This window comes from Anguilla rostrata, chromosome 7, assembly GCF_018555375.3.
Source record: "Anguilla rostrata isolate EN2019 chromosome 7, ASM1855537v3, whole genome shotgun sequence".
NCBI classification, from domain to species: domain Eukaryota; kingdom Metazoa; phylum Chordata; class Actinopteri; order Anguilliformes; family Anguillidae; genus Anguilla; species Anguilla rostrata.
The window spans coordinates 35,293,482-35,437,660 of record NC_057939.1 but is presented as its reverse complement, the minus strand read 5'-3'; the positions used below and the strand labels follow the sequence as shown (position 1 = coordinate 35,437,660).

General features: G+C 40.3%; 4 protein-coding genes and 2 long non-coding RNA genes across 15 annotated transcripts; 4 read left to right on the top strand and 2 right to left on the bottom strand.

Annotated features, from left to right (window-relative positions):
- The first annotated feature begins 3,619 nt into the window (after positions 1-3,619).
- tmem129 (transmembrane protein 129, E3 ubiquitin protein ligase) lies at positions 3,620-20,038 on the top strand. Its single transcript, XM_064344134.1, has 4 exons — positions 3,620-3,985; positions 4,495-4,969; positions 7,067-7,226; positions 19,066-20,038. The coding sequence occupies exons 1-4, from the start codon at positions 3,766-3,768 to the stop codon at positions 19,318-19,320; spliced, it is 1,110 nt and encodes a 369-aa protein (XP_064200204.1). The 5' UTR covers positions 3,620-3,765; the 3' UTR covers positions 19,321-20,038.
- Positions 20,039-26,546: 6,508 nt separating this feature from the next.
- Positions 26,547-55,104, top strand: LOC135259597 (uncharacterized). 5 transcript variants are annotated; one of them, XM_064344138.1, is made up of 7 exons: positions 26,547-29,763; positions 30,443-30,464; positions 39,398-39,505; positions 48,091-48,155; positions 49,230-49,281; positions 49,692-49,726; positions 54,252-55,104. In XM_064344138.1, exons 1-7 carry the CDS (start codon positions 29,433-29,435, stop codon positions 54,350-54,352), a joined length of 714 nt encoding a protein of 237 aa, XP_064200208.1. In that variant the 5' UTR covers positions 26,547-29,432; the 3' UTR covers positions 54,353-55,104. The 5 variants fall into 5 exon arrangements, with proteins under 5 accessions (XP_064200208.1, XP_064200206.1, XP_064200207.1 ...); XM_064344136.1 differs by having other exon boundaries at positions 26,559-29,763; positions 49,671-49,726; XM_064344137.1 differs by having other exon boundaries at positions 26,559-29,763; positions 49,215-49,281.
- LOC135259598 (uncharacterized) lies at positions 31,365-32,267 on the bottom strand. Its single transcript, XR_010331337.1, has 2 exons — positions 31,819-32,267; positions 31,365-31,492 (listed from the first exon to the last, which is right to left on the bottom strand). It is a non-coding gene; the product is annotated as an uncharacterized LOC135259598 (long non-coding RNA).
- Positions 55,105-56,155: 1,051 nt separating the features above from the next.
- Positions 56,156-57,575, bottom strand: LOC135259593 (uncharacterized). Its single transcript, XR_010331336.1, has 2 exons — positions 56,459-57,575; positions 56,156-56,396 (listed from the first exon to the last, which is right to left on the bottom strand). It is a non-coding gene; the product is annotated as an uncharacterized LOC135259593 (long non-coding RNA).
- Positions 57,576-63,358: 5,783 nt separating this feature from the next.
- On the top strand, positions 63,359-83,998 carry slbp (stem-loop histone mRNA binding protein). Of its 3 annotated transcripts, none has more exons than XM_064344125.1 (8): positions 63,362-63,561; positions 64,948-65,133; positions 70,681-70,785; positions 73,031-73,093; positions 74,977-75,108; positions 76,735-76,884; positions 78,579-78,696; positions 83,435-83,998. In XM_064344125.1, exons 1-8 carry the CDS (start codon positions 63,506-63,508, stop codon positions 83,540-83,542), a joined length of 918 nt encoding a protein of 305 aa, XP_064200195.1. In that variant the 5' UTR covers positions 63,362-63,505; the 3' UTR covers positions 83,543-83,998. The 3 variants fall into 3 exon arrangements, with proteins under 3 accessions (XP_064200197.1, XP_064200195.1, XP_064200196.1); XM_064344126.1 differs by having other exon boundaries at positions 63,365-63,561; positions 64,987-65,133; XM_064344127.1 differs by lacking the exon at positions 73,031-73,093 and having other exon boundaries at positions 63,359-63,561.
- A 6,126-nt stretch (positions 83,999-90,124) lies between these two features.
- On the top strand, positions 90,125-137,833 carry ccdc142 (coiled-coil domain containing 142). Of its 4 annotated transcripts, none has more exons than XM_064344132.1 (13): positions 90,125-90,361; positions 97,287-97,456; positions 102,115-102,176; positions 102,593-102,641; positions 105,043-106,518; positions 106,956-107,042; positions 112,322-112,471; positions 120,579-120,757; positions 123,649-123,774; positions 124,508-124,622; positions 134,931-135,108; positions 135,523-135,734; positions 136,448-137,833. In XM_064344132.1, exons 2-13 carry the CDS (start codon positions 97,345-97,347, stop codon positions 136,696-136,698), a joined length of 2,997 nt encoding a protein of 998 aa, XP_064200202.1. In that variant the 5' UTR covers positions 90,125-90,361; positions 97,287-97,344; the 3' UTR covers positions 136,699-137,833. The 4 variants fall into 4 exon arrangements, with proteins under 4 accessions (XP_064200202.1, XP_064200201.1, XP_064200200.1 ...); XM_064344131.1 differs by having other exon boundaries at positions 90,125-91,428; positions 97,264-97,456; XM_064344130.1 differs by having other exon boundaries at positions 90,126-91,428.
- Positions 137,834-144,179: the final 6,346 nt, after the last annotated feature.

The following is a 144,179-nucleotide window of genomic DNA, read 5'->3' as shown; positions in this document are numbered from 1 at the left end:
ACTAACATTAAGCTAAGTAAAACCTCAGATTGAATTTGTAAACCGGTAGACTACCGTTGCCCAAAACATTGTGTCGCCAGCTACATAGCCACATTTGTTTCATTCATACAGCTGGCTGGCTACTTAGCTACACAGCTTCATTAAACCCACTGCGTGACTAGCTAGCTTGCTAATTTCAGCTCAGTTCAGTTAAAATGAAACATTTCCTTTACACTCTGCTATAACGTTACTGATGTGTTTAGCTTAGGGTGGCCACTAGCATGACCTCAGAAAGAAGGACACTTCTGCGGGCCACGCTGCGTGGGTAATCAACACGGCCCCTCGCATTTACACCACCTCATGGTTTACACCTGCTTTGCACCACCACAATCTCCATCACATAGTCCATCACAAGTTTAAAATGAAGTAAAGGGAATGGATTTATTAAATTGAAATTCATCTTTATTTAAGGAACCACAAAGACCATTCTAGTACTGTTGTATTTTATTTCTTTACTTGTTTTTGTTTGTTATTTTTTCCTGTTTGGATTGTCTTTTTCTTGGGGTTTTGATGTATGCAATTTAAAATGTTAAAATGTCACAATGTGGGCTGAATGTTACCAGGATGTGCAAAATGCATGAAATTCGTCAATTCTACTTGACTTCGCACAGGTGGACCGTGGCCGGAGCCGCAATGTCAAGGCCAAGAGGCGCCACCGCCCACCCCAGTGACCATAGACTGTAGGCCCTACTGTAGCTTAGTCCTCTGCAGTAATCAGGAAGTGACGCAAACTGTACCTCCACAACAAATATTATAACAGTGCCCAAATGACACAACAAATCATGAAATCGACCCATGGACAGTCATAAGACGAATAAAACACACATAGTGTGACTATTTGTTCTCATGAGAAAAATTTATTGACTTTGTATTTTGACCGCATTTGTACCGTAGACTTACATGGAAACCGGATATGAAAACACCTATACTGGAGCCAATCGTAGTGGCGCTAGTGAGCAACCAGGAACAACAAGACCAGGAAATGAGCTTCAAAAACGAAGTCTGGTTTTGGCCGCTTGATCCGACCCAAGCGGCCAAAACCAGACTTCGTTTTTGAAGCTCATTTCCTGGTGTTGTAGTTCCTGGTTGCTCACTAGCGCCACTACGGATGGCTCCAGTATAGGTGTTTTCATATCCGGTTTCCATGTAAGTCTACGGTACAAATGCGATCAAAATACAAAGTCAATCATTTTTTCTCAAAAGAACAAATAGTCATAGGTGTATTTTATTGGTCTTATGACTGTCCATGGGTCGATTTCATGATTTATTGCGTCATTTGGGCACAGTGCCAATATTTGTTCTGGACCAATGAGGTACAACTTGCGTCACTTCCGGATTACTGCAGAGGACTCAGCTACAGTAGGGGCTACAGTCTATGGTCACTGGGGTGGGCGGTGGCGCTTCTTGGCCTTGCCATTGCGGCTCCGGCTACGGTCCGCCTGTGCTAAGTCTGAAAATGCAGGCATCCCATTTCGTGGTGATTTCATTATGGCGTGTGCTATTTACAGCTGCTCTAGACGACCATAAAATAATCCTCCTCTTAAGTTTTTCGGTATCCGAGTCATTTTTACTATTTCCTTTAGCCTACTTAACCAAATAATTACTTGGCAGAAAGCGTAATCAGCTTGCTATATTTGGTAGTCCAGTAGTAGCCTGTGCTAAAACAGTTCGCAACTTCGGCTACCAAGCCATTTGACTAGCTAGCTAACCTTAACCGGCAAACATTCAATCTGTCAAACGTGTTTGGCGGCTTGTCAGTCGTGTACATTCCGTAAATGTCTACCTGGGCCATGCTTCACGCATGTGACAAAGCTACTATAATCCCGATTTTGGGATAAACACTTTTTCAGTTTCACGAAGCGAATTAAGAGTTTCAAGGTTCATTTGCTGAATATACAACACACGATGAAATCACACACACAGAATTTAACGAAATTAACCATCTTGGCATGTTTTTAGCATTTAAGAGACCGACAAACTAGGCATTTAAGACAGTGGTTCTCAGAATCGGTTCTGGGGGCTCCTTGCGTATATTGGCTTTTCTCCATTGGTTTTGATGATTTACAAGAAAAAAATAATAGCCTAATAATAATTAGAAATTCAACGTAGGCTACATTATTTTTGTCTTCATGCACCAGGTGGAAAACTTGCCGTACAAAGTGCGTTGTCATATTTACACGCCTGCAGATCAGTTATTAAAATACTTGGTAAATTTGTTAATCACCGCTGAGTGTTAATTTTTGTTCGGTAGAAAGTGATTTGCGAACGATCGGTCAGCTAGCGTCACCCAGCAAGTGAACACCACAAACGGCGATGGAGTAGCTAGTAGTAGCAGGCTCATTATCTGACTGGCGAAAACCTACGACGATAACTTGCTCGGTTAACAGCAGATCTACCAGACAGTTATACGAAAATTTGCCTAGTCAAATCACCAGTAGCCTACACATCTCCGATTGATTGACCATCAGTGTAGTCAATGTTCTTCCCCTGTGGTTCATATTGCTAACGCGTGAGCTAACCACGGACAGCCTACCTAGCTCACTGGCAAGCTGATATGCTAGCTAAGCATATTCGTTTTGCTGAGAAACATAAATTGAAGATAACTGAACATAGCCTAATTGTATTTTTAATGTCATACATAACGTGATTACATGACACAGTACAGTCACGGATGGAAATTAAACTCTGTAAACATCTGATAATATATTTTAAAACATAACGGCAGACAGTCAGCTAGCCTCGTTCAGGTTGAGGGGCTTTTCCGCAACGGACTGTCAATCAAATTGTAAAAATCACAAGACCGCTTAACTCTATGGTTTTGGCTCCAAATCGATAAAATGGCCGCGCCCGCCATTGAGCTTCAAAACACGTTTTGAAGCTCAATGGCGGGCGCGGCCATTTTTTCGATTTGGAAAATCCCAAAATCCACACCTGACTCATCAGTAACACCTGTTAAGCCATTTGTCCCAAACATTATGATGCCCAGAAATTAGGGGGAGGGGCGTCTATGTATAACAAGTGCAGTAATTTCTACATGGTGAAACCAAAATGTATAGAATACCCTTTAATAAAACCTGATAATCTTCACTTTAACCACATTAATTGTTTGGTTACAAATCTAAAATGGCTGAGTCCAATCAAGAAAAAAATGTTGTCCCAAACATTATGGCGCTTACTGTATATGATCAAACCACTTGACATGAGAAATACCTTTAAAAAAAACAAACAAACAAACAAAACAAAAAACAGAAATAAGCAAATGAGGAGTTTTAAACATTTTTTATTATTTATTCATTTATTACTCTCACTAAAATTGAGTCACAGCATAGTGGACATGGTAAAATTACCTGCATCTAAAGAAAGGATGCTTTCTAAAATGTATAAAATTAATCATGAGGCCCATTTCTTTATGGTTTTATGATCATAAAAGCTTACTCATTAATAAGGAACATTTTGATATATTCCTGTTCTACAATTTATTAAATAATTTTCGGACTACAAGCTCCCGCTCACACACGCTAATGATTAAAAACTACGTGTCCCATGCTGACTCATCTGTTAGTCAGGAGCGTGCCAGGTTTAGATTATGTTAAAGTATGGATTGGTTGACATGGTTAAGCGAATGAACTATGTACATGATATATGAATCTGCGAAACTGCGCTGACTTTTGGGCGCACGACACGTTCAAGAATCCTGTCTAGAGTCGTTGTGAAGTATTTAACGTTATGTTGCAGGGTAACATGGACCGTCCCGAAGTTACATTTACTTTGGCGTATATTGTTTTTGTTTTTTGCTTTGTCTTCACACCAACTGAATTTATATCAGCGGGAGTTACAGTGCAAAATCTGTTTTCAGGATGGCTAGGAAGTGAAGATCTAGGTTTTGTTCAGTATCACATAAAGAGAACAACCGTAACTCTTCTCGTTCATTCCATATTGCCACTGGGTAAGTAGCTAGCTAGTAGCTGTATTTACGAACGCCACATGATAAGTGGCCAACTCACCACCCTATATGGTTAACGTAGACTAAGTTACACGGTGATTTATTAAGAACTTACGATCACAATGGAATTTGACAGTTATTGCCATCAATCATGCTAGTTGTTAGTTAGCTTATAGCTAGCTAGGCTGCAAAACAATGAACACTAGCGTTCGCGTGCTAGCTATCTAGTTTTAGCTTCGGGCTTGATACCTACTTAAAATGCGATAGTCTAGTCTAGTTAACTTTGGCCAGATTTCTTTAAGCATAGCTATATCTAGCAAGACCGCTAATAAAAGTTCAGGTGAATGTTGTATGTCAGCTAGCTTGAGAATAGAATGGAATTGTGTGCAATTTGCAAGTGAAGCATTTTTATGAATACTGTAACGTTCAGACTGAAATGGTTAGCTAGCTAAAAAGCTGTCTTAGTTTCTCTCTCGTGCAACTTGTGCTAAAATCTGATTTCTTCTCCACAGGTTATTATTTCGGGATGTGTATTGCAGCTCCAGATAAGAACCTATGGTACGTCCATTCGGCGAACGACATCTGGCAGCTGTACTTTACCATATCAGTCGCCCTTCCCCTATTCAGCTTGGTGCTCGTCCTTCACTGGTCACGGAACAAATGGGGAAATCATCCTATTTCCAAGAGCATAGGCGCACACGCACTTCCACAATCAAGCTGGAGGGCAGTGTCGTCTTCTATCAACACAGAGTTTCGTCGTATTGACAAGTTCGCCACGGGTGCCCCAGGTGCCCGGGTTATCGTCACAGACACTTGGGTCATGAAGGTTACAACCTACTACTTGCATGTGGCACAGCAGCAGGATATCCACCTGACCGTTATAGACTCAAAGCAGCATGAGCTGTCGCCGGACTCTAACACTCCAGTGCAGATTCTGACCATCACTGTGGCCAGCATTAATCCCAGTGTAAAGCCTTTTGACATAAGGTACAGTGGCAACCTGGAGCCCAGCACAAGGTGCAAGGCTATTGAGTTATTGATTCACATGTTGTGTAGCAATGGGGTGGTTTGATTTGGGAATGTATTGTGTCTCCAGTGAATTATTTATTTCCAGTTTTGAAAGCTGAGTTGCCTTTGTAGGCATGCTTCTGTGCTGCATCCTCCACAGTCTAGTCAGAAAATTGCAGGCTAGCATGTATGTCATCTAGGAGATATGATTCCAGCCAATGTTATAGTTCATCCGTTTAGCTGTGTACAGTTGAGGCCAAAAGTTTACATACACCTAGGATAAAGACATTCAAACAATTCTTCACAACTCCACACATTTCATGTTACCATACATTTCCTGTGTGAAGTCAATTTAGGGTATCTTTATTTCCATAAGAGGTCATTTCAAAATAATAGCTAAGAGACAGATTTATTTCAGCTTTTACTATATGTAATATATCAGATTTTCAGTGGGTCAAAAGTTTACATACACTTTGTTAGTATTTGGTGGCATTGCCTTTTAATGGCTTAGCTTGAATTAAACGCTTGCGGTAGCTTTCCACTAGCTTCTAACAACACTTTTCTGGAATTTCTGCCTGTTCCTCCAGACGGAACTGGTGTAACTCAGTCAGGTTTTGTGGACCTTTTTGCTCAGACACGCTTTTTCAGTTCAGTCCACAAATTTTCTATGGGATTCAGGTCAGGGCTTTGGGATGGCCAATACTTTCACTTTCTTTTAAGCCTTTTTGTTACAACTTTGGAGGTATGCTTAGAATCATTGTCCTGCTGGAAGACCCAGTTAAGACCAAGTTTTAACTTTCTAGCTGACATCTTGAGGTGTTGCTTCAATATTTCTACATAATTCTCTTTCCTCATGATGGCATCTATTTTCTGAAGTGCACCAGTCTCTTTTCTAGCAAAATACCCCCGCAACATGATGCTGCCACCCCCATGCTTCACAGTTGGGATGTTGTTCTTCGGATTAAAAGAGTCACCTTTTTCCTCCATACATAGCGCTGATCGTTATGGTCAAACAGTATCTGTAGTCTACGTGTATGTAAGCGTTTGGCCTCAACTGTAAATGAGGTGGGTCTTCTGTGGGTTTTGAACCATTGTGCTCACTAGGCACTTACACTGAGTAAAATACATGAGGCTGCACAGCCAAAGATTAGGGTACCCAGCCAAGGGAACTAATATCACTCATTGCTTTGCCAAGGGGGGATTTCAGTCCAGAGTGGACATTCATATCTTATCTAAAGTATATCATCTGCTTTAGAGGTGCCCAGGCAGACTACTGGGATCTGATCAACCAGAGGAGTCCCTTTTCTGCAGTGAGAGGAGGAATGTCCAGCAATCTGTGGACAGTTATGAATCACTTTGCAAGTCTTTCAGTGACAATGGTACTTGTGTGGGATTTGATATTTCATAGGGTGTGTTGCTTTAACTGGGTGCAACACCCTTATAGCCAGTGTGCAGGATTTTAATTCTAGGTGTAATGTATAGCTGTTCCCAAATACCTGAAACTTTACTAAAAGAACATTTAGAAAAGTAAGTAGGAGACGAGATTCCAGTGAAACCATTGCTGTACATCTGGTTTCACATACTGGATATTTTACCTCAATATTCAGTATGTGAAAGTCAAAGTGTACGGTGGATTGATGTAGCTAATGGTTAATATACAGGCAGAAAGTTTGCCCTTTCTTGGTGGCCATTTGAAAGCGATTCCTTTTGCCAGTTACATTATTAAGTGAACGTCTCCTAGTATTTGGTTTGAATTTGCTGCTGGAGCTTTGGTATCTCCCATAATGCCTGTCCCCCAGTTCTCCTGAATTAATCCAGCATGCAGCATAGCGAGGCATAAATATAATTGAGCAATTCAAATGGGGACAAAAAATTAGCTAAAAGATAAATGTGTTCCAGGTAGTCGTAATTGCATATTAGACAGTTAATCATTTTGTTGCATAATATGTTACTGTTCCCGTTTTAATGGCTTCTACTTTTGTTTCATGGAGGTGCATGTAGGTACAGTGCATGTCACAACTGACCCAAGCATGTGTGGATATGAATGATAGTAATGTGCCCTCCTCCATTGTTCAGATTGAATTCTACAGAGTATGGGGAGTTGCGTGAAAAACTGCATGCTCCGATCAGAAACGCAGCCAATGTCGTCATCCACCAGACCCTGAGTGACCTGTTCCTGGAGACGTTTAAATCCCATGTGGAAGTGAACCAGATCTACTCACTCCCCAGTGGACTGGTGAGGAAGCACCTTTCATGAGCACTCAGAACAGTTTAGATGTCCTGATTTTAATTTCGGTCTTACTACGCACTACTACTCTTACTTACTTTTAGGATACATGGTTTATGTACCCTGAGTTGGTGTGGTTGTAACGCCCCATTTGAAACAAAGTTGGGTTATGTATGACTGAATTTTCGCCTTTAGCACCCTGTCAGAAACAGAGGAGAGTCACAGAACATTACCTGTTAACTGACTCATCTTGAATTGTTTGTTTTTAAATTAGCATATTAATTAAGCAGATTGATGTTTTTTTCAGTACTTTGCACAATGTAGCCTATCTGTTTCAGTGTTGCTGTATCTTTGTGATAGAATATAATATTTTGAATAATAACAGAAGTTGGGTTTTTCTAAATAGTTTTCATGGTGTCCTATTCACGAGCAGCTTTTGAGTCGGGATGTGAACAATTTGTTGATTTTTGGATAGTCAGTAATGAGCATGCTTGTGGAATGTTATATTAAATTGTCACAAACCGTTCAAAATTAAAGATCACCAATGTTGCTTGGGCTACTGCTCTAAATGGGTAATAGAGGGGGCGAGTGGGGCTTGTCATTTACTTTAACATGACTTACCATCAGTTGAAAAGATGGCCAGCCTGCGAAAGTGTGCTGTGCATGGAATGATGAACACACTGTTCAGTGCAAAATATGTGCTGCCAAATTTGAATTCCATACGTGACATCTATATCTATGTGATTATACCTTGCCACTTCATTGAAGATTGGGTCATGTGTTACCCTGTGCAGTGAGCGAAGCAGCAAACAATCACTCTGGAAAAAATCTAGAAATGCTTATTTTTAAAAGTTTTAATCTTGTGATCTGCACTGATTTAAGTAGTGACGTTTTTATTAGCGGTATCGTAAATCAAATGGTAAAAATCAATTAGTTTCAGACAGAAACTACTCGATGGTCATAAATGTGTGTCATTTGCATCTCTAGTTTCGAGCAGGGGGTGCTTCCGGTGGTATTGCTAAATTGTGTCACAAAAGTCACAATTTAAACATTAGTTGCTTTAATTGTAGTAGGGAGGGGCTTGAAACTAGATAGTTGTATATTACATTTAAACTTCATACACATAATCACATAACTATGCAAAATACAGATTTATACTATTTAAAAGTTTACACAAATGCAATTCATAACGCTCCTTCACAAGACAAAATAAACGAAAGGCCATGCCAGGGTTTTCCCGAGGTTTTCAGAGGGCTTAGGTGCTCTCAACTATATTTTGGAACAGCATTTTTTTTTGTTGTTTTTTTTAATATATGAAAAAACGCTTTGACCAGCGGTTTCATCAGAAAAAGATGTTACGTGTGAACACAGCCTAACTTTGTTTAGCTACCAAGCCACATTAGATACTAACATTAGTTCAGTCGAGGTATCTTTATGTAACGTCAACTGCCTTCGCTGGCTAACGTTGTCATAAAAAAATTTTCAGACCGTGAAAACTGGATTACTTGTTTACGTTTTTGACAGATGTGGCTAGGGTAAATCTATCGGTGTTTCCGTCACAGCACTTTCGACACAAGCAAAATCGGAAGCGCTATCCTAAAATTTATTCTTACCGCGAAGAGTGCCTGACCCGCAACCATAGTAATTTGTTAACACGGCGGCACAATTATATTGAGAAATGCCATCTTTGGGGAAAAATGCTATATTCTGTAAATGCATTTAACCTACCATGCATAAAAACATAAAAACGCTCGTCAATCACCCACTTCTATTTATAATGCCATCATAGCGCGGAGTGTTTAAAACCATAAATTTTTATTTATTTTTATTTGACCTTTATTTAACCAGGTAAAATCAGTTGAGAACCAATTCTCATTTACAATGATGACCTGGCCAAGAGGCGTCAGCAACAGTAAATAGGTAGCCTAATAAAAAAAAATAAAAAAAACACAGTCAGCACAAAACGACGCATACAGTACAGATACAGTGCAGTACAACATACAGTATGACACAACAGTACATAAGAAACGGCAAAAGACGGCATAGGTAAATAAAATAAATCAAAAGTCAATAAATAAAATCAATAAACCAATAAATAAACACTATGTGCAAGAGAAGGTGATTTACTGGATATTCTTTGTACAGTTGTAACGGGAGAGAGAGTGAAGAGAGGGCTGGTCAGCAGGTGCAGCAGTCAACTATGACCTGTTGCAGATTTTGTTTGAACATGTTGAGAGATGTGAGAGCTGTGAGTTTGAGTGTGTTTTGTAGTGTGTTCCAATCATTTGCAGCGGCAAAACGAAAGGAATTACGGCCAAAGACAGTACAGACTTTTGGAATGATGAGCATTATGAAATCACTGGATCTTAAGTGGCAATTGCTGTCGGAAATGTGCAGGAGGTTTGAGAGGTAGCAGGGTGTCTTTCCCAGGAGTGTTTTATAAACTAATTGCAGCCAATGTTGTAGCCGCCTGGTATGAAGGGAGGGCCAATCCACCAGTTTGTAGAGATCACAGTGGTGAGTGGTGAAGGGTGCGCATGTGGCAAAACGGATTGCTGAGTGGTGGAGTGTGTCGAGCTTGCTAAGGCTGCCCTTTGATGCCATTTTATAGATTATATCACCGTAGTCAAACAGAGGAAGGATGGTCATTTTCACAAGAGTGTATTTGGCGGAGTGCGTGAAAGAAGCCTTGTTTCGATACAGAAAACCAAGTCTAGCTTTGACTTTAGCCAGAAGGTTATTGATATGAGTGTTAAATGAGAGAGATGAGTCCAACCAGAGGCCAATGTATTTATAGGAGCTGACAAACTCCAGTTCCAAGCCATCAGCACTGAAAATCTTAGGGGGGCTGGAGATGTTGAGATTTTTCCGGTCAAACAGCATACATTTGGTCTTTTTGGAGTTGAGGAGCAGGTGGAGGTTGTGGAAAGACTGCTGGATGGAGGCGAGGCTTTGTTGAAGAGTGGACACAGAAGCATGGAGTGAGGGGCCAGCTGAATATATGATAGTATCATCAGCATACAGATGTATCTGGGAGCTACCAACGGCCTTGGCTACCTCGTTAATGTAGATGGAGAACAAGGTTGGGCCTAAGATGGAGCCTTGAGACACACCTTTAGTGATGGCAAGTGGTTCCAATGTGATGTTTCGGTCTTCACCCTCTGGACACGATCAGCAAGGTAGCTGGCAAACCAGTTGCAGCATCTTCTGGACAGGCCAATGCTACTAAGTCTTTGCAGGAGGATATTATGGTCGACTGAGTCAAAAGCCTTGGCTAGGTTTATAAAAGCAGCTACACAGACTTGCTTGTTGTCCATGGTGGTAACGATGTCGTCAAGGACCTTCAGGGTAGCGGTGATACATCCATGGCCTGTCCTAAACCCAGACTGCAGGTCAGACAGAATGTGATTAGAGTCAATGAAGTGAATTAGTTGTTTATGAACCAGTTTCTCTATGACTTTGGCCAGGCAGGGCAAGATGGAGATTGGCCTGTAGCAGTTCGGGTCAGAGCTAGAGCCTCCTTTGAAGAGGGGGAGAATCATGGCAGATTTCCAGTCAAGGGGGAATACAGACAGTTGAAATGACAGGTTAAACAGTCTTGTAATGGGGGCAGCAATAATATGAGCGGCTGCTTTTAAAAACACAGGGTCAAGCCCATCAGATCCAGCTGACTTGTTTGGATCTAACTTAATGAGTTCATCCAGGACTTCCGAAACCATTACAGGTTGAAGGGAGAAGCTGTTAATGCTGGATGATGAAGTAGGAGTATTAGTTGAGGCAGTGTTAGGAGCAGCTGCATCAAAGACATGAGATGACTTCACGAAGTGGTGGTTGAAGAGCGTGGCCATGCGTGGTTTATCATTAAAAACAATTTCACCGAATTTCATAGAGGTGGGTAGATGAGGAGAAGCAAGTTTGTTTTCCATGGACTTGACTGTTTTCCAGAACTTCTTGGCGTCAGATCCGCAAGCTGAGAATTTCTCTTTGAAATGATTGATTTTAGCTTTCCTGATCGCCTGTGTGGTTTTGTTTCTGCATTGTCTGAAGGCCAGCCAGTCGGCAGGAGACTGAGTAGACCTAGCTCTCCGCCATAAGGCATTTTTTAGTTGTATCAGAGCAGCCAAATCGTGAGTAAACCAGGGGCTGTAACGATTCTTGGTCCGGAATCTTTTAAATGGGGCGTGTTTATCAATGATAACGCTAAAGGTATTCTTGAAATAAGACCAGGCATCATCCACAGAGGGGATAAGGTTGATTCTATCCCCATTCTATCACAGCTGCAACATCATGTAGGAAGGCTTGATTGTCAAAGTTTTTCAGTGAGCGCTTGGTCGTAATCACTGGTGGGCGTTTGACAGAGAGGCCAGAGCGAACGCATGCAATGGCACAGTGGTCACTCAAGTCTTGACTGAAGACTCCAGTTTGATAGTTTGATGGAGTGTTAGTGAGAATAATATCGATCAGTGTGGCAGATGAGGGTGATTTCAAATTGTGTCTGGTTGGCTCAGTTATAAGTTGAAAGAGGTTTAAAGCATCAAATTGCTGTATGACTAAATCTGGGGGGTTGATCATATCCCAGTTTAGATCACCCAGAAGGAAAAACTCATAGGAAATGTGAGGGGCCAGAAGTTCACCAAGAGCTGTTAGTGTACATGCTGGAGCAGAGGGTGGTCTATAGCAAACAGCAACAGAGAGAGTGAAATTGTTTGACAGTTTGAACAGTAACAGTTCAAATTGCTTGGGGACTGACTTAGACAGTGTTACAGAACATTGCAAATGGTCTTTTACAAAGATAGCCACACCACCTCCCTTAGTGGATCTATCCTGATGAAAGACATTGTAGCCCGGTATTTGAATTTCAAGATTAGAGACACTTTTCTTAAGCCACGATTCAGAGACAGCCAGAACATCAGGGTTAGCAGTATGCACCCAAGATTTTAAATAATCAAGTTTTGGCAACAAACTACGGATATTGACATGTAAAAAGCCCAAAGATTTGCGTTCACAAAAATCATTAAACGACAGACTAGAGGCAGTAGGGCCTTGAATAGCAGGCCCTGGGTTTGGGTGAACATTGCCAGAGACAAACAACATGAGAATGATTAACCCACGTTTGAAAACAGTGCCAAAACATCACATTTGTTTATCTTTCACTGAGGGTTTGGTCAAAATTAATGAGGAGTCATGGAACTGGTGCAATAACATGTAAGAGTACAAATGAATAAGATTCAATACACACCGAGTAGGAAGTCCAAATGTCTTTGTAGTCCAGAAGGAAGAAACGTCCCTGGATGATAAACCCGAAGTCCAAAGTACCACCACCATTGGAAATGATGGCAGACTCTTGCGTGTACCTGCTGAAAAAGCAGGTTGTTTGAGCTGATGTGTGCCAAAAAATAAAAAAGATTGTAAGCCGAAAAGGCAAAGAAGGTTTTAGTGGATAAAACATGTCCAATCCAATAACAGAGGCCCAGGCTGTGGCTAGCAGAGGAGGCCAAGGCTGAAGCTAGCAGAGGAGGCCAGGCTGTAGCTGGTAGAGGAGGCCCAGGCTGTAGCTGGTAGGGGAGGCCAGGCTGTAGCTGTTAGAGGAGGCGCAGGCTGTAGCTGGTAGAAGAGGCCCAGGCTGTAGCTGGTAGAAGAGGCCCAGGCTGTAGCTGGTAGAAGAGGCCCAGGCTGTAGCTGGTAGAGAAGGCGCAGGCTGTAGCTGGTAGAAGAGGTCCAGGCTGTAGCTGGTAGAAGAGGTCCAGGCTGTAGCTGGTAGAGGAGACCCAGGCTGTAGCTAGCAGAGGAGGCCCAGGCTGTAGCTGGTAGAAGAGGCCCAGGCTGCAGCTAGCAGAGAAGTCCCAGGCTGTAGCTAGCAGAGGAGGCCAAACTGTAGCTGGTGGAAGGCCAGGCTGTAGCTGGTAGAGGAGGCCCAGGCTGTAGCTAGCAGAGGAGACTTAACAGCAGTAAAATTATCTCCCTTTTGGGTAGTTCTAAGAAGCCAAAATAGCCAAAAGAGAAGCCAAAAAAGAGTCAGGGGTGTACCTCTTGATTAGATGTAAAAAGTCACTGTCCTTGGCTGGATTATCAGTATAAAACACGGATAAAACAAAAATAAAGTTAAGAGCTCACATGCAGGCACACAAACAAAGGACAGGGCTGGCGGCCATCTTGGACTGGGCAAAATTCAAGATGGTTTGGTGATAAAGCCACCTCTCCGTTTTTTTGTTAGCGCATCACCGTTGTTTTTACATTCATTCTGATATGTCGCCTAAATGCCTTTTTACGTTCATTCGGCTTAAGGCGCTCTGCAAAATCACGTAGGCGCTGCGCCTAAGCCTTTCTATGGTAGGGAAAACCCTGCATGCACATGCTCCTTGCATACAGAATAAAAACAGGCTGCGTCCAGAGAGTGATAGCTTTTAATTCATGCTCACAGTTGGCCGTATCTTACTAGCGCTTACAATGCTAGTAAGATACGGCCAGCAATATGCGGCTATTATTGTAGCAGAATTATTTGCAAATGCGTACATAAATCTGTAAATGCGTACACAGATCTGTAAATGCGTACACAGATCTGTACACAGATCCTTGAGCCTGGTTCCTTCCAAGGTTTCTTCCCATCTGCCACAGGGAGTTTTTCCTTGCCACTGTTGCCTTAGGCTTGCTCCTGTGGGGGTTTAGGCCAGGGTTGTCTGTAAAGCGTATTGTGACAACTGCTGTAAAATACGCTATACAAATAAAATTTGATTGATTGATAAATGCTTACACAGATCTGTAAATGCGTACACAGATTTGTAAATGCATACACAGATCTGTAAATGCGTACAGAATTATTTGCAAATGCGTACATAGATCTGTAAATGCGTCCACAGATCTGTAAATGCGTGCATAGATCTGTAAATGTCTATAGCATCAGTTCCAACTCAGGCGGGCCTCTCAATTGGCTGTCTTTTTACACGTGATTTTTGCTACATTTCTGCTGTGGCAGAGATCTGCAAATGCGTGCGGCGATTTGCAAATGTGTGTGGAGATTTCTAGGTTAACTATGACTCCCATGGTGCACTTCGACATGAAATGTCCAATCGCCGAGTTTAAAATTCTGTAACATGAGCCGGTAACTGCGGGCAAGAGAGTTTACGGTGTTGCGAAAACTGAAAACAGAGTGGTCAACTGCACTCGAGGTTGAATAATTAATTTCTTCTACTTAAGGGTAACGGATACTCATAATTTGGAAATCAAGTCTAAAAATAAGGGTATGTAACAAAAAGCTGAACCTATAGTTTCACCTGGGTTATGATGGCTGCTGTCAATGTGACAGGCCATCCGTTTGGATCTTCGAACAACCCATGGGTAAGTAACGTTTGTTGTTTTAAAATTTTTTTTTATAAACACAAGGTAACAAATTGATAATAGTATGTACGCATTTACAGATCTGTGTACGCATTTACAGTTTTATGTACGCATTTACAGATCTGTGTACGCATTTACAGATTTGTATGCGCATTTACAGATTTATGTACGCATTTGCAAATAATTCTGCTATAATAATAGCCCCATACAGCAAAGTCTAAAGTCAATTGTAAGATTCAAAAGTTCAAGCTCTGAATTACGCAACTACAATTTTGTTTGTATTGACACCACTACGCATTAATTTGACGGCCAGTTATACAATAATACACCAATCACATCTGTTGCCTCAAGTGATCATTACACGCATAAATATTCACACACAGTTTGGGTTACTTGTCATTGTTGACATCTGCCACTTTACATAGCAGCCAAGTCAATCTCTGTATCGCAAAACATTGTCAGTTAAACTGATTCTGCACAGCGGCAGTGTAGTGAATAACCAAGTGTGTTACCTACACTTAGAAAGACCCAAATGTGGCCTCTCACTCTGGTGTGTTATTCTAATTAGTAGTTTAATGTTCAATCTGTCCAGAATGTCACTGTCTGTACACATGTAAGAGAGCCAGGTGTGTTTTCTTTCGGTTGTCAAGTCCCACAGCTAGGTTTTTTAAGTTCAACTAACTTCTTTGAGCAGTCTGATAGACAGCAAGACTATTTCAGCTAACTTGTCCATTTCTTTGAACAGTCTGATAATGATGATAAGGCCGTATTGAATCGGTGCAGATTTGACATCTCATGTGGATTAATCCTTGTAGTCGCTTTATGGCAGCAACAATTTTTTTAAATATAAATGATTAAAAATCATTTCAAGTCTATTATCAAATTGTTTGGCTCACAAATGTAACTTATACTCAAAAAATGCATCCTCCTTTTCTCCACTACCACCTTGTCTCCTCTATGCCCCGGTGACCAATCTTTGTGTCCCAATATTGGAAGGGACAAGTGAAGTGGCTTTCAAACTCAACTACTCATCACCTCCCAGTGAAGTATACATCGATGTGTCCTACCGTGGAAGTCTTATCACATTTCTGGCAAAGATTGAAAGACCATCCCACAGAATCTGACACTAGAAACTTTAGAAAGTGGAGATGGCAGAAAATTAGAATTTCCACAATTCAAATTCTCTCATTTTTGAGTGTAACTGAAATGCTACAAATCAGTCACCGACAAGCCAACCCCTCATTACTGTAGGCTACCAACCAGCAGGGGGTGCTGCAACACTCTTAGCACCCATTACCTTCCCACACCTGTGAATAGGCATATCTGGACACTATTGTTAAAAAGTACAATGTGTGAAAGTAAACTCTTTGAATAATTGACAGGACAGAACAAAATCAGTTTGCAAAAAAAGGCCAAAGATTGTGATTTGAGTTTGAGGTTTGTGTAGGCTGTCATTCAGAAAGCCAGTGTAGATGAAAAATGAGTGTTTTAATGAGATCCTATTTACCACTCACTTTATTATTTGTTTTCAAGATTTATAACTACAAAATATCTACAGATTTATAGTACAAATATGATTCTAGCAAAAAAAAATGCCCGTCTAGAGTCATGTAAGCAACCATTCCTATAAATGATTCAAATGTTTTAGTATTGTAGGAACAGCGAGGATTAAGTAAAATGTTTGTTCAGAATCCAACGGTTTTGACCAGGTAACACCCTCATTTCAGCATCTGGCACTGAATGCTGAACACAGGTGTGTCAACAGTTAAAGCTTTTCACATATCCAACAAATAAATTGCATTTATTTGATTTAATTTGGTAATTATTTTTAGACTTATTAATTTTCAATTAAATCTCTGAATTTGTTGATAGGCAGAGCAACCTGTTAGATCACCTTGTATCAATATGTACAACTCACAACCAGATTAAAATGAAGAAATATATTAAATTACAAACCAAAAAATAAAGTGTAATCTAAAGACGAAGATCAGCTTAACAAATAACAGTTGTACCGGACATGAACAGGTTACCATCTCAAAAGAAAGGGATGAAGAAAAATGCTGAACCACAGCTTGTTTCTTCCAGAAAATACAAAATCAAAGTTAGAAAACAGCCAGATATTCCTAAAAGGTGGCGGGCGGTGATGGTTCAGAGAGAGGGAGGGAGGGCAGCCTGGCTGATTGGCTGAGGTGTGGAAGGGTGGATTAAAGTTGGCTTATGTGGTTTTAAGTCAGGCTAAACACTCTGAAACTATTATTTTACAATTCCTGGTTTTACACCCATCATAAGGGCACCAAATATGATTATATTAGGAGGTAATGTAGCTCAGCTAAAATAAAAACCTCTGCCTCCAGCAACATGTTTGTAGATAATAATTGTTAAATCCCGCCAGTTGCAATCTCCACTTTCAGGTGTAATATCTTCCATGTCACGAAACCAAATCATACTATGTTGGTTTTTTATGGAAAGTGGAAATGGCAGAGAAATTTAATTTCCCCAGTAATGTAAGATATTTAGTCAAAATTGTTTGTTCGTCAGTAAGGTATTATCATGCATAGCATCTCACTGGAAGGCCTACAAGAGATAACAAAATGGCAGTTTGTTTTTGTGGCTCATATCTTACTAATTTGGCCATTTAAGATGGGGGAAGCAGGTTCATTTATTTGTTTGTGAATGGATGTTGCTTAAATGAACATGTCCCTAAACTTAAATAAGAATGGCAGCTACCATTATTTCAGTGTGTGAATATGCATGAATTTGTTTAACCAACCGTTCTCAACGGGCGCATTTATTACCAACAAATTTGTTACAGCGGGAAATTGTTTTTCAGTGTGAATACTGCCATAATATGAACATTGGGAAACAATAACTCCCATAATATGAAGCGACAAATACGTTTCACTAATCTACAGAAATGTTTCTGAATTGGCTTATGTAAGATGCAATGAACTGGCAATCCGCTTGTTAAGCCATGACGTATCGACCTTCCGATAATACTGTTTCCGGGTCCAAGCCTCTACTGTGTTGGCGGAGGCTCTCGTCTTTTCAACATGCCGCAGTGCTGTGTCCTTTGTTGTTTTAATAGATCTGAGTCCAAAAAAACTCTTCAGTTGTCATTCTGCCACTTTCCTTGCGATGAGAAAGAGAAGAGGAAATGGCTGCAGTTGATAATTAAGTTACAATTCTTAAATTTCTCAAATGAAGAAAAACAAAGTTTAGTGCCAGTGGGTACTAACGTTAGCTAGCTGTTTACATCCTGTTCTTACCTGTCCTTATCAGTTCTCATTATGCATCTACATTAGTGCACAACCTGTCTACATTACAGTTTATCATTACTGTACACCTGCTACCATTACCACGGTATTATATGTAAGGAATAAACCACGATGGGCTGTCCTGTTATTGGAAAATAATGGTAGTTCTACTATTTGCACCGTTGTTAAGCAAAAACCTCAGGTCGTTAATTCTATGAAACTAACGAATCTATCAAGAAAAAATAATTCCTTCTTACTACAAACTGCATTGTTCACAAAGATACAGATGAAAATGCGTCCCATAGCCATGAGTTAAATACGGAACGCCTATTCTACTGTCCAAATAAGGGACGATTCCGTATTTTGCGGGATGGTTGGCATCCCTAAATAAAGTAACTAGAACCGTGATTCAACGTTGCCATCTACTGCGAAATTGGACATTGAAAAGGGGAGGGGACGTAACAACAATTCAAAATTGAAAGAATAATGTTGCTGTTTTAACTGCTTTAGAATGGTGGATTTTGTAGCGCATTGATTTTATTGGAGTTGAAAGACCCTTTTTAACCCTCAATGGTGCATCACTAAAGAAGGAAGTGATCGTGAAAAGGTTCACAGGTTCGGGATCTGAAGGCGTTTGGACCCGGAAATGGCAATACATCACGTGTGACGTCAGACTTAACAAGCAGATAGAATGTAGGCTGTCACAGTGTAGTATATGAGGTGAATTAGTGTTCGTGTATATTCAGACATCAAACACATTGGGATTCTGAACAGTTAATTAAAGATGTTTACTTTGATTTAATGTTGCTGATTATGTAGGCTATTAGTGTCTCAACACAAACCACAATGTCAGACTCATGTTTGTATACACTATCTGCAAGTACTTGTACTTGAAACTTCAAGCTGTTTTGCAGCTGACCACATGTAAGATCTGTGCTATTAGCTATGAAGCTATTTATGGGCTTTACAGTATTCAACTTCTACTGACAGAGAAGCAGACAAGCTTGTTCCAGTTGTCTTCACATCTCCTCATTCTGTCCTTTCGTCCACTCGTCTCCTCCTTTCCTCAAATTACTTCTGGGTAGCAGACTAGTTGTAGTGGGACGCACCCCCTGTAAATGTTAGTTTTGGCCCTGCAGTAGCCAGTTGACCCTGTAGGTACAGTAGTAGCAGTTGACAAGCTGTTATATGCTGACCCTGTAGGTGGCACTGGTTCCCTTGCAACGACAATTGAACCTAGCTTTCTCCTCTGTCCCTAGGAGCTGGAGCCCTGCATTGGCTGCATGCAGGTTTGCTCCAACACCAAGCTGCTGCGGCTGTGCCAGGATGACGGCCAGTACGAGGGTGAATGCCAGCAGTGTTACTGCCGTCCCATGTGGTGCCTCACCTGCCTAGGCAAGTGGTTTGCCAGCCGACAGGACCAGCAGCACCCTGAGACCTGGCTGGCCAGCAGGGTGCCCTGCCCTACGTGCCGGGCCAAATTCTGCATTCTAGATGTGTGTCTGGTGCAGTGACCCTTTAGTGTGCCTTTTCCCATTGACTGAGATGTGTACTTTGAAAAGGTTGAGTATGTGAAAATATTCCTCAGGAAAGATTTTCATTGGACGTAGCAAACATACCAATAATAAGACTTTGCACAAAAATGTATAGTTTATTCTTGGTAAACCATATACACTATGGGTTTTATTCATGTAATAGCCACTAGGTGCTCTTAAAGGTTTTTTTCACCAGCCAGTAATGGTGACAAGGGACATTTTGACACTCTTACCATGATAGTGTTGCTTATGGCATTACTGTAAGGATGGTTATACATACGGGATTTTGATGATCTCTGGCTGTCACTCTTTATCAGGTGGTTTCACTGTAGAGATTCCATCTAGCCATGACATGATCTTTTTATTACTCCTTCATATTTGTGTTATGCTCCATTATGATTTCATTGCTAAGGGAACTGCGCTAATTAAAATTTAACTGGCTTACTTGGTGATTAAAAAGTAGATTTAAAATATTTTTATTTGGGGTAGTTTGATTTCTTCGGGGGGGGGGGGGGGGATCTCTCAAATGAACCAAAAATTACAGTATTTTATGGCTTCAGAGGTGATTTCTGAAAGACACAAATTTCAGTGAAAAGGCAGAAAATGAAAAATGAGAAAGCGGAAATGTTTCTTCAGTTCTATTAATCTCTAATTATCAGTTGTAAATGCAATCATAAATAAACAACCTGTGTGGCAAGGCTGTGTTTTATTCCTTTAAAATTCAGCAGTGAAAGAAGGTATCTGGGAGATTTATGACGACAATTTAATTTTAAAACCTAATAAAAGATTTTGCCCAAAATGTTTCAGAATTATGAAATAATTACTTGTGTGAAAAGCCAGCGTGCTCCCATATGTTTTTAGATCATAGTGCCAAGTAGTTATTTTTGGTAAAAAATTAACTGTACAAAAATTAAATGCAAAAAAACGTTTTTTAATGTTACTGGCACTGATTTGAGCAAGCATCAGAGTATTGCCTTATACATTCCACCAACTATAATTTTACTTATACAACTTAAGCATAGGATGCTTTGTAGTAGGGGGCTTTGCAGTAATGTGTTTATGAAGGCAGATATGATCTGGAAGTCATTATTTACTACACACTATTGCTGCAGTTCAGTTTATTGAAAGCTCATTATAATTTAGTACTTCGAGGATATTGTGATCTCATTGTGCTATATTGCAAACAGTTACATAAAAAGCAGTGACAGAATTATTTAACTGATCAAATTAAAGACTGAGGTGAATCAGTAGATGCCCAATTGGTGAAATTGTGGTCATTAAAACTAACCATCAGGTAGATAATGAAGATTTCAAAGACAAAGTGAATGATAGGCCTAACCTGTATTGTGTTAAGTTTAAGAAAAATTTGTGAAAAAATGTAAAGGTGTTAAACAATTTAATTTGAATCCTGTTGGTTGCAGTGATCTTTATATGCTTGGAATCATTACTTCAGGCCTTCTTGGCTCTCTGGATTCTGTGGCCTCCCTGTCTCTACCATAAGATCTCTGCAGCTCATCCAGAATTCTGCTGCTTGACTGATGTACAACCTCCCCAGACTCAGCCGTGTCACTCCCCTTGTCATCTCTGTCCTCTGGCTACCTCTATTGGCTTGTAACAAATTCAAAACCTTGGTGCTAGCCTATCAGGAAGCTAACTGGACAACCCCATTATATCTTTAAAAAACCCTACACACCTACCTACCAGACCTTTCCATTCTGCTACCTCTGTGAATCTGGCATCCCTGCCCCCCGTGTGCCAAAAATATTTTGTGACTCAACCATTTCAGAAAATAACACATTAGTGAATCTGCCATATTGAAGATCCTAGGTTGCAAATATGTAACATTTATTCTTCCTGACTAGGGCTCCCAGAGGTCACAATAGCCTCTTTGTCAAGCCCCTTCTCAGACAATTATCCCATTTGCACCACCTCTATAATCATAAATTCCTGATACCAGCTGTTCTGTATTTTGCTGCTAATAATGTTTTTTAATCGGACTAATGAAAGATTAATTCCTCATGTTTACCCTGTACTTGCTGGAACAGTGGTAAATACACCTGGAAGAAGATATATATTTCTCCTATGCACAATGATGTAGATTGTTTGGAAGAAAAAGGAAAATTCAAGTGCTGCAGTTGGAGATCAACAAAACTTGGTTTTATCTTGGGGACCCAAGTCTCCAAATCTACCATCAGATGATACTTCCATGTCAACAAGATTTATGTAATGGGTTGTCAGAAAAAAGCCTCTATTGAGGACAAGCAACAAAAATAAGCATCTAGAGCTTACTTCCTTAAAAAATGAAGGGGGTCTGACAGAAAATTTGTGGGAACCTCTGGGCAAATGTACATTTGCATTTGGGCAACAACAAAAAAAAGCTTCTTGTTAGTTGTTGTGACATTTTGTATTTGTTTGGTGTCATGCGGTCTTGTTTTGGTATCAGCACTTGTCATCGCCGCATCTGCGTGGGAAGTTGACAGCCTCCAAGCACAAAGGCCTGGCTTAAATGGAGTGAAAACTCCACCCAGCCGCTATATCACCTACTGACCAGGAGCCCTCTAGTTGAGAGCGCCCACTGACGAGAGCATTCCAGGGGAATGTTGGAGATTGTTCAACTAACACTGACTGATCACATTTCCCTTCTAGTTAGGCTATCTGACAGCTAAACCTAGCTGGTTAACAAGCCCAATAACTGGGAAATATCCTGTTCAAGTAGTTACAAATTTGTCAACGTACCTTGTGAAAGAGAATGTTGTACCCATTGGCAGAGATTACAAGGGGGCTTAAGGCATATTTTTAATTCCTATTTGAGTCACAGTTGTGCTGTCCAGTGGATTGAATGCTTTGCATTGCACTCAACACTCTTGGAAAAAAAACAATTAAAAGTGCTTATAATGGTACAAATGCTTGTCACTTGGATGGTTCCCTATAGGTACATATAATTGTTTACCCCTAGCCAGTAATACATAATTAATTTATACCTTTCTTGCTTGTAAAAGGTACTTATTAGTACCAAGATAGAACATTAGTAATACATAATTCATTTATACCTTTCTTGCTTGTAAAAGGTACTTCTTAGTACCCAAATAGAACATTATTGAACTTTTAGTTCCCTAAAGAACCAAAAATGTGCCTCTACTGTTCCTTTATTTCTAACAGTCAGTGCACCAAATGGTGCATAATGGCTGTTTTAGCATGAGCTGCCTCACATACATACAGAAGGCTTAATCAGTGATGGTTATGTGGGTCAACGATTTAAGTCTGACCACAGGCGTGCAGCAGGCCTCTCGTTGCTCGCTTCTGATTCTCGGAAGCAACCACACATCTGAATAGTGGTTGCATGTCAGGCAGCTCACTCTTGTTCAATTGTTTTTTATTGTCCTATAGAAAAGTACAATTAGAAATCTTCTCTGTTCACTTGAAGAATAACTAAACTATTGGTACTGCATGTCTTTAATCAGAGGGAAAGTCATCTTTGATATATTTTTTCAGATAAAGCATTTGCATAATATTTCCCAAAACATTAATTTCAGAAGCACTATATACAGCAAAAAGTTAATATATAAACAGTACAATTGTCAGGATGCATATGGTACAGGCAAAACTGTTATGGCCAGCATGAGGCCAAAAAAAAGGTTTCCAATTATTTTAATGAACATTTCATCCTACAAAAAAAAAAAAAAAAACTCTTGCAGAGCACATGTTGCTATTGGGCACAGCACTTCCTATATAGGTTTTGAGGGTCGTTCAGTTCCATTTCGGTCCTTCCTTGCACAGCACCTGTTAAGTTCACTTGTTGCATGTTACAAATTTCATCATCACAAGAGAGCTCAATCAAAAGAAGAGCCAGGGAAGGGAATCGGCTAAATTGGATGAGAATACAGGCCAGGATCTGCCTGTAATGTGACAGTATAGCATCAGAGGTACAAACATGGGAGATGGGCCAAACGTGTAGCAACATAGTTGACATGTATCACATGTATCATTCATGTTACCAAACAGAATTCAAGATTATAACATAATTCTCACAAATGTATTACTAAACAATATATGAAGAATGAAAATGCATAATATCCCCCATTTTCTATAATTTCTGGAACCAGCAATTACTGTGTTCTGTTGTCACTGCAGCCACAAGCTATGGCTATTTTCCACTTTGCATAAGTGCCAACTGGAAGAGGGGTGGATCTTTCACTGATTATAATGAGTAACCTGGTGCCTGGCGAATCATGATGTATTTCAAGGAGCCCTGGCTCTTTAAGTCCGTTTGCTTCTGACAAGGCAAAGCTAAATGTGTCCTACTGCTGCGGATAGAGGGCTAATTATAAAACCTTTACCTTAGTACAAGCTGTAGCAGAATCTATGTGTGTGTGTGTGTGTGCGTGCGTGCGTGCGTGTGTGTGTTTGTGTGTGTGCACTTTCACATTTGGTTGGTGTGGCTACAACATGGTGTGATTGCTAATTGATGTGGAGCCACATTTACTAGTGTTACATTTGGAATGACGCTTATGCCTGGTTGGCATAGACGTATTTACATATTAACTGTCTTAGTTTATTTTTGCTATTTCTAATCTTGTCCTTCCACTAGATTTAATGAAACCCACTAAGCCAGTTTAAGTGCATATGAAACTCAATAAAATCAAAAGTTGTTTTGAATTCAACTAACCCTTGAAACTCTTTGTATCAATTGCTGTGCACTTAGCTGGAATTTACACCCCAGGTTTAAACCTCTAGACCACATAACTGCATTTCAACTGGAATAGCTAATCTATATTCCACAACTTTGGATGACTTCTCCAGTTTTACACAGTTCTGTGGTCTAGACGTTTAAACCTGAGGTTTAAACTCCAGATATGCACACTGCAATTAAGACAAAAAATAAATAAATACAATAAATAATTATGGCTTGAAAATTGTTGTACCATTCATCCATACATTACTTTACACCCCTTGTACATCCAATGTATACACCCTTTGCTGACAGTTGAGGCCAAAGGTTTACATACACCTAGGCTAAAGACATTCAAGCTCATTTTTTTGCAACTCCACACATTTCATGTTACCATACACTTCCTGTGTTAAGTCAATTAGGGTATCTACTTTATTTCCATAAGAGGTCATTTCTAAATAATAGCTAAGAGATGGATTTATTTAAGCTTTTATGTACTATATCAGATTTTCAGTGGGTCAAAAGTGTTTACACTTTGTTAGTATTTAGTGGCATTGCCTTTTAATTGCTTAACTTGAATCAAGCGCTTGGGGTAGCCTTCCACAAGCTTCTCACAATACTTTTCCGGACTTTTTGCCTATTCCTCCTGACAGACCTGGTGTAACTCTGTCAGGTTTGTGGGCCTCCTTGCTCAGACATGCTTTTTGAGTTAAGTCCACAAATTTTCTATGGGATTCAGGTCAGGGCTTTGTGATGGCCACTCCAATACTTTCACCTTGTTGTCTTTAAGCCATTTTGTTACAACTTTGGAGGTATGCTTAGGATCATTGTCCTGCTGGAAGACCCAGTTGCGACCAAGTTTTAACTTTCTAGCTGATGTCTTGAGGTGCTTCAGAATTTCTAGATAATACTCCTTCCTCAAAATTTTCTGAAGTGCACCAGTCCTTTTTCCAGCTAAACACCCCAACAACATGATGCTGCCACCCCCATGCTTCACAGTTGGGATGGTGTTTTTCGGATTAAAAGCCTCACCCTTTTTCCTCCATACATAGTGCTGATCATTATGGCCAAACAGTTCAATTTTTGTTTCATCTGACCAAAGAACATTCCTCCAAAAGGATAGGTCATCATAGTGATCGCCTGCAAACTTCATTCTGGCTTTTTTATACCGGTCTTGGAGTAGGGGTTTCTTCCTAGCAGGACAGCCTTTCAGGCCATGGCGATGTAGGAATCTCTTAATGGTGGATGTAGATACTTTGGTACCTGATGCCTCCAACTCCTTCATCAGTTCCTTTGTTGTTGTCTTGGGGTTCAGTTGAACCTTTCGGACCAAAGTTTGTTCAGCCTTGGAGTTAGGTCCTCCATTGTGGAACGATAGAATGTGGAACTAAAATTAGAAAAAAATAGGGACAATATACTTGACGGATCATTATATCAAATCAGATTGGTTACCGCGACGCGGTGAGGGGGTCAAAGTTGAATTTTTGCCATCTCCACTGCGGCCTCGCCGCTCCCGCCGCGCCGCCGGCAATCCCAAAATGCCTTGCGGGGTCTGGCCGCCACCTCTCATTCAAAATGAATGGAGGCGGCGCCGCCGCGCAGCGGGGCCGCGTATAGTGTGGCTTCAGCCTAAGAGTTGTGAGTGGAACGTTTGTGTGCGGCGCTGATAAATGGTTTGTGCCGGTCCCGTGTTAGGACCGTTGTTTTGCCTATCCGGGAGTGCATGTACTGTATGTAAGCTGGAGAAGCCACGGTTCGAGATGACGTGGCCAGTGTTGACTGACCTTACCGCATACAGCCATTGAGAGCCATCCGCTGCCCAGCTACCGTGAGTGAGCTTGCTTCCGCTCATAGGATCTGGCCTTGTGTTGATCAGCTAGTGCGCGGAGCTGGTCGGCTAGCTTGAGCATTTCTTTTTGTTTAATTGTTTTTTGTTTTCATGTTAGCCATTCTCCCCCACCCTAACTCAATCAGCTAACCCAGTCTTGCTTTGACTATTCTTTGTGCTTTGCCTGCCATTAATTTGAGGGGCTTGTCTATCTGCATGCTGTTGGGTTTGCTTTACACCCCTTCTAGATTGCTGTGCTTGACTAAGTCATATTAAGGCCTACCGCTAATTAAATCAACCGACAGTAAACTGCATCGGAGTAAACCTGTCGCTGCACAAAACACTGCACAAAAAATGTATTGCCAGTCATTTTGGTGTCATCCCCCTAGTGACGACTCTGAATAAGTGTTCTCTTCTTCAACATGTCCATGTGTTTAAAAAGTGTTACCTAAGTGCTTAGTTTGTATTCAAAATTTAAACATTTGCTTTTGTAGTATATACCAAACATTGCATAATTGAAACCCCCCAAAATAAAAGGTCACTACAATGGTTTGATTTTTATAATTTATTTACAGATGAACTCCCGCTGAGGCAACCACCCTCTGAGGCGGAACCTGGCACCTTAATGCTTTGTAAAATAATGAAAAGAATTATTTAAAAATATTGTAAATGATAAAAATATTATTGTAATTTAAATCCTATAATATTATACAACTGTAGAATTGAAGAAAACGCAATAACCAATTATTTTGCACAAACGTATCAGCACTCAAATGTGCGTAAGTGTGCTCTTGAATGTGCGTAGATTCTGTTCTTACCTAAGAACAAATCCCAAATAAGAAAACATTGGTGAATGTCAGAATCTTCGTGAAAACTTCGTAAGTGTGTTTTAAGAAGAAAATTCTTCTTAAGAACAGTTGGTGAATGTGGCCCATTGAAACTAGTGCATCAAGGAAGTTAGGCCTTGACATGTAGCCTGTAGTAATCCTCATTCATATGGCTCACTAAAGCTGCTATTTACTGTCCAAGTGTTCAAGTAAATTAGTTTCTCTGAATCTGTTAGGCCCATAATCCAGCAACCTCAAACCAGCATACACAGTGGTCCCCCTGGACCGTGGCTGAGAGCACTGCCTTATTCAACATCCAAGCCAAGTTGACCTTGTGCTGCTGACTTTTAAGCAATTAAATGAAATCAATTAAAGAAAATGAATGCATTTACTCCTTAGTCATTTATTACATTACCAAGATGGTAGAAAGTAATCTTGAAGTAGGCGAAATGTTTTCCCCATAGCTTGATGTCTTACTGTACTACAGAGAACATTCAACTGAATTTATCAACTTTGAAAATATGCAACCATAACAGAGCTCTTAGTTTGAAAAGGCAGGTATTATAGTAAGTCAAATCCTCCAGCCCTTAAAAAGTGCATATCATTAAACTCATTCCATTGTTACAGTCATTGTACAATTCTGTATGCTCACTAGTACTTCCTGTGCAGCAGCTGGGGGGCTTTCCGCTGCAAACGTGCTCAGCCGCAGCAGAAACATTCTTGTGTAATGCTCTCTACATCAGTCTTTCCACTCACACAAAGTAGGGACCACATCACAAGGTCTTCTGCAGAAGAGACCTCAACCTCTTTGCTAACTTCGCAGTAGCTCTGACCATGGGAACAGGGTTTGTTAAGGTGCACAGAGAGCTTATTGAAATCCACTGGCAAAGGAAATGCAAAGTGCAGTGATGCCCAGCTCCTCACAGCTTTTGAGAACATGCTTGCCATTCACTGAAAATTCCAGACACTCTTTAAATGGGATGAAAGCAGTAAAACAAATCTAGGCTTTGTGGATTTTAGGGTTGTTTACTTACAGCTCATTGGCACATATTTATCATAACATTGTCAACTTTTATTTTAGAAAACAAGGACTAATAATAACACTACATAACCAACAAAAGGTTTTCCCACATGAATTGTATGGCTGAGGTTGGGAATGTCTAAAAAGTTGATGGAACTTAACCTTCTGACCTGTCAGATGTCAGTATCTTATTGTCAAAGTAAGGATGGGACTAATTCTTCAGTTTGAGTACTACATTTTTTTTGAACTGTTATGAAACCTGTTGTCAAAACCTTGCATGAAATGTGGAATCCCATGAAATTCAATGTTTAAATCACAGGTATGATTTTTTACATTTGCGAGTAGAGGTGGATGGTGCGACCATCACCAATTCTCGTGCCCTTTAAGGAGTTTTTATCAGTATGTCTGTGGAATCAGATACCTGTTCAATGAAGTGACTGTGCTCTCATATCACATATCACAGCCCCAGGTTATGATTTGACATGTGGTTATGATTCAACAAGTGGGTCATTGAGAATGTGTTGCAAGAAGGAGAAGCAGAACTGTCAAAGACATAACTGCTTGTGGAATTACTGAAAGAGTTTATTCAGTTTTTGTGTGTCAGTGTAAATTTCAGCTGGAATGAATACCAAAAGGTTAGTTAATCTAACAGTATTTTGGAATATCACCAGTATGCTTCTGATAACTGCACTTGGCACAGGTGAGTTTTTATGAGTTTGTTATACCTTTTTAGAAGTGGCTACGTTCTCCAAACTCATCAAACAAATGCAACCATTTACTATGGAGACAGAGAATCAATTATTGCTATCACGATTACCCATGCAGTTACTGTTAATGAAATATGCAGTGAAAATGCAATAATTCTATCTTGATACTTTTCTCAACCATTGTGCATGCAAGCTCATAATGAAAATTCTCACCTATCCCTTTTCAGATGCTTAACAAAAAACAAAGCTTATGTTTTAATATGGATAGAAACCTTCTCATAAATGTCACAATCATAGGGGTTGACCCATAGACCAGGGGTATTTTTGACATGTCAGAGCCCAAATTGCTGAATTTATGTCATCATTTATTGTGCTAAAGTACTAAAGCTTCTTATTGTATTCACAGTGTCAGTTCTACATATGTTAAAGTTGAATCATATTTACAGAAGAAATCTATCTTACTGGTTGTTATTTCTGTGATTGTTTTTGTGTTTAAAGATAGATAAACTTTCTTCTTTATCCAGACCAATGTATTCCTCTGAGCGTGATACAGTCTCCAGCAGAAATCACTGTCACGGCTGGAGCTAATATCAAGCTATTCTGTGCATGGAACTATGACTGCAAAGCTGAAAGAGTAACAATTGAGTGGTCGAAAGATGGAGAAAGGCTTCAACCATTCCAGACAGTCGACGGGCAAGTGAGAAATGGGACCACTGCATTTAACTTCACTAACATTAAGGCAAATGACACCGGGGTGTACATATGTAAAATAAAAGTGGTCATCCCAGTGCTGGAAGGGTGTGATGGAAATGGAACCATCCTGACTGTTGATGGCAAGTTCTGCATTTTGCTCCTTATTTGGAAAAAATAAAATATCACACAATGGTAATTGTTCAGTATGGAAATGAATGCGACAAAGTGCACCTGTTGTGAGAATGCCTGTATAGATTTATCTGAGTAAAACTAGTGCCTGTCTACTATGAGCATACTAGCAATGCTACTCATAATGGGGATTCTGTGATGTAAAGTGTAACCTAAAATGTGTTACAGCCTATGTATTATTTATGTATTTCATTTTGTAATGCCAATTGCAGCTTCAAATTTCATCAGGAAAAGACAAATAATGACCATTGACTATGTATGCCTTGTGGCTATAATTAATGTGTTTCTTGTTTATGTCATTTGTCTCACCCTCCCTTGGTCTTTCACAGGCTCAGTGGCAAAAACAACTTTGATTCCTCAGTCAGTCTTGATTGGCGCAGTGTGTGGTGGTACTCTGATAATTTTCTTGGTTTCCCTGTGTGTATGTCAGTGGAAGTCTGTCAGACACAGAAGATTGGCCCAACATACCTATGCAAACACCTCAGAAGGTAGAATGCAGTAACTAAATTAATCCAAGCTATAAAAATATGTAAAATGTAAAATAAATCAAGTGAATTGGACAACCAATGAAACTGCAACAGTCCCAAAACTTAGCCTACTTAATTATCCACTGAATCACTAAAATGTTCCAAAATTGTTGCACTCTTGCTGTTTCCATTGTATTGTGCAATCCATGATCATTTTGGATAAAGTTGCCATGACTAATTTTTTGAATGTGAAGACTCAGTTAATACAAACAAGCTTTAATGCATAGTATAACTCTCAATTAATTAATTAAATATACCTTACCAAAACATTTCAGACACAGAAGGCATTCAGTGTGACTTATCTAAAAGATTGTAGGGAACAGTTTTCGTAATAACAGTATATTTTTGTGAAATATTTTACTTTGGTACATTAGCTCAGCAGTGAGTTAAAATATTGCCAAAATGTATATGTCTGAATATCACAAGGAGGAGCATGTTATTTCTCATACCATTTCTGTGTTAATAATTTTATGTGCACAGTGAATAGAGTAACATTTGCTAACATTTGTCATTAAAATCCACAAGGCAGAGGTGTTTAGTAGAGAAAAATGTTTCCTGGAAAGTTAAAGTGATAATGTTTGGGGTAAATGCGGTTCTTACCAAATCCTAAAACCCAACTTTTTTCTTTTTTTTTCAACAGGGTATGTGGACAAACGTAAAAGGTAATTGTTTGAAAATATTTGTTATGTTAAAAATGTATTGCAAATTCCACAGACAGCAAAGTATGCTGAAAAAAATATTCACAAATTAAGAAATCAGTTTACGTTAAAAGCATACTTAATAAATTACGAAATATAGCCATTGCCTATTCACTCAGTTGCCACTTTATTAAGTACACCTGCTCGATAATGCAAATAGCCTGCTCTTCCAAACAGTGAATCATGTGGCCACAACTCAATTTATAAAGCATGCAGACATAGTGAAGAGGTTTAGTCCTGTTCAATCAAACATTAGAATGGGCAAGATGTGTGATCTAAATTACTTTTACTGTGGTATGGTTGTTGGTGCCAGATGTGGTGATTTGATCACACTGGGTCCATTCTTGTCGCTCAAAACAGGAAGATTAGGCCACAGTGGGCATGTGATTGGAAAAATGTCACCTCTTCTGACGAATCTTGATTTCTGCTACAACATAGCAATGGTAGGGTGAGAATTGGGTGTAATCAGTATGAATGCATAGATACATCCTTATCACTGTCAATAGTGCCGGCTGATGGTTGTGGCTGTGTAATGGTGTGGGGAATGTTTCCATAGCACACATCAGGTCCCTTAATACCAACTGAACATCATTTCAATGCTACAGCATACCAAAACATTGTTGCTGACCATGCTTATCCCTTTATGGCCACATTCTCCCCTTTTTAAAATGGATACTTCCAGCAGGATAATGCACCATGTCACAAAACAGGCATCCTCTCAGATAGGGATGGGTACGTGTAATGGATCGGTTACTTGCCGGATATGTGCCTAATAGATCTTTTTTTCTCAAAAAGGCTATGTTGTGAACTCTCTCAGCCAACGGGGGGTTGAGTGACGGAAGAACCAGCACGGTGAGGCAGAGGTAGTGTTTAACAAAAAAGGTCTTTAATAATTGTAATGAGTGGGGGTAGGGGTAGGGGGAGCCAAAAACAACTAAAAAGTCTTCCCGGTCGGGGTATCAGTGCTCCGCTCCAGGTCTTCACAGCCTCTTCTGGAGAGAAACGAAAAAAGAAGTGGGTTAAGGGGGGGACAGGGCGTGGTCAGCCCGATCCGGGTCCGGTTCCGGTTCCTTGCTCCGGCTGCCGGCTGGTGATCCTCCGTTTCAAGCGAGTTGGCCCACGGCCGCTTCCAGTCTCTTCCCGGGGTAGAGTCGTCCGGCGTGGCTACGACGGAAGCCCCAGCAACTCTCTTCTTCCTTGGGTTGTGCTGCTCTATATAAGCCTGCCTGCTCGTTAGTACAAGCAGCTTCAGGTGGGCGCCGGCAGCCAATCCCGCAAGCAGCTTCAGGTGTGTGGCAGAGTGGAAAATTCCACCTACCTTCCCTCTGCTGCAGCCCTGTCCATGGTGCTGCCGGTTGTCGCCTCAGTTGGTCTGCCGGGGGCTGTCCAGGGTCCTGAACGTCTCTAGACAGGGGTTTGCTAGGTACCGCCCACTCACCACTTTTCCCAGCGGCCGCCAGTGTCGATGGGCTCGGCCGTCCTGGTGGTCTCGTGGGGAGCACCGATAAGGGATCGGGGCGCCACATACCCCTTCCCTCAGCTCCATGCCGTTCCCTGGAGCGCCCGTCCATAGGCATTCCTCCCGTCTGGACAGGGCATCAGCATTCCCGTGGAGCTTCCCGGCTCGATGTTCCACCCTGAAGCGGAAAGACTGTAGCCCCAGAAACCACCTAGTAACACGGGCGTTACTATCTTTATTCACTGCCATCCATTTGAGTGGGGCATGGTCAGTGATCAGTACAAACTCCCTACCCAGTAAGTAGTACCGTAACTTCTTTTTCAACTGTGGCATAGTTACGCTCATGTTTTAAGAGCTTACGGCTGATGTACGTTACCGGATGCTCGGCCCCCTCCCGGATCTGTGAGAGAACGGCTCCTATCCCCACAATGGAAGCGTCCGTTTGGAGTACGAAGGTTTGATCGAAGACCGGAGTCACCAGAACCGGTTCGCTGCAGAGGGCTTGTCGCAGGGTTTCGAAGGCACCGTCAGCTTCCTCCGTCCAGCCGACTCGGTTGCTTCGACTCTTGGAAGTCAAGTCATGCAGGGGGGCTGCTATGGCGGCAAAATTTGGAATGAATTGACGGTAATACCCAACTAAGCCCAGGAAGGTTCTCACCTGCTTTTGCGTCTGGGGCTTGGGCCACGTCGCGATGGCTTCCACCTTGGTGGATTGGGGTTTCACACACCCTCTTCCGACGGTGTATCCCAAGTAATCCGCCTCCTCCAATCCCAGGCGGCATTTGGTTGCGTTGGCCATCAGGCCGGCCTCCCGGAAGGCCCCCAGCACCGCCTCTAGCCTGCCCAAGTGGGTTCTCCAATCTGCACTGTGGACCACGATGTCGTCCAGGTACGCCGCCGCATACTCCTGATGAGGCCGGAGGATCTGATCCATGAGCCGCTGGAAGGTTGCCGGGGCTCCGTGGATCCCAAACGGTAGGACCCGGTACTGGAAGAGACCATCCGGCGTCACAAAGGCCGTCTTCTCCTTGGCCTGGGGGGAAAGGGGAACTTGCCAATACCCACGGGTGAGATCCAACGTGCTGAGGAATCGAGCGGGTCCCAGCCTCTCGATCAGCTCATCGACCCTGGGCATGGGGTAAGCGTCAAAACGTGAGATCTCATTTAGCTTCCTGAAGTCATTGCAAAACCACAGGCTCCCGTCGGGTTTGGGTACAATGACTATTGGGCTGCTCCACGAGCTGCGGGACTCTTCAATGATCCCCATCTCTAACATTTGCCTGACCTCTTTCCGGATGGTATCACGCTGGGCCTCAGGGATCCGGTACGGCCTCAGCCTAACCTTCTTTCCGGGTTCTGTGGTGATGTGGTGGGCTATGATGGAGGTCCGGCCTGGGAGCTTCGAGAACACATCCCGATTCCGTTCCAGAAGTTCTCGGAGATCTTGGATCTGGTGGCCCGTCAGCTGCTTTCCCATCGTTACCTCAGGGGTGCCCTGTGGGGAGACGTGAGCAGAGAGGGCCTGTGCCGGCGGTTGTTCAGTTTCATACCAACGTTTTAACAAGTTTATGTGGTATATTTGGGTGTGACGGCGGCGTCCCGGTTGGCTGACTTTATAGTTGACAGGCCCGGTTCTCTCAACCACTTCGTATGGCCCGTGCCATTTAGCCAAAAATTTACACTCGTGGGTGGGGACTAAGACCATCACTTTATCGCCCGGCTGGAATTCTCTCACCTGAGCTCCACGATTGTATACCCGGGCCTGGGCCTGCTGTGCCTGCTGCATGTTTTCCCGGACCATGGGCCAGATCTGGGCCATCCGTCGGTGCATCTGCTCCACGTGCTCGATGACCGTGCTGTGTCGCGAAGGTTGGCGCTCCCATGTTTCCTTGGCCAGGTCCAACAATCCTCGGGGTCGCCGCCCATACAGCAGCTCAAATGGTGAAAACCCTGTAGACGCCTGAGGTACTTCACGAATGGCAAACATGAGGTATGGTAACAGTTGGTCCCAGTCTTTACCATCTATTTCGATCATTTTTCTCATCATCTGTTTCAAGGTATGGTTAAACCGCTCTACCAACCCGTCGGTCTGCGGGTGATAGACGGAAGTCCTCACCTGCTTCACCTTCAGCAGGTGGCACATCGCCTTCATTACGGTGGACATGAAGCAGGACCCCTGGTCGGTGAGTATCTCCGACGCGATACCCACCCGGCTGAACAGCAGGAACAGTTCTCGGGCTACAGCTTTCCCGGTGGCCGTCCGCAACGGAATGGCTTCTGGGAACCGGGTAGCGTAGTCCATGATGACCAGGATATATTTGTGCCCCCGGCTGGACCTTGGAAGGGGGCCCACGATGTCCATGGCGATGCGGTGGAAGGGGACCTCTATGATGGGTAGAGGGATCAGGGGGTTTTTATACTTCACCTTGGGGCTGTGGAGCTGGCACTCAGCACAGTGGCGACAGTACTCCTTGACGGCCCTCTTCACTCCGGGCCAGTAGAACCGTGCGATTATGCGCTCATATGTCTTCTCCGCTCCCAAGTGGACCCCCAGGAGGTGGGTGTGGGCGAGGTACAGGACCTTTGAAATGTAAGTCTTGGGGACTAACAGCTGGTTAACCATCTCTTCCTTGACCTGGGATACTCTATATAACAACCCCTGCTCACTCATAAAATATGGGTAGGTTGTTTCACTTACTCCCGGGAGTAACTGCCCATCGATCTTCTGGACGTCCCTCCAGGCCTGTGTCAGGTTGGGATCCTGCAGCTGCGCGGTTCCAAAGCGACCCTGCTCCCCGGTCTGGCTCCCTGGCTGTGGTGCAAACTCAGTGAAGGTCTCATCCGAGCCTACCTCCTCCAGGCCGACGGGGTTCTCGGCTACGGCCTCTGATGCGGTGGCGGTGGTCTCCTTAGTACGGCCGGTTTGCGGCCTCCCCTCACCCGCAGCATCCGTCGGTCCTGCCTGGTTGTCCCCCGAGAGGCCAGCCCAGGCCGGTTGAGTACCCCCTTCGGTGTGCTGGGGTCGCCTCTTCTGGGGTCTGCGCCTGCCCTCTGGTTCGAGGTTCGCTGGAGACTCCTTCCAGTACCTACCAAATACAGCACAGTCCCGGCCCACCAGTACAGGGACGGGCAGGTTCTCCACGACTCCTGCCCGGACGGCCACCGAGCCTCGGGGGGTGGTCATCATAATGTCAGCCGTGAAATACTGCTTAGTGTCCCCGTGAATACAGGCCACGGCAATTGCCTTACCTCGGGAGTCCCCCGCAAACTCCGGCCGGATGAGGGTCACCATACTGCCCGAGTCAAGTAGGGCCTCGGTATCCCGTCCGCCGATTGTTACCGGAAATGTTGGGGCTCTGGCTCCCTCATGTGCCCAGCAGGTGGTGATGTATCGGCACGGGAACACCGGGGGCTCCGATGTATCTGCGGTGGGCATGGGCTCATCCCGGTCGGGGCAATCCCGGGCAAGGTGACCTTTTCTTCAACAGGTATAGCACCTGCGTCTTTCCGGGGGTCCCCTTGGGGGCGCTGTAGGGCGCCCAAGCGGTCGCGGCTCCAGGGGTTCAGCCATTCTCCGGGCGGGGCCTTTCTCCAGCCTGTATCCCCCGGCTGTCCCTCTTACCGTGTCGGGTCGGCTGGTCCGCAGCATCTCCTGCGTGACCTGGTGATTCTCCAACAGGGCAATTAATAGTTCTAGTGTTCGGGGGCCCTGTTGGGCAACATACATCTTCGCATCCGGGGGCAGGGCCCGGATGCACCGGTCCAGCACCACTCGATCCAATAGGGCGGGACCATCTCCTTCCACCAGCCAGCTCCGGGTGATGCGGCTCAGGGCTGTCACTTGGGCTCTCGCTGGCTGGCTGGGGCTATAGGCCCACTGGTGGAACCGCTGGGCTTTAGCTGGCAAGCTATAGCCATACTGCGCCAGAATGGCTGCTTTGAGGTGGTTGTAGTTGGCGGCCTCTGCATCGGTCAGGTCCCGGCAGGCTTTCTGGGCCTCCCCGATCAGAAACGGCGCCAAGATGCCCCCCCAGTCTCCCCGGGCCCAGCCTTCTCGGTGGGCGGTACGTTCAAACAACTCGAGGTAGGCTTCTACGTCATCCTCAGGAGTCATTTTTGTCAGTACATCCCGCGGCGTCAGTTTGTTCTCTGACGGCCGGGTGACCAGGGCCGCCATGGCTGCCTCCAGTGTCTTCTGCGTCTGCAGCACAGCCTTAATGGCCTCCTCCATTTAAAAAAAAAAAAAAAAATTTTTTATTTTTTATTTTTAGAGCTGGTTTCTGTCTGGTTCCGTCACCCCGTAGCGTGGAGTTAGCATGCCCGCATCCTCCACCATGTGTGAACTCTCTCAGCCAACGGGGGGTTGAGTGACGGAAGAACCAGCACGGTGAGGCAGAGGTAGTGTTTAACAAAAAAGGTCTTTAATAATTGTAATGAGTGGGGGTAGGGGTAGGGGGAGCCAAAAACAACTAAAAAGTCTTCCCGGTCGGGGTATCAGTGCTCCGCTCCAGGTCTTCACAGCCTCTTCTGGAGAGAAACGAAAAAAGAAGTGGGTTAAGGGGGGGACAGGGCGTGGTCAGCTTGATCCGGGTCCGGTTCCGGTTCCTTGCTCCGGCTGCCGGCTGGTGATCCTCCGTTTCAAGCGAGTTGGCCCACGGCCGCTTCCAGTCTCTTCCCGGGGTAGAGTCGTCCGGCGTGGCTACGACGGAAGCCCCAGCAACTCTCTTCTTCCTTGGGTTGTGCTTCTCTATATAAGCCTGCCTGCTCGTTAGTACAAGCAGCTTCAGGTGGGCGCCGGCAGCCAATCCCGCAAGCAGCTTCAGGTGTGTGGCAGAGTGGAAAATTCCACCTACCTTCCCTCTGCTGCAGCCCTGTACATGGTGCTGCCGGTTGTCGCCTCAGTTGGTCTGCCGGGGGCTGTCCAGGGTCCTGAATGTCTCTAGACAGGGGTTTGCTAGGTACCGCCCACTCACCACTTTTCCCAGCGGCCGCCGGTGTCGATGGGCTCGGCCGTCCTGGTGGTCTCGTGGGGAGCACCGATAAGGGATCGGGGCGCCACAATGTACAGGTATGTGTTGGAACTTGGTGTCATGGCTTTGGGTGGATGTATCACCCAGCTCGATTCCTTTCCTCTCCTGCTTCACTAATTCGAGTGTGCCACATCAGTTTAGCTAAATGGGTCTTACACATGCAGATTTTGCTCTGCTTGCAAGTCCTCCCGCGCTCATTGGTTAGAGATCTGCAGGCGTGTTTAGTGCGTTCGCAGTCGCACCTGTCGAATCTTACTTAAGGTCTGTGTTCACAGAGAAACAACACTTTAGTGACGCCTATACACGAGAGCCGGTACTGGTACTGAACAAACTCCATATATCCGGGTTGGTCTCAGGAGGTATTATTTGAGAGAGAGAATTGCGGGTGTAGTTTCGCCCTAGCTCTATGTTAGCTGTCTCGAGGTCTCTTAGTTTCAGTTCTTGTGAGTGGAACTGTCGCTTAGTTCACCTTCGGGTGCATTTGCTTTCTGTTTGTTTTCTATAGGCTTTCATTTACTCCTTCTCCTCAGTTCGGCATTTTCCGGTTTAGCGGATTGCCTTATTTATTTGGGATAGTCTCCCGTGGAGTGAAGCCCTTTTCTTTTCTTTTTTTTCCCCTCCTATATCCCTGTGTCTCTCTTAGAGACTTGGTGGTTATTCTCTTTGTGGGGAATAGCTTTTTGAAACTTGTTCTGTCGCGTCTGGTCTTCCTAATTCCCCACTCCGCCACACTTGGATTCATTCAGACCAAATGTTATCTGTGAGGTTTGAATTAATACTGTTAGAGTTTAATTAACACTGGACATTTTACAGAACAACTATTGAATTATGTTCAAAACAGAGGCTAAAACTATAAACATAGTCAAGCTATAACAAGACCAACTACTCTCTATGCAGTCATTCATGGACATCAAGGTGACACTGTTGCAAGTATGATATTGTTACTGTTGGCTTCATTGGTCTTAAAAATTTCCACTTTATCGAGTCAGACCCAGCACCCAAAAATGTAGCTCACTTCCTTGTCTTGTTGAGAGACATTGCTCACTAGCACCATTGTTTTTGGCTTCAGTATAGGTGTTCCACCCACCCGTTTCAGTGTAAGTCAGTGGTAACAATACAGTCAAAATACGAAGCCAGCATTTTTTCCCACAAGAAAATGTAGTCTGAATAGATGTTTTTTCATTGTATAATGTCTAATGTGGATGAATGAGGGACAGTTTGCTTACTGATGCTCATAGTTATGTGTGCACACATTTTCTATTCTATTCTAAGAGTGGTGCTGCGCTTCCAAGATTCCAAGTGCATGATGCTATTAGGTCAGCATTGACCAAAATCCCTAAGATGTTTCCAGCACCTTGCTAAATCCATGCTGTGAAGAATTCGGGCTGTTTTGGAGGCAAATGGGGTTGCTATCCAGTGCTACATAGGTGTACCTAATATACTGGCTACTAACACCTACAGTTGAGGCCAAAAGTTTACATACACTTAGGCTAAAGATATTCAAACTCAGTTTTTCACAACTCTGAACATTTCATGTTACCATAGATTTCGTTTGGCACGTCAATTAGGGCATCTGCTTTGTTCACATCAGAGGTAATTTTAAAACAATCAATTAGAGACAGATTTATTTCAATTTTAATTCACCAGAATTTCACTGGGTGAAAACCAGTGGCGTCACTAGGGTTGGTGACACCCCGTGCGGTCTACCATTGGTGTCACCCGATGTTGTCGACGGGCGGGGGGGTGCTGGCCGGTGTGGGCGCAAGAATTGCGTGTTATGCATTCAAATGACAAAGCGCTTCTCGTCACATTAATACCACAAATTTAATCAACCGGCAGTAAACTGCATCGGAGAAATTAGCTGTTTCAACTCGTCACTACACAAAACACTGCACTGCACTGGTCATTTCGGTGTCACCCCCTTCTGATGGTGTCACCTGGTGACTTAACACTGGGAATGCATGATTACATGAAATGTGTTGTGAAAAATTGAGTTTGAATGCCTTTAGCCTAGGTGTATGTAAATGTTTGGCCTAAACTGTATATTGCACAATATATGTGTAAATTTGGACAATATATTGCACAATATAGGTGTAAAATTACATAGGTAACATTGTAAACTGTATTTTCCAATATTTGCCATGAATAAAAGTATCTATAATTTATATGGATATGTTGAAGTTTCACAGTATAACAATGTTCGAAAGTACTGTATATGTTTTCATTACATTACATTTTTTCATGTATTGTGACATAGGTCTAATATATATGTTTCTGTAATGGGGAGTCCATCAAAAGGAGCATTGGAAATGTTCTTGATTGAGTTTGCTTGTCTTTTTCTATGTGTTGCACTACCATGTTTTGACTTCCCTTTTGCAACATCAGTTCAAATTGTTGTCCTCTAATAGGCCACATAGCCAAACTGAGGAAGAAGAAAACAAGGACATAAAAGATGCTGAACAAAAGAAGAACAAAGTCAATATGACAGAGAGCGAGACAGGTTCTGATGATCTTAGGTATGCTTAATGCTTTCTGAGTCCCATTTTGTTTTGTATTCCATGTTTTGTCTGTGTAGATGAGATTTTGTATTCTGTGTTTTGTCTGTGCAGATGGAATTTTGTTACCAGCGATTCCAAGCTGATGTAAAAATTCCAAGTGAATATGATATAGGCTTAATTTGTCTTCCAAATAGGCCAAACCTATGATTACAGGTACATCAAAAATAAATCTCACTGCCACAATAGTGCTCAGTTAGCAAAATATGTCAAATTATATTTAACAATAAAAGTTACAAAGAACACAGCCAAAATACTGGCTATCATACAATTCAGTGTAAAATTATGACTGATGCCATTCAGTTCTGTGCAATTCAACTAGTTTTGTGAGAATAGGTATAGCTGGCAGTGCTGATCATTGTGTCTGGGGGAGCCTGTATGAGGAAGCCCCAAAGGAAGTCTGAAAATGTGTGGGTGGAAGAAGCAAATGTTCCACAGTGGAAACACCACAGAATCGGTCTAACACAGCTGTTTAAAAAAAGAATTTGCACACTGTCACCGAAAAAGGGCTTACAGGTCATGATGTCTCTTTGGCTCTGAAAGGAATATTTGTGGTGTATTTGCACCAGCTTGGGCTAAACATTTTAGCTGACACTCTTGCTGGTGTGTTTTTTATAAGGAAGTAATGTCAATATCTTAACCTAAGTAAGATTTTTAGAAGTTTTTGTTTTTTAGCTTAATTTCTATCTAACTGTTTATGGTACGGTACACAGACTTGAAACAACAAGGGTCACCCAAAATAACATCACTATGGCTATGAACTGCTAAATCAAGAAAGCTTTTTTAAAGTGCTGATTTTAGAAAACTGTTGTGATTACTGATATTTTATGGTAGAGAAGGCTATCAAAACTAGAAATCTAACTCTGGACTGCTGATTGCTTTCGGTAAATTGCTTGTGCCTGACGTCCACGTCCTGTTTGGTGGTAGAAAGATAGTATGGAAGGAGTTTTAAAAAGTTTGTTGATGGATTTTATTGTGCTTTCGAGTGTGTATTTGATATTATTATTTAAGTTTTATAAGTTTTTAAAACCCATATTATAAGGTAAGGGCGTTTTGCTCCTAAAGACAAGGCCAGAGGTGGAATTTTCCACTTTATTCTCCATTTCCTTCATTGGCTAGCAAACTAGCCAGTTAGATATTTTGGCCACCTACTTGGTGATATGAGGGTTTTTTTGTGGTTTTTCCCTCTCAGGAGCAATACTAACTTGTTAGATAGTCTTCTTCCGTTGCTAAAGTTAACTGTAGTTTATTATAATCTGATTCTGATACATTTTGGCTATATTTTGTCCTGAGATATAAATAAAACATTACTTTGTACAAGGGTTATTTTTTTCAGTTAATGTTACTGCCATTTACTAAAAGCTAGCTAAGTTAACATTAATTGATTACAACCTGTTTGATTCCAAACCTTTTCATGTTAAATCCTTCTTGCTAATTAGATGATTAATATTAGATAGTTTAAAGTGCCTTGTTTTTCCTCCCTGGTTTCTGCTTCTAACTGTTCAGAGCTACCTTGTGCATTTTTAAGTGTTCTTGGTGTCTCCATTTCAGCAGTAACTTACTGTATCTAGACTTAGGGAAAGATAGGGAGATAGCTAGGGGGTTACAATGTGGCCAATGCTTTGAGGGTTTCAGGATGTTTATACTTCTGGAAAGTAATTTGAACAGGGTGAGTTTGTCTGCCACCATTGATAGCTTATTGAGCACCTTGAGAGCAAGATCCTTTAAAGGACTGGTGTGCAGAGCAGACTCCAGAGCTGGCAGGGAGAGAGAGTTGGGTGACAGTACACCCTACTGCACTAGCACAGAAAAGGGCATGAACACCACACATGGATGGCATCTCTAGAGGTTGTGGTGTTGGGGTTGTGGTATTTTTAATATTCTATCAAGGACCATGCTGGAAACAAGTGTTGAACACGTCAACAACAAACAAGCTATCCTCTGGGCTGTACATATTTTAACCCCAAAATAAAATCAGCAATAAATCAATCAGTCAATTAAAATCCTGCCATTGCAGGAATTGGACCTGGCCCTTGACCCTGGGAGTGGGAGGTCTGATGAACCTCAGCACACCCAGATGGCCATATCCTCCAGGAAAAGGGTGTTGGTGATAGTAGAGGACTCAATTGTTAGGAATGTAGACATCATAGGTAGTTCACATGACAAGGGAGTGTCATAAATTATTTTATTTTTTTAACCTTTATTTACCCAGGGTAGGTTCGCTGAGCCCGGATGCTATTTTGCAGCAACGCCTTACTTCACACTCATATGCATTCACACCTGGGAGCTGCCCAGTACAACCACAATCCTCTATTGTTGGGTACTGAGCAGATCCACTGGAGGGAGAGAACATTTTTTAGCCAATTAAATTAGGGGATGATTAGATGGCAAGTTTTTTTTTGCAGGAGCCAGATCTGGGATTTTAGCCAGGACACCAGGGAACCCCCTACTCTTTGTGATAAGTGTCATGGGATCTTTAATGACCACAGTGAGTCAGGACCTCGGTTTAACATCTCATCCGAATATGGCATCTCCTACAGTACAGTGTCCCTGCATTGGGGCATTGGGGTTTATTTGACCAGAGGGAAGATTGCCCCCTGCTGGCCCACCAACACCATTTCCAGCAGCAACTCAGTATTCCCTGGTGGTCTCCCATCCAAGTACTAACAGTCGGCAGGAGCAGAGTGCGTGGTGGTATGGCTGCTTGGTGCCCTGGTAAGAGATCTCCTAGAGCATGTGGACAAGCTCCTGGCCAGAGCGGGGAGGGATCCAGTGGTCATGGTCCATGTTGGAGCAAATGACATAGGTAAGGATAGGTTTGAGGTTCTGCAGGCCAAATTTGTGGAGTTAGCGGAAAAGATTAGGAGCAGAAGTAGTATTCTCGGTAGTATTCTCTGGAATTCTACTGGTACCACATGCAAGCAGAGGGAAGCAAAGCTTTATGTGGAGGTTTAATCTGGCTATAATCCTGTTGTAGGAAGGAGGGGTACAGGTTTCTGAGGCACTAGGACTCTTTTTGTGACAGAGGTGATCTGTACAAGCATGATGAGCTGCACCTGAATCGGAGGGGTACTGCTGCACTGGGCTAGTGTATGCTTAGGGTAGCACAGGATTATTTAAACTAAGGACTTGGAAGGCAGGAGGTTAGGGAGTGAAAAAAGTTGAGAGGTGCAGACTGTCCAGATGGAAGCTGTCAAGGCTACCTATAATAGTGAGAACACAAATAAAATCATTTTGAATGACTTCCGGTTGTGTGATGTACGAGGTAGCAGCTTGAGTCTCCTGCTCTGCAGAACCCTTGAAACAATTTTCCAACAACTACAGAACTATTCAGCAGCGCTTAACGAGAGTGTGACTGTAAGAAGTCTAAAGTTGAGTTTGTTGGGAAGAGCCGGTAAAAATGCATCTAAAGCCGATTCTGGAAGAGATAAGAAAGAATCCACGCTAGCGGCTCAGACTAATCAAGCTAGCTCTACCCACTCCAACAAGGAAGCCGAGAGAGAGCATTCCGCGATTCTAAAAGAGTTAAAAGATCTAAGGAAAGAGAATCAAGAAGCTCATAATGCCACTCAGTCATCAGTGAACAAACTTGAAAAGTCCATGTCCCAGGTAAAGGAATGGATTGAGAAAGCAGAAGGAAGAATTAAGGAAATTGAGTCAGAAATAAGCAAAATTGATGACAGAGGTCTGAGACATGAGAGGGCGCTCCGATACCTTGTAAAAAGAGATGCAGAGATAACAGCAAGATGCAAGGATTTGCAAAACAGACTCAGGCGCAACAATATCCGGATTTAGCAAGTGTCTGAAGGTAGTGAGGCTAAGGATACTAAAGAGTTTGTGAAGGAGCTTTTGATAGAAAAAGTATGACCTGAACTGGATATTAAGATAGAAAGAGCGCCCCCCCCCCACGCTCTATCATTGTGCGCTTTCTGGACTTCAGTGTCAAAGAACATGTGTTGCAGCTTGCATGGGGACAACAAGTCACATTTCAGAGGAAACAGATCTACTTTGACCATGACTACTCCCCAGACCTGCAAAAGAAGAGGGGATAGGTACGTCAGGTTGGGGGAAAGGGGATACGTGCCAAGTGTCCCTACCCAGCACAACTCAGGATGACTACGGATTCAGGAGAGATAGTGTTTGAAACCCTGGTGGATGCAATTCCCACACTAAAAGAACTGGGAATTAATGTCCAAATCGAAGAGAGAGAGAGACTACAGAGAGAACTGACAAGAGATAGATGGCGAATACAAGGAAGCGGGCGTGACCAGCGAAAGAAAAAAACCATGATGTCACTATCCGGCATGGATTTGAGTGCACTCATGAATGATGAAGATGAGTAAACCAGTTAGGTACAGACTCACTTAATGTTTACAGCATGTTGAACATGAGAAATAATTGTTACGCTGCTGATTATGCGCTGTTTTGAGTAACATATTGAGTTGTTGGTAAATTGAAATATTTTGAATCTATTTGATTGTATATGCAGTGGGTTTTGTGATCAGAGTCTAGGCCATAGGTGGATCACACATAGCCTGTGTTTTAAGGCAAAGGCTTTCCCAAAAGGTGATGATACTTTCGTGGTTAACTGTGCTCCCTGAGAGTGACAGCTACACCTCTCTGCCCATAAAACACCGGGAACAGGTTGCAATGGTAATTTATGTTAGACAGCCTGCTGGAGAGTTGGAAGCTCTATGTTCGCCCTTACAAGTGAATAGGGAACTGTTCAGGTTTGTTTTGTTATGTGTTTTATATTCCTTGACAAATGTTCCAAGCTCATATATTATGGAAGATAGATCTATGTTTTATATAAGACTTACACAAACTAGGACCAATATATCAACAGTGACAATATGACAAGCTTAAACTGTATTAGTTATAATATAAAGGGTCTTAATAATCCAATTAAGAAAATGTGGAATGGACAATTAAAGAAAATGCAATGTTCCATAGCATTTATTCAAGAAACTCACTTATCAATAATTGAAGGTGGTAGAGACCCCATGCGATGCAGTGCCTATAGGCCTATAAGTCTCCTCTGTAACGACTTTAAAATATTGACGTCTATACTTAATAAAAGAATACAGAAATATATTGCAACTCTCATTCATCCAGATCAGACAGGATTTATTCCTGGACGCCAGGGTACAAACAACATTAGAAGAACTTTAAATCTGCAATCAGTGGCTGGATCCAGAAAGGAACCGTCAATGCTTCTCAGCCTAGATGCCGAGAAAGCATTTGACACAGCTGATTGGCTGTATCTGGAACTAACATTGAAATGTATGGGATTTAACAACATATTTATTGATTGGATAAAAATTATATATAAAAATCCTAAATCTAGAGTCAGAGTCAATGGCCACTGCTCTCAGTTCTTTTGGATACAGAGAGGGACACGTCAAAGGGACGTTTTGTCTCCATCACTATTTGCAATTAACATAGAGCTGCTAACGGAGATGATTAGATCAAACCCTCAGGTACAGGGAATAGATGACCAAAAGGGTATTACACACAAGATTTTGTTATTCGCAGATGACATCTTATGTTACATCACAAACCCCTTTGACTCAATTCCAATCATAAAGAATGGTTTAAGAAATTATGGAGAGTTGTCGGGCTATAAGATAAATGAGACTAAATCAGAAGCTATGATGATAGTGGGAATTTGGCCACCTCATTTGAACAGTATAGCACCCTTCCATTGGGCTAAAGAGGGATTTAGGTATTTAGGAATTATTCTGACTCCCAGGATGAATCAGTTATATCAAGCAAATTACGAGAAGCTGATTTTACAAATCAGATCAGACATGGTTAGATGGGAAATATTACCTCTCCCTTTATTGGGAAGAATAGGATCAATTCGAATGAATGTGCTACCCAGATTTCTTTTTCTTTTTCACTCTTTGCCCATACCAGTACCTGCTACTACCTTCAAGATGTTAGATAAACTCTTATCGAAATATATCTGGCAGAAGAAAAGACCCAGAGTTAGGCTCAAAACACTCCTTTTACCAAAACACAAGGGTTGTCTTGGCCTGCCAAATCTTAAAAACTACTATTGGGCAGCCCAACTATGGATATTGATGCACTGGATTAAAAATGACTTGGATACAGGATGGGTACAGATTGAACAAAATTAAATTCCAGAGACCCCTCTCCGATTAATAATATTCTTGGGTAAAGCACATTGGAAAAAAATGAAGATTGGAAACATTCGGATACAAAATACACTGAATGTGTGGGAAAATGTAAGGGAAAGTGGGGGAGGACCAAGTTCAACATCAAGGGCCATGCCAATAGCAGATAATACATATTTTCGTCCATCTTTGTGTGATGGTGGCTTTAAAAGGTGGGTGGACTCTGGCCTGGTTACCATTAATCAATTAATGGGCAATTAATGGAATAATCATTTGAAATCTTTTGCTCAGCTACAGCAATGTTTTGGGTTGCCTTCGAAAGACCTGTTTAGATACTTTCAAATAAGGCATTATGCAATGACTCACAGAGAGTGGGAAGCAATTAAGTGACCTCCAACAGGCATGGAACGGTACTTTATTAACATGATAGAAAATAATTTGATGGAAAGAAAGCACATATCCAATATTTATAAAATGTTACAATTAGATGATTCAGGAGATACCTCTTATACAGGGGCGTACCTACGGGCGGGCCTGGCTGGGCCTAGGCCCACCCACTTCTTGCCTAGGCCCATCCTAGGATGCAACTCGCATCTCGTCTTTTAGCGATAACATAAAATAAAATTTAAAAAAATATCCACAATATTCAAAAGTCCGATGCTGCCTTGCCCGGAATATGTGCACAAATTCCGGTTTGGCGTAAACAAACGTTATGTTAACAAAGACAACACTAAAACTCTCCGGTATGTTTTCTTGTATGGGGATGGGACCACATGAAAACAATTTTCAACGTCCACCACGTTTTGGCAATGTTCCAGCTCTCAGGTCATCACTGTTGCATGCTTCACAAAAGCTATTATACTACTAACTAATGCTTACATTACAGTGTGAAATATCCACATTATATAATACCACTAACCTATTTAAAGACACTCAATTTCAAAAATAACGTATATAACCAAAGTATTTTGAGAATAATAGCCTACTTACATAGCAATGATGAAATCTATGTTCAGTAGACAGAGACAGTAAATCAACGATACAGTTTAATCCGCTTATGTTTTGTTCCAGAAAACAATGTCAGCTAGGTCTATTATTTCTTGAAAATAACGACAAGGGGAGGTCATGCCTGAGAAATCTTTTCCCGTTCTTTGAGGAAGCTACAAAGTGTTTTGATTGTAGCAAGGCTTATGATATTATATAGTTACATTTTCCAAAAAGAATTTGATAAGGTACCACATGAGACAAAATGAAGTAGGAATTACAGGAGGTATTTCAGCATGGGTTCGAAACTGGCTAGAGGGCAGAACACAAAGAGTAGTAGTTTGAGGGATCTTATCTGATTAGGGTACTGTGGGAAGTGGAGTCCCACAAGGATCTGTGCTGGGACCACTGCTGTTTTATTTATATAAATTACCTTAGGGACTTTGATTGGGAGCTTAAGCTAACGGTTTGGAATCTACTAAAGTACTCAAATCAAGAAGATTTATACAGAATCCAGCACTGGGTGGAAACCTGGCAAATAAAATGAAATATAGCTAAATGTAATGTACTTTTACATGTGGGAAATAAAAACATAAGACAGGACTACTTTATCGAAGGAACAAAATCAGAATGTGCTCAATCTGAAAAGACTTGGGAGTAACAGTTGATCAGAACTTTTCTGGTTTAGGCACTGTACTGTAGCAGTAAAAAAAGACAGACAGGATGCTGGGATATATATACAAAAGTATTGAGTATAAATCAAAGGAAGTTATCTTATACAATACTGGAAGAAACCGCTCAGATTCAGCAAACAGTGGAGGTATCTGAGTGGCGAAGGAGCACATGTAGTCTTACCCGGTGCTACTGGATCGGGATTCATTTAATGATACCTGACTCCAAAATTGTGTTTTAACCTTTCCACTGTGCTAACAGTTTTACATAGAAGAAGGAGACTGATTTCTGCCAGTAGTGTGGCTCTGGATGGATTGCTTGCTATCTTGGTTGACGCGGATGTGCCTTAGGCTTAGGATGTGCCTGCTTAAACGCATTTGTGTATCTTGCTACGACAATAGTGTATAGGTGAGTGACTATGGTGTGCAGATATCTTGAGTTTTATGTGTGTGTTAAGACCTTAAAACTGCTAGGTGTGCAGTAAGAGTCAAAGAGGAATGCCAGGTCAGAATTAATGTAGTTTCTTGTACAGTGTGTTCAATAAGGGTAATACACAGTGGTGCAAAATGTGTGCTTAGTTGGATGGATATTTTTGGGCTGAATGGCCTGTTCTCTTCATTACGTTACTGTATGTTGTGTTAAAACGACTAGGGCTTCTTAGTGAGAACTTTTTATCACATGAGCTGAGTGTTTCATAGCAGAATAAAATGTTGCAATTCTAAACACATGTGGCTGCTTTATTTAATATAGGAAGCTGTTTCAAGTGAGCAGGGAGGACATTGCTGAAGCTCGGAAGAAGCTTAAAGTAAAACGAGGTTAGTGATCCCTTGGTTTGCTTCCTACTGCTTATTTTATAACAAGTCACTGTGCACAGAAGACTTTCAGAGCGTAAACATTTTTTGTACAATTACCGTGCAATGTGGTTTCAAACTTTCAGTGTTTTCAGATTTTTAAAGTTAACAGAATGTCATGAGGTTATATAGAAACCTTTTTCATTTAACAGAGTTATCTGACTCAGTCAGTAAGGACTGTTACCTCTGATTCTACATCTTCAAATTCAAATACAAGAACAGATTGTATAATAATTATTATGCTGATTAATACTAATGGATTCAGTCACTGGTATGAAACCAATTATATACTGTTATGAAGAGAATTTTGATAACCTGGTTGACTATTCAGAACTGAGAAAAAGTAAACAAGAGTGGGAACAAATGTATCTATTTTGCATCCTGTTAAAAGACGTGTTAAATAAATATAGCACAGTTGACAGTTTCTGCTCTGATATGCTATTTACAATCATCGGTTCCATTGGGCGAATAGGGCTTTTACAATTCTCACGTCTCCTTGGAACAAATCCACTGTATAAAAATGAACACATCAGGAGTACTTCCAGTCAACCAACATCAGATTGTGCCTTGCAAAAGACTTGCAACAATGTTTAGCAACTACTGCTCTTAAGTTATGTTCGGACTGAGACTGAATGAAAAATCAACTTTGTAAGAATTTAAAAAGCCCATTGGTCATTTACTGAGCATGGTGAATAAATCAACATGTATCATTTAACATGTATGTCTAATCAGAGTGTGAAATTAATTTAAAAGCTTTAATGAATGATTCAGTAAATGCTTTGAAAATAAAAGCATAAAATGTAAATGGGGCATGCTCAGAATGTCCAACCAAGTCAATACAAATTTGCTTATATTAAATGCTTGGTATATAATCATCCAAATGCTTTTTGAGTTTCTCTTGCATACTGGTGTTATGTACAATTTATGTTAGTATTTTATTTGACATATGCTGTGTTATTAGGGTGTTTTACCATTACCAGTTTTACCATTTTGTACATGTTCACTTAAAGTCATTCTTCACAGCCTACTTTTTCAAAGGTGATGAAAACCCCAACAGAAGTGGAAATGGAAATTTCAAGAGAAAGAGAAGGTTTGCACATTCAGGTTTTACAAATAATTCAACATCATGCCAGTGCCTCACATTTACAGTTAGATTGATTGCTTTGCTTTTTCAGTTCCAAGTGACATCTTTATATTTTCATTTGATAGTTTTCATTTAATATTCAAGAGTGAGAGGTGCTATGGGGTGAAGGCATTATTGTACTACTTTTGGACATTTAAATGACTGTAATCGTACCGCAAGAGTAATACTTTATGAAATATGAATGAAAACCTTTTTCTTGTACTGGTCATTTAGTGATTTGGAGATGTAATATTCTAATTGTGTGTGTGTGTGTGTGTGTGTGTGGGTCGGTGGCATGGGAATATGTGGTGTATGGCATGTGTGTCCGTGTGTGTGTGTATCTGTCTCTGTGTCAGCTTTCATTTGTACATTAACAGCCAAGAACTCAAAAAGCAGTCTCAGACTCAACATGGTAAGTAGAGTAACCTTGTCATCATTTTCATTCTAATAGATTTGCAATAAAACATTCTTTCAGTTGTTTGCCTGAGCAGAATCTTATGGATAAGAATTACTTGTAATTTTATTCCTGTACTGCAGGGGTCCTCAATCTTATCCAGAAAGGGCCAGTGTGGATGCAGGCTTTCATTCCAACCAAGCGGTTACACACCTGATTCCACTAATCAAAATCCTTAGCAGAGATTCTTGTGGTTGATTAGTGGAATCAGGTGTGTTACTGCTTGGTTGGAACAAAAGCCTGCACGCACACCGGCCCTTTCTGGAAAAGATTGAGGACCTCTGCTGTACTGTCTGTTTCATAGTTATTAAAATTGGGTTAAAACAGATTATGATGTATCCCCTGGAGCTAAGTAGCTCCATTTATTTACACCAAAATAATTTCTTGTTTGGCACAGATACACGGATATACCACAGTCTTAACCCTATTTTAATAAATGTGGTCTGTATGTAATAATTGTTATTGTTTTATTATTGGCATTGCAAATACAGTTTAAATTTATTTTTTAGAAATACTATGGTTAGAACTACAATACAGCGCTTATTCTGATACAATCACAGCTGTCAGTAAATTACCTATTGTTTTCTAATACAGTAAATTCAAAAACATTTCCACAGTTGAAATCTGTTCACAAAAATGAAAATGCAAGAAAGTAAAAAATCACATGAATCACACACTGAAGCACTATTGCTGTCAGAAATGCAAACTGTACTTTTGTAAAGTAAGTATTTGTAATCTTGAATTTAATATACTAATCTTATTTAATATACTAATGTATTCCAATTATTCACACCCCTAATAATGACTTTATTTTATAAAATACAATCAAATAAAATTTGCATTAACATGGTACTTTTATGTTCATCTCAATCTTTGGGAACTACCGTTCAGTCCATAATATTTTGGCAGTGACACAATTTTTGTTGTTTTGGCTCAGGACTTCAGCACATATGATTTGAAATGAAACCATTAACCAAAAGACTGTCAAAAACAAGACAAACGGTTTTTGACCTTCACAAATCAGGAGATGACTTGTGTCAACAAACAAATAAATAAAAACTAAAGAGACCGCATTCCACCAATACTGCACCATATACTATATACAGTATGTAATAAGAATAACCATTTGAAGCCTTGCTGTTTACAGTACAAATATACGAATAATCATTCAAATGTTATTATAGAAACACTATGGCCAGGTCGATGCTAAAAATAATGAACTATGCAGCCACTGCAAACAACAGAGTGGTTTAAATTAATTTACTCCAGCCAACTCAGTACTTGTTTCTGACATTACTAGTGAAATGGGGGAAATCTGAAGTGCTCTGGCATATAATTGTAATTCTTTGTAGAAACCTACAGTATGTCAGTTGTCTACTGTGTTCCTTAAAATTATGCATTGCTTCCACCTAGTGTTCAGAGATTGGCAATAGCATGTCACATCACTAAGAATTCCTGTAGAGGGGGCTTGGCAGAATCGATAAAATACGACACGAGTGCACAGGAATTGGACAAGGACCCAGACTCAATGGAACTTATTTCAAAATGGCTTTTCAGAGTCAAACATTTTCAGCACTAATGTATGTCCATCGCACTTGATACCAAATTGATTTGTCGTACATATGCAGTGCCCTCTCACCCTTGATAAACATGGACAAGCAACACTCCAGAATAATCAATACAAGTACAGAACTATATTTTAATTCTTAAACATGTGAAAAATATCCTCATTCGAATGGATGAACCAGAATGACATAATTGTGCATCCTTCCTGCACAAGGATAAATCTATGGAGTCATCTTCTATAATGTCTTTGAGATTGGTGAAAATATAGGAGGGGAGCTATGACAATTCCTCCATAGAGAATCACTCAACACTGTCGAGGAATAACTCAGCTCCACACGGAGACTTCAATCAAGGTCGAGAAGCTTTAATACATGATATCATGGAGAGAAACACAGAGTCTGAGGTTCTGTGTAGTTCTCTGAAGATCGGCAGTTTACTCAGCTTTTATACCTTTTATACCAAGTTTTATACCTTCTAGACAGACAGAGAAGCTTACAGCTTTTGCAAAGAGATAAAGAACAACAATAAATATTTCTCTAAGGGAACTGATTGTACATGGGTGGTTACATATTTGACAGCATGCCCAAACTATATGTTGGGCAGCTCGCAAACTAACATAAAGCACTAGACATAAAGAAATACCCTTGAAAGAAGTCTTCTTTGTAATTCTCCACAAGAGAAAAGACAGTATTTTAAATTCATCCACAAACACCCTTCAGATCCTCTGGTCTGCACTTGGAGACTGCTTGCCAATGCTTATACCTTTGACTGGGTTCAACTCTGGAGACTCATATTTTGCCATGGCAGCAATTGTGGTCAGGGATTTTGTGGTTTTAAGACTTGCTTAGGATCACTCTCTTGCTGAAAGATCCATTTATGGTCAAGTTTCCCTCCTGCCTCTTTTTATTTGGCCAAAATGTATTGGTACTTTCTGGAGTTTATGATTCCATTGACTTTAACTAGAACCCCAGGACCAGTATATGCAAAAAAATTCCAATATTATCAAAATCCACAACTATTTCACCATAGGTATAATGTTCCTTTCAATATAAGCACCTTTCTTCAAACACTAAACCCACTGCTGTCATGCTTGGCAAAATAAGCTTAAATTTACTTGTGACCATAACATCTGCTTTCAGTCAAACATCCGCAGTGTCATTTAGCAAACTTCAGATGGTTATTTTTGTTGATTGGTCATTGGTACTTCCAAATAGCCTATTGGCATGGATGTGGCATCTGATGGTAGATCTGGAGACTTCTTTCCCCAATATGCAGCTTTTTTATGTGGGCCGTGGATTCCCAAATCATCTAGCTCACTGAATGGGGACAAGTTGCACTTGTGTCCTCTACCAGGCAGGTTTATTACTTTTCCAGTGTAAGTCAATTTCCAAAAGCACATGCAATCTGGTGGTGTTGTTAATAACACCAATCATTAGGAACTCCTGATTTCTGCTACCATTTAACAAGACTAGTTATGCCAGACTAACATCTGTTCTTTTCTGGAGCTAAAAACCCTGAGGGAATGCAACTACTATTCACATAGTGTGGAAAACATCACATTTGGAGAACATCCAGTGTATTAATATTTGCCCCCTGTCACTGTAACAGCCACATAGGAGTCAAGGTAAAGTCTGAACTCACCTCATGGGTTTGAGGCTGGTACCCTGAGATTACAGGAACTTCAAGTGTTCACTACATTCATAAGTATGGGGAGCCCTGACGTTATACTCTCAGTGGCACTTTATTAGTTATATCTATCTGATAAGACATTTTTGCCTTCAGAACAGCCTGAATTCTTTGCGGCATGGATTCAACAAAGTGTTGGAAACATTCCTTAAGGATTTTGGCCCATGATGACCCAATAGCATCAGACATGGCCTGCAGATTTTTCAACAACACATTCATGCTGCAAATGTGCCATTCCACCCCATCCCAAAGCTGCCCTATTGAATTGGGATCTGGGGACTGTGCAGGCCAGTAAGCTGAAGTCACTGTTATGTTCATGGAACCAGCTTGAGATGTTGCATGCTTTGTGACATGGTGCATTATCCCGCTGGAATTTTTTTAGAGCAAGCAAGCCAACAGTTACAATGTCATACTTGCAACAGTGTTAGCTTGATGTCCATGAATGACTGCATAGAGAGTAGCTAGTCTTGTTATAGTTTGACTGTTTATAGAATTAGCCTCTGTTTTGAATATAATTTACAGTTGTGCATTAGAATGTGCAGTGTTCATTCAACTCTAACAGTGTTGATTGAACTCACAGATAACATTTTGTCCCAGTAGAGCCAAGTTCCAACACATATTTGCACATGCATAGCCTTAGCTCTCTTAACCCACCCTATTTCATTCAGGAAATCCATATTTTCCCTTATTATTCTGATTTTAACACAGCTAGCTTGCCAGCTAGGTTGTAATTCTAGCTTCCTGGGTTGATTGTTGGTTCAGAAGGTGAGGAGGCAGTTTGCGCCCCCTAGCCACCTGTAAATTCCTCATAGAATTCCACTGCATTCCATGTATGCACTGAGTAGCATGGACATTGTATGATTCCTGTATCATTTGAAATTGAACTCAAAAGTTCTGTTCAAAGGGTCTCTCTCTGTAGCCAAATGCTGATTTGTTCAAATTTGTCCATCTCCTAATACATAAGGTGTATAGTTCCACATACTTCGACATTCATTAAGCATCATTCTCACATCTTCAGTTAACTTAACAGAGTAACCTCACATCAGACATGTGAACTCTGTTCTTAAGCATGTTCAAAGAAATGTCCATGTCCATCATCATTAGCTAGCATGGTGAGGCCTCAGAAAGTGGCCAACATGCTTATCTTGACCCTTCAATGTACAAATAGGATATTTTGCCATATGTAGAATTATTGTACTTCTTTCATAATGATTCTCTTTCTTTTCTGTAGTTGTTCCAACTCAGGCAAAACAACATTGCACACGCCAGAAGAAATGCCGACAGGCGAGAGGGAAGCGGCTAACAGCTGAGGAACTCTATGAGAATATATAGCGACTATTTATTGTGTACATTTTTGTTCTTTGTCTGTTTTCCATGTGACCCGTTGCAGGAGTAGCAAGCTTTGCTTTTTATTAAATGCTTAATGATATATAAAAATCTTCTCTATGATGCTTCACAAAAAATGACTTTCATGTATATCTCTTGGTGAGCTCTGCACAAAAAGCCACAGTGAACCATGACAGAAACCATACCAACTCTGTTTGAACCACAATTTCACAGGGGTCAGCAATTTAAGAATGATGCTTGACATACAATGTCAGCTTTTATTTGATGGTGAATTTAGGGGAAATGCAGGCATAGTTTTTTTCACTTCAGCATATGTATTTACACAATTACCTCAACATGAAGAGATGCATCTGTTGGTGTGCTTTTCACATCTGATTGAACTGCATGGTCATTTAGGAAAGTATTTCTCAACCCTGGGACACCCGTTGTGTATGCTGGTTTTTGTCAAAGCTTATCTCTTGATCAATTAAGATTGCTGAAAATGAGTTTAAGTTCTGCCATAGTCGTGCGGTTAAACTTAACACAATGTAGGTTTTACCATTTGCTGTCAATGAACTCCATTAATTGTACACAGATAGTTTCAGCTTCGAGTCCACAGCAGAGGGCAATGAAGGACTTGATCCCATTATATCTGAGCATCTAAATATAGTCTCAAAGTTGTTTTATTATTATCCAGTACTCTTATACTGTAAATAAGGAGTACACATACTGAATAATAAAAATATATTTTGAGAATATTTTGATATGTTGGTGGTGGTGGTGTACTTCAATTTGATGAAAAACACGTTTTCAATATACAAAAATGCTAAGTTACTTGAAACAATTTAGGAAACATTGGGTAGCATTACTTTAGAATACAAATTGTTTCATTTGTGTGAGATAAGCCAATATTTTTTCTTGTAACGGCATAATTTTGATATCAATATCTTTAACGGCAGGCCTAGATTTTTCCAGTTTGAATGAGTGACTTATAGATGGTGCTTTGTACATGTGAGTAACTTGGCATTTTTGTGCATTGAAAATGTGTTTTTCATAATTTCTTTTTGTACTATATTTGTTATTAGTAAGTGGTAAAGTGGCAATAGTAATTCATATATAAATGCAGGCTATAACGGACATGCATACACATACAGTGCCTTCAGAAAGTATTCAGACCCTTTCACTTTTTCTTTTGTTACATTACAGCCTTATTATAAAATGGATTAGATTCATTTTTATTCTCACCAATCTACACATAGTACCCCATAATGACAAAGTGAAAACAGGTTTAGAAATTTTTGCAATTTAAAAAAGTACTGAAATATCACATTAAATAAGTATTCAGACCCTGTACTCAGTACTTTGTTGAGGCACCTTTGACAGTGATTACAGCCTCAAGTCTTCTTGGGTATGATGCTACAAGCTTGGCACACCCGTATTTGGGGTATTTCTCCCATTCTTCTCTGCAGAATCGCTCAAGCTCTGTCAGGTTGGATGGGGAGCGCTGCTGCACAGCTATTTTCAGGCCTCTTCAGAGATGTTTGATCGGGTTCAAGTCCAGGCTCTGGCTGGGCGACTTGAGGACATTCACAGACTTCCCTGTCCCGAATCCACTCGTGCATTGTCTTGGCTGTGTGCTTAGGGTCGTTGTCCTGTTGGGAGGTGAACCGTCGCCCCACTCTGATGTGACAGCGGGCAAGCTACCCCCTGCCCGCAGACACCTAATGTCTACTATCAAATAGGAAGGTTTGGACAACTGGAGGGGAGCCAACACCAGACAGATCCACCACACAGGAGAATGGGAATATTAATCAAGCACACCGTTTATTACAAATGTTTAAAAGAAAAAAAAAAAGAAAAAAAAAACACCCCACAAATATCGACATTCCTCCCCAGGGGGCAGTACCTACAGTCTATAAAATTCAGGCGGACTGTTCTGTTTTAACTATGCTCTGAGTAGAACATGTCGAAGGCAAGAAAGAAACAAATCTTTAAACAGTAAAATTTGGCAGAGAGCAAAGGGAGAAAAAAGCGTTTACGGCAGCCTGCTCTACACACACACACACACACACACACACACACACACACACACACACACACACACACACACACACACACACACACACACACACACACACACACACACACACACACACAAAATCAATGTAGGCGGCAATCACCAAATACGGGGATGGGAATGAACACCCACTTGCTACAAATGCTACCAAAGAGAAGTTAGTGACACCGCAAAATTCCTACACACAAAAAAATTTAACAGATTGAAGGCTAGAGTGCACCTACATTCTACAGTGCACTCCTCCTGTATAAAAAAAAAAGGTCCAATTAACAAGCGAGATACTGGTTAACAAATGTTCGCACACAGTAGCATATGGCATAACAGCAGTCATTCTTGCTACTCCAAACACAGTCAAAACACAATACCAGCAGGCAACCACAAGATCCACGTTAATTTCCACAGACCCCCCACCCCTTAGACAAACAGTCAACTTCGTATTGAGGTTTCCCCCAGGGCTTCTGCCCAAACTGGTGAGCAAGATAAATATCTAAAACAACCCAAATATTAATGCTAATTAGCAAACATCCGTTTACAACATTTAAAATAAATGGGATCCAAAAGAAACAGAGTTCAGATGCCTCCGCTGGGCCACACGTGTAGAATAAAATAGACACAATCTTCTTAAAGAGTAGGCTACTCTGCAGCAAATGAGGCGAATGTTCACAGTCCACGCCGTAGCCCCTCTAATGTTACAAACCAGCACACTGGGCCGCAAGAAACCGGCGTCACTTAGCTCTCGGCAACTCAGGTTCTCCTTCTTTGCGATTTCCCACTTCGTTTCGCCTTGTCATGGACATAGGATGCGCAACCAGTTCTCAGCACAGTGCTATTGTAGTTTGTCACTCGCGTGAACCAGAACAAACAACTTTCGCCGAGCTCGCTTCCAAACCGATGCACCCAAACTCCCCTCTGTTCGGCATGGCTCCAGCTTAATAATCCTCCATAGACCATTTAGCGTCCTGCCCCTCCAATCAGAAAACTCCAAACACCTGTTCATCATTTAGACACTAGTGAGGGATCACTAGTGAGGCATCACTCTCAATTGTGCCGTCCAGAAACTGAAAATATAAAACAGTGAACACGCATACATACAAAAGATAATACATCCACAATAAACACAGGTATAACAGAACACAATTTGTCACCGTGTGACGCTGAAGTCCTGAGCGCTCTGGTACAGTTTTTCATCAAGGATCTCTCTGTACTTTGCTCCGTTCATCTTTCCCTCGATCCTGACTGGTCTCCCAGTTCCTGCCGCTGAAATAATACCCATAGCATGATGCTGCCACCACAATGCTTCACAGTAGGGATGGTATTGGCCAGGTAAAGATCGGTGCCTGGTTTCCTCCAGACATGGCGCTTGGCATTGTGGCTAAAGAGTTCAATCTTGGTTTAATCAGACCAGAGAATCATATGCCTTTTACTGAGGAATGGCTTCTGTCTGGCCACTCTACCATAAAGGCCTGATTGTTGGAGTGCTGCAGAGATGGCTGTCCTTCTGGAAGGTTCTCCCATCTCCACAGAAGGACTCTGTACCTTTGTCAGAGTGGCCATCGGGTTCTTGGTCACCTCCCTGACCAAGGCCCTTTACCCTTGATTGCTCAGTTTGGCCAGGCCATAGGAATCAATTTTGCATGCCATAGCAAAGGGTCTGAATACTTATGTAAATGTGATATTTCAGTTTTTGATTTTTAATAAATTTGCAAAAATTCCTAAAAACCTGTTTTCGCTTTGTCATAATGGGGTATTGTGTGTAGATTGATGAGAATAAAAATGAATTTAATCAATTTTAGAATAAGACTGTAACAATAAAATGTGTAAAAAGTGAAGGGGTCTGAATAATTTCCAAAGGCACTGTAAATGCATGCAAACACTGCCTTCATTCTGAAAGAAACACATAGGCATGGATTCAGTCATTTTTCCTTTACCATGAATGACAAATAAATGAAAGTGCAATTTTTTTAAATGGAAGTGTTTTTAATGGGCCGTTGTACACAATTGTTTGTATGCCAGTAGAAGATCTATAGGGGTAGCTAACATTAATTTTAAAAATGTGGCATTGCAGGGTAGCTACAGTAGCCTAGCCTTACAGGTGCTGTGATGAATGTGAACCATTTTTGACTTTTAAAAAAATCAATATACTTGGGATGAAGAAGTCATTATCTTGCACCATTTCTATACGACCAGTAACGTTACCTAACCGACTGAATAGCAACGCAGATTTTGGATCTTAATTTCAGAGGCGTCTGTATCTGTGCTGACGTTATACACTCAGTCTGTCCTCTTGCTAGCAAGGCAGCTTATGTTAAACTCACTGAAAATGCCAAAAGTAGAACTGTCTAAAGTGTGGATGTATTTTATTTGGATTTCAGAAATATAAATTATTATCTCGCAAAGTTGTATTGTTTAATTATTCAGCAAGACAGTGCAATGTGTTAGAAGTTTGTTTGTGTGTGTGTGTGTGTGTGTCCATTTTGTGTCTGTATCCAATGTTTTTTATTGGCTGATGTACCTAAATGTTCAATTGGGAGACATATTCTTTGTGGGCCTGGAGCATTTGTGATGATGTAATGTAATCAGGCAGGAAAAAGAAGGAGAAAAATGCTAAATTTGGGGCTTTATTGTGTGGTCATGTGAATTCTGTCTGTTGAAATGCGGTCAGATGGTACAGAAATGAATTTTTTAAAGGGCTGAGAGTCTGTGGTCATTGTGGTTATTTCTTTAGGCAATCCTGAAGAGTGCCAAACTCAATGCTGTAAAGGTATGTGGCATGCCGTCCCCACCAAGCCCTAATTTGGTGGGATGGCATACCTACCATCCCAATCAATGGACCACAATCAATGGATTAGTAAACTAGATAGCTAATGTATTTTCTACAATGATCAAGACCTACTGCTGCCACAGGTTACAAGAGGAGAGCAAAGAGAGGTCAGTGGAGAGGGGGGGAGGAGATGGAGAAGGAGGGGAGGGTGACAGGCGGGGGTGAAGCATGCTACTTTTAAGCATACTTCCTCCATGAGTATATAGTATACAATATAAACAATTTTATACCTATAAAAACCCATAAATATCATTTGGGTGCCAAGTGTCTTTTTGGAGTCGCCAAATTGCCTTTTTGTAAACCTGCCTAGACATAGTTCTGAAAACAACAAGGCATTGTCATGAAATTTGAACCAGGATTTGTCTAGTGTTGTGGCTGTATTTTCATTGTGTTTATAAGCCCACCAGGTGCAGCTATAAGCCCTGTATCGACCAAGGGCATGACTTTAGTCTGAATATTGGGGGGGTTGAAATACATAGACCCTGAGAACTGCAATTGGCTAGGGTGGTCAGAGTGCATGCCCCCTTGGGAGAATTTTTTTAAAAGAACAACTGTTCTAGAGCTTAAATCGCATTACTAAAATAAAACACGATTTTGTCTACCATCTGTTTTTATTTATTGAAATTTTGTTTTAGTACAATGTGTTTGAGTCTTATGTAAAATGCATAGGCCTATGCAAATACAGACAGTTACCAACCAAAACTGCTGAAAAATCATGCAAAGCACTAAAAATGTGGAAATCATGGAAATGGAAAAAAATTTGGAAAGTTGCAGAATCCGTGGTACCTACAGCTTACATGACAAACACCCAGCCTTATCGATGAGTAGCTTATATATAAATTAGCCTGCGACCCCCTATCCCCCCACCCATAAATTATACCCTTGCCTGTTACATTGCAAAGACCAGACCCCTTCAATTTAACTTTGTATGAACTAGCTAAAACAGAACCCTCTATTTGTAGTTTAATTTACATAAAGATTAAAAACAGGTTAGAACGTTAGCAACTGCTACAATTGGAAAATATATTTAACCAAATTATCTAGTCCAGGGATGCACAACTCTAGTCCATGGAGAGTTGGTCTGTTTGCTGGTTTTTGTTCCAACCAATTACCTTAATTTTAGTTTTGTGGCTGCTGTAGAAAATAAGATGGTTTGCTCCACTTGAGCACTTTAAGATACACTTTGCAGTCTATGGCAGTAGCTGGTGCTTACACAAATTTCAGATCAAGGTATGCTTGAGCTCATTAAATAAATGAAAGCAGAAGTTGGCATAAAATCTTGAAATGGATCCGCCATTCTTCATACCGGTATAATATCATGCATCTCCAAATCACCCTTGCTTGCATGGTTCCTTAATACAGATTTATCATAAACAAAATAACTCGCTGGAAGCAGCCTAAATTAGCCTATTTAAGGAAAGGTACCACGAGTGAATAGGAAAAAATTCCTTTTGTCCTATCAGAAAGAAATTTTGCCAGTTGAATGTATGCTAAAATACAAGCTATTTGCATTTTGCGACATTAGATTTTTTGGTTTAAAGTCAAATAAATCAGGTAAGAAAATTGGGAACAATATCATTAAATATATGTTAATTTGCACATTACGTCAATCACATTTTGGACTGAGTGGATGAGTTATTTTTCTTGTTTTAATGTGATAACTCAATAGTTGATAATCTGCAGAACCATTTTACAGTTTTTTAACATAAATATCAAAAACCAATACAAACATATCAAAAATGCATTTTTGCCTTTTTTTACAGATATAATACCACATATAATGATTTTTTAAAAACCTTAACTTTTCAGATATTTCTTATGAAGTTGTATGTGAGATTTTGTGGCTGTACCTATTTTTAAAATTGAGATTAACTGTCTGGTATAAGGTGAATATAAAATCTTGAGAAAATGGCTGTTAAAGATAATTTTGTGCTTTCTGTAGATAGCAGAGGTGGAAAATAATAATTTAAAATAACAAATTACAATTATTATTCATTATTATTTTGTACATTTTATGAAACAAAGGTAGTAATAGCAGTAAAATGTCAAAATATCTCAAAATTGACATATGGAACCCAAAACCCCAAATTCACCTGTGGCATTTGGCCTCAACAAAAAAAGAGGGAGTTGTAACAATGAAAGTCAAATGCATACCATTGTATTCTTCAGCTGTGGTACATATTATTATTACGTTACCAAAAAGATGATAGAAAGAAGGCCATTTGGCCTATCTTTACACTCCATTCATTTAACAGATTCTCTTAATCTAGAAGAAACAGTGTGCTGCTGGACTCACCTAATTAACATACATAAAGAACTGGTAAAATTCCCAGATTTGTGAGTAAAGATGTGACATGACTGAATCATTAATGTAGGCTTTTCACGGTGTTACAATTTTGACACCACACTAGGGTTACATCCCTTTAAAACATTGTTTAAATTGATCACTGTTTCATTAATTGATTAACAAGTGTGCCAACAATCTAAATAATGTATTGGCAGGTGAACACACAGCTTCTTTCTCCAGATCATGTTAGGGAGGTTAAATGATAAATTCTGAAAAATTGGTTTTAATTGTATACCACTCTGTTAACTACTGCATTAGTGTTCTGTGCAAACTAAAGACAAAAAAAAACGGCATTGCACTCATAGAGCATACATAGGAACAAGACCAGGTTAAAACCTAGTATATGGCTGGACCTAACAGTGTTTCCTTCAGGATTTTTTTCAGCAGCGGGGGGAAAGGGTTTTGTTGTACCTAGGTGGTGCGCGCGTGCCGACCGCATCAGAGTGAACATCAATAGGTCATTTAAAAATATGAAATAAAATGACACTTGACTGCAAAACAAACTTTAGAACATATTTATTGACATCTACTGTAGCACTTTACAATTGATGCCTCTCATTCACCCATTCAGACACAACGGTGAAAGGCTGCCATGCAAGGTTCCAATCAGCTCGTTGGGAGCAATTAGGGATTAGGTGTCTTGCTCAAGGTGAACAGCAGCATTCAGAGATGACGTGAAATTGCCTGTTTTCTGCAACTGATAAGCCTTTTCTGGTTGAAAAAAAGAGGCCCTTGTGACACTGCAATGCTGTGGAGTGTGGGTAGCACTGTATCGTAGTCCAGAAGGTCCAGGGTTTGAATCCTGACCTTTCTGTATGGAGTAGGCAACTACTCAGTCAGTGTGAATTTCACCTTCCATACCTAATAGCCTATAAAACCTGAATGTCATTGAGCAGTGGTGTATGTTACTTTTTGTGGTACAGAATACCTCCAAGGTAAAGCATTTACAGTAAGCCCTGTTAAAGACAGGTAGCTCATTGGTAAGTATAGTCCTAATAGTTTTACCCTCCAACGTTTTATTTTCCATTTCTGCACATTGGCACCTGCAATGCTCGAGCATACTGTTAGTTTGTTTACTTAAGCCAATTAAAAATCACAAGTAAGGTTTTTAAAAATAAATCAGACATAATTATGGATGAACTTCATTCAAAATAGTATCATTCTAACGAAATAAATGATAAATAAACGTTTTGATAAATTGAGTTACATTTTGCAAGGCCTGTGAAATATTTCTGCATCATTCATAGTCTACCTGAATAATCTGTAGCTCATTTGGTTTCAATGCAAATCCAATAACTACTAACTACAATTTGCAAACAGCGTTCTCCGCAAAATTTTGTCCCGTCATCCACAATCTTTGTGTGGTATTTCGATCTTCCGGTTCCTCTTTCTTTGAGGTGATCCTAATTTGATGATCTCAGTAACAACAGTTTTGGTGAAACAATAAGCTATCTCACGCTTCTTAAAAATACCACTTAATCACAAAGATTCTAAAAATGAACAGTCATGACCGTCACCAAGAAGGTAGAAAATTAACATCGCGATTGTCCCATTTGCGTCTTTCAGTAATTTCCCTTTTCCATACAAGGAAAGTTTTGTGAATAAGTTACTTGTTTAAAGTTGTCGCCTCTTATTTTACACTCCTTACGAATTTAGACAGGATCTTAGCGAGCTATTTACAATCAAGACATCAGACATGGGGGTTCGGACCATAGACATAATAAATGTCTATAGTTCGGACCTCCCCCTATGTGACGTGTTGCATTGGTACTGTCCGAACGCCATCTCCTTGGCGCGTTGTATTAAAATTGTTTCTCCGCATTGGTTATCAGGTTGCTGCCTAGTCGATACTCCCAACAGAATTGTTCCGGGTGCTGTTCAACTAGGTTTAATCGCAATACCTTACAGAAAACAATGTCTTTTACACTCAGTTCAAGACACTACGATGATCGGAGGACAGATGAGAGCAGGTGAGGTGACTTGGCTTTATCTGAAGCGAGCTATAGATTAGTTTAGTTACAGCTAGCTAGATGGCGGGTTTCTTTCTTTGTTTCGTTTTCGTCAGAATTAGCATTAACTCAAATTTGCTCACCAGAATTTCCATTATCGCCACTAGCCTACTTTGCTAAACAATAGATTGCAACTTGCGTTTATGTTTACCGTGGCACTCTAGTAAACCGAGCGAAATGTTTAGGTTTTAACTGGCTAGCTACACTACAGCTCGTCTATTTGGACTAGCTGTGATAGCTAGACTAGTGCTACTGCAACTCGGCAGTTCGTTGTATTCTAAGGAGATTTGACAGTGAACAATAATTTAAGTTTAGACGACAATCTAGATAAGACTAATAGGCTGGCTAGCTAAATATTAGTTAGCAAAAATCCTTGATGCTAACAAATGTTAACGTTAGTGTGCTAACGTTAGCCGAATGTGCGTCTGACAGCTGAATGGGTATGGAGTTCGATCTAGGTAGGCAGTGAATTAACGTTAATCTGCATAAAGTGAGCAAGTTAATCACATTCGTCTAGGATTTATAAATGAATCGGTAGCAAATAAAAAGAATTGGCGAGCAAACTAGTTTTTGTTACTCAAAACTTAGCGATGTTATGATCCGTGTGGTCTAAAATGGCGGTTTGGCGCGAACTTTGAATGGTAGTTAGTGTACTGTAAGTTAACAAGTGGGTCACCTGGCTATATCAGTGAAATGAACATTGTTTTGACTCTGCTGCTGCTACCAAGCTTAACGTGGCATTTGTTTGCTTGCTAGTCAGCTATGCGAACTTGCTAATATTAGCCAGCTATAATAATGACCACGTTGTAACCTATGCCATTGTACTTGCAGTATGTGCATCCCGAAAAGCAGCATATTCGCTCCTGGTTTATTTAGATATTTAGTTATGGCTGACATTAGTCTAACTGACGTTATGCTTTTAAGTTCTAGCTCAGTGGGTCTATACCTCGGTCTTGGGGCCCACTGCAGGTTTTCGTTCCAACCACGATTGTAATTATTAAACGATTGTACGAATGCACTTGTTGTACGTCGCTCTGGATAAGAGCGTCTGCTAAATGCCTGTAATGTAATTACATAATTTGTGTAATTGTTTGCAAGATAACACAACAAATGCAGTGGGAATTATAATCTTCATGGCATGCATTGCAATTTCTGGCAATGTGGCTTTAGAGGGTGAGTAATCCATCTAAACATGAAATGCAATTGTGGGTGGAACAAAAAGCAGTGTACACAGTGGGCCCCCAAGACCAAGGTTGAGAGCCACTGTTCTAGCTGGTGTAACCAGTATTTTTGCCTTTTAATGCGCCAATTTCTAGCTTGCTAGATTTATTACATTTTTTTTCACAGTCTCCCTCCAGATTCAGGGTCTGTATCTGTGCTTCACAGGAGTAGGGGTCCTTCGCGCTGGTCCCATTGCCGGAAACGCGGCGCAGACGGCAATCTGAGGCCACAGGGTGACCCGGACTCCACAGTGTTCGATGATGCGGAGAAAAGAGGGAAAGGACGCAGATGCACTGATAGCAGGCCTGCAAGGTAAAATTTGGGGTCCAGCCTAAATATTTATATTTGTGGCAGTAACCTTTTCAGTTGTTAGCACAGCATAAAATTTGATGGCACAAAATATTTGCTGCAGCTCCACACAAAAGGGTATTTAACTCTGCCAATTTCCTGTACCATCACATTTACTGTAGTCAGAGCATGTGCAAATAACTGTTAAAGCAGGAATAACTGTTAAAGCTCATCATCTGAGTCTGATATTATCTCAGGCTTGGGAATCACAGGTGGAGCAGGCACTGTAGGCCTTATGCAAGGTGATTTCGTCCTGAAAAATGTCTGTTGTACATTTCATCTTATGTAGCCTAGCTATAACAACAGGCTGTGATGTATGATCCATCATGATTAGCCTGCAGTGCTGGGGGCTGGCTCTTTTGGCTTCCAAATGGCTTTGTTCAGTAACGTTCCCGGTTTTACAAAATAGGCCATAGATAGCAATAGTTTGACCTATAAATTACATTAACAAGTAGACCAGCACAATCATGTGATAGTGTTGTACTCAGTAAGAGGTTGACACATTACAGTTGCAATGGAACCCCAAATAGGGGTTTGCCAATGGTGCAGGGGACACCGAGTGTGTAGTTACCCCGGCTCAAAGATCAGACTTGTTTGCGAACAACCCACTGCTGGTCTTGTCCAAATTTTCTAGCGGAGAATGTTGTCTCTGAGTGTCACTGAGTGTCAAGACTTTAAGAGTGGGAGAGCAGACTTGCTCGCACACGCACAGCAGAGACATAAATATCTAGTGCGAACAATGAAAATGTTTAGTGGCTCTAGGCAGATTTTTACGCAAAAATTAATATCACTCTGGAGTAAAATGGGTGAAATGGTTATTTTATCAACTTTCTGATTGCTAAGTTAGTCAGTGGTCATCCCATGTATGATCACATAAGATGAGCATACATACTGTGTTTCAAGTTTGTTTTTATTTACAATTTTACAATTACAATTATTTACTTACAATTCGTTTATTTACAAATTGATATACTCACAAAATTTGCATACACATTTTCTGTTAAAATGACACAAAAGACAGTAGGTTTTGCAGAAGTACTACAGAAAAATGCAGGTATCAATGGAAGGAATAAGTATGTTTTAGCAAAAATGTTTTTAAAAACCCTACAATATATAAACTACACGTGAATTTTTTTTAATTTAATTTTTTTTTTTTTTACACAAGTCATGAAAATCTGTCTTTATACAAAATTATTGATATCAAAATATTACCAGATGCCAACTCAGCTGTATATAATAACGTTAGCTAGCTACCGGTGTTTCAGTCACAACATTTATTAACGGCAGATGTGTAACTTGAGTGCAAAGACAGCTGGTAGCTTTCTGTAGCCAAAATAAAAATGAAAAAAATAGTGAAAGGGCAGGACTAGGGATGGGGAAAAACTCCAAAAATTGCTAAGCGGCTACATAGTGCACAACTTTTTGCACATTTAAATAACAAGGTTCGGGGGGTGGGGGGAACTTTTTTAAATCTGTGCATTTCAATTTAAACTGTCGCACTCCCCGACTATAGACAAGATGTGCTATTAATTAAAATGTTGCAAAAGCAGCCACAGTGTACTTCAAAAGCAAATGCGGCCTGTATAATTACAACTTACAAATTGCATTAAAGCAGCCATACTATGGTTAGTACAGAATGGACAGCTACAAATGTGTTGCGGATACAATGGTGATAAAGTATTGGGTTTACTGAATATTTATTCATTAATGTGAATCTAAATTCTACTAAATAAAAAACAAGCAAAATTTTAAATGAATGTTTTATTTCAAGCTGGCGGTATACTCGGTAAGAAGAAAGAACTTTAGGATTGAGAACCACCGGCGAACATGTCCACGAACACTGTTGTCGGTATACTCAGTGAGAACACCGCACCGTTTAAAGTCACTCCACGCCGCTGGGGCGTGAATAATTACGAGCCAGCTATTAACCAGGGCTGGAATCTCGCTCAGACCTGCGTCTCGCGGCTACGCCATGGATGTATAAAGGGAAGGGCTACGTGAGATCACAACACAAAACAAAAAGTTTAAAGTGGCTTTAGTTTATCTAGCTATGCAAAAGAAGAAAAAAAAGGTGAAGGAGATTCGCCCTCTAAATCGGAGTAGGACAGAGAATGGAGAGTTTTGTCTGTACATTGGGCAAAGTTTAGATGAGGGGGGTCCACTTTCTCTTATTTCCGCATGTGTGCTAGGCGTTTTGATGACTTACTGAAACAAGTAGCACCATTCATCAAACGTGAGAACTTACAGAATTCCCATCTCTACAGAAGAGAGATTGGCGTTGACTCTCCGTACATAAGCACGTGAAGTCTGCCCTCAGAACCGTGACGTGACCAACCATGTGATATTTGGACCAATAGCTGAGAGGGGGAGGTCGGAGAACAAGGAAGACATTTTCTAAAAGTTCTCCCTGGAGGCCGTCGCACACTGCACCGTGAGAACCCACAACACCACGTCTTTTTGTTCTTCAGTTGTTCCCATTGCGTCTTTTTGCTCAAAAAGTTCTACTTCTTACGAAGTATACTGCCTACTTAAGTGACCACAAAGAAAAAGTTAAGGAGGCTTTCCTTTAATAAGAACAGGAACACTGCTAGTCACGGTTTTTTTTTTTTTTTTTGCCTAGTTTTGTCCACCTTCTTCAAAGTGACAGCTCTCATTAACATTTGCTGAGAATTAGATGCGGTTGCGCTCAAGCAAATAGCACGTTACTCACAGTCACTGTCCAGTGTTTAGATTTTACATAATTTTGTATCGTTCCAGTGCTGTTGGAGTATGTTGTCTTGGTGTTGCAGTTGGCGATTTAAAAAAAATGTATTTTTAAATTTTCAGCAATTTAACCCCTTCGTGCAAGCCCCCTAGTGGTCGGCATGACGGCGTGCCCAGATTACTGAACTCAGACATTCAGTGCTACTGCAAATAAAGTACGAGTTAAAAACAGAAACGCGTTGTTTTATTTTCATAAGTAGACGATACACGACAACGATGCCAAATACGGAGTTTCGCAGCACCACCATTGTCGCTCTGGTCGTTCATTTAACACGCCCCCCTCCCTACAGTCTCATTTACAACTACACCTCCCACCCATGACATAATGGACAATATTTTCTATCTTGGCATTCAAAAAAATATTCTTTCACCACTAAAAAATCGTATTCCATCATAGCAACAAGATAAACCCGACAGTAGTCCTAAGATATACCAATACAGCAGTGAAAACGCTGCTCACTGCATAACGAAATAAACGAGAAAAAGTTTTAAAAAATGATACCATGTCATTCTACGGTCAATATCTGGGACTAAATATGGAATAAATATACAACCTTACCGTGGGTTTTACGCATAGATATGTCCCTTTTGAGACTGAGTGGTCATACATTGTCTTGGACAATCCGTTTGTGAAATATACGCGCATTTGTGATGCCTGGGTATCTTCCAAAATAGCTGTGCGTAATACCACACGTGTTATTTATGGCGTTGTCGCCCTTTTTAGTATAGTCCGGCTTGATTGACAATTTGTTTATTCAGTAGGTGAGAGTATAAGCTTTCTAACGATGTATAACATGTCTAATTTTGCTTTTGGAATAGCGTTTTTTAGGTCAGCGTAACCGAAAAATTTCTTATCACTTACGCATTCACTTTCTGGTAGCAGTAAAAGACGCTACTCCTAACAAAACGTGGTCAATGATTTTTCATAATTTCTCGGAAAATACGATTATTATTGAGGACTTCTGGGCATATCTAAGCCATATGTTTGCTGATAGACCTAGCTGACATCGTTTTCTGGAGCAAAACTGAAGCGAATAGAACAGTGTATTACTGTCTCTGTCTCCATCTACTGAACATAGATAAGATTTCATCATTGCTATGTAAGTATTACTGCTCAAAATACTTTGGTTATATACGTTATTTTGGTAATTGAGTATCTTTAAATCGGTTAGTGGTATTATATAATGTGGATATTTCACAATGTAATGTAAGCGTTAGTAGTGTAATAATTTTTGTGAAGCATGCAACAATGATGACGTGAGATTTGGAACATTGCCAAAACGTGGTGGACGGTTGAAAATTGTTTTCATGTAGTCCCATCCCCATACAAGAAAACATACGAGAGTACAGAGTATATAAATACATACAAGAGTTAATTATTACACATTTAGGTACTGTACTGCATTGTGTGACAATAATTTTGCATTATTTTTTAATGTCATAGCAATATTCCATCATAAACCTTCAGAAGGGGCTCGTTTATATGCTTTATAATGGACAAAAATAATTTTATTCATTTTTGGATAGATTTTGGATATGTTTCTGGACCCATAGATATTTTAGACCCCTGTACTGACGGAAAACTTGTAATTCTCACTTGAAAATGATGCAACAGTGAGTTTCTTTAGACAAAACAGTTGATTTGCAGTGAAATACGTGAATATGTTGTGATTTACAGCAATGCATAATTTAGACATTTTGGATAGATTTGGAGACACTGGGTACACTGCTTAGTTTTTGCTTCATAAACCTATAGTAGTTCTACATAGCCACCCTTAGATTTTATGAACTTGTGGTCAAGAAGTCTTTGATCCAGCACATGTATAGTTTAACCTGCTGTATATATGCAATCTCTCAGTATTTAATTGCAAACTAAAAAAGTGCAAATTCATTTTTGATTTTTTGTCTAGACAATTGCATTTGTGGCACTTTATTTCTTCCAAAATGATGAATATAAACTAATCTGCGTTAGTATTGTAAATTGTACACATGCCTTGCTTCATTTAAGCCATTTTTCAAGTCTCTGTGGTGTTCATATCTGGAGTTATAAGGCTTTAAATAGGGTACCCCCTAAATGGGCAAGGATTGGCAAGATTTGGCATGTGCGCCAAGGGGTTAATGTTTAAAAGTCCCACTCCTGGACAGGACATTAATTCTCAAACATCTGTCTGCTAAATAGAATAAAGTAGGCTTCTCAAATGATAACAAAATACCAATTAGTAACAAATGTGGTGGTAAGTTAAATAGGCATAGACTAATAGCGAATCCTAGGCTACAGCCTTAGACTGCAATGTTAGGCTATTTTTCAAGCCTATTCTAGGTTCTTCGCCAGAAAAAGGTATTTACTTTATGCTGGTTGATGAGGGCACATAATGGACTTAACAGGTTATTTATTTGACAAATGTTTGTCTCCAGAAGAGCATCGTTTACCTAAAGTTCTGTCATCACATTCATAACGTCTTCAACAATACACTGTGCTGTGCTAATACTAATAGTAATGCTCAAGTTTATTTTAAAGCTGCAAAGTTAGTTATTTGTCATATCAATCTCCTGCCTACGTGGGGGTCTTACAAATTGCTTGAGAGTTGGCTGCCCTGTGGAAATTATAATATGATGTCGCCCTCTATTACTACTTTTTAGCAGGGACCTCGAAAGTATACAAATTTTTCCCAGAAGTCTCCCCCTACCCCATGTCTCTGAAAACTGCCTTACTTTCCTTCGACCTCTTACATCTGTTACTTCTTTTAGCTTTACCACTCCTGAAAGCGGGGGCCCGGTGTCAAGATGTGCTGACTGGGGCAGTGAGGTGGAGGAAGAGGAGATGCGTTCAGGCGTCCTTCGTGACATGCAAAGGTTAGTAGTTGTCGTATTCTACCCATTTGCATGAAAGCTTGCTGTTATGTTAAATCGGGACTGTGAGCTTGTGTACATTATCAAACAGACAATAGATAGGACAAAAGCTAATTTATCCTCATCTAAGTATCAAGAAGTATGTCACAGTAAATTCTAGAGCCCGAACGATGCCAGATTTTTGGGTCCGATGCCGATCCCGATTTTGGAGAGTCCTAGCCCACCGATTACCACTGTTTTGACCGATATTTTGTCAAAAAGTGCAACATTTTCAAATCAATTTGAAAAACGTTTTTTATTATATGTTATTAAAGTTTCTATATTTAAGAACATTTAACTTATAAGCAAACAAATAAAAATAAACACACAAAGAACTTTTTAGATAAAAAAAGTAAAAGATGATATTAAATTAAATATATATATATTAACACCATCTTTAAGTGTGTGAAATCAAAATAACCCCACACCTTGCTTTTACTCCTTTCTTTTCCAGCCATCTATAAAAAAATTAATTAAAAAAAATCAGTTTTCCAGTTTCAAACATGTATTTTTATGAATATTATTATTATTATTATTATTATTAATAATAATAATTTGTTATTATTTCTTAGCATCTATTCTCAGTACATTAATTATATGTTCTTATTTTATTCCTACTACATGATCTCAAAGAGTAAGACTATCTAGCGAGCTTCCCTGTCCATAAGAATTCGGTGGTGAAAATAACTACAATGCGCTCTGACGCGTGACTAAATGACACACTCGCTCGCAATAACGCATTAGCTATTGACACAGCCTCATTATTTCTTATTACATATTCTCAGTAAGTTAAGTGAATTATATTTTCTTATTTTATTTCTACTACATGATCTCAAAGAGTAAGACATTATCTAGCGGAGCTAAAGAGTGAATCAAGTGTAACGTTAGATGAAATTAAATTGACTGAATGAAATATGTGAAAAAAACTACAATGCGCTTTCATGCAGGTTACCCGTGCTAACTGTTGGTTGATTCACTTGTCCAACAGAAATCCTTCTCTCATGTTATCACGACAAAGCGAGATAACATGGCTTAAAATGATCCATGTTAGAAGTGTTTTATCTGCGTTTTTACTGTCTGGTTAGCTTACTACGATGACGCGTGACTAGATGACACACTCGCTTGCAATAACGCATTGGCCATTGACACAGCATCATATAGTAGCTAATATCATCTCATAAAAAAACAAATGTGTGATGCATTCAATCACCATTTTATTTTGGCTGGTTATATATTTGAGATACAGCGATGTCCTCTGGAAATGTAGATCCTACGCTGCTTATGTGCTCACTGCCACTTCATAAAGGCTTGCTAGCCAGCTAGCTTGCTAAAGTGAACCAAATATGTTAGCTAGCTCGCTCGCTTGATAATGAGGATTGATAAACATAGTGGTCGTATAAACGCATTTAATTAAAAAACTTTCACTAAATATACATACCTTTATTGCGGCAATCGAATCTGTGCAGACAAGTCTTGCAGTGGAGAATATTGGATGAGGCACGAGTGACACTTCTTATTAGAGAAGTAGCGCGTCAGCTGCTGCAGTTCACGCTTGTATTAGAGCTCCCTCTACTGGATAATTCTAGTAAATAGCAATTACGACGTTCGAACAGACAAGTACAGATAAATAATCATTGTTTTTTTGTTTATTATACTTATTGAAACATCGGGACACATCAGCGGCATAACTGCCGATCCCGATGTTGTCAAATAAGTCAAATAATGGCCGATATATCGGCCACACCGATATATCGGTCGGGCTCTAGTAAATTCATTATTAGCTAAATTTCTTCTGAAAACGCTGCAGTATTTTCAGTTACACTACTGTACTCTTTATTACGAGTAGTTCATTGTCTATACACTTGCATTCACTAATATGTTATTGGTTAATTTTAAAGTCCTTATTAATGTTATTTTAACTGTCATCTTTATTGAAAAACTAGTTTGCAGACCCCAATGTAAACATCCCTTAGTGGTGGTTGAAAGTCTCTTAAATGTTGTGTTAAGTGTATGCATACAGTCATAGCTGATTAAATAAATAAATACATAATTTTGCTGAAGCCAAGCAGCAGTAGTGAGGGAGTGACCAATACCCAAACCCCATATGTCCAGTTTCCTGTGGCCCCATATTGTGGGTTGGCTCAGACCAGGCCTGATGCACATGTCTGAAGGTGTGTCAGAGAAAAATGTTCCGCTTCTCCCTTTTCAGATACAGGAGGAGAATTTTGGCAAATGACTTCAATGAAAGAGAAAGAAAAACTTCATCAGGAAGGTTTGTGCTTGCGTGCATGTGCACACACTATATATGTCTTATGAAACCAGCATTATATTAAAGTTACAATCTCGAAGATTTCCGTTTCGTTCTCTTTGGCGGTACCAATGGCGAGAAGCGGTGTTTTTGGACCTCACTTCCCATAGATCCAACCGGATCCAACCAGTGTCGCCTGTGTGACGTCAGTCAGTTGGCAACTGGGCCACGCCAACTATAACACTTATTTACTGAACAAAAAAGGGTTGTTATAAAAATAATGTTATGTACATACTCATTCATTGTCTAACATTAGGCTAAACAGTCTTTACACTGCCGAGCCGGGTTAAAATGCTGTAGCAGACCTGGGGTAGAATTAGTGATGATCAATTTCCACAAACGTTCTTTATCCACATTTTGCTCGGTATGAACATCTTTACACTGCAGAGAAGAATTTGTGGGATTCGCTGTGGTTCGTGCAATTATGTATCTCGTGCACAATAAACAATCTTTTTCGTGAATGATTGTTGTGTGATATTTTTGAAACAACTGCCTTGTTGTTTCTGGTTTTGCTAGCTAAACTGTTCGAGAATAAAGCTGAGCTGGGTGTTAAATTAGCAATCAGAACAAGAAGAATAAAACAAAAACAAAGATTTCATCAAAAAAGGGCACCAAGGCTGAAGGAATATGAGGAAGCGTAATAAAATAATAACGCTAATCCATACTGCCATATTCTTTTATTTGGTTTTCTCCAGCTTGACATCTTTACACAGAAATCAGACCCGCTCTGCTCCACCTATACCCCGGCTTTATTCCGATCAATATATTGATGAACTTGATGGCAATGTAAATAACGATAACGTTAAGGCCAGTTCAGATCAATGATTCGCAACGAGACGAAACGGTTTTAGAATGTTGCAGATGAAATTGCAGCGGTGTGAACTGGTTAGTTGCAGAGCGTCTGAAGCTGTTGCCTGGGGTCTCAAAAGACCCACCGTGTCAAATCGCTAAGTGCAGTTTTAGAACGTTTACAATCAGACGTCTTGGAATTTTGCAGGTTGCATCCAGTCTCGTTGCGAATCATTGATCTGAACTGGCCTTTAGTTAGCTACATTGCAAGGTTGCAACAAGGTAGCATTGCATTCGATAGACGGTTTACGAGGTCGGTACCGGTCGGTAGCATTAGCTAGCGTTTTTTCTAATTGTTAGCTGACTAGATTGCGTTAATTACATTAGCTAGCTAGCTAACGCAACGTTACCTGATATGAGAGATGGATACTGTGCGCAACATTGTCTAAACTAATGTTGCCTTTCTTGACATGGTCCGGTAGCTAGCGTTAGCTGTGCAAATAGCTATGTAATTTAGTAATGTTACATTGTCATCAAATGTAATACGAAAACTACATCAACAAATAATATGACCTCTCATGTTACACAAAAACTTATTAGGGTTCCATAATCTCCCCCCCTTTCTCTGTAACGCTAGCAGACACCGGAAAAAAAACAGTACGCCGCTCACACACAAGTGAGTTAAAGAGCGAGCCTGTTGTGTTAGCTCCGCCTACCTTCTCTGGCGGACCAACCACTGATGAGTGATGGAAAATGCGTCACTAACTATGCGCCGCTTGAATGTCGCCACAGACACCCAGTTCTTTAATCATAAATTATTATAATAATAATAATATAAATTAATATAATAATGGGCTCAATCACCATTGCGTTACCTAATTCAGCGATAGATAGTGACTTAACTTAAAATTAGAAAACTAAGAGTTACTTAATTCAGCCAAGTTGATAATGCTGTACTTAAGGTTTAGTTTTTTTGCTGTGTGTGTGTGTGCGTGCGTGCGTGCATGGTGTGTGTGTGCGCGCATTTATATTTCCTGTTCCTTTGTGTCTCTCTCCAGCTCGGATTCCAGGGATTCTCCCATCCCTGCTGAAATGGAGACTGATGAGGTGGTTTTGTTAAGGAGACAGAAGCAGATTAACTATGGGAAGAACACCCTTGCCTATGACCGCTACATCCGGGAAGTGCCCAAGTGAGTACAACAAAATAATTGCAAATGCTGCTCTCTATGGGCAAAACCTTCCCTGCATATTCATGAGCAGAATTCTGAAGCTCCTAAAACAGTCCAAGCATTGGACCTCAGGTCCCATCATCCCTCCTCACATTTTTGGCAATCTGATATTGGGAGGCACAACTTAGAAAATGCAAATGGCAAGTTAAGCACATGCCCACATGTATAAAAAAATAAATACTTACACTGCATTCCTGGCATCTCCAGCTCCTCTAAACGCAGATGAGACTTATGCTAGTCTATGAAGTTAAAGTGCTCAAAATCAACAGGTTTCTTTGCAGTCATGTGGAAAAAGTCACCATAAATCCTCAATGTTAAGCTGAAAACAGTGCTGCCAGATTACAAGTTTTCGTTGTTTGTTCTGATATAATTTGAATTTCATTCTTGTGTAAGGAAATTAAGTTATGATAACTTACCTAAATGGCCATGAATGGTCAAATTGACCGTAATTTATCTTGCCTGTTTGCTTGTGCATTTAGATTGCTGCGCTTCACAAAAGGACTGCAATAGTACCCAGATTACAGGCCTGCAGATCAAGCCTGTGGCTGGACAAACCCTGCAATAGTTGTCTGAAGTTTTAGGGCCTAACTAGTCACTAGTCTGATCATGAGTAGGGTAGTGAAACCTGGTAACAGTATGGCACCAGTTCTCACATGACCGGTAGGCCTACCTACCGGATCAAATTGCAACATAGATTTTGGTGGTTTATTGATTCTGTCTTCCTCACTAACATTACACTTGCTCTGTCGACTCACTTAGTGACAGCAAGTACCGTTAGCAAGCTAGCTAATGTTAAACTTGGTCAAAATGGCAAAAGCGAAACTGTTAAGAGATGACGTTTTTTAATGTTGCCGTTTGCTCGTTATTTTAAAGAAGGTTGACATCGTACCAGTTCAAAAGTTAGCCTAAAAAAAACCTACCCAGCCATGCAACGATATTATGTGGGTTTGCATGTCAAATGATGGGGAATGCATTTCCAAAATATAACTGTTTCCCACAAGGATTATGCAGCTTACATTTTTTGTCAATTATTAGTTTGCAAGCAAGCTTGAAAGCAAGTTTTACACAAAACAATGACAACCACAAACTTAAAAAAAAAGTGTTCTAGCATCATGTGCACTTCCTTATATGCCCATTTTGCCAGAATATCTGAGTACCCTACAATTGGCTACTTTCATCAGACTGCTTTGAGATTTCATTGTTTGTAGGTGTAGCTAAATGTCCAGTTTGGAGAATTATTGATTGTGGGACTGGAGCATTCATGATGGTAAAATCGGCAGGAAAAAAGGAGAAATTGCAAAACAACTTGTATAATATCATTGTGTGGATATGTGAAGTTGCATCTGAATTCTGTGTTCACATGAGGTCCGAATGTACAGATGTTAATGTTCTTGAGGGCTGAGAATCATTCTTGTTATTTCTGTAGGAAACCTTGAAAAGTGCCAAACTCTGTAGAGTGGTGTATAGGTATGGGGCATACCCCGCCAAATGTAACTTGGGAGATAACATACCAGCCATCCAAATTGCAGTTGATTGTTACGCCAATGTTGAATGTTTTTTTTTTTTTTTTTGGTGTGGTTGTTTCAGGCACCTGCGCCAGCCAGGCATACATCCGAGGACACCAAACAAGTTTAAGAAATACAGCCGGCGGTCCTGGGACCAGCAGATTAAACTGTGGAGGGTGAAGCTCCATGCATGGGACCCCCCGGCCCAGGAAGGCAGTGACCTGCAAGCCATGTATGAACCCCGCTTACAGACCCCCACAGCCTAGGCACTGTAAAGCTCATCTGCATTCTCTGTATAGAAATCATGTGCATCGGGAATACAAAAACATAGTATGCCACTACAAGCAGTGAAGTATTTCACAATCATTTCCATTAAAATCATTTGTGGAGTATGTGGAGCATACATTTCTGTGTAAACGATATTTGTATGTATATATGTGCATGTACTGTACAGTTGAGGCCAAAAATTTACATACACCTAGGCTAAAGACATTCAAACTCAATTTTCACAACTTTATTTCCATAAGAGGTTATTTCATAATAATAGCTAAGAGACAGATTTATTTCAACTTTTATGTACTATATCACATTTTCAGTGGGTCAAAAGTTTACATACACTTTGTTAGTATTTTGTGGCATTGCCTTTTAATTGCTTAACTTGAATCAAATGCTTGGGGTAGCCTTCCACAAGCTTCTCACAATACTTCAGGTTTGTAGGCCACCTTGATCGGACATGCTTTTTCAGTTCAGGCCAGGCTTTGTGATTGGCACTCCTGTACTTTCAATTTGTTGTCTTTAAACCATTTTGTTACAAGTTTGGAGGTACACTTAGGATCATTGTCCTGTTGGAAGTCCCAGTTGCGACCAAATTTTAACTTTCTAGCTGATGTCTTGAGGTATTGCTTCAGTATTTTTAGATAATCCTCCTTCCTCATGATGCCATCTATTTTCTGAAGTGCACCAATCCCTTTTCCAGCAAAACCCCCCACAACATGATGCTGCCACCCCCATGCTTCACAGTCGGGATGGTGTTCTTCAGATGAAACGCCTCACCCTTTTTCCTCCATACATAGCGCTGATCATTATGGCCAAAAAGTTCAGAAAATCATTTTTTTAAAAGCCAGAATGTAGTTTGCAGGTGATCACCAGGACGAAGACTTAGCCTTTTGGAGTGTTCTTTGGTGATATGAAACAAAAATGGAACTGTTTGGCCATAATGATCAGAGCTATGTATGGAGGGAAAAAACAAAACAAGTGACAACAAAGTGAAAGTATTGGAGTGGCCATCACAAAGCCCTGACCTGAATGCCATAGAAAATTTGGACTGAACTGAAAAAGCATGTCTGAGCAAGGAGGCCCACAAACCTGACTGAGTTCCACCAGTTCTGTCAGGAGGAATGGGCAAAACTTCCAGCAAAGTATTGGGAGAAGATTGTGGAAGGCTACTCCAAGCATTTTAAGTTAAGCAATTAAAAGGCAATGCCACCAAATACTAACAAAGTGTATGTAAACTTTTGACCCACTGAAAATGTGATATAGTACATGAAAGCTGAAATAAATCGGTCTTTTAGCCATTATTTTGAAATGACCGCTTATGGAAATAAAGTAGATATGCTAACTGACTTAACACAGGACATGCATGAAATGTGTGGAGTTGTGAAAAATTGAGTTTGAATGTCTTTAGCCTAGGTGCATGTAAACATTTGGCCTCAACTGTATATAATAAAACACTTAAATTTTGTTTCATTTTTAGGAATAAATGTGGGTTTGTCCTTTGCTTCCCTTGAAAGTGTGCAGTCTTTTTAAGTGTGATGTAATGTGGCTTTTACAAAACACCGATGTTGTCTGAAATTTGCAGCCACAGAATCCTGGAACCTGTAATAATTATTCGGTTGGCCTTTTTCCTTCTTTCTTAAACTACTCCAGAGAGGAGATAGACCTGGATGACATCATGGAGACTGAATCTGGGATGACCAACCCTTCAGAGTCTGGGGCTAATACTCAGCAACCTAAAGTCTGCAAAACTTCAGCATCTGTTCCAGAGGTAACTATTCCAGCTTTTCACCTTGTAATAGATTTGTATGTACATTGTAGCAGCATTTCTGGGAGTAAAGATTCTCATTGTAGGTCTTACTTTAACCTTGTTTTGCTGTGGCTTGGTGCTCATCGAGCATCCAGACTGTCAAGAGCAGTTCTGTCCAAAACATTTAATGTTGTGGCTAGGGTTGCAAAATTCCGGGAATATTCATGGATGGAAACTTTCCATGGGAATTAACAGGAATTTATGGGAATTAGCAGGAAATAACGGGAATAAAATTGAAATATAGCCCTATTAGCTCAGGCTGCATTTACCATGTCATATGCAAATAGAAACAAACCTTTTACCATATCATAAGCAGACATAATTGCAAAGATTCCCTATGACCCCCCTCCAAAAAAAAAAGACTTTTCTCTTAACACCTAAAAAACCTCCAAAAACAGTCTTCCGAGTGTTGTTTTAGAATTCTATTTACATAGATATTTGAAGCGCAAGTTTTTAGAAAAAGTCAAGGAATGACAGACATGTGGAATAAACATTAACAAAATACATCCCATTTTACTGCGCAAGGGGTCAGTTGACCCGGTGGTTCTAGTGATGAGCAGCATACCGTGAGTAGTGGCAAGTGACGTCGGCAGCACACTAGATGACCAAAGACGGGAAGTTTTGAAGAGAGGCTGAAGGCTTTTACACAGTCTATAAGTACAGGGCGCATACGCTGTGCGGACGGACAGTCCGCAGTCGTTCGCCCTTTCATACTCCAGTCGTACCACCGCATACCCAAGCCCTACATTTCCCACAATCTTTGCGCGTCGTTTTCCTTTTCTGCCGGAAGTTAGACTGTAAACAACATGGACTCGTCCTTGCCCAGCGTTGTGCTTATTTCTCTCTATGAATTGTTGTTCTTCTGAAAATCTTTATAATCCCGTTGGGATGAATCGCATAGGTGCCTGTACCTTCTCACCTCTTCAGCCAGTCTCTCTTCAAATGTCCACTCCATGTCTATTTTGTGTATTCCGCATCACCGCGTGTTTCCAGTGCCACATGAAATGCATGTCGATGTGAAACAGTTTCATACCGAGCCATGATTTGTGTTACACAGGTACGCGGTCAAAAAAATTGAGCTTCGTGCAGACATGCCAAGGCGGACATACGCTGAGGTCCGCTATTTCGTCATTTTGACCGTGCGGAGTCCGGTCCGCATATGCTACATCCGGACCATGATTTGGCCTTAACTGCTTGTCCAAAAGTACCAATATTTATATGACGTCTCCATGCCGCTTCACAGCGATAAAAATATCCTACTTACCAGACAGCGTTATTTTAGTCAACGAAAAATATTCCTTACGACCCCTTTTTCCATAACAAAAACAAAACATAATGAAATAACAATTCAGAATATGCCTTAGGGTTTAATAATATTTATAAAATAAATGTTTTACAATAAAGAATGAATGGAAATAGATTAATTAAAACTCCTCAATTAGCATGCTCAATCAAGCTACATCACATGGTAACAGCTAGCTAGCAGAAGGTATTAACAAGGTATAAACTGTGTACTTTGCATTAGGCTACTATCTGCCGGTTAACTGAAATATCATAAAAAATATAAAATATATTCACTCCATTAATATAATCAAAACTTACCTGAAAGCATGTAGTCCTTTGGCTCAGACAGTGCGGTAGTGTTGGCAGTAATGTGGGCTGCACACATGGTGGGAGAATGCAGTGCATGCAGAGGGTTGTAATTTTACTGAATTCCTATTTAAAGGTGCAGTGCGTAGAATTTAGTGGCATCTAGCGGTGAGGTTGCAGATTGCAACCAACTGAATACCCCCCCCTCACCCCTCCCTTTCCAATGACGTAGGAGAAGCTACGGAGGCCTGTAAGTTCTAAAAATGATGTCATCGTCTACGACAGCATCGAGTAGCCAAGCGTCAAGTGATGAGGTTCCTTGATAGATTTATAAATTGTATTTAGTTATTTAGTCTGTAAAACTATAGGTCATAACTTACAAGTAAGATAGCGATTATGATTGTCAATTGTTCCGAATTGTGGTAGCGTTTTATTGCTAACGTTAGCAGCTTTGCATGGTAAATCATAGAAAGACATGATGCGTCGCAAAAACTATTACACTACTAACTAACACTTACATTACAGTGTGAAATATCCTCATTATAAAATACCACTAACCTATGTAAAGACACTCAATTTCAAAAATAACGTATATAACCTAAATATTTTGAGCAGTAATACTTACATAGCAACGATGAAATATTATCTGTTTTCAATAGATAGAGACAGAGAAAGAGTAAATCAATGATATATTTCTATTCGCTTCTGTCTTACACCAGAAAACTATGTCAGCTTTGTCCATAATCAAACATATGGCTTAGCTATGCCCAGAAGTCCTCAATAATAATAGTATTTTCCAAGAAATTACGAAAAAGCGTTAACGTTTCGTTAGGTGCAGCATATTTTGCTGCTACCACAGAGTGAATGCGCAAGTGAATGCGATAACAAAACTTTCGATTACGCTGACCAATGAAACGCTATTCCAAAAGAAAATTTAGACATGTTACACATCGTTAGAAAGCTTTTACTCTCACCTACTGAATAAATGGATTGTCAGTCAAGCCAGACTGTACTAAAAACGACCACAACGCCGTAAACAACACGTGTGGTATTACACACAGCTATTTTGGAAGGTACCCAGGCATCACAAATGCGCCCTCTCTAGAGCCGTTTGTCTGTTCTGGGCTACTGTAGAAACATGGCGGTGCAACATGGCGGCCTCTGTGGAAGAGGACCCGCTCCCTATGTAGATATAAACGGCTCATTCTCTGGTACTGAAAACGCAACAATTCTTATTTTCATGGGATTATACACTAATTAAAACATACTTATGAATATTACATTACATTTCTGCCAAGTCCGTTCCGCTAGATGCCACTAAATTCTACACACTGCACCTTTAAAGGGATGCTGGCAAATTATCAGTACATGTGATGGAAGAGTGCGCTGCTGAATGCAGTGCATGGTAACAATTCAATTAAATGGGAATCCTTTTAACCAAAACATGCCATAAGACCTAGTGTTGCTTTTTATGTGCATTCCCCCCCAAATAAGTTCACTATTAGAAGGTAAGATTTTTATATTGAAATTGTGCAAAATTCCCGAACTTAATTTCCCTTCCAAAATTTCCGGAAATTTACCGGAAATATTCCAACCCTTTGCAACCCTAGTTGTGGCCCATTACCAGAGCCATTACTCTCTTTTAGATCTTGGACAAGAAAAAGAGAAAAAAAAGAACCTTCCAACAAAACATCAAGGTTCTGCAGATTCCAGAAAACATACAAGTGCTTGATGTTGTACAAAGAATTCAACGTGCTACTGCCTGTAATTTCTGGAGTTTTAAAAATGATTTATGGATGTACATTTATGTACATTCACTGCATGGAGAGAACCAAAATTGCTATGAATACAGTGATAGACATTTTTGTCTGGAGCCAGAGATGGGTAGTACAACCATTTGTCATTGTCACTGATGCAGTTTCAGCCATGGTATGCATTTTGATGCAAATCATTGAGATTGTCCTTCAGTCATATATGATAGTGAAGTGTAGAATGGATTCACAAATCTGTAGAATGGATTCACATATCTGTAAATCTAAATGGTTTCACAAATCTGTTGGAAAAATGTTTGTGAACCTATTTACAGATTTAGCAATAATAAATGTCTGAAGGACAATTTCCATGATTCCATTATACAGATTTGTGACTTCTGCTACAAAAATACCCTGCATTCACACTGTGAGCTATTCAGTTGACTTGAGTGTACTAGGCTGAGGGAGGGGCATCAGCTTCCAGCTGTGTTCTCTTTGTGGTCTTGTGCAGCTACAGATTTTTGATTGCACATGGCATTACACAGTGTATTAAATGCCTTGTCATTGCACATTAGTGGTTTCAATGGCAGATCTGCATGGAAAAAGCCTTTCCCTTTATTGCTTCCCAAAATTACTGAAGGAGCATGTCTTTGGCTGTTCCCAGATTTCCAGTATTCTAAAAATGTACCATCAAAAAATAGTTGACTATAGATTAGGTAGAATAGATTTATCAGAGGACCTCAGAGTTTGCTGAAAAAAAGTAGGTTTTTTCAGCCGTAATTATTTGCCTGCGTGGTGACAACTGCTGACATGGTCTTCTGGGCATGAATAACATTACAGGATTGCACAGGTAAAAATTACGTTACCTGACCTCCCTTAGTGGAACTAATCCGGTCTAGATGTATATGAAGATGTATATTTGCCATATAGCCAATTCCTTGAGTTTCTAGTTATGTCATTACACTCATAATTATTATTTGTTACTACCATCTTGCTTGCTAGCTAATGATATGTCTATCTCTCTCGCTAGCCTAGCTAGCTACCTAGCGGTCTCTCTCTCTCTAGCTATGTTGTCTTCACTTTACAAATATGGTAAACTTTGTAAAATATGTCCATGAACATACCTCAAACGTTCTTGAATTCTGCATTAAGTATTTTAATTGCCCTGAAAACTGCTACTGGTTTACAGTTTCATTCAGAATTGGATCCAGAAAACTTGTGTATCAATCAAGCAGGGAACTGGCTACAGCAGTCTTGCTAATTTGTGGTTTAATCACATCCTGCAGTTATGATTCTCTTTGGATTCCAGACCTTTTTTCAAAAAGAAAACCGTCTTAAATAACTTCCTTGTGCTTTAGGACTCCTGCTCAGGGACCCCCAGTAAGGTCATGAAAACTGAGCTGTCTTTCGACCTGGAAATGTGTCTAAATGAAGGGGACGGTGAAAGCAAATGGCTCAGCTTGTGATGAATTTTGAAGACTTTTGTGCATGGGGTGGGCCTGTGAAGCCCCTCCGCTGCTGGAGTTTAGGTGGGGAAAATGGCCAGCAGATGGCAGCACAAGCTAGCCATTGAAAGGACATTCTTTTCCACAACGACACGAGAAACCAGACGCGCAAGATTAGCGTCTGCTTTATGCTTCAGTAAGATTTTTTTTCTGATGAGATGTTCCTTAACACATTTGTTACATGCCCTATTAGTTCAGTGCATATTTCACAAAAAGTTTGACTGGGTTGTGTACATTTTTATGTAAGTTTTTTAAAATGGTAACTTTTTACTTTTCATAAATGCTATAAAGTGTTCTGTGTGAATGTTCCTTGTTTCTTTTCTTTTTTTTAGCCCTGGGGGCATGTTGTGATTATGACAGGAATTTTATCTGCACTCTGTTTAAAGAAAAAGAAAATAAAGTGTATTAAAAAATTAAGCCGCAATAAATTGTTTTGTTTGTATGACGTGGTTTGCAAATTATGAAATGAGATGACAAGATAAATTGGGGCCAGCATGCCAGTCTTTTGTTTTCAGCAAGCCACAACATCAGTTTTATGTTCTTAAATGCTTTTCTGATGATGTCCGTTCAAATGACAGAACTTTTTTTTCAAAATTCAACATGAATTTTGAAAAAATATCCAAAAAAATATGATTGCAGGTGAGTTGGCTGCAGCAACTAAGTTTTGATTATTGCAGCTCTGAAGCCTCTTCCTTACTTGGTTTCCTGAGGGCTCAGGAACCACTGCAGCCTGTTGCCACCAGTATAACTTATGTTCAAATGTAGACTAGTTTGAACATAAATTCAGTTACACAATAACTTACTTAAAAATTGGTGCACCAACTGATTTCAGACGTAGAGTTAAGATACAAGGTAGAATACTCCCTACGAGGTGTAAAGTCATTCCTAAATCAGCTGTTGATGGGGCACATTGATTGAAAAGATGGGAAAGCTTGCTAGAGGATCTGGAGCATATAAGTCAGTGCAGTATACACCAGCAATGCATTCTCTGCAATAGTCATACATATCAAAGGGATGTAGTCTGTTAACATGCACTCACGCTTTTGTATTAGCTGAGCAGAGATGCAGGAAATAACCTACCTTCTGGCCGTTGACTTGCAACCTGATACCAACAGAAATGGGACTCTGAGTCCTTCACAAGTGTCTGCCACTAAGATACTGTAACAGGGTAATTTCAAAGTTGGCAGGTGACTCAATTCAAGTGTAGAAGTACTGTGTGCAGAACTGTAAGAGTAGTTGTGTTATTACACTGACATATGTGAAGTCCCCTTCATGGCCTGAACAATAAACGCAGTTCTCGCTAGCTTTCCTGATGTATTTTCCTGTGCTGATGGCACACACAGAAACAAGATGCTGAAACTGATGAGAATGATTTTGTGAACAGAAAAGGATACCACTCAATGAACACACATGGTGTGATGCTGAGCTTGCCATTACAAAATGTATGTTAAAATGGTCTGGGTCTAAATATGATAGCTTTATTCTAAGGCCCTGTCCACACATATATGGATTTTTCTTTCCCCCCTCCGTTAAAAAAAATCCCATCCACATGACCGTCATTTAAAAAAATATCTCCGTCCACATGAGAACGCTAAAACGATTGCGCATGCGCAATACACCGATTGCCATAGTAACAGATACGCGAGTTGACATGATGTCAGTGTTTTCATAAAGCTCAGTTTTTCTTGTCCACATGAAGACAGAGAAACCAGAGTTTTTAATAATCTCCACCTTGGAAGGCGTTTTCAAAAAGCTTCATTTTCAGTGACCTAAAACGCCGTTTTCGTGTGGACGGGAGGCCAAAACGGAGGGGAAAAAACTATGTTTTTAAAAAAATCCGTATACGTGTGGACAGGGCCTAAAGCAGTTCACTGTATGTAGAATTTGAAGCAGGGAGGTACTCTGGAAAGCTATTAGGAGACTCTGGATATCCTTAGAGAAGATGGTTGATGACTCCATACCTCAGTCCAGCAAGCATCAGTGAGCACTGCTACAATGCAGCACACACCAAAACTAGAAACGGAGTGGTGCAGACGCGTTCTGAAGAACTGGTGGACCTGTCTGCAAAAAGGTTTTAATCTTTCAGTTAGATTACCTCCCTATTGTATGACCACTTTATAAATAACCTGTCGCAGCTGTAGGACTCATGGTTTTCCACTTGTCTTTACCCTTTACTGTTATTTTTACTCCCGCCCCCCTGAAACCACCATAGGGTTTTCTGTCTCATGTCAGGCCATCATTGCAATAAGTTTTTTTTCCCAATCTTAAATTGACCTGCATGGTAAAATAAAGGTTAAATGTGAATGAAGTAACACTTTTCTTTGGTCATAGGCATACTGACGGAACCTGGCAGAGCTGCAGATGAGGCTTCTGTTTATGATGGGATTTTTTCTAGTTGGAGCAGGCATGGATGCACACGTCAGATTTTGAACAAACTGAGTGCGCATCTGGGTACTTCATGTTCCGCACTACCACACTTCTGTTTGGATTCACACTCCAAGATGGATGCGTCGTCGCTATGCAAACTCAGAGCGTGGAAGTGTGCGGTTTGGGACATAGCTGTAGCCTTCTCAAGTTACTGCTCTGCACAATCTTCGTTGTATACTTCACATGCTGCCCCGCCAAGATGTAACTTGTTGGGATGGCATACCTGCCGCAGATCAAAGGGGTGTCACCGGCAGCAGACTGTCCCAGGGAAGTTTGGGTGCAAGGTATATTCCTTCCTGGGAACGTTCACACCAGTGGCGTCACTAGAGGTGGGACTGCACCAGGTGACACCATCAGAGGGGGGTGACACCAAAATGACAGGCAGTTGATTTAATTGGCGGTATTAATGTGACGAGAAGCGCTTTGTCGTTTTAATGCATAACACGCAATTCCTTGCGCCCACTCCCACCAGCATTTTTTTTTTTTGCCTCAGATTTGACATCAAAACATTTTTTTTTACATCAGTTGTGCGCCCTTCTCTGGATACAGCGCTCGCTGAACGAGTAATAGCATCCCATGCATCTTTTTTTATGTTATTTTATATCCACTACTGACGCTACTAAATATGACCGGTTGTTTGCTGTTCACTTCCTGCAGCAATACCTCCACTTCAGAACTACTGAAGTTTTTCTTACGTTTGGAGTCCGGTGCTCCACCGTCCTTAGATTTTCGTTTGGACATTATTGACTTTGCTCTCATCTTTTCTTTTCGATTTCTGTGTGCACACGGCCCTGCAGTATCATACCCTTTTATGGGGATTGGCGGAGCGTTTACCTAATTAGGAACAACTGGCACACGCTTTCCATTTATGAGGACAATGGGATTCATCATTTTCAGAACACATTTGCGAACAATTCTGTGGTTTAAGAACACGTCATGAATCTGGCATAGACTTTTCTTAGGACCTTTCTCAAGAACAAATTTAAGAAAAAGCTTGGGAAGATATTGGTGAATGAGGCCCAGTGATCCTAAGCATACCTCTAAAGTTGTAACAAAATGGCTTAAAGACAACAAAGTGAAAGTATTGGAGTGGCCATCACAAAGTCCTGACCTGAATCCCATAGAAAATGTGTGGACTGAACTGAAAAAGATTTTTGGTGAAAAATATGTCTATTTTGTGTGTGAATGTAATGTTTTGATTGGCTGGTGTAGGGAAATATCTAATGGGGATGCATATTGTTTGTGGACTTTGGAGCATTGTGATGATGTAATCAGGCAAGAACAAGAAGGAGAAAACTCAAAATCCTGTAAGTTTGGGACTTTATTGTGCAGCCGTGTGAAGTTGTTTGTGAATCCTGTCTGTTGAAATGGGGTCAGAAGGTACCGAAATGAATGATTTCAAGGGCTGAGAGTCTGGTCATTGTGGTTATTTCTGTAGGAAACCCCGAATAGTGCCAAACTCTCGGTGCTGTATCAGTATGGGGCATGCCGCCCTACCAAGGCATAACTTGGCGAGATGGCATACCTGCCATCTCAATGATGGGAATGCATGCCCACAGGCTACAATAGCACACCAACAAGAATTTCTGTGGACATGCTTTCACCAGAGATTGTAAAAAATATGGACAAAGCTACTGTGACGTCACCCATTGACTCTCCGTGGGTCTCTAAAACACGTTTTGAAGCTCAATGGCGGGCGCGGCCATGTTGTCAATTTGGAGCCAAAACCATAGAGTTAAGCGGTTCTGTGATTTTTACAATGTAATTGACAGTCCGGTGCGGAAAAGCCCATCAAACTGTACAAACGACTGCAGAACGAACTTGAGGCTAGCTGACTGGCTGCCGTTATGTTTTAAAATATATTATCAAATGTTTACGGTGTTTAATTTCCATCCGTGACTGTAGGCTACTGTGTCATGTAATCACGTTATATGTATGACATTAATAATACAATTATGTTCAGTTATCTTCAATTTATGTTTCTCAGCAAAACGAATATGCTTAGCTTGCATATCAGCTTGCCAGTGAGCTAGGTAGGCTACCCGTGGTTAGCTCACGCATTAGCAATATGAACCACAGGGGAGGAACATCAACTACACTGATGGTCAATCAATCAGAGATGTGTAGGCTACTGGTGATTTGACTAGGCTAATTTTCACATAACTGTCTGGTAGACCTGCTGTTAACCGAGCAAGTTATCATCGTAGGTTTTCGCCACAGTCAGTTAATGAGCCAGTCACTGCTACTACTCCATCACCATTTGTGGTGTTCACTTGCTGGGTGACGCTAGCTGACCGATCGTTCGCAAGTCACTTTTTACCGAATAAAAATTAACACTGTCAGCGGTGATTAACAAATCTACCAAGTAGGCCCTATTTTAATAACTGATCGTGCAGGCGTGTAAATATGACAACGCACTTTGTACAGCAAGTTTTCCACCTGGTGCATAAAGACAAAAATAATGTACATTGAATTTCTAATTATTATTAGGCTATTTTTTTTTTCTTGTAGATCATCAAAACCAATGGAGAAAAGCCAATATACGCAAGGAGCCCCCAGGACTGAGAACCACTGTCTTAAATGCTCTTGTCGGTCTCTTAAATGCTAAAAACATGTTCCTTTCTAAATGCCAGTCTTACAAAGATGGTTAATTTAGTTAAATTCTGTGTGTGATTTCATCGTGTGTTGCATGTTATCCAGCAAATAAACCTTAAGACTCTTAATTCGCTTCGTGAAACTGAAAATTTTGCATTGTTTATCCCAAAATCGGGATTATAGTAGCTTTGTCACATGCCTGAAGCATGGCCCAGGTAGACATTTACGGAATGTACACGACTGACAAGCCGTCAAACACGTTTGACAGATTGAATATTTGCCGGTTAGGGTTAGCTAGCTAGTCAAATGGCTTGGTAGCCAAAGTTGCGAACTGTTTTAGCATAGGCTACTGGACTACCAAATATAGCAAGCTGATTACACTTTCTGCCAACTAATTATTTGGTTAAGTAGGCTAAAGGAAATAGTAAAAATGACTCGGCTACCGAAAAACTTCAGAGGATGGTTATTTTATGGTCGTCTAGTGCAGCTGTAAATAGCACACGCCATAATGAAATCACTACGAAATGGGATGCCTGCATTTTCTGAGTTCGCACAGGTGGACCGTGGTCGGAGCCGCAATGTCAAGGCCAAGAGGCGCCACCTCCCACCCCAGTGACTGTAGCCCCTACTGTAGCTTAGTCCTCAGCAGTAATCAGGAAAACTGTAGCCTACCTCATTGGTCCACAACAAATGTTATAACAGTGCCCAAATGACACAATAAATCATGAAATCGACCCACGGACAGTCATAAGCCGAATAAAATACACATATTGTGACTATTTGTTCTCATGAGAAAAAATTATTGACTCCGTATTTTGACGGCATTTTTACCGTAGACTTACATGGAAAACGGATATGAAAACACCTATACTGGAGCCAATCGTAGTGGCGCTAGTGAGCAACCAGGAACAACAAGACCAGGAAATGAGCTTCAAAAACGAAGTCTGGTTTCTCCGCTTGGCTTTCACACAGAAATGCTCTCTTTCATTTTGTAACATTTTTTTGTTTTTTCAGTAATTAGGTATGCAAATGAGCCAGTAGTGAACTGACAGTGAATAGCAATGCATACCTGAGACATACTAAAACACCTGCAACAATTGCTGGAAACATGATTTCACACAGAAATGACTGTATAATCTTAAAGATATGTTTATACATTAAATATATACCCTCTTTTATTCAGTAATCATTTTTAGCTTTTGTAGTAATCAGGTATGCAAATGAGCCGGTAGTTAACTGACAGTGCATGGCGATGCATGCCCGGGATACACTAAAACACAATCAGCTTTTGCTGAGAATGTGACTTTCACAGAAATTACTGTATAATCTTACAAATATGAATATATTATATCCAGTTATATCCAACCGTTTTAGTTACAAGTAGGAAAACGACACAATTACACTTAAGAAATAATTGTATTTACCCAACCTCTATTTTGAAAAACTCTAACCGGAAGTACCCAAGCCAGCTTCACGGAGTTAGGCCACTGAACTCTATGATATACACTTTATGAGCTAGGCAGGCACGCCAGCTGCAGACCTATGTATATTTCGATGTGCCTACTCGACCACACGCTCGTTGTCGTTGTAACTGAGGAGGTCCTCGACACAGACATATATACATATGTATATGTCTATGGTCCTCGATGCAGCCTGCGGGAAGGGGCGGTACCTTAAGGCGGTACTTGTCGTACCTTGGTTGCCCCTCGCGACCCTGAATACAGAAGCAGGCCATGAGTAAACAATCAGGCAGCCTGGGTGTGGTATCGATATATTTATTTAACTTGAATGAGAGTGGCTCTGTAACCCGTGCTTAGTTACCGCTAACTAACTAACATTACGGTTATACTAGACATACTGGCTGAGGTGTACTTAGGTTTACTAACATTAAGTTAGTTAATGTGGAAAGTGGCTAACATAACGACGCTAAATAGCTTGATAGCTACAGCCACATGCAGGATAGGTAGATAGTCTAGCATCTAGCGTTAATGTAGGGTATGTTAGCTAGCTAGTCTCCAATATATTGACAGCGTTAGCTTATCCCAGGTAACATTCGTTTAATGATCAAAATATGTAATTTTTCGTTTCATATGTAAATTTTCGTTCTCGTTACTTGTCTGCTAGTCATGATGGGTCTTACGTTTGCTATCGACGTAGCTAGAGTTACAATTGCCTGACCTCACTTATCTGACGTTAATTTTATTTACTAAGATATGTCAAGGTAGATAATAATAATGATAACTGATTGACGTGTGCTACTCATGTTATCTGCGCTTATGAACTAGTTAGCTAAAGTGAACGACACCAGTGGGGGGGAGCTTCATTGTCCGCCCGTGACTGCAGTGCTAATTAGGGTACATCATGGCTAACGTTACTGCTCCGCACATGCCGCAGGATTACAGCTCAGCTTTAGGCTAATAATATTACAGCAACCTTGTTAAATAGTTAACCTGTCTAAAAATACTGGTGCTCGCGCGGGTGCAGCTACACTTCCCGAAGACAATGGCGGCACACAAGTAATTGATAATGTATAAATGTAAAGCACTAGGAACCAGCACTAGCTAAAAACGTTAGCCGTTCTGTAAAAAGACTATTTGGCTAGGATAGCTAAACATTGTGGTTTCTCTGGTTTTGGAGATAGCTACTGGTGATTCGTGTCCGAGATGGCAGACGAAGGATGCGTAACAAAGCTATGTTCACTTTTGGTTGTGCACTGAACCTACCTCTTTGGAGTGTCTCCAAACATTCTGCCGAGGGGATATTGGATTTATTCTGCACTTCACACGTTATGAACATCTAACCTTTACCACGTAATGATCGGACAGGTATGTAAGTTAACGTAATTGTTACGAATAAAACGGAACTGGGGATAGAAACTTCTGGGTTTGGGTAAGCCTATGGTTTCAATGATGGTATTTCAGAGTTGTGTATACACTGGTTTTTATAGTACCAGTGTAAACAAATAGCATCTTGGTAGACGCTTCTGGTCACTTTTTTATTTCCTCTCTTTGCAAGCGCTCCGGAAAAACCCTGGACAAAATCAAATCGATTTATTAAAGGCTGAAGTAACGTTAATACATACAGCGATCTATTGATTTTATGTATAGCTGGGGTGCACAACAAGGGCTAATCCGTTTCTGCTTTCAGTTATGATTGGCTCAATCATATCTTGATCTGACATTTGTATAAGCAGCAGCTACAGTCACAGACTGCAAGTGTATCTAAAGACTGGGTTTAAGTACAGGAGTGAAACAGCATAGTTTACTGAGCTGTCAGAAAGCTACAACTAAGGTACAGTTAAGGCCAAAAGTTTACATACACCTAGGCTAAAGACATTCAAACTCATTTTTTCACAACTCTACACATTTCATGTTACCATACATTTCATGTGTTAGGTCAATTAGGGTATCTACTTTATTTCCATAAGAGGTACTATCAAAATAATAGCTAAGAGACAGATTTATTTCAGCTTTTATGTACTATATCACATTTTCAGTGGGTCAAAAGTTTACATACACTTTGTTAGTATTTGGTGGCATTGCCTTTTGATAGCTTAACTTGAATCAGACGCTTGAGGTAGCCTTCCACAAGCTTCTCACAATGCTAGAATTTTTGCCCATTTCTCCTGACAGAACTGCTGTAACTCAGACAGGTTTGTGGGCCTCCTTGCTCAGACACTCTTTTTCAGTTCAGTCCACAAATTTTCTATGGGATTCAGGTCAGGGCTTTGTGATGGCCACTCCAATACTTTCACTTTGTTGTCTTTAAGTCATTGTGTTAAAACTTTTCGAAGTATGCTTAGGATCATTGTCCTGCTGAAAGACCTAGTTGCAACCAATTTTTAACTTTCTAGCTGATGTCTTACGGTGTTACTTCAGCATTTCTAAATAATCCTCCTTCCTCATGATGCCATATATTTTCTTAAGTGCACCAGTCCCTTTTCCAGCAAAACACCCCCGCGACATGAAGCTGCCACCCCCAAGCTTCACTGTTGGGATGGTGTTCTTCGGATTAAAAGCGTCACTCTTTTTCCTCCATACATAGCGCTGCTCATTATGGCCAAACAGTTCAATTTCTGTTTCATCTTACCAGAGAACACTCCTCCAAAAGGCTAGGTCTTTGTCCTGGTGATAACCGACAAACTTCATTCTGGCTTTTTACTAGAGCCCGACCGATGCCAGATTTTTGGGTCCGATGCCGATCCCGATTTTGGAGAGTCCTAGCCCACCGATTACCGATGTTTTGACCGATATTTTGTCAAAAAGTGCAACATTTTCAAATCAGTTTGAAAAACTTATATTTTATTAAAGTTTCTATATTTAAGAACATTTAACTTATAAGCAAACAAATAAAAATAAAAATAAACACACAAATAACTTTTTAGATAAAAAATAGTAAAAGATGATATTAAATTAAATATATATATTAACACCATCTTTAAGTGTGTGCAATCAAAATAACTCCACACCTTGCTTTTACTCCTTTCTTTTCCAGCCATCTATAAAAAATTAATTTAAAAAAATCAGTTTTCCAGTTTCAAACATATATTTTTATGAATATTATTATTATTATTGTTATTAATTTGTTATTATTTCTTAGTATCTATTCTCAGTACATTAATTATATTTTCTTATTTTATTCCTACTACATGATCTCAAAGAGTAAGACTTTATCTAGAGAGCTTCCCTGTCCATAAGAATTCGGTGGTGAAAATAACTACAATGCGCTCTGACGCGTGACTAAATGACACACTCGCTCGTAATAACGCATTAGCTATTGACACAGCCTCATTATTTCTTATTATATATTCTCAGTAAGTTAAATGAATAATATTTTTTTATTTTATTTCTACTACATGATCTCAAAGAGTAAGACATTATCTAGCGGAGCTAAAGAGTGAATCAAGTGTAACGTTAGATGAAATTAAATTGACTGGATGAAATAGGCTACGTGAAAAAAACTACAATGCGCTTTCGTGCAGGTTACCCGCGCTAACTGTTGGTTGATTCACTTCTCCAACAGCAATCCTTCTCTCATGTTATCACGACAAAGTTAGATAACATGGCTTATAATTATCCATGTTAGAAGTGTTTTATCTGCGTTTTTACTGTCTGGTTAGCTTGCTACGATGACGCGTGACTAGATGACACACTCGCTTGCAATAACGCGTTGGCTATTGACACAGCATCATATAGTAGCTAATATCATTATCTTAGATAGAAAAACAAATGTGTGATGCATTCAATCACCATTTTATTTTGGCTGGTTATTTATTTGAGAATACAGCGATGTCCTCTGGAAATGTAGATCCTACGTTGCTTATGTGCTCACTGCCACTTCATAAAGGCTTGCTAGCCAGCTAGCTTGCTAAAGTGAACCAAATATGTTAGCTAGCTCGCTCGCTTGATAATGAGGATTGATAAACATAGTGGTCGTATAAACGCATTTAATTAAAAAACTCACTAAATATACATACCTTTATTGCTGCAATCGAATCTGTGCAGACAAGTCTTGCAGTGGAGAATATTGGATGAGGCACGAGTGACAATCCCGATCCCGATGTCCTCAAAAAAGTCAAATAATGGCCGATATATTGGCCAAACCGATATATCGGTCGGGCTCGACTATTTACGCTGGTCTTGGAGTAGGGGCTTCTTCCTTGTGCGACAGCCTTTCAGGCCATGGTGATGTAGGATTCTTTTAATGGTGGACGTAGATACTTTGGTACCTGATGCCTCCAACTCCTTCCTTTGATGTTGTCTTGGGGTTCAGTTGAACCTTTCGGACCAAAGTTCTTTCAGCCCTTCATGCCTCCTGAATTATGCAGTGTCTGTGTGGTTCCAATTTTTATATTTGCATGCAATTGTTTGTACAGATGCTGGTGGTACCTTCAGTTGTTTGAAAGTTGCTCCTAAGGAGGAACCGGACTTGTGGAGGTCCAAAATTGTTTTCTGAGGTCTTGGCTGATTTGTTTGGATTTTCCCATGGTATCAAGGGCAAAAAGCAGTGGCTCTAAAGGTAGGCCCTTAAATACAGCCACAGGTCCTAATTATACCAATTGGCCAGTCAGAAGCTTCTAAGAAGTCATAATGTCAATTTCTAGAATCTTCCAGTCTGTTTTAAGAGACAGTCAACTTGGTTTATGTAAACTCTTGACCCTCTGGTATTCTGATATAGTGAATTAAAGCTGAAATTAATCTGTCTCTAATTGATTGTTTTAAAATTACCTCTGATGTGAACTAAGTAGATGCCCTAATTGACTTGCCAAAAGAAATGTATGATAACATGAAATATACAGAGTTGGAAAAACTGAGTTTGAATATCTTTAGCCTAGGTGTATGTAAACTTTTGGCCTCAACTGTAAATGGTTGGAACAAAAACCAGTACGCAGACTCTCTCTCCAGGACTAAAGTTGTGAACCCCTGATACTGTGATGACGGGTGTGCCATCGCGCCAAGTTTTTGCTTGGCGGGGTGGCATGCTCCATACCTACAGCACCGAGAGTTTGGCACTTTTCAGGGTTTCCTACAGAAATAATCACAATAATCTCAGACTCCCAGAACTTATGAACATTCTGACCTCATGCAAATATACAGACTTCAGATTGGAATGGCAGGTATACCATTCCGCCAAGTTACGGCTTTGTGGGGTGGCATGCCCCATACCTATACAGCACGAGAATTTGGCACTTTTCAGGGTTTCCTACAGTAACAATCTCAACACTCTCAGCTCTTAAAAGCATTAATCTCTGTACCTTCTGACCTCATGTAAACAGACAGGAGTCACAAGCAACCTCACATGTCCACGCAATAAAGCCCCGAACTTGAGTTATTTTGCCTGCAAATTACATCATCATAGATGCTCCAGTCCCACAATCAGTAATACTCCCCATTGGACATTTAGCTCCATCTGCCTATAACAACATCTCATCAAAACAATAAGATTGAAGATGCCAATTGCAGGAGACATGCATACACTGGCAAAGGGACTGTGTTTAAACTTTGTGGTTAGTTTTGTGTGGAAGCTAGCTTGCTTGCTAACTAATAATTGCCTGAACATTAAAAAGGTTGCTTTTACTTCATGTATGATCTTTGTGGGAAGCTCATTTATATTTCATTTAAATGCATTCTCTCTCATTTCACATGCAAACCCACATAATATTGTTTCATGACTACCAAGCTACATGACTACATTGTAGGCCATAAGACCTCAGACAGAATTTGTTTCCAAAACATGGTCTAGACAGGTACATAGCCACATTTGTTTCATTCATTCATACAGTTGGCTGGCTACTTAGCTACACAGCTTCATTAAACCAGCTACATGGCTAGCAAGCTTGCTAACTTCAGCTCAGTTCAGTTAAAATGAAAAAGGATGCTAATGTTACTGAAGTGTTGCTAGCTAGCCAGCGCATAATGACAGAAAATGGAAGAATGAATGTTTTAAACAGCCAATGAAAACTTACATTTCAGAAAGGATATGTTCATACTTGGTTGTCATGTTAATTTAGCAAAATGTAGTTCTTGCATATTTGCAACTTAAAATAAATATCAATTGTAAAATAGATACTGAAGATAGATAAATAGATAGATAGAATACTTCATCATCTCCATGGCGAATTTTTCTAGCAGCCTATAACATTCACATTTACAAACAGACATTTTTAATAATAAACATACAATCATTTACACTAGAGACAGGGTGAGGGAATGAATAAATACATACAGATAACAATGACAAATATTTAGGCCTATTTAATAAATATTTAAACATACCAACCTATCCAGACATATGATTGCCACATTAATGTACTGTATAAATGCAATAGTATAATCTATTTTACAATGTAAAATAAATGTTTTTTTTTTCATTTGTGAACACAATTTTCTTAACATAAAAATAATAATAATTCATTTTATACGCACTGTGCTTGAAATTAATAAATGCATTTGAAATTGAATATAAGCAGGCGTAATTGATTTTGTAAATTTATTTATATTTGTAACACAATACAATTGCACAGGTTTTAAAGACAGGCCAAAGGGTCAAAGCTGGTAAATTGACTGGCAAACCATTTGAGGACAACTAGTCACATGTTCAATATATCTGGGTGGTCTGAAGGTAGTTGGTGAAAGTGAATTAAAGACAATTTTGTCATTCTTTCCCCCGCAAGTTGGAATTTCACTGGCACAAACAAAGTTTTTTGATTTGTTGTTGCTTTGAGGTGTTCCTTATTATGCAATAATTTGTATTGTAGTGTCCATGTACATTTAGTATTGTTGATACAGGCAGCTATGCCACTCCTTTCATTGAGCTGAGTGGTCTGACTGTATGCATCATAGGAAATAGTTCCAACCAGAAATAAGATTACCTTCAATGTAATTTTTTGAAAAAATAATAATAATAATAATAAGATAAAATACATAAACAAAACCTCTGGAGGCATGCCTTCAGAGTACAAGTTGTTCTGGAGTTATATAAAATGTGCTTGATTTACCTGTGACTGCACCTGTCAATGTCAACCATTGTAAAGCTGTTGTCAGAATCTTACAGTATGTAAATATGCCAGTATGTAAAAATATCTTTTGTCATTCTCAATATGCCACTGTAAATGCAATTTGGAAACATTGTCTAGTAATCAAAATCTTGTCTTGAAATAGTCTATCCTGGATTTTGTGATTAGTTGACACGAATGAGGGGCTTGCAGTGAGCTGGCGCTAGACTTAGGCCTGGTTCTGACCATGGCCCAGATGACTGAGAGCTCCAATGGGTCCCTGCCCCCACGCAACGCACTTGGGAGCCAGAAGGATGCCTCCTTCCTGGACATCGAAGGACGGTCTGACTGCCTGGAAGGTAAGCTTAAATTACTAAATGTAATGAACCTTAAACACTGTGGTTTGACACTCGGCCACAAATTTTGAGATCTGTCATTCTGAAAACCACACATCCAGTCCAAGGTGAGACATAGTTCCAAAGGTGCAAATATTGGAAAGTAGGGAAAAAACAGCAGTCTCCATCAGTTAAAAAAAGATTTATTTACACCATATCAATAAACATCATAGGAAGTAGGGGTGCTGATGCTGCTGCATCACCCCCTACTGGTTGGTAGTGTGCTGTAATAATGAGTGTTGTATATATAAAATGCTTTGTCAGTCACTGATTCTTAACATTTTAGTTATACTAAAGATTACATATGTATGGACAATTTTATAGTAGATGGTCTTGAAATGACTTTAAATTGTGTGTGTTTTAAGAAATTTTTGATGCTGAAAAGCGACTACAAGATTTAATCAACATGAGATGAATCTGCACCCTGATTTAATACGGCGTTTGCTGCGTTCAATGAAACCCAATCGGTGCTCTGCTATCAGACTGTTCAAATGGACAAGTTAGCTGAACTAGTCTTGCTGTCTATCAGACTGCTCAAAGAAGTGGACAAGTTAGTTGAACTTGTCTCCCTGTCATTCGTCACTTCATTGGAGAATTATTTTGTCTCACCTCAGTTGGCTAAAAGACCCACACAGACACACACATTCACACCGTGTCATTTTTTCCCCCAAAACCACTGTAGTGCAAACCAAGCCCTGTAGTTGCAATGAACATTCAGAATCAATTCCATTGGTCAACACGACGAGAGCACTACCGCACCCCATCTATATTTATTTATTTATGTACATAAATAAATTAGTGAATGAAAAAAAAACGAAAAAACAAATACAGTTAATACCTGGTCAGCTATAAGCATGATAGCTGGTTCTAATATTCATTTCGCTTTAACAAAAAGGGGTGTATGAGGGGGGTTAAGAACAAAATAACATAAATGAAAAACATGCATATATATACAGTATATACACACTACCGGTTAAAAGTTTTAGAACACCCCCATTTTTCCAGTTTTATTGAAATTCAAGAAGTTCAAGTCCAGTGAATGACCTGAAATGGTACAAAGGTAAGTGATAAACTGCCAGAGGTTTAAAAAAAAAAGTTTAGGTTACCAAAAACTGAAAAATAATGTAAATTTCAGAGTTATAAAAAAGGCCTTTTTCAGTGAACAAGTAATTGCTTAACAACTTACAGCTTTCCTGTAGCAATGGAAGTAAATTAAGCCATGAAAGTTGATTCAAACAATTCTTACAGGTGTCCCAACTTTTTTAAATTACTTACAAACTCTGTCTCTGTCAAGATAATGACCCAGAACATACCTCCAGGCTATGTCAGAACTATCCTAGAAGAAAAGAACAAGACGGTAGGCTTCAAATCATGGAATGACCAGCACAGTCTCCAGACTTTAAACAAGGATAATGAGAAGGGAAGGGTTTCAGGTCATGCTGTACATTTGTTAGTGTTACAGACCTCTAATGCTCACTGTAATTGCAAGACTATTTCTTTGTAACTGGTGAAATGCTCTCAATTATCCTCTAAATAAAGAATTACAAAAAAAAAATTAATAGCCAGCACAGTCTCTGGACTTAAACCCCATCGAGCTGGTTTGGGTTGAACTGGACATAAGGGTGAAAGCAAAGCAACCTACAAGTGCAACACATTTGTGGAAACTTCTGCAACAGTGTTGGGAAGATTCTTCTGAACAATATTTGATTTCCATTGTAGAACGAATGCCACAAGTGTGTTCAGCTGTTATATCTGCAAAAGGTGGCTACTTTGATGAGTCAAAAAATTTGAATAAATTGTGTTAATTAAAAAAAAATCTCCAATTGTTTATTTGTTCTATGCTTTAATTTCTGAGTCCATTGAGACAACTGCGTAAATTTCAATAAAAACTGGAAAAATGTGTTCTAAAACTTTTGACCGGTAGTGTATATATATATATAAATAAGAATTAAAATTATTTGCCTGATACTATATTTTTGACACACAAAACCTCCCTATTATAACCTTAGTGTACTAAATCATTGTTCGTCTTTACATTTAAATAAGGTCTTTTATTTACATGTAAGTAATAAAAATAAGACAAGTGGCCTACCATACCACTGACAATACAAAAATAGGGGCATTTTACGGCTTTTCCCTTTCCCCCCTAAATTTCCCACGTTGTGCAATGTTGGAATTTCATGGCTGCTGAGACGTCTTCAAGTATAACTGACAGTCAAATTAAATCGCGGCAGAGATCCAAGGAATTCTAGCCAGCCAGCACGCGTTAAACTACAGATAGTGCAGTAAATTGAAAATACCAAACTCTAAGCACAATCAAGAATGGAGCGTACATTTCATGGTAGTTTACTCAAACGTCAAATAGCAAATCAGCATGCGTTAAACTGTACATTGTGCTGTAAATTGAAAAGACCAAATTATGTGCTGCTACACGAGCAAAATTTAACCTCTCATTGTGTTAACCAATGCAACTACGGGGCCTGGTTCGCGCTAAATCTTGTTGACCGATGTTGCAACTGTGGAGTGTGGTTTGCGCTAAAGTGGTTTGGGGATAAAAGGTGTATTCACACCTCCAATGGCCACCCCCCAGTTCCTGCTCTGTCTTGTCTCCAGGTAATGCTGGCCGAGTGCTTTGAAGCTTCCTATGGCTGAGTACGGCCAAATGGTGAATTACATGTCTGACAGTATGGGTGTGGTAATCGTAGAGCATACATAGGAACTGGAGAGGGTTGGAGGGGCCAGGCACTGAAGCCAAGGAAGTAACGGGAAACAACCTCTCCTGCGCATGTTGAGGGCAAAAGAGCTTGCTTCCCGTTGAATTCAGTGTATAAACCAAGGTCAAAGAAAGCCTCAGTGGTAAATTTTTTTGTGATCATAAATTTCAATATGTGTTGATGAAACAATGGTGGTTTTGGTCCAGAAGTCTTGGGAAAATATTTATTAAAATGTACATTTTATTACATTTTACATATTTTCCCAATCTGCTTTTCATATGAAACCTAACAATCGTTAATTGAGTTTCAAAATACCATTGGGGAAGTTTTATTTTGCCTGATATTCTGTCTGATATTGTCTGATATTGCCCATTCACTTTAATGGGAGCTCCAATGTTTTGCCCTCAACATGCGCAAGTACAGGCTTACTTCCAGGGCTTCACAAGTTTAGGTTAGCTGAAAACATGCTCTCCTATATAGTATAGTTAAATGCATGGCGCTACGGTGGTTGTCACTTAAGGAAACAGATGTGATTGGTGTATTATTGTGTAACTGGCTGTCGATTTAATGTGTAGCCATGTGTATACAAAGAAAATGATTGTGGTGGCATAAAGTGTCTAAATTGATAATCTTCTGTTTGGTTTTAGACTTTATTTGTAAGCAGTAGTAAGATACAGCCAACTGTGAGCACGTGTTAAAACCTTTGTTTCTTTATGATGAGCTAGCTATTTGGTTACACCAGGGAGGTGTATCACAAAGCAGGATTACTGTATTACTCATTACTTATTAGTATTACTCATGGAATTAAGTAAAAATAAGTTTTCTGGGTTTTACTCAGCACAGTTATCCAGCTAACTCCAGTTGTCCTGCTTTGCGATACAGGCCTCATTACGTGACAGATTTGTGAATCACTGAGCCAGTGGAATGGCTTAAAATGCCAAAGTCCTGTGTTTTAGTGTTGTGCATTCGTATGTAAAGAAAAGATGCCGTGTTTTTGTTTCGTACAGTATCGTGATCACTCTCTGGACCCAGCCTGTTTTTATTCTGCATGCAAGGTGCATAGGTATGTGCATGGACTTTTGTTTATTTTGTATTGTGAAGGAGTATTTTGAATTGAATCTGTGCAGACAAATCTCATTTGAGATAAGTCCACCCAACGTCTGGGGATGTGCTTTGCAAATAAACCAGTTGTAATTGTGAGTCACTTAAAATGTTGAATTACATGTCAATTACAACTTTCAAGCTGTGTTATTGTGTGTTACGTCCACAACACAGCAAATCAATACAATGAGAGACATAGCTAGTGCAATTTTACTTGAACATAAAAATGAACGCAGTCAAGTTGAAAACATATATCAATAATGAAAACATTATCATAAACATTTGAGATTACTTATGATCTACATAAAGTACGCTTTTATAATGCGTTAAAATTCAAGTAAAAATCAAGGCACACTATTTTCCCAGCTGAGGAAAAATGCGTTACAATCGCACCGGAGTGCTATGTCCGTCAAATAACAGCTATGACCCGTATGCAATGAGTTTTCAACAGAGGAGGTGCAATTAAAATGCAATATTTATTTTTTGTTTAACGCAAGTTGAAAGCAACTCAGCTGTGAAGACAGGCTGAATTTTTTTCTTTCACATTTGAATCTTAATTTATATATATATTTTTGTAATTCAAATAGCATTCAAATATAAAACCTTTGTGTTCGACAGCCGAAGTCTGGTGCCAAGATAAGGAATTCGCTGATTTGAGCAAATCCTTATGTATAGCCATGGACAGAAAGAGCTGTTTGCTGGTCCATAAGGAGTCAGTGATTTGCAGGCTATGCTAGCTCCACACACAGTGGAATTGATGAACCTGCACTCCAAACACTACCCCTTCTTTCCTTTGTGTCTCTGCAGCCAGGATGGAGGTGTGGCCAGTGCACGATTTGGCTGAATTGCATGCGTCTGAGGAAGACCAGGTCAGTGTCCCTACCACGACCCCATACATATCACTCGTCACATGTAAATGAAAAAAAAATTATAGATGTGTATTACAGTATAAAGCTTTAATCTAACTTACATTTAGGTTTTCAGAACATTGGACACCCTGTAGAATAAATACCATTACTGTGTCTTCAGGAATAACTTTAGGCGCTTACACAATACAAATTCAAATGATACTGAATGGATGACATTAAAAAACACAACCCAAAAATGAGTTTTGGTTGATTTTTATTGCTGTTTATCCAAACTCTGAGTGACTGATTCTAGGATAAAGACAACATTATTTAAGGAATGCCTGAAGTACTTTTGCCTGTGCATTTCTGCTTCTAACACAGAAATTTGCATGGAACTGCTGTTCTAATGTTTCTCTTTGTAATATATTTTATTTCAGAAAAGAATAAGTCCTTCGCTTGACGCGTTGTCTCAGGACCGATCTGATGGTAAGGGTTCCTTCCCTCTGGCATCTATTTTAAATGGGATTTGTACAGGATGTATGTCACTTTATTCCTCTTTTCCCTTACCTTTCTTCTCTCTCTTTCCTCCCTTCCTCTTTTTCCTTCCATCCCTTGCCCCCTTTCTCTCTGTCTCTCTCTCTCCCTCTTCCTCCCTCCCTCCCTCCTTGCCTGCCTCTCCCTGCCTCTCTCTTGCTGTGTTCAAAATCACATGCTATCTGTACTTATTATACTAACTGTGACACGTAAAATGAGAATTTAGTGTGTTCACATTGCATAGTATGTTCATTTTGTGTGTGCAAAAGTTCCCGGATGTGTACTACGGCAATGTTAGACACTTTGTATTACCTGACCTTATCATACTTATTGACAAATAAAATAAGTATATAGTGTGTTCCCACTGCATTGTATATTCAGTTTGAGTACACAAAAAGCACACAGACATATGCAAAAATCTCATGAGTATGCAATTGAGCTTACTCAACGGTCAGCAGAAGCCCCATAATACATCGTAACTGCATGTCCATCACCTGTGCAACCAATCATATGGTATGATTGCAAGGAATGATTTCTGATGAAACAACTACAACAGCAGCACCATCTAGCTTTTAAAAGGATAGTTTAGATTTTTTTTATTTCTAGCCCGATTTCCGACTCACCCATGATGTTACTGATCGATAGTTCAGCCTTCACTGTACCTTCACGATACACTGTATCATGTACCTTCATCATACTGGACCGTAGCTCCTGCTTGTGAGCTGCAAGTTATAATGGAAGTGAGGGGGGAAACCTTCATGCAGCCCCAAAACTACTTAAATATGTTCCATAGTTCACCTTCAGCGAACAGTATCTCGCATAAATTTCAAAATATTGAAGTCAAATTACCGCTAACTTTATTCATGTAGAAGATGTAGTGGGCAGCACTAGTGATACTTGGCCAAATAATAAAACGCACGTGAGGCTCTGGAAGCATCTGGTCTTCTGCTAAGTTAGGTGCCACAAAGCCGTGGATTTGCTCTAGATTTGCTCCAGATTTGCTCTGAGGTCAGACTGATAGGCTACCCTGCAGTGGGGTTGCTCCGTGAATGTTATTGGGAGACAACGGGTCGTTCCCTGTTAGGGGTGGGAATTGGGCATAGCTTAGAAACTAGCAAGCTACCACTGAAAATTCTAGCTAATTAAAAACAGTCTAGCTAATGATGTTGTTGGCTAGCTTCGGAGCTAATGTACATAGCTCACGACCACATGTTAACCTGTTAACCTGGTTTAAAACCTTTTCATGTCTAGCAGGGTTTACAAGCTATAGGGTACAACCTCGCCTATGTATGTGATTAGGTTATTTGTGACAGAGTGCTATATTGTATGCTGGGATCACAGGTATAAAAACCCTGTTTTATATTGTAGAGATCCTCCTGAGGCTGCCTAGCTGCTCCCTGGCCTTTTTTTTGGGTCGGTCGCTTCATCTATGGCTGGAATGCTATAAACATATTCCTGCTTTTGATCCACTCCTACTATAGTAGGCTATTACACATGTGTATGTCTATTATGCCCCATACCCATGTAACGTAGGCTACTCGTTCTACTCCTTCAGAACTAAATATTAACTGGAAAGTTAAAAGTAGCTTTTCATGGATTGGAAATATTTGGCTTTTTCACTCTGTGAGAGGCTGTTATGTTTGGGGGAATGCTCTTTTTTGGGTGTATGAGAGAAACACATGTTCATGTTTCTTAGGTGGTGTTATGTCTTGTGCAACGTTGTGGAATTGTATTGTTAGATTTGTTTACACTACACAACCACATTTCTCCCTTGTCTTTACTCTACTATTGTACCTGCAAACAAAAAAGTCAAACTGCACTTTTGTGACAAATCTAAAGAATGGGTATGTTGGAATTTGCATGTGAAACTCTTTTAATTAATAAAAAACATAAACGAAGACAGTAGTGACCAAAAGTCAAATATTTTGACATATACTGAGAGCAATTACATTAGATGGAAAATTATTCAGTGGGTCATATTATAGCGTTGCTACCGGCGCTAGATAGTCCCCGAAAGGCTATAGAGTAAATGTATTGAACTGTTTTGCTCGGCCACAGTATCAATATTTTCACTCATTGTGGCTAAGGATAAAAAATACATTAATTAATAATTTCACAAATTTTTAGGGAATTCTTGTACATCTAATGAGGAGGTTTCTAGTTGCATTTAATGTTTTAAATAGGCTACTGATGACCACAGGTCCATGGCATGATTAGTAAGTAACCAAAACATGTACATACTAGCTGTTATACTAGATGTCTTAGTATGGTGTACATAGTACATACTAACATAGTAGTATGTAGTAAGTTAGTATGCGGTTTTGAACACAGCCCCTCTCCCTCTGCTCTCCAGTTCCCTGCATGCCAAGTTCATTCTCCTGGTCCCTGCAGAAGGCGGAGGCTTTGTTGCGGACTAGGCTGAACCCAGGGCTGCGCTGGCTGCTCAAACAGAAGTCCTTTGATGGTGGTTCTGACCCAGACAAAGAGGACACCTTCATGGTATGCCAGAACCTGACGTCCCGCTCCTCACGCCGCTTGCAGCAGCTAGAGCAGTGTGTGCTCGGACTGAGCCAGCAGTGGCAGGTGCAGCGTGCATCCACCGGAATGCAGTATGGATGCATCAGGATCCCATCCCCAGACAACTGTGAGTTTCACCACCACCCGGCTGCAGTTACCTTCGGCCAGCACTACTCCCTGCTGCAGGACCTGCTGGAAGACCGTGCCCGGCTCCTCTTCCTCCACGAGTTTGCCCATCGGTACCAAGCCGCCACCACATTCGTCGCAAACCTGGCCGGCCTGCTGGAACGGGAGCGGGCGTCGCCAGGTGCCAGGGGGCGAGGCCCATGTCCTGTGTGGTGCTATGGCGTCGGAGCTCTGTGCGAGGAACTGCGGGTCCACTTGGGTCACTGGGGTCGCCTCCGTGCCAAGGCCCAGGCTGAGCGCTGGCTGAGGTCCGCCTCCTTCTGGAGCTCTAGGACTCCGGCTGAGGCGCAACAAAGCTTGACGCTGCTGGGGCTGCAGGCGCTGGCTCTGACAGAAGAGTACCTCCAGGCAGCCCTGGCTGCCCTGGCATGGGCTGGCCCAGATGGGGTGTCTACAGAAGCCCTGGAGGACACACTGGCTGGGTTGGAGGCCTTCAACCACATTTTGGCCGAACAGGGCGTCCAGCGTGGGGCCATGGCCCAGAGGGCGATAGCCTGCCCTGCTCTGCTCACGGCAGCCGCACTGCTTCGCATCCTGGCAGAGCACAGGGGGTGGGCGGCCGCCGAGGCTCTCCACCAATGGGCCGCTGCATGGAGCAGGCCCCTCCCCGTGCTCTGCGCCTCTCCTCTGAGGTGGAAGTGGGAACAGTTTGATTGGCCTTGCCTGCTGGATCCTCTTATTTCACCAACAAAGACCACAGTTCTCCCCATGTGCCCTTGTCCACTGACTGTTTTCGTCAAACAGGATGCCGAGTTTGCAGCGAGAATTATCCAGGCCCTGCTGTCAACCACCAACCTGCTGGTGCCCCACATACCCACCCAGCCCATTGCGGACCGTCCCCAAATGGTGGATGGCTTCCCTGCACACCCCACATTGGGTAGCGGGGCTCAAGACGGGCAGGCGACCAAGAGGTGCAAGTTTGTGCAGTGGAGAGACACGGGCAAGTCTGATGCTTGCGCAGCTGTGGTGGTCCAGTACAGACGTGCTCTGTGGAAGGAGTTTGGCAGAGCCCTTCTTGCCCTTCTTTACTACCCCCCTCCTGACTGCATTCTGGGAAGTCTAAACCAGTGTACGGATCAAGCAGTTTTTCTGCTGGTCACAGAGCTGCACAGTGCCTGCAGAAAAGGTAGGAATGACCCTATCCTCCATTCTCGGGGTGGGGATATATAATGCATACCTGATTTATTTTATCCACAGCATGGTTCTTACCCATGCTGGTATTAAGCAATACACAATCCTATAATTGCTTATGTGTTATGTGTCAACGTCTGATTACAGTAGCATATAAGTATTAAATGTGATAAAATAAGCAGAAGGTTTTTCCACATCATTGTTCTAGAAATATCCGTTTGGAATATTTTCACATGCTCATTACCTAGACCATTACATCTCACCTGATGATGTTTATAAGTTCCTTGTATTACTAAGAGAAGGTTTTGGTGTTAAAGGTGTTAAGGCATTTTAGACCTTCCAAGGTATCTGGACTCAAGTAAATGTAATACTAAAAATAATATTAAATTTGAGAAGTTTTACTGATTCTTTGTGTGTGTGTGTCTGTCCTAGTTTCACTTCCTGAGGAATGTGAAGGTTTGCTAAACAATCTCTGCACCCAGATTGCCTGCAAAACAGCACTGAGTCACTGGGATGAAGGTAAGCATGATCTCAACATGCAGAGGGACTTTGGCCTCTAGAGTGCACCAGAGGACACTCACCCACATGGAGGCTCCAGAGTATTTCCTCTGCAGAGCAATTCTGTTCTTCTACGTACTCATCAATTCTCACCATTGAACGAGGTGGTTTCCTCAAAAGATTTACATTACGTTATTGCCATTTAGCAGACGCTCTTATTAAGCTTTCTCACTTTTACATAGTAAATCCATTTATACAGCTAGATGGATTTACTGAAGCAATTCAGGTATAGCATCTTGCTCAAAGGTACAACAGCAGTGTCCTACCTGGGAATCTAAGCTGCAACCTTTAGGTTACCAACCCGGATCTGAAATAGTATATTAATACATTTATAATAAATACATTTAAAAGGAACAATATATAAAAATTAAGGTGATTTCTTTTTAATTCTGACAAGCCTGCAGTTCAAGCTGCTGGAACCCTATTTTTTTTGTTAGGATTATTATTATTATTATTATTATTATTATTATTATTATTATTATTATTATTGGTCCAAGCGGAACCGTATTGTTTTTGTTAGAAGTCCTTTTATTATTATTAGGGGACCAATCAGCTAAGCTGCTGGAACCCTATTGTTGTTGTTCTGTTTTCTATTATTTGGGGTCCAAGCAGCGAAGGCTCGTGACCACAATAAGCCAACAAATCTCTAAGGAAATCTATAAGGATAGCCTAAGTTGATTGCTCAAACTATGGCCACCATCAGCGAATCAAATATCATCAAAAATCAGCAGTCTTTATACTCACTTAGCTATCATTGAATGGTAATGGTAAATGGACTGCATTTATATAGCGCTTTTATCCAAAGCGCTTTACAATTGATGCCTCTCATCCACCAGAGCAGTTAGGGGTTAGATGTCTTGCTCAGGGACACTTCGACACGCCCAGTGCGGGGATCGAACCAGCAACCCTCCGACTGCCAGACAACCGCTCTTACCTCCTGAGCTATGTCGCCCCACATTGATCATCATGAAACTTTGCAGGATTGTCTAGCAGCAATCTATAAGAAAATTTCTTCTGTCCAAATGGTGGTGCTATAGAGCAAGGTGAAAATGTGTAATTTGAACAGCTCATAACTATGAAACCGAGACACGTGACTAGTACTTATAGATGCCCCTCCTCAAGATGAACAAAAAAGCTTCTTGGACCAAACACATATACCATATTGGATTTCCGTCATTTTTAATTTAATGAAAAACCTTAAAAATGTATCTCCACCTGAACTGTTTGAGCAATTTGGACAAAACATAATGTACAGCTTCTACTCATGAAGATCTGAATTCACAGCATAAGAAATGTTTCTACCTAAAAAAATGAGGCCGCACTAAGCCAATGAATTTTGTCGCTCTGGCTGATAAAAGGAGCTCTAACTTCTGAAGGAACTGCCTAATCAATACAATACTTGAGAAATTGTGTTTATTGGCCATTAGGCTTAAGCCCACAAAATTTAGTGTAATTCCATCCATAGTGTGCACTATAGCGAACAAATGGTCATAAACATTTAACTTATTGGCGTGAACACCTAGCGCCCATGACGCCGGAGTCCTAAGATTGCTCAACTCAGACATTCTGTGCTCCTTCAACCAAATAATGAGTTGAAAACACAAACTCTGTGTTCTAGCTTTATTGTTAGACGATTCAGGACAACTATGCCAAATAACGGAGTTTCGTAGTGCCACCATTGTCACGCTGGTCATCCATTTACCAAGCACCCCCTCTTCTGTAACTACACCCCCATGCATGACACACTGGACAATAGTGTCTATCTGGGCATACACATAAACATTCTTTTACCACTAAAAATGTGTATTCCGTCGTAGTAACAAGATAAAGCCAACAATAGCCGAAGGTATGCCAGTACAGCTGTGAAAAACGCTGCTTACTGAACATTGAAATAAACAAGAGGAATTTTAAAATGTCATTCTACTGTCAATATCTGCGACTAAATATGGAGTAAATATACAACATTCGTTTCGAAGTTGGCACTTCGTTTTACGCGTAGAGATGTCCCTTTCAGGACTGAGTGGTCGTATATTGTCTTGGACAATCCGTTTGTGAAATATATGCTCATTTGTGACGCCTGGGTACCTTCCAAAATGTTGTTTATGGTGTTGTTACCCTTTGTTGTACAATCTGGGTTGATTGACAATTAATCTAACCAATAGGTGACAGAATAAGCTTTCTAACGATGTATAATATGTATAATATTAATTTTAATATAATAATCATTTATAGCCCTGCGTAACCGAAAGTTGTGAATAATTATCTCCACATTACGCGTTCATTCTGTGGCAGCAGTAAAATACACTGCATTCGGCAAAACTTTATAGAAGCATTTCGTCATTTCATGGAAAATATTATTCTTGAGAACTTCTGAGCATGACTAAGGCATATGTTTGCTGGTATACTCAGCTGATACTGTTTTCTGGACAGAAGGGGAGAACGACATCATTGATTTTCTGGTTTCTGTCTCTATACACTGAACACAGATAAGATTTCTTCATCGATATGTAAGTATTACTGCTCAAAATATTTCAGTTATATATGTTATTCTTGAAACTGAGTGACGTTAAATAGGTTAGTGGTATTTTATAATGAGCATATTTCACACTAACGTAAACATTTGTTGGTAGTTCAGTAGGATTTGTGTTTCATGCATCGAATGTGATGTAAGCTTGAACATTGCTAAAATGTGTTGAACGGTAGAATATTGTTTTAATGTCGTCCCAACCCCATACAAGAAAACATTACATACTGTAGAGTACTGAAAAACATACGAGAGTTAATGATTACACATGTAGGTATTGTACCACATTGTGTGATATTGTTTTTGCATTATTTTTTAATCTGATATCAATGTTTCAATTTAAACCTTCATGAGAGCCACTTTTATATTCATTATAATGGCCAAAAAGCATTTTATTTATTTTTGGAGAGATTTTGGACATGTTTCTGGACCCCTAGATATTTTAGAGCACTGTACTGATGGAAAGCTTGTAATTCCCACTTGAAAATGATCCAAAAGTGAGTTTCTTGAGTCAAAATAATTGATTTGTAGTGAAATACATTACAGTGCCTTCGGAAAGTATTCAGACCCCTTCACTTTTTTCACATTTTGTTACGTTATAGCCTTATTCTAAAATTGTTTAAATTCATTTTTATTCTCATCAATCTACACACAAGGAGTTGTTTGGATTTTCCCATGGTATCAAGGGCAAAAAGGCAGTGGCTCTAAAGGTGGGCCCTTAAATACAGCCACAGGTGCCAATTAACTCCCAATTAACTCCTGATTATGACAATTGACCAAACAGAAGCTTCTAAGAAGTCATTACATCAGTTTCTGGAATCTTCCAGACTGTTTAAAGACAGTCAACTTGGTGTATGTAAACTTTAGACCCACTGAAATTATGATATAGTGAATTAAAGCTGAAATAATTCTGTCTTCTTTTAAAATTACCTCTGATGTGAACAAAGTAGATGCCCTAATTGACTTGCCAAAATAAATGTATGGTAATATGAAATGTGTTGTGAAAAACTGAGTTTGAATATATTTAGCCTATGTTTATGTAAACTTTTGGCCTCAACGGTACATGTGCATAAATTATTTATGTTTATTAGCTGCGACCGCAGCTCTATAGCTCTGTCTTTCGGTCGGTTGGTCGGTTGGTCCACAAAAATTGTCCCACCCCGTAGCGGCCACAGTTTTCGCCCCAGGAGGCTGAAATTTGGCATGGACGTTGGTCATGACCAAGGTAGAGCTGAGTAATTTTCAAGGCCGATTGACCAAGAGGGGGCGTGGGGATGGGCGTGGCCTATCACAAAAAGGTGCATAATCCCGAATGGATTCACAGATTTGCACAAGATTTTGTGGAAAGGTTGGTCATGAGCCAAAGAAGAGGTCACGTGTTTGTGTGAGGGTGTGTGCGTGGATGCATGCACACATGGATGCATGCACGTGTGCGGCCGCAGCTGTTGCGGATTCGCGCTTGTTCGCTAATGCAATTACATGTGTCTCAATCAATTGTGAAAGGAAGTCCAATTACACAGTTATGTAAATATGGGATTTCATAATGGAATACACCATTTTAAATATTACATTTAGAAAGTTTTCATTTAGGTTTCCTTGCATTTCTTAATAAAATCTTTTGTAATCATAATTGAGAGTCGTTATTAACTTAATATGACATTGGCATAGTCATAGTTTATGTTTTTTTTTTACCTCCCATTTCACCTAGATTAACCATGAGGTGGAATTGCCCAGAACCACCAAACTTGGTAGGCTTGTTTGGATGACTTAACTTTTTGATCCTTCAAATTATGAGATAGATTGAATACCTGGTGGTGATGTAGTGCAAATTGACCAATTTGAATGAAATTTTCACACCCCACTTTTATTCAGGTATTACTTTTCTAGCACTTACGACTAAATATGACCAAATGAAAAGCCAATGGCTTTTCACAAAAAATTCCAGAATCATTTGACATAAAGTTGAAACATGGCATAGTATGTACATAAAGTTTTAGCCCAATTCAACCAATCAGAAATTCATTATAAATCATGGTTTTTTTCAGAGATTTCGAACTTACTACAATGACAAAAGCTCTCATTGGGAACTTAGAAATGTGCTAATTGGGTCAGTGCCATCTTGAATTGGCTGTCATTTTGTATTACATTTACTCATCTATTACTTTTCTTAGTTATTCCTTAACCACTACGCTGATTCTTATGAAACTTGGATATACGTACATTGCTAGAGGGTGGCACCCAATAACTCAATTCCAAATTTGGTGGAAATTAGCCACTTGGTACCGCTGTAATAGTCAGTTGAATTTGTCATTATTATCTGATTATAACTGCTGCACTGTTTGACCTAGAGGCGTGGAAAGAATATCAGTAGATTCCTCCTCACAAAGAACAAATTTGCCTCTAGGAACGTATGACCACCATATTGTATTTTCCGCCATGAGGAATTTTATGAATAAATTAAAATGTTTCTCCTCCTTTCAAAATTAGCATAGGAAAGACTTTTCTGTTTGGTATGACACAAACAAGATATCATATCCATAATTGATAACATACCTTTACTTCACTACTGCCCAACAGTGGGTGTTTTGAATGGCTTTGTTAGTATGCATATTTTTTTGTCTCTCTCGTGTTATGTGTGTATGTGTATATGTGTGTGTTTGTGTGTATGTGTGTGCACCAATATTGATGAGCTTGTGTACACCTGTGTGTGTTACAGTTCTATGTGTGTCTCTGGGGACGGGAATGAAGGATAAATGTCTTCCTGATTCTGTGGGGGGAGACTCTGCAGTCAGGACCCCCACCGCAGAGCTTCTCCTGCAGCTCCTTCCCCCACTCCACACCACCCTGAACTGCCTGGAGCACTCAGGTAACCTCCTCGTCTTAGCTCTACATCCTCTCCCCCCTTTTCCATATCTCTGTAACATCACCCAATTCCTCTCTCTTTCCTTTTCTTTCTTCTGCTTCTCTCCCTCATTTTCATCTCTAATGTCCTCTCTCTATCCTACTTCTCTGTTCTAAAATAGTCTCAATTGTTTTGCTCCTCTTCTTAATCTCTGCAAACAAATATATTTCTAAGTTGATCCTTCTAAAGAATTTTTGTAGGAATCCAAAAGAAGCCTAAACTCAAGCCATTGGCAGAGAATTCAGCCTTTTTAGCCCCCATTTTTTCCTCATTTCTAAATTATTGTTCTATCTGATGCTACATTTTTCCTTTCTGGTGAAATTAAAACAAACTTGATTTTATACTACCTGCAAAATGTTTACTATCTCATAATCTAAATATAAAACCTTAAAGCATGTTCAGGTGACTGTTCTGGACCAAAAGCTATTTTCTGCATTTAAGAAAATATGATTACTTCATACTGTACAATGTATGTAATTATACATAATGTATGCCAGTTTGCTTGCTCTTGAACGTATTTTCAGTGAGATTATTGAATCCAGAAAGATGAAATGAAATGGCAAGACACACCATGTATTTTTTTCTTTTGACAGATTCCTGTCTGCTCTATTGTGGGCAAACCCCCTTCCATACATTCCATACATTCCACATAGCTTACCTGCAGTGTTAGATTTTTATGCCTCTGCGACGGCACAGCCGTGGCCGAAGGCATTATGTTTTCGGGTTGTCCGTCTGTCCGTCCGTCCGTCTCGATTATTGTGAACGCGATATCTCAGGAACGCCTTGAGGGAATTTCTTCAAATATGGCCCAAACATCCACTTGGACTCAAGGATGAACTGATTAGATTTTGGTGGTCAAAGGTCAAGGTCACTGTTACCTCACAAAACACATTTTTGGCCATAACTCAATGCTAATTATGACAAAGTTTCATACAAATGTCTAATAGGATAAAATAACGAAGTGATAACGGTCAAACAGAGCACTCACTACTGGTTGGCGGAGGCATACAACTGCGAGGCAGTATTTCTAGTTACATAGATTATCTGAAGGAGTTGTTTTCTGTTCCATGGAGTTTGTTGCAGGATGAGCCCAGGTTATGGGGGTAATTAAAGCACTGAGGACAGGCGTGTTGCTCCACGCAAATCAACAGGCCTGTCATGTTTACGGTTTTCCTTCGAGGATTTCCCGTTAGCACTCAGAGGTTATGTGTTACTCAAGAAATGCAGCAGCCCACATAAGCCTGGCCAACTCTGTCCTTAGTGTTTACTCTACCAGATTATTCAGTCATCTGTGTGATCATGTGAACCTATGGTTCACCTCCCATTACCTGTAAGTTAGATCCTTTTCAGTAAATCCCCAGGAAGGAATACATTATGCTGAGTTCAGCTTTCAGGAAGTAGTTTTATTTGAACTTCAGAGATACAAGATGCACAGGATGAATATCTGTAACTGAGTGCAATGTCAAAATACACCAATTTTACAAATTTCAGTGCTTCAATTATTGGAATCCCTATTTACATCACGGTAGAGCCTTATTTTCTGGATGGGTAGAGTGTTGTCCAATGTTATCTTTCACTGTAGACTGTTACCTTCACTGTAGACTGTTAATACTGGGGGTCTTCAAGGCCTGGCTTGATGCAGTGTTAGATCCTATCTAGCTTTTAGGTAAACTAAGCATTAAGTACAGTTTAGTGGTAGGAATAGACGATCAGTGTTGGGCTGAATGGCCTGTTCTCATCGTACGTTATGTTATGTTATCTAATGTTATCTCTCACGGTTTCTCTCAGTTAAAATTTTTAAGCATGAAGGTGATGTATTTCTGTTATAGTTCATGACAACTGACTGTCATGGCAAGAGACAACCGACAATTTATGGTGGAAAAACTTAGGGTCAGAAAGCTATTTATTGGGATGGCAGGTATGCCATCCTGCCAAGGTGTAACTTGACAGCATGCCCCATATCTATACAGCACTCAGTGGGTTTACATGATGTTTGAAAAAGTTGATTTATTGTATTATTCCGGCTAAAACTGGACTTTTAAAAATCATGTAAACACTGTAGTCCGACTGAAATCGTACGAAGTTGAATTTTTCAAAGTCGGACTAACATACCTAGATAATGTGGTTCGGGGTTGATTTACTACGGCAGGTATACACTTTAATCGGACTACAATTGGCCTAGGCGTTCTGCGCATGTTCCGTAATTTACATAGCAACTACTGTGGCCAAACAGAATTGATAACGTTTCAGAAAATATATAACTTTAAAGATTTAATTCAATCTTCTACTGGGACTTTTGCTGTTTATTGAGGGTGTGACGGAAAATTTCAATGCTGCTGACTATAATCAAATGTTTTTTCACATTTACTGTTCGATTGAGCAAGTAGGCTACCATTCAAAGTACATTTTAATGGGTTAGCACTTTCCGATTGTGCTAGCTACTTCACCTTAACTTTGTACAGGGATCAATAAAGGCTAACAGCACAATACCACTTAATTATTGTCACTTCTATCACCACTGTAATGAACTAAAAAAAGGCGACAAATGACCTTTTCTGTGAGAAATGCATTGTCACGCGCATACACTGCTGGCGACATTCTAAAGCTCCGTTTTGCCCTCCCTAGTATCATGGCGAAAAAAACACATTTCACATTTCTGGATGGAAGAGGAGACCAACTTCATGCTATCGCAACTAAAGGAGTTAAATATCCTACAATACATGGATGGAATAAAAATGCGGAATGGCGAACTATTCAAAAAAGTTGCGACAAAATTAGAGGAAGCAGGATTTATAAGAAGCCTTCGTCAAACACACCTCGGTAAATAATTTGATTCTTTCTGAGTCATGTATTTTGGGACAACGACCATAATCCAATTCAATCTTATCTTTTGTCAAATCGAGCTATTAATATAGATTCATTTCAACTGTGCATGTAAACGCACAGTTGAAATGAATTCACTGGCACTTTTCAGGGTTTCCTACAGAAATAACCGCAATGACCACAGACTTTCAAAACATTCATTTCTGTACCTTCTGACCGCATTTCAACAGACAGAATTCTTTATTTTTTCTTTATTTTTACTACTTCCCACATTTTAGAATAATAGTCAAGTCGTCAAAACTATGAAATAATACAAATGGAATTATGCAGTGACCAAAAAAAGGTAAAAGAAAGCTATCTTATATATTTTACACTCTTCAAAGTAGCCACCCTTTTCCTTGATAACAGTTTGGCACACTCTTGACATTCTCCCAACTTCATGAGGTAGCCACCTGGGATGCTTTTCCAACGGTCTTGAAGCATTTCCCATATAAGCTGAGCACTTGTTGGCTGTTTTTCCTTCACTCTCCGGTCCAACTCAACCCAAACCGTCTCTGTTGGGTTTAGGTCAGGTGACTGTGGACGCCAGGTCATCTGATGCAGCACTTCATCACTCTCCTTCTTTGTCAAATAGCTCTTACACAGCCTGGAGGTGTGTTTTGGGTCATTGTCCGTTGAAAAACAAATGACGGCCCAACTAAGCTGTGGTAGCCATGCTGGTTAAGTATGCCTTCAATTATAAATAAATCGGCAACGGTGTCACCAGCAAAGCACCCCAACACCATCACACCTCCTCCCCCATGCTTCAGGGTGGGAACTACATATCCAGACATCATCGTTCACCTTCTCTGCGTCTCACGAAGACATGGTGGTTGGATCCAAAAATCTCAAATTTGGACTCATCAGACCAAAGGACAGATTGTCCCTGGTCTGATGTCCACTGCCTGTGTTCCTTGGACCAATAAAGTCTCTTCTTATTTGTCTCCCTCAGTAGTGGTTTCTTTGCAGCAATTCTACCATGAAAGCCTGATTCACACAGTCTCCTCAGAACAGTTGATGTTGAGATGTGTCTCCTGCTTGAACTCAGTAAAGCATTTTTTTGGCCTCTTATCTGAGGTGCTGTTAACTGCCGATTTCTGAGGCTGGTGACTCTAATAAACTTATCCTGTGCAGCAGAGGTAACTCTTGCTCTGCCTTTCCTGTGGCGATCCTCATGAGTGTCTGTTTCATCATAGCGCTTCATGGTTTTTGCTACTGCACTTGAAGAAACTTTTAAAGTTCTTGAAATTTTCTGAATTTACTGACCTTAATTTCTTAAAGTAATGATGGACTTGTCATTTCTCTTTACTAAGTTGAGCTGTTCTTGCCATATTATGGACTACTACAACCAGAAATGATGGCCTTCTACCTAATAGGGCTATTTAACACCCACCCTACCTTGTCATAACACAACTGGTAGGCAGTAGGCATTAATGAGAAAAGACATAACCACAAATTAACTTTTAAACATTCTCCACCTCTAAATTTCACTGAAGTTCTAAATGAAAACTACATGTTGGGGGAAACATAAACACATTTTTTTCAGTTTTAGTTTTGTAAAGATATTCATATATAGGCATCAACTTCTATCCATCCATCCATTATCTATACCCACTTATCCTGAGCAGGGTCACGGGGGGTGCTGGAGCCTATCCCAGCGTGCATTGGGTGAATACACCCTGGACAGGCCACCAATCTATCGCAGGGCACACACCATTCATTCACACACTCATACCTATGGGCAATTTAGACTCTCTAATTAGCCTTCCTGCATGTCTTTGGACTGTGGGAGGATACCGGAGTACCCGAAGGAAATCCACGCGGACGTGGGGAGAACATGCAAACTCCACACAGAAAGGCCCCAAGCTGAGATTCAAACCCACAACCTTCTTGCTGTAAGGCGACAGTGCTACCCACTGCACTTTCAGCATAAGCCTTTAGATCAAAATGTCTTTAAGATCATGAGAAATATACATTCAGTCAGGTGTGTCCAAACTGGTACTGTGTATAACCCACTGAAGGTCCACCCATTCCTTCTCTTGTTTTTCTCCCCTATTTAGCTCATGTGACTCTCCTCATGACCTTTCCAATAATCTCCTGACACTCAATTGGCTCTTAATTTCACTGGCTAACTGAACCCATGGATGCGCTTTCTGTTGTTATGAATTAATCCTGCCTGCATGCACGTGCATACATCCTGTTCTACATTCTCTGACTGTAACACCCATATGAAGGAAAATAGACCATAATCTTGTTGTCTGCTCCCTCCCTGTTTGTTGTCTGTTTATTCAGATTATAATATGAATGAATTTTGGTTGATCAATTGATCGGTTTTATTTGTATAGCGCATTTTACAAATTATTTGTGACTGTACACTTCACTTTATACCTCAGTGTAAGCCCCCACAAAGCAAGTCCAAGGTTATATTGGCAAGGAGAAACTCCTTGGACCACATACAGCAATAAACCTTATGAGGAACCCTGGCTACGTCCCTAATGACTCACTTGTTCACTCATTCACTATTCCCTATATAGTGAAAGATATGTAGCACACTACATAGGGAGTGAGCGGCAGAACAAGCATTTGCTTTGGGACGCTGTTGTCATCACCCTGCGCCGCTACTATCTTTTGAATATCTGTCGCACAATAACAGAAATTGCGTTCGTTATTGATGTGGCGAGAAAGCGATGTTGTTTTTTGGTCCCTGATAAAATATTTTTTTAACGTAATTTGTACATATATATATATGAAATTCTCGGTTAGATATTCATTAATATTGGCATCGACCAAATGCATAGCAATGTACTGTTCAAAAATCTTTTATCAGGGACCGAAAATGACGTTTTGCTTGAGTTGCACTGCTACCGAGATTAGCTAGCTTCTTAGCTAGCAAGCAGCTCTCCGAGAAAAACCGTTAACGTTACACTTGGCCCTCTAACGAAAATTGGTAACTTTTTTGTATTGAATATGCACATTTAATTCATGATTTGACATAACTATGGACAGCTTGCATTTACCCAAGCAGCTACCGCTCGCATTTTCCAACCGCCATCTTTGCTGAAATAAACCGTAAAGCCCTACCGCAGTGTATTGTGGGATGTTGGGCTTCCGGATAGTAGCACAGTGCATTGTGGGGCGGAAGTAGTTCACTATATAGTGTGCTACAATTTTGTTTCTCAGATGGGACACACTACAAAATGGCTGATGCCAAAAGTAGCCCCCCGTCGGGTTCTGAAAGAGCAATAATGCACCACTTTAACAACTCATAAAGGATGTGTCCCCTCCCCCAGATGCCAGACCACCCTGCATCCTACATAAAACCTGTATTAGTGTGCTCACATGCCTTTGTTTTAGCTTTGGAGCTAGCTTCACCAGCTTGGATACTTAGTGGATGAGTGATTTAACCCCTTCTGCAGACTTGGGGCGGGGGGGAGGGGGGGGGGGGTACGACTGCATTGAGGTATGTCACTACAGCGAAGAAATAAACATGATTGAAAACAGCTTTCCTGGGATTAAAATGGGTTAAAAAGATGGGGAAAGTAAAAGATCCTTGCAGTAATGCACTTGAAACCACTCCCATCAGAAAGGCCAAAACATCCCATTGTGTCCTGGTCCAGCTCAGTGAAAAGAATACAATAAATATTGTCAGATATGTAGTGCTTAGATTATGGCCTTTGAGAGGGAAAAAGCGTAAATTTGATACAATATTATATTGTTTCTAAGAATATGGCCTGCCCTCCCCTTCACAAGCATCAAAGCAAATGTGATAGGGGCAAGTCAAAATCCCCCGATACCCTAATCTAGGCAGATGATCTTTGGGTCTCACCTCTGACAGAGTTTGTCTCAGAAGAGACAGGACACCATATCGGGGGTCAGAGACCCTGCATGGCTATATGCATAACATCTCACTTTCCCATTTCCTCTTTAAGTTTGAATGCAATCTTTAGGTAGGCCAGTCTTTATCATAAATTAGTCTGACCCCCCTTCCATTCTCTCCTACACCCTAACTCGGCACCCAATCAGGACAAACATCCTCAAGCCATGCTGGGTAAGGTATTTAAGATAGCCACAGGAAAAAAGTTGTCTTGTGTTGAGGTTTGTTTCGGAGCCTTGAAGAAGAGTTTTTCTCTTTTCATTTTGGTGGTGGTTTGTGTGTTTTTAGCTGGTTTCCTTTCATACTGGGGTGCTTAAACTGGAAGTGGGTGATACTTTGGCAAGGTCTGGCTTATCTATCTTTCTCTCTCTCTTTTCTGATATTTCATAATCAATGGTTTAATGTTTTGTATAATGTCTTCTGTTTTGTAATTTAGAAGTAGTGTACCTGCCTTCAATAAAGAATGCATGATTTCAATTCATTAATCTAATTGATTGCTTCATATTCAATTCAATTATTTAATATTGAAACCATATATAGATCTTGTTTTGACTTGTTGGTTGTTTCCACTAGTGCACTGTAGACTGACCTATCAATGAATTTGGCGATTTAATTGATAATTCTCATTGTAAACATAATTATTATATTAAATCACATAAAATATATTTTACATGTAGGTTAAGTAAGAGGTTCTAGCACGCAACAGCGCTTGTGTTCAGTATTCAGAGTGTTGAACATCTTAACAAGGGCATTGACCGTTGGCACTGCTGGATTCAGAAAATAAACATATTATTAATTAATCCTTGTTAATTAATTAATTAATTAAAAATGAATTAATCACAATATGTATCTTTCGTACACATATTTGCTTGTGTTGTCCATCCGTTGTTGCTTTAAAATGAAATTTTATACATTTTGCTAAATGTGTCATGCGTAGAAGTATCCCGGAGTTATGTGACTGCATGGGTAGGGTGCTTTACAGTTTAGAAAAGACAGCTGTACCTGCTAGGTGTATACCTCTCCACAATAAGCCTGCAAAATCTGTGCAGTTTGTAGAAATAACCCCACCCACTTTTGGGACATTACCAGTATTGTATGACCAACCACATTAACTGCAGTAATGTGGTTGGATCTGAAGTGAAGGCAGCTATTCAAACTGCAAAAAACTGAAAAATTCAGTGAACTGCCCTCTGTGGGTCGGTCCATCATCTGAGCTGGAACATCAATGGTGCTTCTATGGCTGTGGCCGTAATCCTAGATATATCTTGAGATTTGTCTGACAAGGTTCCACGATGAGGAAGTACAGGGAATGACTGCGTGTCTCTTATATTTCAGTTGGGGGCAGCACTGAGCTCTTGGATCCAAGGACCCTACGCTTCCTCCAGGTTTTGCTGCTGAGTCAGGCCGTAGTCACTGTCCACAGCTCCACCTTCTGGGTTATGAGCAAAGCCTATCAGTTCCTCTGCTCCTGGTCCCTTAACAAGTTTCTGCTGGTCACCCTAGGAGACCTTAAGGTAAGACCCACATCACCAATTCTGGGCACAAGGGAGGAATTTGCAACTGTGAAAATTAAAAAGTTAATTTCCACTATCAGATCTCAAACTGAGCTTCCACAGAAATGTCATCTTCATGTAGTCTTTCTATTTTTACTTGCCTATAATATAATGTTTAATACCTTTTGTTTCATTGTGGGCTTAATATTGTTCCAGTTACAGCGTAAATATGTTTTAACCTGTTCTAACCTGTTAGGAAGTTCACAGCCACTTTGAGTCTGTTCTAATGGATGGTCCAAAACATATCCTGACTTGGGTAGTCGGTGCAGATGGAGTAATTGTTCACAGTCAGCATTAACTCGCCAAATCTGAATATTTGCCTATACCTGTTTAGCGGGTAGCCAGGGGAAAACCCTAGTGCAATTTTCGTACTGTGGTTAAAATGTTCCTTCAGAATCAGTAGGTTCATTATTATTATCCAATTAACAAAAATGGGGCAGTGTTAAGAACATTTCATTATTGACCAACAGCAGTGTTTATCTCACCTTCTTTTCTCCGTGTTCTGTCCCCCAATCTGAGCCCCTACCTTAAGAAAAAGTGTGCTTTGTTTATAATTACATTGCAATATACAAATAATATAAAAGCAAAATGAGCAAATATCATATGAGAATTTTGTAAATTCTAGTCTAAAGGTTTAAATATCCCTAGATTGCAATCAAAAAGTATTGAATTTGGAATTTAAAAATGGCAGAGGCCTCACATATTGCATTTTGGTACATTAGTGTAGTCTGATTGTTAATTTGCTGAGACAAGTTGTATGTTGTAGATAGATGACTGCTGGGAGCATATATGATATAGCTCAGTAGGTAAGAGTGGTTGTCTCGCAGTCAGAGGGTTGCCAGTTCAATCCCCGCTCTGGGCATGTCGAAGTGTCCCTGAGCAAGACACCTAACCCCTAAATGCTCTGGTGAATGAGAGGCATCAATTGTAAAGCGCTTTGGATAAAAGCGCTATATAAATGCAGTCCATTTACCAATTACCATACTAAATGTGTGTTGGTAGTGTACATCATGCTAACTAGGTGTTGGTAATGTGGACGACGCTAACTGTTGGTGGTATAGATGATGCTAACCGTATGTTGGTGCAGTAGCTGATGCTAACTTTGGGCTGGGTGTATAGATGATGCTAACTGTGCATTGCAAGTGTAGATGATGCTACAGTAACTGTATGTTGGTACTGAAGATGATTATATGTGTCGGTAGTGTAGATGGTTCAAATTTGTTTTGGTACTGTTGATGATTCTTACTGTGTTGGTAGTGTAGATCCTTCTAACTACACTACCGGTCTAAAGTTTTCGAACACAGCCATTTTTTCCAGTTTTATTGACATTTAAGCAGTTCAAGTCTAGCGAATGACCTGAAATGGTACAAAGGTAAGCGGTAAACTGCCAGAGGTTAAAAAAAAGGTTTAGGTTACCAAAAACTGAAAAATAATGTAAATTTCAGAGGCCTTATTTAAAAGGCCTTTTTCAGGGCGAGAAATAATGGCGAGAAAAAGACGATTAACAAAGGAAGACAGACGGACCATTATATAACCCTTAAAAGTGTAGGTCTTTCCTTTAGAGAAGTTGCAAAGAAAGCCAAGGTGTCAATGAGAATGCTTTCCTGCACCATCAAAAGGCACTTGGAAACTGGAGGAAACTCTGACAGGAAGAGGTCTGGCGGACCCATAGCCACAACAGAATCAGAAGACAACTTTCTGAGAGTCAACAGCTTGCGTGATATATGGCTCACAGGACAACAGCTTCAAGCACAGCTTAACAGTGGTTGAAGTAAGCAAGTCTCAGTTTTAACTGTGAAGAGAAGACTTCGAGCTGCCGGATTGATAGGTCAAGTGGCAGTATGAAAGCCATTGCTAAAATGGCAAAATAAGAAAAACAGGCTTGCCTGGGCCATGAAGCACCGGCAGCGGACTACTGAAGACTGGAATAAGGTCTTATGGACCGATTAATCAAAATTTGAAATCTTCGGTTCATCACGCAGGGTTTTTGTATGCCGTCGAGTAGGTGAAATGATGGTTCCTCAGTGTGTGACACCAACTGTCGAACATGGAGGAAGAGTGATGGTCTGGGGCTCTTTTTCTGAATCCAGATTTGGCGACTTGCACAGAGTGACTGACACCCTGAACTAAAAGGGCTACCACAGCATTTTGCAGCACCATGCAATACCTTCTAGTCTATGCCTAGTTGGTCAGGGGTTCATCCTACAGCAAGATAATGACCCAAAACATATCTCCAGGCTATGTCAGAACTACTTTAGAAGAAAAGAACAAGATTGTAGGCTTCAAATCATGGAATGGCCAGCACAGTCTCCAGACTTAAACCCCATCGAGCTGGTTTGGGATGAACTGGACAGAAGGGTGAAAGCAAAGCAACCTACAGTGCAACACATTTGTGGGAACTTCTGAAACAGTGTTGGGAAGAACTTTCCAAACAATATTTGATTTCCATTGTAGAATGAATGCCACAAGTGTGTTCAGCTGTTATATCTGTAAAAGGTGGCTACTTTGATGAGTCAAAAGATTTTGATTAAATTGTGCTAAACAGAATGATTCCATGATTTTTTGTATTTATCTACAATTGTTTATTTGTTCTATGCTTTAATTTCAGAGTACTGTACATTGAGACAACTGCGTAAAATTTCTATAAAAACTGGAAAAATTAAGGTGTTCTAAAACTTTTGACCGGTAGTGTATGTATTGGTAGTGTAGAATATTCTAACTGTGTTGGGAGTGGAGATGATTCAAACTGTGCGTGGGGAGTGTAGATGATGCTAACTATCTGTTAGTCGTGTCAGTGATTCTAATTATGTCTTGGTAGTGTGGATTATTCTAAGTGTGTGTTGGTGGTCCAGGTTCTGAAAGCAGCAATGGAGAGTCTTGTACTGCGTGTGGAGGCACTTTTCCATGACAGGGGCACTGTGCTTTCCCCTATTGAGTGGCATGCATCCCAGCTCACCCGCGGAGTTACAGACCTACAGGTGAGAGACCCAATGCACACGCCCAAATAAACACACAGTTTTCATTGAAAGAGTCTCTTTCCATTGATTGAGACTGTGCCACTAGTTTACAAAGTGATGTACATTACATGTTACACATTATACATTTATACAGTGGTTTAACTCCTGAGGGCACAGCAGAAACACCCACCGGAGAATTCAGTATGTTGTCTTTTGTGAACAGGCCACAGCTTTTTTTAACCTGTCACTCTGTTGCCCACAGGTAAATCACAAGTAGAGTATTTACCTGGTTAATTGATGTTAAGCCTAATTTGAGTCTTAAAGCACCCTTTGTGATACAGCTGACTTTGTGGGCTATCTGCATTTTTGCTGATCTACATGATTCTGACTATGATGTTCCTGATCTATGAATGATTATGTGTGTAATAATGCTGATCTGTGGGAGACGTGGGAGAATCTGTGATAATACTGATTACATTACATTACATTACAGGCATTTAGCAGACGCTCTTATCCAGAGCGACTTACACAACTTTTACATAGCATTTTTACATTGTATCCATTTATACAGCTGGATATATACTGAAGCAATTTCGGTTAAGTACCTTGCTCAAGGGTACAACGGAAGTGTCCTACCCGGGAATCGAACCTGCGACCTTTCGGTTACAAGCCCAGTTCCTTACCCACTGTGCTACACTGATCCATGAAAGAGACTGCCTGCAATGTTGCTGTGTCTGTGTTTGCGATTTTGCAGGTCTTCTCACAGCTAGTCCTGAGGATCTTTTCCAAGGATTGTAAGAAGATGGCTGTGGAAATCTTTGAACAGACCATGCCTTCAGGGAAGCACTGGAGAATTACCTGTAAAGCAGGTAGGCAACACTGGAGAGCATGAAACAGGGAGACAGCACTGTAAAGTGCAAAATAAGGAGACAGCACTGTAGAGAGTAAAATAGGGAGACTGCACTGTACAGTGTAAAATAGGCAAATCACACTGTACAGTGTATAATAGGGAGACAACACTGTACAGTGTAAAATTTGGAGTTTGCACTGTACAGTGTAAATTAGGGAGACTGCACTATAGAGGAAAATAAGGAGACAGCACTGTAGAGAGTAAAATAGGGAGACTGCACTGTGCAGTGTAAAACAGGAAGAACACACTGTACAGTGTAAAATAGGGAGACTGCACTGTACAGTGTAAAATAGGGAATCTGCACTGTACAGTGTAAAATGGGGAGACAACGCTGTACAGTGTAAAATAGGGAGACTGCACTGTACAGTGTAAAATAGGGAATCTGCACTGTACAGTGTAAAATGGGGAGACAACGCTGTACAGTGTAAAATGGGGAAATCACACTGTACAGTGTAAATTAAGGAGACCTCACTATTGAGTAAAATAGGGAGACAACAATGTAGAGAGTAAAATAGGGAGACAGCACTGAAGAGAGTAAATTAGGGAGACAGCACTGTAGAGAGTAAAATAGGGAGACAGCACTGTAGAGAGTAAAACAGGGAGACAGTGCTGTGCAATGTAAAATAGGGAGATAGGACTGTATAGTGTGAAATAGGGAGAGTGCACAGTGGAGTAAAATTGGGAGAGTGCACTGTAGAGGGTAAAATAGGGAGACAGCACTGTGGAGAGTGAAATAGGGAGACAGCACTGAACGGTGTAAAATGAGTTGTGTCTGATGAGGTGCCACACCCTCAGAAAAACCCACATTGCCTATGACAGCGAGACAGAGCTGAAGTCACTCTGCTCTAAATAGAAGCTCATGTTGTAGTTGTGTGATTTATATACAGATTGTCCAGCCTAGCGACCACAGATACCCCAATGTTTAGTGTCTGGACTGGTGTTTGCTTTATTACTTCCTAATCAACCAGCCCCTTATACATGTCAGGGTCTGTTCACACGATCCTGCCTGCCACTGGCACTGCCTAAAATACACCAGCCACATTCCTGCATACTCACTAGGTGTTTGGGATTTGGTGAAGGGACGTGCTCTTGTGACTGCATGCCGCTCAATTACAGAGACTGCTCCTTACCTGCCAGTCACAGATACTGTTTATGTTAGGCCCTGGCTGCCAATAGAGACTGCTCCTTATGTTAGGCTCTGGCTGTCTGTCACAGAGACTGCTCCTTATGTTAGGCCTGCCCTGTCAGTCACAGACTGCTCCTTATGTTGGGCCCCTCCTGTCAGTCACAGAGACTGCTCCTTACGTTAGGGTGCTCTTGTCAGTCACCGACACTGCTCCTTATGTTAGGCCGCTCCTGTCAGTCACAGAGACTGCTCCTTATGTTAGGCCCCTCTTGTCAGGCACAGACACTGCTCCTTATGTTAGGGCGCACTTGTCAGTCACAGACACTGCTCCTTATGTTAGGTTGCTCCTGTCAGTCACAGTGACTGCTCCTTATGTTAGGCCCCTCCTGTCAATTACAGAGACTGCTCCTTTTGCTAGATACTGGCAGCCAGTCACAGAGACTGCTCCTTATGTTTGGCCACTCTTGTCAGTCACAGAGACAGTTCCTTATGTTAGGCCCCTCCTGCCAGTCACAGAGACTGCTCCTTATGGCAGTGGAAAGGCAGGTGAACTGTGACGGTTGGCCTGGTTCCTTTGCAGTATGACTCGCTTTCTTGTAGATTCATTTGATAAAGCACCACTTGCAAATTCTTTTTCAGGGGAACACCCTGTTTTTGCCACAACACAGGGTTGAATCATCATGCCATCTCTGCAAGTAGCGACAGTGTGGGCTGCGCTAGTTTCTCACATCTGCTGACTGAAAGATGTTATACACACCCACGCGATTTCACATTAGCTAACTTATTCTTTTAGCTTGTGGCCCTTCACCCAGAGGCAGATTACCTGGCTTTTCTTTTGTGCTGTCTCTATTATTCTTCTGGATGGAAATGCAGACATAGAGCGCAGCTCTCAAGCACTGTAACAGTTTAATGCAGAAGAAATACCAGACATCCTTAAAATGCACAAATGAATGGTTTTCTGTCTGAAAAAAACTGGAAAAAATTAGTTGTTTTATTTGATACACCAAGCATTTGAAAGTCAGTATTTTAGCATTTTCGTAAGGAATCAGAGCTTCTTGCAACATAACCCTGGGCTATTGAATTTCACAGTTTATACCCCTTTGCCAGCTTTTCTTTGTATACTAATTTGTGTGCATGTACATAACCCTGTTCATGCAAAAATGCATACCTATATGTATGAACACTACATGCCCAAAAGTATGTGGACACCTAACAGTCAACATCTCCAGTATTATGGGTCCACCCTTTGCTGCTATAGCAACCTCCATTCTTCTGGGAAGGCTTTATACTAGTGGTTGGAGCACTGCTGCAGGGATTTGTATCCATTCAGCCAGAAGACCATTAGTGATGTCGGACACTGATTGGGCTATTAGGCCTGGTCTCAGTTGGCTTTCCAATTCATCCGAAAGTCGTTGGATGGGGTTGAGACCAGGGCTCTGTGCAGGACAGTCAAGTTCTTCCACACCGTTTTAGGCAAAACCATTTCTGTATGGACTTCCCTGTGTCCTGAGGGCATTGTCATGCTGAAACAGGGAAGGGCCTTCCCCGAACTGTTGGGGAAGCACAGAATCATCTAGAATGTGATTATATGCCGTAGCATTAAGATTAACCTTCTCTGAGGGCCCTAACCGAAACCATAAAAAACACCCATCGACCCGGACGTGTCCAGATACTTTTGGTTTGCAGTTAGCTCCATAATGTTTGGGACAAAGACTTTTTTTCCTTGGCTCTGTATGCCACAATTTAAAATTAATAATCAAACAACTCACATGTGGTTAAAGTGCAGATTCTCAGCCTTTATTAACCCCTTTGCGCAAATGCCAAATGTGCCAATCTTTGCCCATTTAGGCTTATTATATACCTTATTTAAAGCTTTATAACTCCAGATGTGAGCATCACAGAGACTTGAAAAATGGCTTAAATGAAGCAGGACATTTACATTTACCAATACTAAGAATATAGGGTATGGATTAGTTTATATTCATAATTTTGGAAGAAATAAAGTGCCACAAGTGCAGTTGTCTAGGCAAAAAATCAAAAATGAATTTGCTCTTTTTTTGTTTGCAATGAATTTCTGAGATATCCCATTTATAAAACAGGTTAAATTAAACATGTCCTGGATCAAAAACTCCTTGACCACAAGTGTGTAAAATCTAAGGGTGGGTATGTAGAACTACTAAAGATCTATGAACCAAAAAGTAAGCAGTGTACCCAGTGTCTCCAAATCTATCCAAAATGTTTAAATTATGCATTGCTGTAAATCACAACATAATCATGTATTTCACTGCAAATCAACTGTTTTGACTCAAGAAACTCACTGTTGCATCATATTCAAGTGGGAATTACAAGCTTTCCATCCGTACAGTGGCCTAAAATATCTAGGGGTCCAGAAACATATCCAAAATCTCCAAAAATGAACAAAATGCTTTTTGTCCATTATAAAACATATACATGTGCCCATTATGAAGATTTAAGTTGAAACATTGATATCAGATAAAAAAAATAATGAAAAAACATTATCACAATGTGGTACAGTACCTAAATGTGTAATCATTAACTCTTGTATGTTTTTCTGTACTCTACAGTATGTGATGTTTTCTTGTATGGGGATGGGATAGCATTAAAACAATATTCAGCTGTCCACCACGTTTTGGCAATGTTCTAGTTCAGGTCACATCCGGTGCATGAAACACAAACACTACTTGGCTACCAACAAACGCTTACATTACAGTGTGAAATATTCTTATTATAAAATACCACTAACTTATTTTAAAACTATGGGCTCAAATTAATGCCAAAAGTATTTTGTATTTGTAAGCAATGACTTGTGCTTGCAACTTATGGTTTGTGTTTGTACATTGCGAGTTGAAACTGAAACAAAGTATTTTGTACTTGTAAGCAGTGACTTGTGCTTGCAACTTATGGTTCGTGTTTGTACTCTGCAAGTTGAACCTGTAAAAAAACACTGTGTTTGGATATAGATTTTCGTGAGGGCGGAGGGTCACGTCTGTAAATTAAAATCTACATGTGTTTTGTGATCTGAAGTGGTTTATTAACATTTGTGAACAGAAAAAGTACAAATGCAAAACAGTTTTTTACGTGCGACACTCCCTCTACATGCAACGCCCAATTTACAAGAAGAAAGTTACAGACAAACTTTTGGCACTGTTTTTACGCATCCGGAATGGAGAGCCAATCGTTCAAGGCATTTTCAAGTATCCAATCAACGCTCCAGTAGAGACCAGGGTTGCCATGTTGGGCAATTTTCCCCCATTGAGTCTCCAAGAACGTCGTTATTAAGGAGTATATTGCAGGTTGGAGACCCCAGTGAATCAAAGTGTAGGAAAATGATGTAGGAACTAGATTTTCTTAAAAAATATACTTATATATACACTACCGTGACTTCTGGAGTCGTTTTTGTGAGAGAATTTTACTTCTGCAAAAAAAAAAAAAAAAACGCCAAACCCGGAAGTGACGTAACAAATGGAGCGCAGTCAAGTTTTACAATAAGAAGAATGGGTACCATGTCATTCTACAGTCAATATCTGGGAATAAATATTGAATAAATATACAACCTTACCATTGGTTTTACAAGTAGAGATGTCCCTTTTGAGACTGAGTGGTCATATATTGTCTTGGACAATCTGTTTGTGAAATATACGTGCATTTGTGACGCCTGGGTACCTTGCAAAATAGCTGTGCGTAACACCACACGTGTTGTTTACGGCGTTGATTCCTTTTTAGTACAGTCTGGCTTGATTGACACTTCATTTATTCAGTAGGTGAGAGTATAAGCTTTCTAATGATGTATAACATGTCTAATTTTGCTTTTGGAATAGCATTTTATAGGTCAATGAAACCAAAAGTTTCCTCATCATCTTAGATTTCCTCATCATCATCACTTGCACATTCACTCTGTGGTAGCAGACGCTGAACCTGACGAAAACGTCGTCAACGATATTTCATAATTATACTATTATTATTGAGGACTTCTGGGCATAGTTAAGCCATATGTTTGCTGATAGACCTAGCTGACATCGTTTTTTGGACAAAAAATAAAACAAGCGAATAGAACACTATCATTGATTTACTGTCTCTGTCTCCATCTACTGAACACAGGTAAAATTTCATCATTGCTATGTAAGTATTAGTCTACTGCTCAAAATATTTCGGTTATATAGCCTACGTTATTTTTGAAATTGAGTGTCTTTAAATAGGTTAGTGGTATTATATAATGTGGATATTTCACACTGTAATGTAAGCGTTAGTTAGTAGTTTAATTATTTTTACGAAATGTAGGCCTATACTATATCTGAAAATTACCATTTGAAAAGTTCATTCCAAGAAATTACGAAATATTGTTGACAACGTTTTCGTCAGGTTCAGCGTCTGCTACCACAGAGTGAATGTGTAAGTGTAAGCTATATATGTGTTCAGTAGATAGAGACAGAGAATCAATGGTGTCGTTCTCCTCTTCTGACTTGCTCCAGAAAACAGTACATCAGCTAGGTCTATTAGCAAACATATGCCTTAGCCATGCTCAGAAGTTCTCAATAATAATATTTTCCAAGAAACGACGAAAGTCATTGATAAAATTTCGCCAGGTGCAGTGTCTTTTGCTACTACCTCTAAATGAATGTGTAATGCAGCTATAATGAGACAAAACTTTCAGTTATGCTGAGCTATGAAACAATAATACAAAAGTAAAATTAGACATATTATACATCATTAGAAAGCTTATACTGTTTCTTATTGGATAGATACATTTTTGATCAAGCCAGATTGTACTACAAAGGGTGACCACCATAAACAGTATGCATGGTACTACACACAGCTATTTTGGAAGGTCCCCAGGCATCACAAATGAGTGTATATTTCACAAACAGATTGTCCAAGACAATATATGACCACTCAATCTCGACAGGGACATCTCTACACATAAAACCAATGGTAAGGTTGTATATTTATTCAATATTTAGTCAGCAGATATTGACAGTAGAATGACATGGTATAATTTTGGAAAAATTCCTCTTGTTTATTTCAGTATTCAGTGAGCAGCGTTTTTCACAGCTTCCCTGGCATACCTTCGGCTGTTGTTGGCTTTGTCTTGTTGCTATGTCATGATAAGAATTTTTAGTAGTAAAAGAATGTTTATATGTATACCCATATATAAACAATTGTCCAGTGTATCATGCATGGGGGGTGTAGTTACAGATGCGATTGCAGGGAGGGGTTGCTTGGTAAATGGACGGCCAGCACGACAGTGGTGAAGCTGCGAAAGTCGGTATTCAGCATACTTGTCCTAAAGCTGGAACACAGAGTTTATGTTTTCAACTCATAATTTTGTTGCAGGTGCACAGAATGTCTGAGTTAAGATATCTCCAGACGCCAACGTCATAGGTGTTTACGCTAACAAGTTAAAAGATTTTTATTTATTTATTATTTTTTTTGTTACACAATTTAGTTTCACCATGTACACTTGAGGCCAAAATTTAATATACACTTAGGCTAAAGACATTCAAACTCAATTTTTCACAACTCCGCACAGTTCATGTTACCATACATTTCCTGTGTTAAGTCAATTATGGTATTTACTTTATTTCCATGTGGACTGAAAAAGCATGTCCAAGCAAGGAGGCCCACAAACCTGACTGAGTTACAACAGTTACGTCAGGAGGAATGGGCAAAAAGTCCAGCAAAGTATTGTGAGATGCATGTGGAAGGCTACCCCGAGGGTTTGATTCAAGTTAAGCAATTAAAAGACAATGGCATCAAATACTAACAATGTGTATTTAAACTTTTTACACACTGAAAATCTGATATAGTACAAAAAAGCTGAAATAAATCTGTCTCTTAGCTATTATTTAGAAATTACCTCTTATGGAAATAAAGTAAATACCATAATTGACTTAACACAGTTCATGTTACCATACATTTCCTGTGTTAAGTCAATTATGGTATTTACTTTATTTCCATAAGAGGTAATTTCTAAATAATAGCTAAGAGACAGATTTATTTCAGCTTTTTTGTACTATATCAGATTTTCAGTGTGTAAAAAGTTTAAATACACATTGTTAGTATTTGATGCCATTGTCTTTTAATTGCTTAACTTGAATCAAACCCTCGGGGTAGCCTTCCACATGCATCTCACAATACTTTGCTGGACTTTTTGCCCATTCCTCCTGACGTAACTGTTGTAACTCAGTCAGGTTTGTGGGCCTCCTTGCTTGGACATGCTTTTTCAGTCCACAAATTTTCTATGGGATTCAGGTCAGGGCTTTGTGTTGGCCACTCCAGTACTTTCACTTTGTTGTCTTTGAGCCATTTTGTTACAACTTTGGACGTATGCTTAGGATCATTGTCCTGCTGGAAGACCCAGGTGCGACCAAGTTTTAACTTGCTAGCTGATGTCTTGAGGTGTTGCTTCATTATTTCTAGATAATCCTCCTTCCTCATGATGCCATCTATTTTCTGAAGTGCACCAGTCCCTTTTCCAGCAAAACACCCCCACAACATGATGCTGCCACCCCCATGCTTCACAGATGAGATGGTACATAGTGCTGATCGTTATGGCCAAACAGTTCAATTTTTGTTTCATATGACCAGAGAACACACCTCCAAAAGGCTAGGTCTTTGTCCTGGTGATCACCTGCAGACTTCATTCTGGCTAATTTTGCCGGTTTTGGAGTTGGGCTTTTTCCTTTTGCGACAGCCTTTCAGGCTATGGCGATGTAGGATTCTCTTAATGGTGTATGTAGATACTTTGGTACCTGATGCCTAAAACTCCTTCACCAGTTCCTTTGTTGTTGTCTTGGGGTTTAGTTGAACCTTTTGGACCAAAGTTTGTTCAGCCCTGGGAGTTCATTTGTGCCTCTTTCCTGAACGATGCAGTGTCTGGGTGGTCCCAAGATTTTTATATTTGCATACAATTGTTTGTACAGATTCTTGTGGTACCTTAAGTTGTTTGGAAATTGCTTCTAAGGAGGAACTGGACTTGTGGAGGTCCACAATTTTTTTTCTGAGGTCTTGACTGAGTTGCTTGAATTTTCCCATGGTATCAAGGGCAAAAAGGCAGCGGCTCTAAAGGTAGGCCCTTAAATACAGCCACAGGTGCCAATGAACTCCTAGTTAACTCCTATTTATAACAGTTGGCCAATCAGAAACTTCTAAAAAGTCATTACATCAATTTCTGGGATCTTCTAGACTGTTTAAAGAAACAGTCAACTTGGTGAATGTAAACTTTTGACCCACTGGACCTCTGATATAGTGAATTATAGCTGAAATAAATATGTCTCTAATCGATTCTTTTAAAATTACCTCTGATGTGAACGAAGTAGATGCCCTAATTGACTTGCCAAAAGAAATGTGTGGTAACATGAAATGTGCGAGTGAAAAGTTATGAAAAACTGAATTTGAATATCTTTAGCTTAGGTGTATGTAATCTTTTGGCCTCAACTGTAGGAAGTCCATCACTTCACTTGTTATACATAGCCCCCATGAGAACCAGAGTTCTGCCGATTAAAGTTAAGAAAGCGATTACGAGACTGCGAAAAAATGAAAAAAAAAACAGTCAGAGACAGGCCAACCACTTGGTTTACCAAAATCAACTGGTTAGAACATCATTAAGAGGAAAGAGAGCACTGTAGAAATCAGTAATTGCAAGGGGCCTGATAAGCCAAGGAAGACTTCTACAGTTGATGACCAAAGAATTCTCAGCATAATGAAGAAAAACCCCCTAATACCTGTCCAACCGATCAAAAATGCCCTTCAGGAGGCAAGCGTGGATGTCTCAGTGACAACTGTCCACAGAAGACTTTGCAATGAGAATTATAGAGGCTGCAAGATACAAAAGGCTAGTTAGCCTTGGAAAGGGGATGGCCAGGTTGCAGTTTACTAAGAAGTACCTAAAAGATCCTGCAGAGTTCTGGAAAAATTCTTGTGGACAGATGAGACCAAGATTCACTTTTGTCAACAAGAGCAAATTGTGGAGACCCAAAGGAACTACCCAAGATCTAGAGTACCCCTCCCCCCTCATCTGTGAAACATGGTGGTGTTATGGTTTGGGCATGTTTCGCTGCCACAGGCACTGGCTCACTTGTCTTCACTGATGATGTAACTTGATAGCAGCTGCAGAATTAATTCTGAAGTGTACAGAAGCATCTTATCTGCTTCAAGCAAATGCCTCCAAACTCATTAGATGGCACTTTATCCTATAGCAAGACAGTGATCCCAAACATACCACGAAAGCAACAAGGGGGTTTTTCAAAGTCAAAAGCTGAAAATTTATTGTCTGGTCACACACCATTCACTCGATCTGAGTAAACATGCATTTCATAGGCTGTAGAGAAAACTTAAAGCAGACAGCCCCCAAAACAAGCAGGAGTCGAAGATGGCTGCAGTACAGGCCTGGCAGAGCATCATCAGAGAAGAAATTCAGCACCTGGTGATGTATATGGGTCACAGACATCAACCAGTCATTGCCTGCAAAGGATATGCAATGAAGTACTAAACATGACTTCCATTTATATAACATTAAGTATTATGGTGCCCTGAAATGGGGGGCTATGTATAGAAAGTGCTGTAATTTCTACATTGTGAACTCAAAGTGTATAAGCATGATTAAATAAAAGCTGATAATGTGCTCTTTAACTACACGTGAATTGTTTGATTGGAAATCTGAAATTGAAGAGTACAGAGCCAAATCACAAAACAAGTCTTAATCCCAAACATTATGGAGCTCACTGTATGTATGTGTGTGTGTGAGAGAGAGAGTGAGACAGACATAGAGAAACTGAGAGGGAGAGGAAGTTGGTAGGTAGAGAGAACATTGATAGGGGAGAGTTTACTCTGTGCCTCTATGCGTAAATGTATCTTTGCTTTGTAATGTGTACGTGTAAGTGTCTTGTGTCTGTGTGTGCCCCCATATGTGTCCTTGTGTATTCCCACCTGTGAATGTGTGTTTTGTGTCAATGCATTTAAAAGCATTTTTCTGCCAATGTGTGTGTGTCGGCATGCATATTTAGCCCTATTCATACATGTCTGTGCGTATGTGTTTGTATGTTTCCTGTAAACACATGTGTAAATGTGTGTGTATTCCCACACTTAATGTGTGCCTGTCCCTGTCTCCCTGCATGAGCACAGAGTTGCCAAGCAGCCCCAGTGACTATGCGGCGTCTGCAGCCCAGAGTGTGATTGGGCAGGTGCTAGAGGGAGTGCAGCCTCTGCCAGATGAGGCACGGATCCCAGCCCTGACTGAGGCCATGACTGCTTTCATGGAAGCCTGGATGGAGCACATTCTCAAACAGAAGATCAAATTCAGGTGCACCAAAGCATTAACACCCATATCAGTCTCATATCACTTTCCCAGAATGCCCATGGTGAGAATTATATGTTTGCTTGGAGATCTTCAGGTTGTTTCTGGAGAAGAGGATTTCAGTCAAAACTATGACTAATTATTTAATAATTGGCTTGATTGTAAAGACCCATCTGTTTTTTTCTGATCATTTTAAAAGTTAGCATATTTTGATTTTGTTCAAGCCTGTGAAAAATGCTAATTAAATATTCAGCTTAAGAAGCAAACAAAACCACCTACAGCTCACATTTAGCTGAAGGTCAGGGAAATACACAAATTCAGTTCATAAAACTAAATTACTTTGTGCAAAATATGTATTTGGTCTTTGTTCTGAACTCAGTACATTTATATTTTCTGTTACCTTTTGTCTATGACTCTCAGCCTCCAGGGGGCACTGCAGCTGAAGCAGGACTTTGACCTGATTCGGGACCTAATCCGGTCAGAGGAGTATCGACTGTCAGAAGAAATCCACCAGCGGCTGCTGTCTTTGCGGGTCTTTCACCAGATGGACAGTGCCATTGTGTGTCTGCTGCAGCAACCTGTCGCCAAACCTTACATTCCGTCCCGTGGCTGGGACCACTTCCGCCGTTGCTGTGAGTGCTGAGGAGGGTATAGCTAAGTGACAGTTCTGGGATTATTTCCATTTTTGCAGTTCAGTGATTTTGCCAGTTTTTTTTTTTGCCATTTCCGGAATTTTTTATGCTTTCTGTGCCTTTTCGGCAGGTTTGGATGTGAACTGGCAACCTTAATGTAGCCTACAGTGTGATTTGTAACCTATAGGCTAGGCCTATAGCATTTTCATCGTATTGCCAAACTCAAATTTGATGAATTTTCAAAGCAACTGAACTCTCAAGATTGCAAACAACCATTGAGAACAAACACCAGTGTTCATCGGGTTTGTATCCTTCATGAGGCCAACAATGCTGAAAACTCCACCACTTAAAAGTCACACCAGCTGCTTAAATAGCTACAGGCTGCAGAGCAGGGATTCCTGATACATCATTACCCATAAAACAACAAACTGCTAAAGCTACCATGTAAAAATATATTATGAAACATGTTAATTCATGTCATTTTATTTTGAAGTGATTTTTTTCCTCAAGTAACTGTATAGTCCTCGAGCAGTCCTTTCAAACATTTGAGTCCTCAAATACTCATGCCCATGCCTAATACGTAGCAGGTGGCAAAGCGCAGGCCCAGGAGCCAAATGAAAACATTTATAATACTAACATACATAAAATGTATTTTTTCAGTGGGGCTGAATTTTGTTACAGTGATAATGGACAGATGCCATGTATTCTCCCAGGTCCAAACAGCAGCTCGCTCGTGGACCCGGGGTCTGGCAGTCTGAACAGTCTGGAGAGCATGGATATCCAGGCAGCGCGGAATCAGGCTCTGACTGAGGCTGAGGAATCCCTGGCCCCCCGACTGCTGGCTACATCGCCACCGGAGTCCTACCTGGCCATCTCACAGCAAGAATGGCTGGCACTTCGCATCCACAATGGCACGCGCTGGAAACTTCCAGGTCTGCGTTGCCTGAACAAGTCAGAGCCCTGACTCTGGATCAGCATGCTCTTAATGAGCACTGACTCTGGATCTGTGACAGGGGTAACTCACCAGCAGAAACCGTTTTCATCCTCTGGCTGCAGGGTGCAATTGGCTACAATTTTTGGTTTCGGGCACAATACTTAAATATATGAAATAATTTATTTATCATGAAATTACTGAAAGCCCCGTGAGCGATTACAAGTGAGCTCTAGAAGTTTATCCAAAAGCTGAGCCTTAATTTAACTTAAGTACCTCATATTAATGGGCATTATACCAGTGAAAATATACTGTAAACATTTCTGGTATGATTCAACACAGTTAAAATAAAAAAACATTTTCTTGTGATGTAATTTAAATAGATGAAAGGTGAGATTTTATCCTTACATTTTCATTGATTTTATTGATTTTATAAAAGGTGACATTGACCTGTTTTATGTTGTAGTGTGGAGCCATTGACTTGAATTGCTAACCAAGCCATATCCTCTCCCAGGTTACTTTTACGTATCTCAGAATGGGACAGGGAGGCTTTATGATCTGAAAAATGGGTGGAGCTCTCAGTGATCAGTGATTCACTGATTTGAGCCAATCATGGTCTTTCCTATGGAGGGCAATCTTGATTGGTCAATACAATCTCCATGGACACGTCACAGCTCCACACTTTAAATTGATTGTTTTGTAAAATGTGAAGTACATAGATGCACTTGTATTATCCTCAGCTAATTTTACAAAGTAGTATAGCAATATGAGACAAATATTGATATCATTTTAAACATATAAACGTATTTTTTAATTACATGGTTCAACTCAGCTAGCATGTGAACTGAAAGATTTATTTTAATGGTGTTTTCTGAAGGATGCTATGGGCTAATACAAAATCACAATTTCTGAACAGTATTTATTCTTATACTGGTGCTCAATTTAAAAATGAACCTTTACTGTAACAGAACATTTCAAAATTATTTTTGTACAAGAATTGTCAAGATTGTTTTGTAAATGTGTTGTGCATCATGGTTTGCACAAGATTTACAATAATGTAATTTTATAAGCGATTTTGTGCTGTAGAATGCTCAAAGAAGTTACATTTTCGTTTCAAAATGCTATCCTTTTCTGCTGGACAGTAAAATAAACAATGTTTCATTATAAACTGCATTTTTTTCTTGCTTCTGGATGTGGAGATGTTTTGACAATCAGTTGTTTTGCAGGTCCCATTGTCATATTTAATATATTGAATAATTGATTCTTCCACAAAGATGTTACATAGCTCTTTTTCTTTGTAATGGTTCACAGACAACTTTGTATTTACAGTTTGTTTCACTTGTTATTGGCCTGCTTGCCAGTTTTGAGTAGTAGATATTCTATAAGGTGTCCTATGTACAAGGGGTAACCATTTGTGCATTTACTCTCATTGTTTTTTTTTCTTCATATATCAAGAATCCTGTGTATTCAAAAAGTTTAATCAAATACACATGGAAAATGATCAGTGGAAACCTGAAAAAAATACTAATAATGGAGTGCTAATATTTCCCATTCAAAGAAGGTCAGTAAAAAATTCTAGCATGCTTTATATAAAATTTATAGTTTATTTTTTATATTAATTGTATTAATAGAATAAATGGAGGACTCCTGCCTTGGTGCTGTAACTTTAGAAGGCAAAGGGCTACAGTCACTATTCAAAGATAATAATCATCCTAATCATATTAATCATCTGATCCACTTGTAACTCAGTGGGGATTAATATATTACATATTAATATACATTATAACTATATATATATATATATATACTGTATGCATATATATATATATATAGTTATGCATTATATATTATATTATTATATACAGCACCCTTCATAATGTTTGGGAGAAATACATTTTTTTCTTGATTTGGCTCTGTACTCCACAATTTTAGAATTATAATCTAACAATTCATACGTGGTTAAAGTGTAGATTCTCATCTTTTGTTTAAGGGTGTTTTTATACATTTTAATTATGTTAATACAGCTCTTGTTATCATACCCCTCTATTTCAGGGCACCATAATGTTTGGGACAAATGGCTTCACATGTGTTTCTGATTAGTCAGGTGTGTTCAGTTGCTTCCTTAGTACATGAATAAGAGAACTTTCATTATCTAGTCTTGATTCTAAGCTTTTGATTGCCTTTGAAGTCTAATTGGTGTTTGTGAGCATGACCAGATTTCTGCCAATGAATCAAGTCAAGGAAGCCAGTATGAGACTGAGAAATAAGAAAAAACTGTCAGAGACATAGGCCAAATCTTAGGCTTATCAAAATCAACTCCTCAGAACATCATTAGGAAGAAAGGGCACTGGTGCACTCAATAATTGCAAAGGGTCTGGTAGACCAAGGAAAACCTCCACAGTAGATGGCTGAAGAATTCTCCCCACAATTAAGAAAACCCTCCCCAAACACCTGTGAGACACATCAGTAACATTGTTAACAAGGATGTGTCTGACTACTATCCACAGAAAACCTCATAAACAAAACTACAGAGGCTATAGTGCAAGATATAAATCTCTGGTTTGACACAAAAACAGGATGGCCAGGTTGCAGTTTGCCAAGAAATACCTAAAAGAGCCTGACAGGAAAAATGTCAAGATTCACTTGTACAGTTGAGGCCAAAGGTTTGCATACACCTAGGCTAAAGACATTCAAATTAAATTTTTCACAACTCCACACATTTCATGCTACCATACATTTCCTGTGTTAAGTCAATTAGGATATCTACTTTATTTCCATTAGAGGTAATTTCAAGATAATAGTTAAGAGACAGATTTATTTAAGCTTTTTTTTACTATATCAAATTTTCAGTGGGTCAAAAGTTTACATACACTTTGTTAGTATTTGGTGGCATTGCCTTTTCATTTCTTAATTGGAATCAAACGCTTGGGGTAACCTTCTACAAGCTTCTCACAATACTTTGCCAGAATTTTTGCCCATTCCTCCTGACAGAACTGGTGTGACTTAATCGGGTTTGTGGGCCTGTCACCAGTCCCTTTTCCAGCAAAACACCCCCACAACATGATGCTGCCACCCCCATGCTTCACAGTTGGGATCTAGGCAGTGGCTCTAAAGGTAGGCCCTTAAATACAGCCACAGGTGCCAATTAACTCCCAATTAACTCCTAATTATAACAATTGGCCAATCTGAAGCTTCTAAATAGTAATTACATCAATTTCTGGAATCTTCCAGGTCGTTTAGAGACAGTCAACTTGGCGTATGTAAACTTTTGACCCACTGAAATTCTGATATAGTGAATTAAAGCTAAAATAATTCTGTCTCTGATTGTTTTAAAATTACCTCTGATGTGAACAAAGTAGGTGACCTAATTGATGTGACAAAAGAAATGTATGGTAACATGAACATGTGCATAGTTCTGAAAAAATTGAGCTTGAATATCTTTAGCCTAGGTGTATGTAAACCTTTAGCCTCAACTGTATCAGTGGTGAGCAAAGCGTGGAGGCCAAAAGGAACTGCCCAAGATCAAAAGCGTACCACCTCATCTGTGAAATGTGGTGGTGGCAGTGTTATGGTTTGGGTATGTATGGCCAACACAGGTACTGGCTCTTTTGTATTAGTTGATTATGTAACTGCTGATAACAGCTGCAGAATGAATTCTGAAGTGTACAGAAACCTCTGCTCAGATTTAATAAAATGCCTCCAAATTCATTGGATGGTGCTTCATCCTATAACAAGACAATGATCCCAAACATACTAAAAAACATACATTACATTACATTACATTACATTACAGGCATTTGGCAGAAGCTCTTATCCAGAGCGACGTACAACAAAGTGTATAACCATAACCAGGAACAAGTATGACGAAACCCCTAGAGAGAAGTACCGGTCCAAGTACAGGGAACAACCGCATAGTTCAACTTGGACCCTGATGGTTAAACTGATTAACACTAACAACGAGAACGGCAACAACGCAATCTATGGAAAAATAAAAATAAATAAAAATACAAGTAGTCGTTAAGACAGGCGCATCAACTAAGTCACCTATGAAACAGCTGCCTAGTTACAACCCTAAGTTTTAGTCATTTACAGGGGGGAAGGGAGGGATGGGGAGAGGTGCAGCCTGAAGAGGTGGGTCTTCAGTCGTCGTTTGAAATGGGTCACAGTCTCAGCTGTTCTGACCTCCACAGGGAGGTCATTCCACCATCGTGGGGCCAGAACAGACAGGAGACGTGTTCTGGAAGTGCAGGTGCGAAGAGGGGGAGGTGCTAGGCGTCCTGAGGTAGCAGAACGGAGGGATCTGGCTGGCATGTAGGGTTTGAATATTTTGTGAAGGTATGCTGGGCCTGATCCCTTGACTGCCTGGTATGCTAGGACCAATGTTTTGAATTTGATGCGAGCTATAACAGGCAGCCAGTGGAGGGTAGTGAGCAGGGGAGTTACGTGGGAGTGTCTGGGGAGGTTGAAGACCAGACGAGCCGCAACATTCTGAATGAGCTGCAGGGGTCTGGTGGCAGATGCCGGTAGTCCAGCCAGAAGAGAGTTGCAGTAGTCCAGGCGGGATAGAACCATTGCTTGGACCAGGAGCTGGGTTGAGTAGGTGGTGAGAAAGGGGCGGATTCTGCGGATGTTGTATAGGAAAAATCTGCATGCCCGGGTTACTGCTGCAATGTTGTTGGAGAGGGACAGCCTGTTGTCCATCATCACTCCGAGATTCTTGGCGCAGGGTGATGATGTCACTACGGTGTCCCCTAAGAAATGGAAAAGTCGAGGAGGGGAGAGGATAGAGCAGGAATAAAGATTAGCTCCGTCTTTCCCGGGTTGAGCTTCAGGTGGTGATTGTCCATCCAGCTCTGTATGTCCCTCAGGCAAGCGGAGATGCGGGCAGGGACCTGTGTGTCCGATGGGGAGAAGGAGAGAAAGAGTTGCGTGTCGTCGGCATAGGAATGATAGGACAAGCCATGGGCAGATATTACAGGGCCAAGGGATCTGGTGTACATGGAGAAGAGAAGGGGACCAAGGACTGAGCCCTGGGGAACTTCGGTGGTGAGGGGACGGGGTGGTGATACCTTACCCGCCCAGGCAACCTGGAAGGAGCGGTCAGAGGGAGGACTCAATCAGTCAAGGACTGGCGCGGATCCCTGTTGCTGCCAGGAGGACAGAGGTAAGTGGTCAACATCTGCATAACAAAGCTACAGTCACGATAAAAACTTGCTATATTGCAACATGGCTGTACTATATGTCCAAACAGACATTACGTGTACCTAATTGGCCTGTGAACCCTTACTTGGGGGATGCATCTCACCTTCCATCGTTTATGTTTTCAAAGCTAGAAGGGAGGACAGGAGGACAGGAGGGTAGAGTGGTCCACAGTGTCAAATGCAGCGGAGAGGTCTAGAAGAATCAGGACAGAGGAGAGGGAGGCTGCTCGTGCGGCATGGAGTGACTCACTGACCGAGAGGAGTGCAGTCTCAGTCGAGTGGCCAGGCCTGAAGCCAGACTGGTGGGGATCAAGCAGGTTGTTCTCAAAGCCGTTTTTTCAAAGCAAAGCTGGAAAATTCTTTACTTGCCAAGTCAGTCACCTAATCCGAAACCAACTGAACGTGCGTTTCATACACTGAAGAGAAAACCTAAGGCACCTTGTCCCCAAAACATGTAGGAGCTGAAGATAACTACAGTACAGGCCTGACAGAGCATCACAACAAAAGATACTCAGCACCTGGTGATGTTTATGGGTCATGGACTTCAAGCAGTCATTGCAGGCAAAGTATAGGTGACAAAGAGCTCAACATGACTACTTTCATTTACATAACATTAATATGTCCCAAACAACATGGTGCCCTGAAATGTAGTGGGGTGGGCTATGTATAAATATAAATGTACAATGTTGTGTAATGGTTAAGGCTTATGCTGAAATGCAACTTATTCACTGATGAAAGTTAACATAACACATCTGAAATGAACAGTATGGGAAAATAGAGGGTGGCTGGCTGGCCACATAAACCATACTGCAGGTGTAGTTTTAAATGTACAAATACAAGGAGTGAAATGGTAATGCAGCAGAAATTGTTAATAATTCTGAGCTTTCTGTACTCCCCAGTATAAATGGTGCCCATAATATCAACAAAAGAATATTTTGTGCATTGTATTTTTAACACGTTTGACCTGGACATGGATCCTGTCTTCCAGTTTTTCCATGTAACTTTAAACCACACCGCAAGACTGGAAAAATATTAATGGCAGTGTTTACAAACTGGAGCTACGATCATCTCCTGTTAATTCTCCTGTAGAGAATTAACTACTATGTACAACTCATTGTGTATACCAGTTTGGGCACACTGGTTATGAACAATAAAAACACAATGAACATTTTCAGTAATTTGGGCGCTTTTGCCTAAACAAAGTTTTGAAAATGTGGTCATGCTGCCTTATGAGTCTTGATAAACTGGCTGCAAATATGTGTCAACAGGCAGAATATGACTGCTTCCAATAATAGCAGCAGGGTCCTGCATATTTAAAACTCTTTTTGTCCATAATCATTTATTAATGAGGCCATTAGGCTTGAGAGAACCCAAGCTGAGATCCTTCTATATAGCCACATACCAAGTTTTGATAAAGGTACATGAAATATTTATGCATATAAGCCATATCTGGACAGAACATGTGTTTGTGAGGTTGAGTTTATTCATATATGAAAGTGGAAGTGCACAACTTATGGTGATGGTTATTTATTTGTGTTATATCATCAAGAAATTGTTGTATCTTATTATACTCAAACCTATCAGAGAATTTTGCCTTTCATGTTTTGCAATTTTGTTTTGCATTGTATGTAAGGTTATTATTTTTCCATATTTCTTGGTGCTCATATCAAAAGGGTATTTCCAAGTCCATTGTTGTGAGGTAAATTAAATGCATATCACCGGAGTAATCAGATCAAAAAAGGTATATAGATCAGGATGGATAGGGTATAGAGTTGAGGTACTTAGTCTTGATCCCTCTTATAATTTGCTGCAAATGAGCATAGTCAGGAGTGGACCTGCTGTGGTTAATTCTTGGGAGATCAAAGTAAGGAGACATTAAAAATATTAAGTGTTTTAATCTATTTTTTCACCTATTTAGGAATTTCCAGTCTTAACTCTGGGCCCATTTTTGTAACATCCTGTATCAATTTGGGAGGGCTGTACAGTGATGCAACCTAGTGCCAGCTAACTGCTTCTTTTCTCATTGCAGTACCACCAGCTGACTGATGCAGATTCCTTATCACCTAACTATGCAGATGATGCAAGTGGCAATGGTTAAAACAGCATGTGTGCGATTCAGTTCTTCTGATGACCGATGAGGCTGGGATTACTTCAGTCCAGAGTGATTTGCAACTGAACACCATCTCCCTAACGCTGCACTTGTCATATGTGCCTCAGTTTGGTATTTTGTCCTTCTCTGCTAGACAGGTGTACTGTTGCATCACATTCTGCAAGGTTTTCTGGAAAATCTGTTTTGGTCTCTCATGAGTTGCT

Bases quoted from the DNA above. Each gene is read 5' to 3' on its own strand.
- slbp (XM_064344125.1), top strand. From the start codon at position 63,506: ATGTCTTTTACACTCAGTTCAAGACACTACGATGATCGGAGGACAGAT. The intron at 70,786-73,030 runs GTTAGTAGTTGT...CTCCCTTTTCAG, and splicing joins GTCCTTCGTGACATGCAAAG to ATACAGGAGGAGAATTTTGG. The intron at 78,697-83,434 runs GTAACTATTCCA...CTTGTGCTTTAG, and splicing joins CTTCAGCATCTGTTCCAGAG to GACTCCTGCTCAGGGACCCC.
- tmem129 (XM_064344134.1), top strand. From the start codon at position 3,766: ATGTTGCAGGGTAACATGGACCGTCCCGAAGTTACATTTACTTTGGCG. The intron at 3,986-4,494 runs GTAAGTAGCTAG...TCTTCTCCACAG, and splicing joins TCATTCCATATTGCCACTGG to GTTATTATTTCGGGATGTGT. The intron at 7,227-19,065 runs GTGAGGAAGCAC...CTCTGTCCCTAG, and splicing joins ACTCACTCCCCAGTGGACTG to GAGCTGGAGCCCTGCATTGG.
- ccdc142 (XM_064344132.1), top strand. From the start codon at position 97,345: ATGGCCCAGATGACTGAGAGCTCCAATGGGTCCCTGCCCCCACGCAAC. The intron at 112,472-120,578 runs GTAACCTCCTCG...CTTATATTTCAG, and splicing joins GAACTGCCTGGAGCACTCAG to TTGGGGGCAGCACTGAGCTC. The intron at 120,758-123,648 runs GTAAGACCCACA...TTGGTGGTCCAG, and splicing joins TCACCCTAGGAGACCTTAAG to GTTCTGAAAGCAGCAATGGA.
- LOC135259597 (XM_064344135.1), top strand. From the start codon at position 29,433: ATGTGTTACAGCCTATGTATTATTTATGTATTTCATTTTGTAATGCCA. The intron at 30,465-39,397 runs GTAATTGTTTGA...GTCCTCTAATAG, and splicing joins TATGTGGACAAACGTAAAAG to GCCACATAGCCAAACTGAGG. The intron at 49,727-54,251 runs GTAAGTAGAGTA...TCTTTTCTGTAG, and splicing joins GCAGTCTCAGACTCAACATG to TTGTTCCAACTCAGGCAAAA.